The sequence below is a fragment of the Phyllobates terribilis genome, unplaced genomic scaffold (genome assembly GCF_046119375.1).
Source record: "Phyllobates terribilis strain yellow unplaced genomic scaffold, ASM4611937v1 Scaffold_9__5_contigs__length_417890890, whole genome shotgun sequence".
In the NCBI taxonomy this organism is placed as follows: domain Eukaryota; kingdom Metazoa; phylum Chordata; class Amphibia; order Anura; family Dendrobatidae; genus Phyllobates; species Phyllobates terribilis.
In genome coordinates this window covers 371,210,131-371,324,216 of record NW_027362769.1, presented here as the reverse complement: position 1 = coordinate 371,324,216, position 114,086 = coordinate 371,210,131, and the positions used below count along the sequence as shown (strand labels likewise).

The following is a 114,086-nucleotide window of genomic DNA, read 5'->3' as shown; positions in this document are numbered from 1 at the left end:
TGACCACAAGAACTTGGCTTACCTCCAGCATGCCCAGAGACTTAACCCGCGCCAAGCCCGGTGGTCCTTGTTTTTTGCTCGTTTTGATTTTGTCCTTCATTTTCGCCCGGCTGACAAAAACGTCAAGGCGGACGCCTTGTCTCGGTCCTTTCTGGTGTCTGATCTCGAGGAGGATCCGAAACATATCATCGATCCCGCCAGAGTAATGCAGGTGGCTCCCGTGAGTCTAAATCGTCTTCCTCCTGGTAAGACGTTCGTACCAGTACCTGATCGGGAGAAGATCCTACACTGGGGTCATTCGTCTAAACTAGCTGGCCACGCCGGTCAGAAAAAGACCCTCCAGCTTATTACCCGGCACTACTGGTGGCCTAACCTGCACAAGGATGTAATAGACTTTGTTTCTGCCTGTGTGTCCTGCGCCCGCAACAAAGTTCCGAGACACCTGCCGGCCGGCCGCCTCCTACCTCTGCCAGTACCTGCTGCCCCCTGGCAGCATATAGCGATGGACTTCATTACTGATCTACCCGTCTCTGCCGGTTGTACGGTCATTTGGGTGGTCGCTGACCGCTTCTCCAAGATGGCTCACTTCATTCCACTGCCAGGTCTTCCGTCTGCACCCGAGCTGGCTAAAGACTTTATCCGCCACATCTTCCGTCTTCATGGCCTGCCCCGTCACATCGTGTCGGATCGTGGGGTACAGTTCACTTCCCGTTTCTGGAGAGCCACTTGTAAATTGCTGGACGTCACCCTGGACTTCTCCTCCGCTTACCACCCACAGTCTAATGGTCAAGTGGAGCGGATCAATCAGAACCTGACCAGTTACCTTCGGCACTTCGTTAATGCCCACCATTCTGACTGGGTGGATCTCCTGCCATGGGCCGAATTCTCGTACAACAATCACGAGAGCGAGTCTTCCTCCAAATCCCCGTTTTTTGTAGTCTACGGTCAGCATCCTCGGATCCCGTTTCCCGTCTCCACCTCGGCGGACAATCCGGCTGCGGAATCTCTTGTTAACAAATTTTCCTCCATATGGGAGAGTACCCGGTCCGCACTCCTTCTGTCATCCGAGCGTATGAAAAGACACGCTGACAAAAAACGTCTGGACCCTCCTCAATTCCGCCCTGGGGATAAAGTCTGGCTCTCGTCCAAATATGTCCGGCTCAAGATCCCTTCCTATAAGTTAGGGCCTCGGTTCATCGGCCCACTGGAGGTCATCAGTCAGATCAACCCGGTGGCCTATAAATTGAAACTCCCGGCCAACTTACGGATCCCTAACTCCTTCCATGTGTCTCTCCTCAAACCTGTGGTGCTTAACTCTTTTTCCAAGTCTACAGGTACGCCTCCTGCTCCGGTTTCTGCTGAGGACGAGTTTGAGGTAGAGAACATTCTTGCCACCAAAAGGGTAAGAGGAAAGACCTTTTTTCTGGTAGATTGGAAGGGGTTTGGTCCTGAGGAGAGAACGTGGGAGCCCCGGGAGAACATCCATGCCCCTCTCATCCTAGCTAAATTTCTGTCTGGCCTAAAAAAGGGGGGGCCTAAAGGGGGGGGTACTGTAGCGCTGGCGTCCCTGCCCTCTGCTAGGCAGGGACGCTGCTCCCCTCACCGCTCTGCTCCGTGCCCGGCGTCCTCTCCCCGCTCTGCTGTCAGCGCGCGCTCCTTCCCGGCGTCCTCCTCCCGCTCTGCTCTCAGCGCGCGCTCCTTCCCGGCCCCTGTGCTTAGGGCGCACGCGCGCGCGCTCCCCTCCTCTTAAAGGGGCCGCGCGCGCCGTCCTAAGGAGTCCCCGGCCAATGGCCGGAGGACTTCATCATATATAAGGCACCTCCTCCAAAATGGAGGTGCCCGAGCAATGTTGTTTGCACCTGTGTCTCACCTGTGCTTCAGCCCTCAGGTCCCGTTGCCAGTTACCTGCCAGTTACCTGCCAGTTTCCTGCCAGTTTCCTGCTAGTTACCTGCCTGATTCCTGCCTGAATACTTGTTACCTGCCTGCCTGCCTGAGGTCCGACGGTCTGCCTTACAACTCCGGTCAGTCTGTCTAAGGACCAACTTGTCCGCTCACCTGGGAGCGCACATCAGCTACCTGCCTGCTTGCCTGAGGTCCGACGGTCTGCCTTACAACTCCGGTCAGTCTGTCTATGGACCAGCTTGCCCGCTCACCTGGGAGCGCTTCTCCGCTACCTGCCTGCTTGCCAGCCCGGAGGCTCCGTTGTCACGTGCTGTGACCACCAGCTATCTCAGAGACTCTTGCCCGCTCACCTGGGAGCGCATCTCCGTTACCTGCCTGCTTGCCAGCCCGGAGGTCCCGTTGTCACGTGCGGTGACCACCAGCTATTCCAGAGACTCTTGCCCGCTCACCTGGGAGCGCTTCTCCGTTACCTACCTGCCTGCCAGCCCGGAGGTTCCGCCGTCACGTGCCGTGACCACCTGCTATTCCAGAGACTCTCGCTTGCTCACCTGGGAGCACACATCTACCATCTGCCTGCTAGCCTACCCGGAGGCTCCGCCATCACAGGTCGTACCTACCCCTTACCCAGAGACTGCCCTGATCACTTGCCGTAACTCCCTGTCCGTTCACCCAGAGACTGCCACCCGCTCCCTTACAAGGGCCGCCCCCTTGTATAGTAGCTCAGAGGTTCCGCCTCCCGGACCCGTTACATTTATCATCAAACCGCCAAACAAAAAATGGAATAACACGCGATCAAAAAGACGAATATAAATAAAAATGGTACCGCTGAAAACGTCATCTCGTCCTGCAAAAAACAAGCCACGATACAGCTCCATCATCCGAAAAATCAAAAAGTTATAGCTCTCAGAATAAAGCGATGCAAAAACTAGATTTTACAAAATATGTGTCTTTTAGTTTGTGACAGCTGTCAATCATAAAAGCCCGATATGATTCTGGTATCGCTGTAATCGCACCAACCCGAAGAATAAAGTAATCTCATCACTTATACCGCACGAGGAACGGCGTAAAAAATAAACGCTAGGGCTGGGGTTGGGGTTGTGCTAATGTTAGGGTTGGGGTTGTTTTTTTTTTTCAAAAGTAAAAAAAAAAAAAAAAAAGATGATGATATGGCAACTAGTGTTGAACGCAAGTGCTCGCTACTTGAGTTTGCATCGGGTGCTCGGGTATGCACTGAGTATCGCGGGTGCTCGAGTCGCCGCCCCATATGCTTCGCGGCCAAAAAAAACTCGCGGGGATTGCCTGCCATGCACAAGCGATCCCCGCATGTTTTTTTTGGGGTGTCTAATAACCGTGAAACATGTGGGCGGGGACTCGAGCATGTCACTCGAGCACCCGTGATACATGGTGCATACCTGAGTACCCGATGCAAACTCAAGTAGCGAGCACTTGCGCTCAAGAGTAATGACAACTTATTCAATATGATGACCTAATGTTATCAAATTCTGTGTCGTACCTCTGGGTTCAAAATGTTCACTATACCCCTTAATAAAATCCTTGAGGGGTATAGTTTCCAAAATGGGGTCACTTGTGGGGGAGCTCCACTGTTTAGGCACATCAGGGGCTCTCCAAACGCGACATGGTGTCCGCTAACAATTTGAATGGAAAATCGGCTCAAATTGTTAGCGGACACCATGTTGCGTTTGGAGAGCCCCTGTGTGCCTAAACATTGGAGCTCTCCCACAAGTGACCCCATTTTGGAAACTAGACCACCTAGGGCACCTATCTAGATGCATAGTGAGCACTTGGAACCCCCAGGTGCTTCACAAATTGATTCGTAAAAATGAAAAAGTTTTTTTTTTTCCACTTTTTCATTTTTACTGCAAAGCCTGACGTGGAGCACAACTGAGTCTAGAGGATTAAAGTGAGAGAAGCAAAGCACGGATCCGGGAGAGGTACATAACAGGAAGAGTATCATGTGAAATTTGAAGGGAAAGCCAAACTACTTGAGGGATATTGTTGGGGTGAGGTGTGACAGTTAAAAAGAATGGCTAAGCACATAGTGTTGAGCAGCAGCGTGTAATAACGCTGAGGGTTCATTGGGGTTTGTGAGGAACAACACAAATAATACAAAACATGAGTATAAGGGAATTAGGGGTTTTAGTGTTTAATGTTCATTTTGATTGGATAATTAAACAAAAGAACAATTGACCTAACTTGTAATTTCACAACATGGATGGTAATTATCTATTACAAACAGTAATATTATTTAGTAGAGTTAAGGAAAAGTCTATTAGTTTTGTTTGTCATAGATTGGAGAGAAGGAGGAGAAAAAGAAAGGGGCAGAGGGAGAAACAACTTGTTTATGTCAAAAGACAAACATACCTATAGTCAAGTAAATAAATGATGGTTAGTAATGTTGCTGGTTTGGAGTGGTTTTCTATTATGTTCTGGGATTCAGATGGTTGAGCTTAAAGGATGATGTGTCCAGCGATAGCTTTAATGGTTGGACTTAGAAGGCAAAGTAGCTTGTAAACGTCTTACAGTCTCTGGGAGACATAGTCTAGAACAGAGGTCTCAAACACGCGGCCCTCGGGCCGCATGCGGCCGTCGGGGCTGCTTTATGCGGCCCGCAGGCACCACAGAGTCAGACCCCTTGACAATTCCAACCTGGTCCAGGAGGAGCCACCGACAGCAGCGCTGCATTGCCGCGCACTGCGTGCAGAGACAGTCTCCCCGCACAGCATTACCAATGCCAGCCGCCGGCCAATCAGAGGCCAGCAGCTGATAGAGGCCAATGCAGCGCTGCTGTCGGCAGCTACTCCTGGACCAGGTCGAGATCGTCAAGGGGTCTGACTCTGTGGTGCCAGCAGACTACATGTGCAGAAAGGATGCCGAGGGAACGGAGGATAGGTTATAATAATCCTTTTTTTTTTCTTCTCTTTTATGTGTGTGAAGAACAGTGCAATAGGGGACATAGCCACAGCATGGGGACCTGGATGGGGGACACAGCCACAACATGGGGACATCGATGGGGGACATAGCCACAACATGGGGACCAGGATGGGGCACATAGCCACAACATGGAGACATAGCCACAGCATGGGGACCTGGATGGGGCGCATAGCCACAGCATGGGGACCTGGATAGGGCGCATAGCCACAGCATGGGGACCTGGATGGGGCACATTAGTGCAAGATGTTAGCCATAATTACTATATGGTGCTAATTGTAAGACAATATTACTGTATGTGGCCAATTGGGGGAAATTGTAAAAGTTAAATAAAAAATAAAGCATGAAAAATATTTTCTCACTAAAAATGCTGTTTTATATATAAACTAAAAGTAAACACAAAAAAGTGCTTGTTTTTTATCGCCACATCCATTACGACCCAAGCTATAAAAAAAATAAAATAAATAAACACAGCAAAAATGTTCAAAAGGTGTATACAAAAAAAATGGTATCACTAAAAATGTCACTTTGACCTGCAAAGAATGCGGTCCAAATTCAAATTTTTTCAATGTGCGGCCCATATACCCAGCCCAGTTTGAGACCCCTGGCCTAGAACATACGTGGCAAACTCCGGCCCGTGGGCCAAATCTGGCCTGCAAGGTGGTTATATTTGGCCCGCGACATCAGAACCACCACCCCTATGTGGGGCCATTATTCTGTATGGAGGACTATGTGGGCCCATTATTCTATATGGAGGACTATCTGAGGCCCATTATACTGTATGGAGGACTATGTGAGGCCCATTATACTGTATGGAGGACTATGTGGGACCCATAATTCTGTATGGAGGACTATGTGGGACCCATAATTCTGTATGGAGGACTATGTGGGACCCATTATTTTGTATGGAGGACTATGTGGGACCCATTATTTTGTATGGAGGACTATGTGGGGCCCATTATACTGTATGGAGGACTATGAGGGGCCCATTATTCTGCATGGAGGACTATGCGGGGCCCATTATACTGTATGGAGGACTATGTGAGGCCCATTATACTGTATGGAGGACTATCTGAGGCCCATTATACTGTATGGAGGACTATGTGGGACCCATAATTCTGTATGGAGGACTATGTGGGACCCATAATTCTGTATGGAGGACTATGTGGGACCCATTATTCTGTATGGAGGACTATGTGGGTGTTATGTTCTGCTACCAGAGCTAAGGAAAGAGAGGAGATCTGTCCCTACGATAGAACTCAGCTTGATCCGTACGATGTAACAGGGAACCTGATCCTGCGATCAGACCTGCTAAAGTCCTCAGCTAGTCTGTACGGAGACCTATAGATGTGGGGAAGGAATCCCTACAAGTACTAGGGACTGGGAGCAAAATGGACACCTCCTAACAGAAATAGTAGCAGACAGACGAACAAACAAAATATATAGAACACAGAGGTCCGAAGACCAAGCAAACTAACAGAGTTAGATACAGAGCACAGGCTAGCTAAAGAGTAGTAATACAATGAAGTCCAGCAAAGCCAGAAGGGCGGAGCAGGACTAAATAGGCCAACAAGGTCATGTGACCAGCAATAGAAAAAACCTAAGAGCAAGGTTCTAACAGTACCCCCCCTTCTAAGAGGATCCTCCGGATCCCCTAGGACCAGGCTTATCAGGAAATCTCCTGTGAAACGCTCTGATAAGTCTGGACGCGGAAACATCATCTGACCTCACCCATGAGTTATCCTCGGGTCCGAAACCTTTCCAGGCCACGAGATACTGCAAACTACCTCTATACCGTCTAGAATTAAGGATGCGAGAAATTTCATATTCCCCGTCCTCCACCACCGGAGGAACAGAGGCAGAGGCGTCACCATCCGACACAACAGCTTTTTTTAACAGAGAGACATGAAACACCGGATTAATTCTCCAGGAGGTAGGAACCTCCAACCTAACAGCAGATTGGTTGACAACCTGAAGCACCTTAAAGGGCCCTACAAACTTGGGACCCAATTTCTTAGAAGGAATCCTCAACCGCAGATTCCTAGAGGACAACCAAACCATGTCACCAACAGCGAACAAAACCTCCTGTCGTTTCCTATCAAAGTAGTCTTTAGATTTTCTGTTAGCCTCCTGAAGATTACCACGCACATCCGTCCAAACTCTCTCCAAATCGTCGGAAAAATTCTCCTCCTCAGGCACGGCAGATACCAACTTGGAGAACGACCCAAACGACGGATGTCTCCCAGAACAACAAAAAAAAGGCAAACAACCAGCAGAAGAAGATGTATGATTGTTCAGAGCAAATTCAGCAAGTGGCAGAAACTCAGACCACCCCTCTTGATTGTCTGCCACAAAACAACGCAAGAACTGCTCAACATCCTGGTTTTTCCTTTCTGTCTGGCCATTAGATTCAGGATGATATCCGGATGAGAACGACAAATGAACTCCCAACCTGTCACAAAAGGCGCGCCAAAAACGAGCCACGAACTGAGGTCCCCTATCAGAAACAATGTCAGTAGGAACGCCATGAAGTCTGACAATTTCCTTGACAAAGGCCTTAGCGAGAGTCTTAGCGCAGGGCAGTTTGACGAAGGGAACCAAGTGACACATCTTGCTAAAACGGTCCACGACCACCCAGATGACAGTAAAACCCTCAGAGGGGGGAAGGTCAGTTATAAAGTCCATAGCCAAATGTATCCAAGGAGCACTGGGAACCTCCAGAGGGCAAAGTAACCCCGCAGCAGGAGTATGTGAAGACTTAGATCTAGCACATATAGTACATTGACGCACCCACTTAATGACTTCCTTCTGCCATCCAGGCCACCAAAAACTGCGACCCACCAGTCTCTTGGTCTCAGAGATTCCGGGATGACCTGCCAACCGAGATTCGTGACACTCAACAAACAAATCTCTCCTAAAGGTCCCAGGCACAAACAACCTCCCATGGGGAGTGTTAGATGGGGCATTCTCCTGTGCTTTAAGAATCTCATCTTCCAAAACGGAGTCCAAAGCAGCTATCACAACACCTTCTTGTAAAATGTTCTCCTCTTTCTCAGCACCGACTATGGGAGAAAAACTGCGAGACAAGGCATCCGCCTTAACATTCTTAGTACCTGGGATGTAAGTAACGGAAAAATTAAACCGCGAGAAAAACAGTGCCCACCTAGCCTGACGGGCATTCAGGCGCTTGGCAGCATCAAGATATATCAAATTTTTATGATCCGTAAAAACCTGAACGGGAAATTCAGCACCTTCCAAGAGGTGGCGCCAGTGTTCAAATGCGAGTTTAATAGCCAATAATTCCCGATTACCAATATCGTAATTCAGTTCAGTCTCCGAAAATTTTTTTGAAAAAAAGGCACAGGGATGTACTCCATCCCCGTTATCCTGAGACAATACTGCGCCAACCCCCACAGAGGAAGCATCAACCTCAACCAAAAACGGCTTAGTCACATCAGGCTGCATAAGGATGGGAGCAGAGGTGAACCTCTCCTTGAGATACACAAAAGCTTCAATGGCCTCAGCAGTCCACTGAACCGCATCAGCACCTTTCCTGGTGAGATCGGTCAGAGGTTTGACAATAATAGAAAATTTTTTAATGAATTTTCTATAATAATTGGCGAAACCCAAAAACCTCTGTATCGATTTCAAACCAATAGGCCTAGGCCATTCCTGCACAGCTTGAACTTTCACCGGGTCCATCTCAAAACCTTTGCTGGAGATAATGTAGCCCAAAAAACTAATTCTCTGTACAGCGAACTCACATTTCTCCAGCTTAGCAAAAAGCGAATTGTCAATTAATAACTGTAATACTTCACGTACGCTCCGCCAATGAGATTCCAGATCCGGCGAATAAATCAAAATGTCATCCAAATACACAACCACATTTTTGCCGATCAAAGGTCTAAGGATGTCATTAATAAGATTCTGAAAAAATGCAGGAGCATTGGTGAGACCAAAAGGCATAACCAAATTCTCAAAATGACCCACAGGAGTGTTAAAAGCAGTCTTCCATTCGTCACCCTCCTTCATGCGCAACAGATTGTATGCCCCCCGAAGGTCAATTTTAGAGAACCACTTGGCCCCCACTAACTGGTTAAGCAGATCAGGAATCAATGGCAGTGGGTAAGGATTGCGTACAGTAATTTTGTTAATCTCACGAAAATCCAGACAAGGACGTAAACCGCCGTCCTTTTTTTTTACAAAAAGAAATCCAACCGCCACAGGAGACTTAGAGGGCCTAATGTGACCGGCGGCCAAACTTGTCTGTATGTATTCCTCCAAAGCCTTTCTCTCAGGAATAGTAAGGTTAAATAAACGACTTTTAGGAAGAGTCGCTCCAGGGACAAATTCAATAGTACAATCATAGTCTCTATGGGGAGGCAAAACCTGCGATTCCTTCTCAGAAAAAACTCTCCAAAAATCCTGAATAGGAACAGGCAATTCCCCCCTATCCACAGCTGCAATACGCCCGTTACAACACTTGTCATAACATTTATGGCTCCAGGATTTAATTTCATTGGTAGACCAATCCAGTACAGGATTGTGCAATTTTAACCAGGGCAATCCCAACACCACCGGAGAAGGCAAGTTATTCAAAACTACCAAATCCAATTTCTCATGGTGAACACCATTAATAGTGAGAGGAAATTCACAGACCTTGAGAGTAACATTCTTCAAAGGGGAGCCATCCACAGAAACCACAGCAATGGGGGATGACAAAGGTTCGGGTTTTAAATTGAGTTTTTCCAAGAATCCCCCATCAATTACATTCAGAGTAGACCCACAATCGACAAACACCCGAAATTCCATTAATTTTTCCTGAGCAATAGTGGAAGCAGCTAAAAATACACCCTTGGAATTTAAACAGGCAATACGGGCATGACTGACCATTTTTTTTTCTTTCTTCATACGAAGCACACAGCTTTTAATGAAATGACCAGAATTTCCGCAATAGAAACACAAACCTTCAGAAAATCTGCGGTCCTTTTCTTGAGAGCGAGGTGCCATCGCTCCAATCTCCATCGGCTCTCCACTGTCAGTACACACATTCTCATGACCAGAAACTGACATAGCAGAGGATTTGCTCTCATTAACCCTTGCACGCAGTCTCCTATCCACCCGTATAGCTAATTGCATAGCCTGTTGCAAATCTTCAGGTGTGGGATAAGCAATTAGCAGGTCTTTAACCCTTTCACTAAGCCCAGCAAGAAACAGACTCTTCAGAGCAGAATTGTTCCACCCTATTTGAGTAGACCACCGACGGAAATGAGTACAATATTTTTCCACATTACCTGATCCCTGTCTCAAACGTCTCAACTCAGTCTCAGCAGATGAGACACGGTCAGGATCATCATATAATAGCCCCAAAGCAGAAAAAAAACTATCCACTGATCTAAAGCATGTGTCACTAGGTTGCAAAGAAAAGGCCCACTCCTGAGGCTCTTTGCGCAAAAGTGACATTATGAACCCTATGCGCTGGGATTCATCCCCAGAGGACCTGGGTCTCAAACGAAAATACAATAAGCAAGCATTTTTAAATGAAAAAAATTCTTGGTGTTCACCAAAAAATAAATCAGGCAAACGTACCTTAGGCTCCAAGAAATGTGCTCCAGGACAGTTACTCACGTGCTGATGGAGCTCGGCCACCTCCAGAGAGAGTCCCTGCAGGTGTTTAGCCAAATCCAGAACCGACACCATGATGGAACAAAAAAAAATCTTTCCTTAGAGAATTTGCAGGCTGGACTTACTCTTATGTTCTGCTACCAGAGCTAAGGAAAGAGAGGAGATCTGTCCCTACGATAGAACTCAGCTTGATCCCTACGATGTAACAGGGAACCTGATCCTGCGATCAGACCTGCTAAAGTCCTCAGCTAGTCTGTACGGAGACCTATAGATGTGGGGAAGGAATCCCTACAAGTACTAGGGACTGGGAGCAAAATGGACACCTCCTAACAGAAATAGTAGCAGACAGACGAACAAACAAAATATATAGAACACAGAGGTCCGAAGACCAAGCAAACTAACAGAGTTAGATACAGAGCACAGGCTAGCTAAAGAGTAGTAATACAATGAAGTCCAGCAAAGCCAGAAGGGCGGAGCAGGACTAAATAGGCCAACAAGGTCATGTGACCAGCAATAGAAAAAACCTAAGAGCAAGGTTCTAACAGTGGGACCCATAATTATGTATGGAGGACTATGTGGGACCCATTATTCTGTATGGAAGACTATGTGGGGCCCATTATTCTGTATGGAGGACTATGTGGGGCCCATTATACTGTATGGAGGACTATGTGGGGCCCATTATTCTCTATGGAGGACTATGTGGGGCCCATTATTCTGTATGGAGGACTATGTGGGGCCCATTATTCTGCATGGAGGACTATGTGGAACCCATTATTCTGTATGGAAGACTATGTGGGGCCCATTATTCTGTATGGAGGTGTAACATACCTGGCGGCGTCCTTGCATAGTGGTCCATCTCCCACTGTGCAAGAGCGTGCACTTGATTTCCAGTGCAGACTGCCTTCCATACTGTCTGCTCTGCTCTGGCTGCTTAGGGCGACGCCCGCCGAACTTCCTGTTTCTGGTAGCTGCTGCAGACACACCCCTAATGCATCATCTGCCTATTGCTGTCTGTCACCTGTTATTTAAACCAGCTCCTCCTTGGAATCCGTGTCTGAACTGTGTCCTGTCTGTGCACTCTAGCCAGCTGTCTTTCTGCCTTTCCTGGAGGCTGTATTTCCAGGCCCGTGTGAACACGCTCATAGCCTGTTCGTCCCGCCCTCTGGGGGCCGCATACCCAGACTCGCTCCTGTATCTCGCTTCAGTAACAGTTCCTGTCTGAACTGTCTCCTAACCAGCTTTCTGTTTTTCTCTATGTCCGCACCTTCCCTTTCTCCTGCATTGTCTGAACCAGCACTTGGCTTTACCTTGGCTCGTTCCTGTATTTGTTGCAGTAACAGTTCCTGTCTGTACTGTCTCCTAACCTGTCTCCTGTTTTTCTCTATGTCCGTACCTTCCCTTTTTCTGCAGAGTCTGAACCTGCACCTAACTCCTACTCGTTGTCGCTGTACTTCCGTTTGTGAGTTTGGAGTCCACTCGCTACTTCATTGCAAGTACCCTGTGGGTATCTGGTTCTGCCTTTCCTTTCCTGTCTGTTCCGTGTGAACAGAGCCCTGTCCCCTCTGCCCTGCCTTGCTCGCCGCTCCGGCGGTTCTTGCCTGCTCTGCCTTGCTCACCGCTCCGGCGGTTCTTGCCTTCTCTGCCTTGCTCGCCGCTCCGGCGGCTCTTGCCTGCTCTGCCTTTGCTCACCGCTCCAGGCTGTCTCGCTCTGCTCTGACCCTTTGCTCACTGCTCCGGCAGTCTCGCTCTGCTCTGACCCTTTGCTCACTGCTCCGACAGTCTCGCTCTGTCTGACCCTTTGCTCACTGCTCCGGCAGTCTCGCTCTGCTCTGACCCTTTGCTCACTGCTCCGGCAGTCTCGCTCTGCTCTGAACCTTTGCTCACTGCTCCGGCAGTCTCGCTCTGCTCTGACCCTTTGCTCACTGCTCCGGCAGTCTCGCTTTGCTCCGACCCTTTGCTCACTGCTCCGGCAGTCTCGCTCTGCTCCGACCCTTTTCTCACTGCTCCGGCAGTCTCACTCTGCTCTGACCCTTTGCTCACTGCTCCGGCAGTCTCGCTCTGCTCTGACCCTTTGCTCACTGCTCCGGCAGTCTCGCTCTGCTCTGAACCTTTGCTCACTGCTCCGGCAGTCTCGCTCTGCTGTGACCCTTTGCTCACTGCTCCGGCAGTCTCGCTTTGCTCCGACCCTTTGCTCACTGCTCCAGCGGTCTCGCTCTGCTCCGACCCTTTTCTCACTGCTCCGGCAGTCTCACTCTGCTCTGACCCTTTGCTCACTGCTCCGGCAGTCTCGCTCTGCTCTGACCCTTTGCTCGCTGCTCCGGCAGTCTCGCTCTGCTCTGACCCTTTGCTCGCTGCTCCGGCAGTCTCGCTCTGCTCTGACTCTTGCTCACTGCTCCGGCAGTCTAGTCCTGCTCCACTCTTGCTCACCGCTCCAGGCGGCCTCGTCCTGCTGTGTTTGTCCGCCGCATCTGCGGTTCTGTTCCTGAGTCCCAGTCTGTACTGGGTCCTATCCACTCTGTGCTCCAACCTGTCGTTCCTGCCAGTACCTCCCTGCTTGCATACCAGTCGTGCTTACCAGTATCCACCTGCCTGCATGCCGGCCGTACCTGTCAGTACCTCCCTGTTTGCATACCAGTCGTGCTTGCCAGCAGCCACCCGTCTGTGTGCCAGCCTAACCTGCCTGTTCCTGTATTCCCCAGTGTGGGTCAACAGCCGTGTCCGGGGTCTGACCTGGAGTAGCCCCTGGTCCCTCTGCTCGGTTCCTCCTTGGTGCACTGGCGTCGTATGCCGTCGTGCGACCTTGGTCGGATCGGGTGGATACTTAGTTACGCCCCTCCAGGCATTCACTCTCCGGTACGGTCCAGTGGAATCACTACATATACACGCACACGTCAGTCAGTCCGGGCGTGTGCATTACAGCATGCTCAGGCCATGGTTCCCGTTGAGCCCCACGGCCTTCGTTCTCTGAGACGTTTTCCAACGAATACGTGCATCTAGAAGAAATTTATTTATTTTTGCTACTAGCTGAGTTCCAGGCGAATTACGCACCCGTCCAGATGGAGCTTTCTGGACCCGTTCCTGCGGATCCGCCACGTTACTATGGGGATCCAAGACAGAGTCATGCATTTGTGGAGCAATGCATGCTACACTTCAAGTTCTACCCTCTTTATTTTCCCACCGATCGGGTTAAGGTGGGATTCATGATGTCTTACCTTGCGGGTGATGCCTTGAAATGGATCACCCCCCTATGGGACGCACAGGATCCTATCGTCCTGGACCTGCAGGCCTTCCTGGTGGCCTTTCTAATGGTCTTTGATGACCCTAACCCGGAAGCCCCTGCTGAAGCTTCACTTCCCAATATCCCGGAGCAGCCCCGATGGGTAATGTGTGTGGGTAGCGCACTAGTCCTCCTGCCCGAAGAGACTACTGCCCACCCAGAATCCACACAGGATGACTACGCTCTCCGGAATACTTCTCCCAACCTCAAGAGGCAGTCCAGACGTGCTAGGCGTAGAGGCAAGCCGTCACGCCAGGGTCTGTCCTCCCAAAGACCTCCTGACCCCAACCTTGAAGTCCCTGCTGAAGCTTCACTTCCCAGTATCCCAGAGCAGCCCCGACGGGTAATGTGCGTGGGTAGCGCACCAGTTCTCCTGCCCAAACAGACTGCTGCCCACCCAGAATCCACACAGGAGGACTTCCTGCACCCGGTATCTGATACTTCACCCACTTTACCCAGTGAGCCTGTCCAAGGGTACTCCGAAGCAGTGATTACCTCCGAGTCCGTGCACCTCTACAACCTGGCGGAGGACCCCTGTTGCCTCCTGAATCCTCCGGGATACCACCTGATGAGAAATGGAGAGAGACTTCCCTACACCCGGTACCTGATACCTCGCCCGCTTCATCCAGTGAGTCCGACCTAGTGTACTCCGAAGCAGAGGTTACCCCCGAGTCTCTACACCCCTCCGACCAGGCGGAGGACCTCCAGTTGTCTCCTGAACCCTTCGGTGTGCTACCTAGTAGCGAATGGACAGAGACTTTCCTATACTCTGCACCTGATACCTCGCCCGCTTCGTCCAGTGAGTCCGACCTAGTGTACTCCGAAGCAGAGGTTAACCCCGAGTCTCTACACCCCTCCGACCAGGCGGAGGACCTCCAGTTGTCTCCTGAACCCTTCGGGGTGCTACCCGGTAGCGAATGGACAGAGACTTTCCTATACTCTGTACCTGATACCTCACCCGCTTCGTCCAGTGAGTCCGACCTAGTGTACTCCGAAGCAGAGGTTACCCCCGAGTCTCTGCACTCCTCCGACCCGGCGGAGGACCTCCAGTTGTTTCCTGAATCCTCCGGGGTACCACCAGATAACAAAGGGACAGTGACCTTTCTACACCTTGTACCTGATACCTAGCCCATTTCATCCTGTGAGCTTGACAAGATGTACCCCGAAGCAGAGGTTACCCCCGAGTCTCTGCACCCCTCCAACCCGGCGGAGGACTTCCAGTTGTCTCCTGAACCCTCTGGGGTGCTACCTGATAATAAGTGGAGAGAGACTTCCTTGTGTGCTGTTCCTGGTACTCCACCCATTTCGTCTGTTGCTGAGGATGGCTGGATAGGAGGTAGAATCCTAGCTACTCAGATGAGACCAGTTTTGTCTCTTCCTGTGGACAGTAGAAGTAATCTCCTTGAAGAGAAGGATTGGCCCTCAAATTCCCTGTGGAAGATTCTGGCAGGCCTGAAGAAGAGGGGGCGTAAGGGGGGGTGGTTACTGTAACATACCTGGCGGCGTCCTTGCATAGTGCTCCATCTCCCACTGTGCAAGAGCGCGTACTTGATTTCCAGTCCAGACTGCCTTCCATACTGTCTGCTCTGCTCTGGTTGCTTAGGGCGACACCCGCCGAACTTCCTGTTTCTTGTAGCTGCTGCAGACACACCCCAAATGCATCATCTGCCTATTGCTGTCTGTCACCTGTTATTTAAACCAGCTCCTCCTTGGAATCCTTGCCTGAGCATCTTGTTCTGTCAGTTGGCTTCTAGTCACTGATGTGCCAGGTCCTGTCTATGTTTCCTGCCTTGTGGTATCAGTTCCCGTGTCTGAACTGTGTCCTGTCTGTGCACTCTAGCCAGCTGTCTTTCTGCCTTTCCTGGAGGCTGTATTTCCAGGCCCGTGTGAACACGCTCATAGCCTGTTCGTCCCGCCCTCTGGGGGCCGCATACCCAGACTCGCTCCTGTATCTCGCTTCAGTAACAGTTCCTGCCTTAACTGTCTCCTAACCTGCTTCATGTTTTTCTCTATGTCCGTACCTTCCCTTTCTCCTGCATTGTCTGAACCAGCATTTGGCTTTACCTTGGCTCGTTCCTGTATTTGTTGCAGTAACAGTTCCTGTCTGAACTGTCTCCTAACCTGTCTCCTGTTTTTCTCTATGTCCGTACCTTCCCTTTTTCTGCAGAGTCTGAACCTGCACCTAACTCCTACTCGTTGTCGCTGTACTTCCGTTTGTGAGTTTAGAGTCCACTCGCTACTTCATTGCAAGTACCCTGTGGGTATCTGGTTCTGCCTTTCCCTTCCTGTCTGTTCCGTGTGAACAGAGCCCTGTCCCCTCTGCCCTGCCTTGCTCGCCGCTCCGGCGGTTTCTGCCTCCTCTGCCTTGCTCACCGCTCCGGCGGTTCTTGCCTGCTCTGTGTTATGTTCTGCTACCAGAGCTAAGGAAAGAGAGGAGATCTGTCCCTACGATAGAACTCAGCTGAATCCCTACGATGTAACAGGGAACCTGATCCTGCGATCAGACCTGCTAAAGTCCTAAGCTAGTCTGTACGGAGACCTATAGATGTGGGGAAGGAATCCCTACAAGTACTAAGGACTGGGAGGAAAATGGGACACCTAACAGAAATAGTAGCAGACAGACGAACAAACAAAATATATAGAACATAGAGGTCCGTAGACCAAGCAAACTAACAGAGTTAGATACAGAGCACAGGCTAGCTAGAAAGTAGTTATACAATGAAGTCCAGCAAAGCCAGAAGGGCGGAGCAGGATTAAATAGGCCAACAAGGTCATGTGACCAGCAAAGGAAAAAACCTAAGAGCAAGGTTCTAACAGTACCCCCCCTTCTAAGAGGATCCTCCGGATCCCCTAGGACCAGGCTTATCAGGAAATCTCCTGTGAAACGCTCTGATAAGTCTGGACGCGGAAACATCATCTGACCTCACCCAAGAGTTATCCTCGGGTCCGAAACCTTTCCAGGCCACAAGATACTGCAAACTACCTCTATACCGTCTAGAGTTAAGGATGCGAGAAATTTCATATTCCCCGTCCTCCACCACCGGAGGAACAGAGGCAGAGGCGTCACCATCCGACACAACAGCTTTTTTTAACAGAGAGACATGAAATACCGGATTAATTCTCCAGGAGGTAGGAACCTCCAACCTAACAGCAGATTGGTTGACAACCTGGAGCACCTTAAAGGGCCCTACAAACTTGGGACCCAATTTCTTAGAAGGAATCCTCAACCGCAGATTCCTAGAGGACAACCAGACCATGTCACCAACAGCGAACAAAACCTCCTGTCGTTTCCTATCAAAGTAGTCTTTAGATTTTCTGTTGGCCTCCTGAAGATTACCACGCACATCCGTCCAAACTCTCTCCAAATCACCGGAAAAATTCTCCTCCTCAGGCACGGCAGATCCCAACTTGGAGAACGACCCAAACGACGGATGTCTCCCAGAACAACAAAAAAAAGGCGAACAACCAGCAGAAGAAGATGTATGATTGTTCAGAGCAAATTCAGCAAGTGGCAGAAACTCAGACCACCCCTCTTGATTGTCTGCCACAAAACAACGCAAGAACTGCTCAACATCCTGGTTTTTCCTTTCTGTCTGGCCATTAGATTCAGGATGATATCCGGACGAGAACGACAAATGAACTCCCAACCTGTCACAAAAGGCACGCCAAAAACGAGCCACGAACTGAGGACCCCTATCAGAAACAATGTCAGTAGGAACGCCATGAAGTCTGACAATTTCCTTGACAAAGGCCTTAGCGAGAGTTTTAGCGCAGGGCAGTTTGACGAAGGGAACCAAGTGACACATCTTGCTAAAACGGTCCACGACCACCCAGATGACAGTAAAACCCTCAGAGGGGGGAAGGTCAGTTATAAAGTCCATAGCCAAATGTGTCCAAGGAGCACTGGGAACCTCCAAAGGACAAAGCAACCCCGCAGCAGGAGTATGTGAAGACTTAGATCTAGCACATATAGTACATTGACGCACCCACTTAATGACTTCCTTCTGCCATCCAGGCCACCAAAAACTGCGACCCACCAGTCTCTTGGTCTCAGAGATTCCGGGATGACCTGCCAACCGAGATTCGTGACACTCAACAAACAAATCTCTCCTAAAGGTCCCAGGCACAAACAACCTCCCATGAGGAGTGTTAGATGGGGCATTCTCCTGTGCTTTAAGAATCTCATCTTCCAAAACGGAGTCCAAAGCAGCTATACAACACCTTCTTGTAAAATGTTCTCCTCTTTCTCAGCACCAACTATGGGAGAAAAACTGCGAGACAAGGCATCCGCCTTAACATTCTTAGTACCAGGGATCTAAGTAACGGAGAAATTAAACCGCGAGAAAAACAGTGCCCACCTAGCCTGACGGGCATTCAGGCGCTTGGCAGCATCAAGATATATCAGATTTTTATGATCCGTAAGAACCTGAACGGGAAATTCCGCACCTTCCAAGAAGTGGCGCCAGTGTTCAAATGCGAGTTTAATAGCCAATAATTCCCGATTACCAATATCGTAATTCAGTTCAGTCTCCGAAAAATTTTTTGAAAAAAAGGCACAGGGATGTAATCCATCCCCGTTATCCTGAGACAATACTGCGCCAACCCCCACAGAGGAAGCATCAACCTCAACCAAAAACGGCTTAGTCACATCAGGCTGCATAAGGATGGGAGCAGAGGTGAACCTCTCCTTGAGATACACAAAAGCTTCAATGGCCTCAGAAGACCACTGAACCGCATCAGCACCTTTCCTGGTGAGATCGGTCAGAGGTTTGACAATACTAGAAAAAATTTTTATGAATTTTCTGTAATAATTGGCGAAACCCAAAAACCTCTGTATCGATTTCAAACCAATAGGCCTAGGCCATTCCTGTACAGCTTGAACTTTAACCGGGTCCATCTCAAAACCTTCGCTGGAGATAATGTAACCCAAAAAACTGATTCTCTGTACAGCGAACTCACATTTCTCCAGCTTAGCAAAAAGCGAATTGTCCATTAATAACTGTAATACCTCACGTACGCTCCGCCAATGAGACTCCAGATCCGGCGAATAAATCAAAATGTCATCCAAATACACAACCACATTTTTGCCGATCAAAGGTCTAAGGATGTCATTAATAAGATTCTGAAAAAATGCAGGAGCATTAGTAAGACCAAAAGGCATAACCAGGTTCTCAAAATGACCCACAGGAGTGTTAAAAGCAGTCTTCCATTCGTCACCCTCCTTCATGCGCAACAGATTGTATGCCCCCTTAAGGTCAATTTTAGAGAACCACTTGGCCCCCATTAACTGGTTAAACAGATCAGGAATCAATGGCAGTGGGTAAGGATTGCGTACAGTAATTTTGTTAATCTCACGAAAATCCAGACAAGGACGTAAACCGCCGTCCTTTTTTTTTACAAAAAAAAATCCAACCGCCACAGGAGACTTAGAGGGCCTAATGTGACCGGCGGCCAAACTTGTCTGTATGTATTCCTCCAAAGCCTTCCTCTCAGGAATAGTAAGGTTAAATAAACGACTTTTAGGAAGAGTCGCTCCAGGGACAAATTCAATAGAACAATCATAGTCTCTATGGGGAGGCAAAACCTGCGATTCCTTCTCAGAAAAAACTCTCCAAAAATCCTGAATAGGAACAGGCAATTCTCCCCTATCCAAAGCTGCAATACGCCCGTTACAACACTTGTCATAACATTTATGGCTCCAGGATTTAATTTCACTGGTAGACCAATCCAGTACAGGATTGTGAAATTTTAACCAGGGCAATCCCAATATTACTGGAGAAGACAAGTTATTCAAAACTACCAAATCCAATTTCTCATGGTGAACACCATTAATAGTGAGAGGAAATTCACAGACCTTGAGAGTAATATTCTTCAAAGGGGAACCATCCACAGAAACCACAGCAATGGGGGATGATAAAGGTTCGGGTTTTAAATTGAGTCTTTCCAAGAATCCCCCATCAATTACATTCAGAGTTGACCCACAATCAACAAACACCCGAAATTCCATTAATTTTTCCTGAGCAATCGTGGAAGCAGCTAAAAATACACCCTTGGAATTTAAACAGGCAATACGGGCATGACTGACCATTTTTTTTTCTTTCTTCATACGAAGCTCACAGCCTTTAATCAAATGACCAGATTTTCCGCAATAGAAACACAAGCCTTCAGAAAATCGACGGTCTTTTTCTTGAGAGCGAGGTGCCACCGATCCAATCTCCATCGATTCACCACTGTTAGTACACACATTCTCATAACCAGAAACTGACATAGCAGAGGATTTGCTCTCATTAACCCTTGCACGCAGTCTCCTATCCACTCGTATAGCTAATTGCATAGCCTGTTGCAAATCTTCAGGTGTAGGATAAGCAATTAGCAGGTCTTTAACCCTTTCATTGAGCCCAGCAAGAAATAGACTTTTCAGAGCAGAATCGTTCCACCCTGTTTGAGTAGACCATCGACGGAAATGAGTACAATATTTTTCCACATTACCTGATCCCTGTTTCAAACGTCTCAACTCAGTCTCAGCTGATGCGACACGGTCAGGATCATCATATAATAGTCCCAAAGCAGAAAAAAAACTATCCACTGATCTGAAGCATGTATCACTAGGTTGCAAAGAAAAGGCCCACTCCTGAGGCTCTTTGCGCAAAAGTGACATTATGAACCCTATGCGCTGGGATTCATCCCCAGAGGACTTGGGTCTCAAACGAAAATACAATAAGCAAGCATTTTTAAATGAAAAAAATTCTCGGTGTTCACCAAAATATAAATCCGGCAAACATACCTTAGGCTCCAAGAAATGTGCTCCAGGACAGTTACTCACGTGCTGATGGAGCTCGGCCACCTCCAGAGAGAGTCCCTGCAGGTGTTTAGCCAAATCCTGAACCGACACCATGATGGAACAGAAAAATCTTTCCTTAGAGAATTTGCAGGCTGGACTTACTGTTATGTTCTGCTACCAGAGCTAAGGAAAGAGAGGAGATCTGTCCCTACGATAGAACTCAGCTTAATCCCTACGATGTAACAGGGGACCTGATCCTGCGATCAGACCTGCTAAAGTCCTAAGCTAGTCTGTACGGAGACCTATAGATGTGGGGAAGGAATCCCTACAAGTACTAAGGACTGGGAGGAAAATGGGACACCTCCTAACAGAAATAGTAGCAGACAGACGAACAAACAAAATATATAGAACATAGAGGTCCGTAGACCAAGCAAACTAACAGAGTTAGATACAGAGCACAGGCTAGCTAGAAAGTAGTTATACAATGAAGTCCAGCAAAGCCAGAAGGGCGGAGCAGGATTAAATAGGCCAACAAGGTCATGTGACCAGCAAAGGTAAAAACCTAAGAGCAAGGTTCTAACACTCTGCCTTGCTCACCGCTCCGGCGGTTCTTGCCTTCTCTGCCTTGCTCGCCTCTCCGGCGGCTCTTGCCTGCTCTGCCTTTGCTCACCGCTCCAGGCAGTCTCGCTCTGCTCTGACCCTTTGCTCGCTGCTCTGGCAGTCTCACTCTGCTCTGACTCTTGCTCACTGCTCCGGCAGTCTAGTCCTGCTCCACTCTTGCTCACCGCTCCAGGCGGCCTCGTCCTGCTCTACTCTCGCTCACCGCTCCAGGCGGTCTCGTCTTGCTCTGCTCTTGCTCGCCGCTCCGGGCGGCCTCACTCTGCTGTGTTTGTCCGCCGCATCTGCGGTTCTGTTCCTGAGTCCCAGTCTGTACTGGGTCCTATCCACTCTGTGCTCCAACCTGTCGTTCCTGCCAGTACCTCCCTGCTTGCATACCAGTCGTGCTTACCAGCATCCACCTGCCTGCATACCGGCCGTACCTGTCAGTACCTCCCTGTTTGCATACCAGTCGTGCTTGCCAGCAGCCACCCGTCTGTGTGCCAGCCTAACCTGCCTGTTCCTGTATTCCCCAGTGTGGGTCAACAGCCGTGTCTGGGGTCTGACCTGGAGTAGCCCCTGGTCCCTCTGCTCGGTTCCTCCTTGGTGCACTGGCGTCGTATGCCGTCGTGCGACTTTGGTCGGATCGGGTGGATACTTAGTTACGCCCCTCCAGGCATTCACTCTCCGGTACGGTCCAGTGGAATCACTACATATACACGCACACGTCAGTCAGTCCGGGCGTGTGCATTACAGGAGGACTATGTGGGGCCCATTATACTGTATGGAGGACTATGTGGGGCCCATTATTCTGCATGGAGGACTATGCGGGGCCCATTATACTGTATGGAGGACTATGTGAGGCCCATTATACTGTATGGAGGACTATGTGGGACCCATAATTCTGTATGGAGGACTATGTGGGACCCATTATTCTGTATACTAGTTGGTCCGCGACTTTGTCCAAGTTTTTCATTTTGGCCCTCATTTTGTGTGTTTGAGTTTGACATGCCTGGTCTAGAACAAAGGGTAAGTGATAAACAGTTCACACATAGTAGAAGACTTATAGACTGCTACAGGGGGATCGTTCTTATTTCAAGATGGATTATGAGAGGTCTTGGATCTTGATCGACAGCCACCAGTATGTTGTGAAGATGGAGTGGTTGATGAGGAGTGGGGCTGTTCCAACAGGCGTAGTCTGGCAAGGCAGCATTTGGCTCGTTCTGGGGATAAGACAGTGAGGACAGCATCCAGATATGTGAAGACTGAGTGGAAACCCTCAACAATACTAGCAATACTTGATGTTTTTGGTGCATAGAATCTCCAGGTAAGGTTACATGTTTATCTCTTTGCGATGATAGTAGGAGCCAGGTCCGGGAACAGTTTGTATGACTGGCCTTGAAATGTCAGAGGTGAAGAGTTTTGGGCCGTTGTGAAGAGCTGTTCTTCGGTTCAGTAGACGTTTGAGCTTAAGAATGATGTCGCATGAAGAGCCATCAGGTTTGTGTTTACTTAAAGCCCAGTGAACGCGGTCCTTCCCTAGGTGCTCAATGGGTATCCCTGGTACCAGCTCTTGGAACAGGGTTGTCACTGTAGATTTTAGGTCTGTGATTGTTTCCGGGAGGCCCCTGATGCAGATGTTACTTCTGCATGCTCGGTTTTTGAAGTCTTCCAGTTTGTTGTTTAGAGCGTGAATTTCCACTTGTAGCACCTCCTTTTCTATTTCATGAGAAATGAGGGCAGAGGTGGCATTTTCCATTCTGTCCTCCAGAATGGCGGTGCGAATATCCAGCTCTCTTATTTTTTTTAAAAGGTTTTTGATCAATTTTTCTGACATTTTAGACAGCTCAGTGTGCAGGATGGCTTGGAACTGAGCTAACAAAGCTGGTTTGGTCAAGCTTACAGCTTAGAGGAATCTTGGTTGTAGATGTCAGAATAAGTTCAGAGCCCATCCAGTCTGGAGAGGAGGAGCAGGATTATTCGGCAGGGGAGCGAGGTCTGGAGGACATGCTGTTGCTGTGCTTTGTTAGCAATCTGTTCTTGTAGGTAGATTTTGTTGAAGCAGAATGGCAAGGCATGGAGGTTGATAGCAACAGTTTAGGAAGTGATTTAAGTAGTTCAGCCCATTGGTGACAAATAGGGTTAAGAGGGAAGCAGATTGTGTGTTGTGCTCAGCAGGAGTGTTTTAGGTCAAGGCATTGTGGAGAGAACAGAAGTCCATATGCCAATATGGTCTGGCAGGTTAGATCCAAAAGGTTAGTACAGTGAGGCAATTTTATTGTTTTGTATGTTGCAGGTCAATGTGATTTAATACCAGTCTAGCAGTTAGCCTGAGAACAGATGTGAGCAATGATTAATTCAAACCAGTGTAGTTAAAAGTGTACAGTGTAGTTATAGGAAACACCACTAAGTGGCAGCAGAGCACAGCCAGTTTTAGATTGTATTGCTTTCAATGAAACTTATGATTTTAAAGCCAGTGCAGTGTCAGTCAGCGCTGTTTCCGCATGGCGCAGTTCAGAGGGAACCTGCCGCAAAATGGAGGGGGGGGGGGGATAACAGGCAAAAGCCATGTGAGTGCCACTATGCATGTGAGTGCCACTATGCATGTGAGTGCCACTATGAGCGCCGGGGACACTGCTAGGGCTGTCAGATGGCGAGGCAGCAGGTGGTCTTACATGGGTGCAGCACAAAAGGGTTCACCAATCCCAGGGCGTGCACCCACTCTATGACCAGGCTGAGGGGGAGGGCTGGTAGCCTTACACCCTGGTTTACAGCGGAAAAGCCTGTGGCCGTCAGCTAGATAGTGGGCCTCATCTTGCTGTGCTGCAGAAGTCCTGGAATATGGGGTTTAAAACGTTGCATGGGAGACAGAGATGCTGTATTTAACCCTTGGGACTTTCTGTGGGGTATTTATACCAGGGATTGCAGGGATTTAAAACTGGTCGGCACGGAGCTACCCTAGATGCGTCCATTCTCCTCAACTTCTGGTTACGCCCCTCTAAAATATTGTGTTTAGTGTATAAAAGTAGCAAACATAAAAAGGCTATATGAATGTGGTATCGCTATAATTTTACTGACTCAAAGAATAAATCTGTCTTATCACCATTTAAACACACAAAAAAAATACATATAAAACTAAGAGGGTGAGCAGTGCTCAGGAAGACGCCGGGTCAAGAAAGAGTTAAATGCTATAACAGTATATTATTGTTGTCTGTTTTATATATATAAATCAGCATTTTATCCTTATGGCCGGTTTGTGTCTCGGTTTCCTGGAGGTTTTACCTCAAGGCCGTCCCCAGGGAGTGGGGGAGGGCTGTCCATAGGGGAATCAGTGGTAGGCATAGGGATACATTTAGCAGCATTCAGGGTAAGATATAGTTAAAAGCTTGGGAATAGCCCACATACTGGAAGGGGTTAGATCAGATAAAAAGGGGAAGCACTTCCTTGTAAGGAGGAAGTCTCAGGCAGTGTTAGTAGTGAAAGGTCCAAGGTCAGTGAAAGCATAAGCAGCTAAAGGTCCTATCAGTTTCAAGTCTCCCAAACAGCATGAGGACACATCTGAAGTTTCACACAGATCCGGGGGCGATCCTTGGGCCTAGGGCCCAGAAGAGGCATCGGATTCCATGGTTCATTCTCCCCTGAGTGGTAGAGGCCAGTTAGTTGACAGATAGAGGGAAAGGTGGTGGGCCTCAGGGAGGCTTTAATGCCGGATACAAAACCCTTGGTACCAACAGAAGCTGTTGAGATGGGGCAGTTCGGACAGAATGGAAGCAAGATCTGGTAGCGTACTGGGCAATGGGAATAACAAATGGAGGAGACTCTGTCTCAATCTGTACACCGTAGCCGTATGTATCTGGATTGCACAGTAAAGCTGAACCGGACCTAATGTCTCCTGTTTTGTGTGCAGCTGTATCCGGTCCCAAGGACGACGGGGAGGTAACAAGGATTCCCAAACGACAAGTGAGTACAGAACGAATCCCACACACAACACAGGTTCTGTCTAGAAGAGGCGTTTAAGAGTGAAGAGAAGGCAGAATGGGCCCAAAGCACCGGCCCTGACCCTCCCCCCTCCTTCAAAACAATAACTGAATTTCTGTATTTGTTCGTTCTGCAAAAGTGTTATGTACACCATAATGATACCAACACAGGGCAGCGGGGCCCGGAGACTCTGATGAGCTGTAACGTTACTGATGTCACCGCTGTTCAGTGCCACCGGGTCTCGTGCAGCATAATCCGGCAGCGGCTGTTTGCAAAGACTATGGAGCATCAGAACGAGGCTCCATAATCTGTGTACGAAGGATTCGATGGACTTCACTGGATTTGCTTGGACTATGTCGGATTCAGTGGACTACATTGGACCTGTGTGGGAACTGTTTTTTTTTCATAAAGTGTTCAATGAGGGAAAATGGCTTTGTTTATTGCGTATGTTCTTTTCAGGTTTCCATTTGCTGGACTATGTCGATTCCCTGGACTACGTCGGACCTGCGTGGGATTTTTTTTAATAAAATGGTGAACCAGGGATAATGGTTCACCACTGAGTGTTTATATAAAGTATTTTTTGTGCTTTTTTTTATTACTGGGTTAGTAATGGGGGTGTCTGATTGATACCGCTCCATTACTAAAACCAAGGCTTGATGCCAGCTGTGTTTTTGGACAATTCACAGCTGACATCAACCCCAAGCCCCATTATCCCATTTGCCAACGCACCTGGGCATTCTGGAAGAGGGAAGGCAAAGCACCAGAATTGGCACATCTAATATGATGCGCCACTTTGGAGCGGCTGTGGGCTGGTATTTTTAGGCTGGGAAGTGCCCAATAAACATGGACCTTTCTAGCCTGATAATATCAGTCCTCAGCTGTCTGCTTTACCTTTGCAGGTTATCAAAAATGTAGGGGGAAACTATGTACAGTAATTTTATTTTAAATTTATTTATTAGGTTAACCCATGTATAATGCAGGTAAACAGTATGCAACAGCGGAGATACAGGCGGATCAACATTATATTTCTTTTATTTAACAACTAATATTAATTGTAAAATATGTATTATATGGTAACAATTTCTTTACCTTTGACAGTAAAATAAGCAGTAAATCATATAACAGAATAAATGATTAGAATACACTAGAATTCAGGGGCTTGTAGTTTAAAATGATCTACTGGAGGGAAAGGGAGTTAGATTGTTATTAACTATACTTGGCGCGGGGCAGTCTTTTAAAGCTTTGGTAATGCTCTGTTCCCATCACAACTCGCTGCCCGTTTCCCCCGTAACTCTCTATCCACTTTTGCGATGTCGCTCTGGCTTCTGCTGGTCCCCATCTGACTACTGTCTTTCCCTCTATCCGTGCCCGGTACCAGAGGTAACGGCCCGTCTCACGCATCCTTCCTGGTCGCCGACCCGACCGTGAATCTCCGATCTGACACCTCCGGAGCTTCTGCAACGTCCTGACACTGGCGCACACGTCTGAGAACCGTGCCTCCGCAACCTGTTCCCGTTCTGTCAACCGACGTCACCCGGGTGAGGAACCTTGTCCGGCGTCGCTCGGGTCTTCGGGGCTTGACCGTCGACATCTGGGCTGGGCGGATATATATCTCACGGATATCAGTATCTTTGCACATTTTAACTCACAAACATCTGTCGTTCCTATTCTGCTTTCTATTCCGGTACGTGTCACACAGCTGACACATGTACACACAGATAGTAAAAACGGACCGTCTCACACGTAGGTTTTTTTTTAAGTGGACGTGTGAAGGGGCCTAAAATGAAGCACAATGTGTCATGAAAAACAATCTCAGCATCATCGGGATATACAGAAGCTTTCCAGAGTTATTGCCACACAAAGTCACTGGTCAAATGTGGAAAATGGGGCTTGGTCAATAAGCTCAAAACTTTGTTCCATCATTAAGGGGTTAAAGCAAAGTACTATCAGCGGCAGCGTCTGCAAATAGCTGGAGGGGACGGTGTGAACGGGGGGGCGCTTCTGCCAGGAGAAAGCGCTCAGAGCTGTGCAGCCCCCCGACAGATAGCGCTCAGCGCTGTGCAGCCCCCCGAGAGAGTGCTCAGCGCTGTGCAGCCTCCCGAGAGATAGCGCTCAGCGCTGTGCAGCCTCCCGAGAGATAGCGCTCAGCGCTGTGCAGCCCCCCGAGAGATAGCGCTCAGCGCTGTGCAGCCCCCCCCAAGAGATAGCGCTCAGCGCTGTGCAGCCCCCCGAGAGAGTGCTCAGCGCTGTGCAGCCTCCCGAGAGATAGCGCTCAGCGCTGTGCAGCCCCCCGAGAGATAGCGCTCAGCGCTGTGCAGCCCCCCGAGAGAGTGCTCAGCGCTGTGCAGCCTCCCGAGAGATAGCGCTCAGCGCTGTGCAGACCCCCGAGAGATAGCGCTCAGCGCTGTGCAGACCCCTGAGAGATAGCGCTCAGCGCTGTGCAGACCCCCGAGAGATAGCGCTGTGCTGTGCAGCCCCCCGAGAGATAGCGCTGTGCTGTGCAGCCCCCCGAGAGATAGCGCTCAGCGCTGTGCAGCCCCCCGAGAGATAGCGCTCAGCGCTGTGCAGACCCCTGAGAGATAGCGCTGTGCTGTGCAGCCCCCCCGAGAGATAGCTCTCAGTGCTGTGCAGCCCCCCCCGAGAGATAGCGCTCAGCGCTGTGCAGCCCCCCGAGAGATAGCGCTCAGCGCTGTGCAGCCCCCCGAGAGATAGCGCTCAGCGCTGTGCAGACCCCTGAGAGATAGCTCTCAGCGCTGCAGTCCTGACACAGGGAAGAAGGACTCACCACAGTCTGCAGTCAGCAGCGGAGACAGGAGAGCAGCTATCAGCCTGTGGGGGTCACGTGGTGGGGGCGGGGCTACAGGGAGGGCGGGGCCAGAGGCGACCAGGAAGAAGGAAAGAAAGAAGCAACGAGAGAGAGAGAAGGTGAGAGAGAGACAGGAGAGCAGATAGCAGACTGTGGGGTCACATGGTGGGGGCGGGGCTACAGGGAGGGGCGGGGCCAGGTGCGACCAGGAAGAAGGAAAGAAAGAAGCAACGAGAGAGAGGAGGTGAGAGAGAGAGAGAGACAGGAGGTAAGAGAGAGACAGGAGGTGAGAGAGAGAGACAGGAGGGGAGAGAGAGAGACAGGAGGGGAGAGAGAGAGACAGGAGGGGAGAGAGAGAGACAGGAGGTGAGAGCGAGACAGGAGGCAAGAGAGAGACAGGAGGTGAGAGAGAGAGAGAGAGACAGGAGGTAAGAGAGAGAGACAGGAGGTGAGAGAGAGAGACAGGAAGGAAGAGAGAGAGAGACAGGAGGGAAGAGAGACAGACAGGAGGGAAGAGAGAGAGAGACCGGGGGGAAGAGAGAGACCGGGGGGAAGAGAGAGACAGGAGGGAAGAGAGAGAGACAGGAGGGAAGAGAGAGACAGGAGGGAAGAGAGAGACAGGAGGTGAGAGAGAGAGAGACAGGAGGTGAGAGAGAGACAGGAGGTGAGAGAGAGACAAGAGGTGAGAGAGACAGGAGGGAAGAGACAGACAGGAGGGAAGAGAGAGAGACAGGGGGGAAGAGAGAGACAGGAGGGAAGAGAGAGACAGGAGGGAAGAGAGACAGGGGGGAAGAGAGAGAAAGAGACAGGAGGTAAGACAGAGACACAGGGAAGAGAGAGACAGGAGGAGAGAGAGACAAGAGGGAAGAGAGAGGAGGTAAGAGAGAGACAGGAGGTAAGAGAGAGACAGGAGGTAAGAGAGAGACACAGGGAAGAGAGAGACAGGAGGGAAGAGAGAGAGAGACTGGGGAAGAGAGAGAGACAGGAGGTAAAAGAGACCGGAGGCGAGAGAGAGAGAGACGGGGGAAGAGAGAGAGACAGGAGGTAAAAGAGACCGGAGGCGAGAGAGACAGGAGGTAAGAGAGAGACAGGAGGGAAGAGAAAGACAGGAAGTAAGAGAGAGAGACAGGAGAGAATAGAGAGACAGGAGGTAAGAGAGAGAGACAGGAGGGAAGAGATATAATGTGGAGTTCAAACAGTTTTCACTGTGTTGCTGGTCCGCCACGTGGAAAGGACATCTCAAAATCCAAAGTTTCCAATAAAGGATTTTATTTCTGTTTTTTACAATTTTAAAATCAATGCGTTTCGAAGGGGCTTTAACAAGAGATTTGTTATATCCTATCCTGAAGATGCGCTCCAGGAGGCAAATAGCGCTTGTTCCCTTGCGAGTCTCGCTGTGTGACTAAGCAGTGCTATACAGCCACATATGGAGTATTTCTACTTTCAGCAGAAACTTTGGGACACATTTTGGTGCCATTTTCCTCATTTTCCAGTGTGAAAATGGAAAATCAGGGGTTAAAACAGGATGCTGTGACACACCTGATCATTGCATCCCTAGATGAATTCATTGAGAGGTGTAGTTTGTAAAATGGCGTCATTAATAGGTGGTTTGGCTGTTCTGGCGCCTCAGGGGTTCTACCAATGTGACATGGCACCCTCAAACCAGTCCAGCAAAATCTGAACTCCAATATGGCGCTTCCCTTCTGAGCTTTGCACTGTGCCTCAAAAGTAGTATTTGAACACCGGAAAAATTGCACAACAAATTTTGGGGTGCATTTACTCGTGCTTTCCTTTTGAAAATGAAAAGATTTTGGGCTAAAACAATTTTGTGGAAAAAATATTTGTTTTTCATTTTCACAGATCAACTTTGTAAAATTCTGGGAAGCACCTGTGGGTTCAAGGTGCTCAATATATGGCTAGATAAATTCCTTGAGGGATCTAGTTTCAAAATTGGGGATACCCGCAGACCATTCCATCAAAATCTGCATTCCAAAACGTCACTCCTTCCTTTCTGAGCCCTGCCGTGCACCCAAACAGTAGTTTTCCTCCACATATGGGATATCGGTGTACTCAGGAGAAATTGCACAACAAATTGTATGGTGCATATTCTCCTGTTACCCTTGTGAAAATAAAAAAAATTTGGGCTAAAATAACATTTTTGGCAGAAAAATTAGATTTTTTATTTTCACGGATTAATGTTATAAATTTCTGTAAAGCACCTGGCGGTTTAAGGTGCTCACCACACATCTAGATAAGTTCCTTGAAGGGTCTGGTTTCCAAAATGTGGTCACTTGTGGGGGCGGTTTCTACTCTTTAGGCACATCAGGGGCTCGCCAGACGCACTATGGCATCCGCTAATGATTCCAGCAAATTTTGCCTTCAAAAAGTTAACTGGCGCTCCTTCTCTTCTGAGCTCTGCCGTGCACCCAAACAGTAGTTGTCCTCCACATATTGGGTATCTGTGTACTCAGCAGAAATTGCACAACAAATTGTGTGGTGCAATTTTTCCTTTTACTCTTGTGAAAATAAAAAAATTGGGGTCTAAATAAATTTGTGAAAGACAGTTAAATGTTCATTTTTTCCTTCAACATTTCATTAATTTCTGTGTAGCACCTGAAGGGTTAATAAACCTCAGATATGGGGTATTAGAGTGCTCAGGAGAAATTGCACAACAAATTTTGGGGTCCATTTTTTCCTGTTACCCTTGCAAAAATAAAAAAAAAATGGGTCTAAGTAAAATTTTTGTGAAAAAAAGTTAAATGTTCTATGTTTTCTTCCACATTCCAAAAATTCCTGTGAAGCACCTGAAGGGTTAATAAGCATATTGAATGTGGTTTTGAGCACCTTGAGGGGTGCCGTTTTTAGAAATGGTGTCACTTTTGGGTATTTTCTGTATATAGACACCTCAAAGTCACTTCAAATGTAATTTGTTCCCTAAAAAAATGGTTTTGTAAATTTTGTTAGAAAAATGAGAAATCGATGGTCAACTTTTAACTTCCTAACAAAAAAAAATTATGTTTCAAAAATTGTGCTATTGTAAAGTAGACATGTGGGAAATGTTATTTATTAACTATTTTGTGTGACATAACTCTCTGATTTAAGGGCATTAAAATTAAAAGTTTGAAAATTGCTAACTTCATTTTTTTTTTTTCAAAACCGGGGCAGGTGTCTGGTTGTCGGCGGTGAGGCAGAGCGGCGTGCACTGCTTCTCCTGTGGCTTCGGCCATCTTCCTGAAGCCGTGATCTACAGAAAAATAGTCGACCGAGCCAGCGCATGTGCAGATTGGAAGCTCGGCAGCTATTTCCCCGAGGTCCATGGCTTCAGGAAGATGGCCACGACCACCAGAAATGCAGCGCACGCCGCTCTGCCTCACCGCCGACAGCCAGACACCCTCCCCGCATCATCTCACCTCCTCTGCTGCCGCTGAGTTCTTGAGGGAGGGAATGGAGGGCCCTGCTTCCTGCAATCCTGCTCCACAGCAACACCCCGCTGCTGGAGCACCGCCTTCTTGCACCTGGGGTCCGCAGCATTCCTCCACTTCCGCCGGCTTCCTGAGGGACCCTGCCTCCATTGACTCCCGCTCCTCTGCCCCCCAGCTAAGATACCTATTCAGACTATAAGACGGACCCCCATCTTATAAAACAAATTTCTTCCTATTTTCCACCCCAAAATTTGGGGTGCATCTTACGGTCAGGGCCGGCGTCAGCACCCGGCGCACCCGGGCAAGTGCCGGGGCCCTGAGCAGGCAGGGGGGCCCACTGGCGGTCGCGCACCCCGCTGGGCTATGGGCGGAGGAGAGCGGTGTCAGCGCCCGCCCTTCTCCGCCGCTTGCTCAGGGCCCCGGCAACCGGATACTTACCTCTCCCCGTGCCTCCGCAGATCCGCTGTCTTCCTGCTCTGCGCTCCCTGTGACGTCTCAGGTCAGAGGGCGCGGTAACGTCTTTCCACCGCGCGCTCCCCTGAGCCGTCACAGGGAGCGCAGAGCGGGACGACGCCGGCAACGCTGGAGTCCGGACCCGAGCAGCGGGCAGCAGGTGAGGAGGAGGGAGGTGAGTATTTGATTTTTTTTTTTTAATGTATGGAGGCATGGGGCATAATATGGGGGGGGGTGACATCCTGCATGGGGCATAATATGGGGGGGTGACATCTTGCATGGGGCATTATAAAGAGAGGGGGGGTGACATCCTGCATGGGGCATTATAAAAAGAGGGGGGTGTGACATCCTGCATGGGGCATTATAAAGAGAGGGGGGTGTGACATCCTGCATGGGGCATTATAAAGAGAGGGGGGTGTGACATCCTGCATGGGGCATTATAAAGAGAGGGGGGTGTGACATCCTGCATGGGGCATTATAAAGAGAGGGGGGGTGACATCCTGCATGGGGCATTATAAAGAGAGGGGGGGTGACATCCTGCATGAGGCCTTATAAAGGGGGGGTGACATCCTGCATGGGGCATTATAAAGAGAGGGGGTGACATCCTGCATGGGGCATTATAAATAGAGGGGGTGACATCCTGCATGGGGCATTATAAATAGAGGGGGTGACATCCTGCATGGGGCATTATAAAGAGAGGGGGTGACATCCTGCATGGGGCATTATAAAGAGGGGGGGTGACATCCTGCATGAGGCATTATAAAGAGAGGGGGTGACATCCTGCATGGGGCATTATAAAGAGGGGGGTGACAGCCTGCATGGGGCATTATAAGGTGGGGAACAGCCTGCATGGGGCATTATAAGGGGGGGGGGACAGCCTGCATAGTGCATTATGTGGGGGGTAACAGCCTGCATGGAGCATTATAAGGGTGGGGACGCCTGTATGGGGCATTATGTGGGGGGTAACAGCCTGCATGGAGCATTATAAGGGGGGGGACCGCCTGTATGGGGCATTATGTGGGGGGTAACAGCCTGCATGCAGCATTATATGGGGGCCAGTATTCTGTATGGAGCGTTATAAGGGGACCAGTATCCTGTATGGAGCTTTATAAGGGGACCAGTATTCTGTATGGAGCGTTATATGGGGGCCAGTATCCTGTATGGAGCTTTATAAGGGGACCAGTATCCTGTATGGAGCGTTATATGGGGGTCAATATTCTGTATGGAGCCTTATATGGGGGCCAGTATCCTGTATGGAGCGTTATATGGGGGCCAGTATTCTGTATGGAGCCTTATATGGGGGCCAGTATTCCGTATGGAGCCTTATATGGAGGCCAGTATTCTGTATGGAGCCTTATATGGGGGCCAGTATTCCGTATGGAGCATTTTATTGGGGCCAGTATTCCGTATGGAGCCTTATATGGGGGCCAGTATTCTGTATGGAGCCTTATATGGGGGCCAGTATTCCGTATGGAGCCTTATATGGAGGCCAGTATTCTGTATGGAGCCTTATATGGGGGCCAGTATTCCTTATGGGGCCTTATATGGGGGCCAGTATCCTGTATGGAGCCTTATATGGGGGCCAGTATTCTGTATGGAGCCTTATATGGGGGCCAGTATTCTGTATGGAGCCTTATATGGGGGCCAGTATTCCGTATGGAGCCTTATATGGAGGCCAGTATTCTGTATGGAGCCTTATATGGGGGCCAGTATTCCGTATGGGGCCTTATATGGGGGCCAGTATTCCGTATGGGGCCTTATATGGGGGCCAGTATTCCGTATGAAGCGTTATATGGGGGCCAGTATCCTGTATGGAGCCTTATATGGGGGCCAGTATTCTGTATGGAGCCTTATATGGGGGCCAGTATTCTGTATGGAGCCTTATATGGGGGCCAGTATTCCGTATGGAGCCTTATATGGGGGCCAGTATTCCGTATGGAGCCTTATATGGGGGCCAGTATTCCGTATGAAGCGCTATATGGGGGCCAGTATCCTGTATGGAGCCTTATATGGGGGCCAGTATTCTGTATGGAGCCTTATATGGGGGCCAGTATTCTGTATGGAGCCTTATATGGGGGCCAGTATTCTGTATGGAGCCTTATATGGGGGCCAGTATTCCGTATGGAGCCTTATATGGAGGCCAGTATTCTGTATGGAGCCTTATATGGGGGCCAGTATTCCGTATGGGGCCTTATATGGGGGCCAGTATTCCGTATGGGGCCTTATATGGGGGCCAGTATTCCGTATGGGGCCTTATATGGGGGCCAGTATTCCGTATGAAGCGTTATATGGGGGCCAGTATTCCGTATGGAGCCTTATATGGGGGCCAGTATTCTGTGTGGAGCGATTCACCGGTTTGTGAGCTATTGTGGAATTTACAATAGATATCGCTCATGTAATGTAAGAAGTGAAATCTTTGCATTGTACTATATATATATATACAGGGTGGTCCAAAAGTAGGTGGACAGAAAGTGTAATAAGGTTATGAAGGGGGAGATTTATCAAACATGGTGTAAAGTGAAACTGGCTCAGTTGCCCTTAGCAACCAGATTCCACCTTTCATTTTCCAAAGAGTCTGTGAGGAATGAAAAGTGGAATCTGATTGGTTGCTAAGGGCTACTGAGCCAGTTTCACTTTACACCATGTTTGATAAATCTCCCCCTTCATAACCTTATTACACTTTCTGTCCACCTACTTTTGGACCACCCTGTATATATTTCTCTGCGGTATCTGTGCATCATGAATCGTGTATGTATTAAAGGGGCCACTGAGACTCTTTCGCCCGGGGCCCAGAAAAACCTGGAGCCGGCCCTGCTTACGGTCCATGTATCTTATAGTCCGAAAAATACGGTATATTCATTTTTATTTATTTTTTCTTACTGCACCTTTGTTCACACTTCCCTTTCTTTCATCCATTCAAGCATTTTTCCCACTCCCTTTCATCACCCCTTTGTGGGTTTATCATTGTTTGTGTCATGCACTTTGCTTCATTATTTTACTAATATAACGGACGCCCCCTGCTGGTATTATTTAGGACTGTAGTCCATTTTTTATGTACCGTAATGATGAGCTTGGTCTATTGCATGACGCTCTGGCTGGGCGTCACTGTGCTGGGCCGCACATTATGTCCGATAATTTATGCAGTGACATCAGCCTTACACTGCATCCCGTGATCACATGACTTCACATGTGACCGGACTCCTCGTTCACGCCCCTTCCTGGTCATTCAGCTAGTGACCACATGGTGACCTGATGTAGACATGTGACCACTAGTAGAACCATCTTCTGGCATCCAGCACCATCTTGGACACGTTTTATTATAGAGCGCTCCTATGATGTAAGTTTTAATCCCATTGGTTTAACTATGTATAAAAGGACATGCATTCATTGTATATACCTACCCCTGATGAAGCACGCTGTGTGAAACGTGTGTCGAGTTGGCCGGGCACTTAGCGTTCCTCTTTACTTTAGTTGGGACCGTGCTGTAACATTGCTTAACCCCTTAAGCCCCGGAGCATTTTTCGTTTTTGCATTTTCGTTTTTGCTCCCCTTGTTCCCAGAGCCATAGCGTTTTTATTTTTTGGTCAATATGGCCATGTGAGGGCTTATTTTTTGCGGGACGAGTTGTACTTTTCAACGCCATTACTAGTTTTACCATATCCTGTACGGGAAAACGGGAAAAAAATTCCAAGTGCGGTAAAATTGCAAAAAAAGTGCAATACCACAGTTGTTTTTTATTTATTTTTTTTACCACGTTCACTGAATGCTAAAACTGACCTGCCCTTCTTATTCTACAGGTCATTACGAGTTCATAGACACCAAACATGTATAGGTTCTTTTATATTTAAGTGGTGAAAAAAAAATCCAAAATTTGGTAAAAAAAAAATAAAAAAATAGCGCCATTTTCTAAGACCCGTAGCGTCTCCATTTTTCGGGATCTGGGGCTGGGTGAGGGCTTATTTTTTGCGCGCCAGGCTGACGTTTTTATTAATAACATTTTGGGTAGATCCGATGTTTTGATCGCCCGTTATTGCATTTTATTGCAATTTTGCGGCGACCAAAAAACGTAATTCTGGCGTTTAGAATTTTTTTCTCATTACGCCGTTTACCGATCGGATTAATTCTTTTTTTATATTGATCGGGCGATTCTGAACGCGGCGATACCAAATATGTGTATGTGGGTTTTTTTTTATATATTTTATTTTGAATGGGGCGAAAGGGGGGTGATTTAAACTTTTATATTTTTTTATTTTTTTTTTATATTTTTAAAAACTTTTTTTTTTTACTTTTTGCATGCTTCTATAGTCTCCATAGGAGACTAGAAGCAGCAACTATCCGATCGCCTCTGCTACATACAGGGGACGAGCAGGTCCCCTGCATGCAGCAGAAATGGTCCTGTGCTATGAGCGCCGACCACTAGGTGGCGCTCATAGCGACAAGATCATGACAACCACAGGCGTCTGCTGCAGACCCTGGGTTGTCATGCACGCCCATCGGTGACCCGCGATCACGTGACGGGGTCGCCGGTGGGCGGGGCTTATGACGCGCTACCCGGAAGCGCGCGTTAAATGCTGCTGTCGGAGATTGACAGCAGCATTTAACATGTTAACAGCCGCGGGTGGATCGCGATTCCACCCGCGGCTGTTGCGGGCACATGTCAGCTGTAAGAATCAGCTGACATGTGCTCCGTTCAGTGAGGGCTCAGCGCAGCAAATATGCGTACTAATACGTCCCCGGTAAGTAAGGGGTTAAATTATATTTTGGGTGCTTTTCTCTGCTGTTTGAGATTCCAGTGACTCTTTTATATACAGTGATGAGCAAAAGGGTAACAATGTTTTGAACTTTCATATGCTAATTAATTGCAGGTCAAATTTATGTATGATATAGCCAAGTTGATTGTCTATAAAATGATGGTAGTCTCACGATCAAAGCGCAGTGGAGGGTGAGATATGGAGCCTGAAAGTCAATAGTTCAAAACATTGTTACCCTTTTGCTCGTCAGTGTAATTTGGATATCTACCTTTACTATCTTCATTTATACATACTGACTATAGCTGGCACCACTATATACTGTATATACTATATATATTTGTACCTTATTATTACTGGTGTCATTCACCTTGGACTATTGCACATTCTTTTTATTTATCTCTACTTTCATCTACTCATTCCTTCATGCATGTCCATCTGCATTGTGCCATCCGTTGGGGCCTATAACTGTGCTAATTTTTTTTTGTCTGGTTCTTAATCTTGTATGGCTTTCTTGTACTATATTTTTGTATTTATTTTTCACTATAAAGTTTATTTTATTTATTTTACTCAATTGTATAGCGCCATTAATTCCACAGCGCTTTACAGACATTATCGGCACTGTCCCCATTGGGGCTCCCAATCTACATTCCCTATCAGTATGTCTTTGGAGTGTGGGAGGAAACCGGAGAATCCGGAGGAGACCCACCCAAATCTAGGGAGAACATACAAACTCCTTGCAGATGTTGTCCTTGGTGGGATTTGAATCCAGGACCCCAGAACTGCTAAGTAACAGTGCTAACTAGTGAGCCACCGTGCTGCCCAAAAGTTGTTCACTTTTGCATTTATGTATGCTCTTAGTCATGCTTCTCATTTTAGGGTCTTTATGATCTGCTGCATGTGACCTTTATTTAAATGTGGGACTATATCAGAATCATCACAAACCTTAGTGGTGGCAGTTTTGGGTGGTTATTCGTGAGATTGAGTTACACATTTGAGAGTTGTAATGATATTAGACAGACTAGGTGGTCTTGCAGTGGATACCCCCGGTCACATCCACACATTATGCCAGCATCACCGAGTGTGTTCACGACAGTGGCCTTGCATATAAGAGAGGAATACTGGCAGATAGCTAGGCGAACATGTTCTAGCTCTTTAGTTTAGACCAATGTTTCCCAAACTCCAGTCCTCACGGTCCCCAACAGGTCATGTTCTCAGGATTTCCTTAGTATTGCACAGGTGATGGAAGTATCATCAAGGCATCAGGAATTCTCTCACCTGTGCAATACTATGGAAATCCTGAAAAACATGACCCGCGGGGGCCGTGAGGACTGGAGATTGGGAAGCACTGGTTTAGACCTTACTGAGCTGCATTTAAATATAAAAAAGGGGTAGACAATTCCTCTAACATCAGATTTATATCACAAGTGAACACCACGAAAAAAGAAAACAAATTGCTTCCGGCCCCACTAAAAAAAAATATGTACCCCAAAAATACAACGTTTCCAAGCAAAACATCTCTTATATGATGGAAAAATAAAAATGTTAGGGTATTCGAAATGTGAAGACAAAATAATGAAAGGAGGTGTCCACTACTTTCACTATCCGTAGGATAGTGCATCAATGTATGATCGGCAAGGATCCCGCATGTGGCACCCCCGCCGATCAGCTGTTATCGGTGCCGGCGGTGGCAGCCGGAAGTGCTTACCTGCGGTGCTTGGCCGTCAAGTTGTAGGGCCCGGCGCTCGTTACTATACACCCGCCTCCTATTCAATTGAATGGGAGGCGGATGTGCAGTACCCTGCGGCGGCCACTACAGATGGACGACCAAGCACCGCAGGTAAGGACTTCCGGCCGCCGGCACCGATAACAGCTGATCGGCGGGGGTGCCGCGTGCGGGAACCTGGCCGATCATACATTGATGCACTATCCTACAGATAGAGCATCAATGTGAAAGTAGTGGACAACTTCTTGAAGGAAATCACTGGTCCCTGCTCCAGTCACCCCTGCTTCTATCACTAGGCACCGCTATACTGACTGAGGTGATATAGGAGGTGGTGATGTCGGCATCGGTTGGTGGCTCAGGTGCCACACGAGCTTGTAGTAAAAGCCTCCATGTAGAATATTCCACATGAGTTTTCCTTCTGTCTGTGACTTTATTTTACATTATTATTTTCACAGTTTTGAAATTCAGACAAGAATCTAATTAATAATCCACAAGTCATAATGGAGAAAGGAGAAAGCGATGTGCAGGGAGATGAGTGGCGGTGCAAAGAGGAAGTTCTTACAGGTAACCGTCCTGATGAAGAGTCACCACGAAATAATAAGAAAAAAGTCACATTCTCCTCATTCACCGCACCAGTGAATTCTGGGCTAGAGGTTTATGTTTTGTGTTTTATGTTTTGTGGGGTTTTTTTGGCCCGTTGATTCCCCCATTCAGCTAAAATACAGATTATATATGGCTGACAGTGTGATGGCGCTATGTGTGATAGCATCTATAATATGGATTTAAGAATAGACCGAGATGATAGATCATCAATGACACCTAACAAACCTCTTTTAGTGTTCTTTTATGATATCCTTCACGGTTTCAGAACTAAAATGTAATCTAATTGATATACTGGACAGAGCTTCAAACATACTCATTTTAAGATAATTGCCTCATCATTACAGCCAGGAGTAGATTATAAGAGAAAGCAGAATAATGCCTGGGCTTATCCAGCCTTATATTTGTGGCATTGCCATGACTTACTAATGCACGACCATACGGCTCCTCTGCTCTACACTGTGCATGGAGCTGACAGGGAGCTTGTGAGATGTTCTCCACCTGATAGCACTGACTTCTGAGCACTTCCCGTGATACGAGTGGTAGAATATGAGCGTGTCCTGGGCTCTGTCACATGGAAGTTTGGGTGCTAGTAGTCAACTTGAGGTAGTCACTGAGCAATAGACAACAGTTCCACAACACACATCGGGGTATGCAATATATGGAACCCAATTATTCTTCATTATTCAAGACCAGTCCAGGCCACAGACATGTAATTAGTGTTGCAATTATACCCGAGTCTGCTGTCTGATGTTTCTCCCGAATCCTCTGTAGAGATGAACGTTCAGCCAAGCGTTCAGCTGTTCTCTATGGAGAGAGAAGAAAGATGTTCCCAATATAACCCAACAGTTCTCTTTATTACAGGCCATTATCTGCTTCGCTAAGATATAGTGGTAATCTGCAGGTAAATTGTATTTAACCGCTTTCTGATGTGAGACTTATCCATATGTCCCTGTGGCCTGGACCTTAATGACCAAGTATGTATGGATATGTCTCGGCGATCGCACAGGCACAGAGACTGTGCGCGCGCGATTGCTGCCGGGTGTCAGCTAATTCTGACAGCTGACACCCCAGGAGCGATGCCCCCACCGCTCCTGGCACTTTAACCCCCCAACTGCTTTGGAAAAGTGAAATGGCCCTTGCCCCCCCATAAAAAATCAGCAAAATTTGTGCTTCCAAATACAAATGCCTACCTCCCCTTTGAGCCCCACAGTGTGCCTAAACCGCAGTTAGCGTCAACAGGTTTAGCATTTCTATAGGGATGAGTGCCCGCCTAATTTACAGGTGCATGTCTCCAGAATTATGAGCTGGGCACAACGTACTGGTCACTACAACGTACTGGTCACTACAATGACATTTTGCAAATTTCACTTCATTTAGCAACATCCGCTACTGCTTAGATGCATAGAGTCAAAATCGTCACTACACCTGTAGATAAATTCCCAAAGGGGTATAATTTCCAAAATGGGTAAGTTGAGGGGGAATTCTGCTATTCTAGCACTGTGTATATGGAGTCAACATACTGTTCTAGAAAAATCTGCACTCCAGGAGACAAATAGTCCTCCGTCGCTCCCGAGTCTCGACGTATGGCTAAGCAGTACTGTGCAGCCATATATGGGGTATTTCTACATTCAGCAGAAATTGTAAGACACATTTTGGTGCCATTTTTAACCATTTACCGGTATGAAAATGTAAAATCTGGGGCGAAAACAATATTTTGGTGGTAAAAATGTAATTATTTTTTTCTTCACTGCCTATTGTTATATGTGATCCACCTGTGGTGTCAATATACTCACTGCACCCCTAGATGAATTCATTGAGAGGTGTAGGTTATAAAATGGGGTCTCTTATGGGGGAGTCTGCTGTTCTGGCACCTCAGGGGATCTGCCAATGTGCAGCACATGGCACCATCAAACCAGTCCAGCAAAATCTGAACTCCAATATGGTGCTTCTTCCTTCTAAGCTTTGCACTGTGCATCAAAATTAGTTTTCGACCACATATGGGGTATTGGTGTACATAGGAAAAATTTCACAAAAAAATGGGGTCCATTTTCTCCTGCTATCCTTGTTAAAATGAAAAAAAAAATGGGGCTAAAACAACGTTTTGGTGGGAAAAATATATTTTTTCATTTTTACAGATCCACGTTGTAAAATTCTGTGAAGCACCTGTGGGTTCAAGGTGCTCACCACACATCTACACAAATTCCTTGAAGGGTCTAGTTTCCAAAATAGGGTCACTTGTGGGGGTTTTCCACTGCTTAGGTACATTAGGGGCTCTCCAAACTCTCTCAAAGTCTGCGTTCCAAAACGTCACTCCTTCCTTTCTGGGCCCTGCTGTGCACCTAAACAATAGTTTTCCCCCACAATTGGGCTATCTGCGTGCTCAGGAGAAATTGCACAACAAATTTTGGATTCCATTTTCTCCTGTTACCACTTTGAAAATAAAATATTTGGGGCTAAAAAAAACATTTTTGTGGCAAAAATGGGATTTTTTTTCATGGCCCCACGTTATAAACTTCTGTGAAGCACTTGTGTGGTGAGCACCTTGAACCCCCATCTAGATAAGTTCCCTGAGGGGTTTAGTTTCCAAAATCGTGTCACTTGTGGGGGTTTCCACTGTTTAGGCACATCAGGGGCTCTCCAAATGCGACATGGCATCTGCTAATTATTCAAGCAAAGTTTACATTCAAAAAGTCAAATGGTGCTCCTTCCCTTCCGAGCCCTGCCGTGCACCCAAATAGTGGTTTTCCCCCACATATGGGGTATCGGCTTTCTCAGGAGAAATTGCACAACAAATGATATGGTGCAATTTCTCGTGTTACACTTATGAAAATGAAAATTTTAGGGCTGAAAACATTTTTGTGGGAAAAATGTGAAAATTGTATTTTTTCGGCTCAATGTTATAAAGTTCTGTGAAGCACCTGGGGGTTCAAGGTGCTCACCACACATCTACAAACTTCTGTGAAGCACTTGTGTGGTGAGCACCTTGAACCCCCATCTAGATAAGTTCCCTGAGGGGTCTAGTTTCCAAAATGGTGTCACTTGTTAGGGGTCTGTTTAGGCACATCAGCGGCTCTCCAAACGCGACATGGCATCCACTAATTATTCAATCAAATTTTTGATTCAAAAATCCATATGGCGCTCCTTCCCTTCCGAGCCATGCCGTGTGCTCAAACAGTGGTTTTCCCTCAGATATGGGGTATCGGAGTGCTCAGGAGAATTTGCACAACAAATTTTGGGGTCCATTTTTTCCTGTTACCCTTGCAAAAATAAAAAAAAATTTGGGTCTAAGTAAAATTTTTGTGAAAAAAAGTTAAATGTTCTATGTTTTCTTCCACATTACAAAAATTCCTGTGAAGAACCTGACGGGTTAATAAGCATATTGAATGTGGTTTTGAGCACCTTGAGGGGTGCAGTTTTTAGAATGGTGTCACTTTTGGGTATTTCCTGTCACAAAGGCCCCTCAAAGTCACTTCCAATGCTATGTGGTCCCTAAAAAATGGTTTTGTAAATTTTGTTGTAAAAATGAGAAATCACTGGTCAACTTTTAACCCTTATAACTTACTAACAAAAAAAATGTTGGTTCCAGAATTGTGCTGATGTAAAGTAGGAATGTGGGATATGTTATTTATTAACTGATTTGTATGAGATAACTCTCTGCTTTAAGGCCATGTGAGGCAGTGACCGGGATCGTATACGAGGGACGTTATATATCCCCCAGAATGTGTACAGAGACCTATTAAATCCATTGGAGTGCATTGCAGTCACAGACACAGCTGCGGCTGCAATGCAGGAATGAAGGTGAACAATGACCTGGTCAGACTACCTGGCTAAGGAAGATTAAGTAAAAACCCGGCAGGGCCTTCATTTCTTGGAGGAGGTCACAGGAGGCAGTGGGGCGGCCTCCTCCCTCCAACCCGGGTTTTCCAGGGCTCTTGCCACAGGTCCTTTAACCGGTTCCCGACCGCCCACTGTAGATAAACGTCCGCGCTGCCTGGGCTCTGTGCAGCGCCGACGTTTAAAAACGGTGGGTGGTCTCGCAGTGCTCAGGACCCCCAGGGTCCAGCAAGCACTGCGATTCCGGTGCAGAGCGTTAGCTCTGACAGGGTACATCATCGGGACCTGATTAGATCAGGTCCCAGTGATGTTAACCCTTTGCTGTCTTCTATATGCTGTGATCTATAGTGATCGCGGCATATAGGAGACAGCAGGAAGAGAGGGGGTCATCTTACTTGCCTCCGAAGACCTCCGTTTCGTTTGAGGACCTGGGGTTGCTATGGCAGCTGGAGGTCACATGACCGCCTCCAGCTCTGCCATATATGGTGTCCTTCCTGTCTGGCTTCAGCCTGTATGTAGCTGATGCCAGACAGGAAACTGACTGAAACAGTCAGTGAAGATCTCATGTAATGTAATATATGTCTATTACATTACATGAGATCAGTGATCAGAAAAATAAAAATTTATGTCCCATACAGGGACTAAGTAAAAATGTAAAAAAAAAGTAAAAAAAAAGTTTTTAAACTATTAAAAAAAAAATCACAAAATAAATAAAAATAAATAAATAAAATATTAAACCAATAAATCCGTATATTATTACAAAACCAAAAAAAGTACACATATTTGGTATCGCCGCGTCCGAAACAACCCGAGCTATAAAACTGTCACACAAATTAACTCCTTCTGTGCACACCGTAATAAAAATAAATAAAAAACGGAGAAAAAAAATATGCTTTTTCATCATATCGCCAAACAAAAAGTGGAAAAAAATGCGATCAAAAAGCAGAATAGAAATAAAAATGGTACCGCTGAAAACTTCATCTTGTTCCGCAAAAAAAAGCCGCCATACAGCTCCATCAGCCGAAAAATAAAAAAGTTATAGCACTCAGAATAAAGCAATGCAAAAAAAATATATTTTTTTCTATAAAATTGTTTTATTGTGTAAAAGCGCCAAAACATAAAAAAAATACAGTAAGTGTAGTATCGCTGTAAACGTACTGACCCGAAGAATAACGCTGCCTGATCACTTTTACCACACGCAGAACGGCATAAAAAAAAACTCAAAAAACAATTCCTGAAGTGTTTGTTTTTGTTAACTTTACCTCCCAAAAAACGGAATAGAAAGCGATCAAAAAATGTCACGTACCCAAAAATGGTTCCAATAAAAATGTCAACTCGTCCCGCAAAAAACAAGCCGTCACATGACTCTATCGGCCGAAATATGGAAAAATTATAGCTCTCAAAATATGGTGATGCAAAAACTAGATTTTGCAAAAAAAGCGTATTTTAGTGTGTGACAGCTGTCAGTCATAAAAACCCGATATAAATCTGGTATCTCTGTAATCGCACCGACCCGAAGAATAAAGTAATCTAATCAGTTATATCACACTAGGAACGGCATAAAAAATAAATAAAACAAATATTATTCACCTGCTACTGATTTGTTTATTATGTCTCCCAAAGATCCCAGTAAGGCTCTGCTCACATTTATCCTGTGCTCTGCGCTGAGCACTTACACCAGAGTTTCCGTGTAAATCTCTGAAATACGTGATTCAGCCAGAACCCATGATGGAAGATTCCCTGTAATGAGGCAGCTATAGGCCACTGTGGACGCCGTCTAGCCTGGGATCCCACGGTGTCATTTGTTTTAGGCGTGCATAAAAGTGCGGTTGGCCACAGTTTTGTGCACTTCTGAAAAAAAGGACACCACTAAACAGAGGCCAGACGGAGTCCAGAGTAACTGTGCTGCCTCATTATAGTGAATGGATCCTGCAGGGGTTTCATCTGAATTACATCACTTGGAAATTTAGATGGAAACCCCGATGTAAGTGCTCAGCCTAGAGCGCCGGATAAATGTTACGTAAAATGTTCCCAATAAAAGCTTAAACTCAGTCCTCAAAAAAAGCTAGTCCCCACTCAGGTCCATCATCTGTTAAAAATATAAGGGACTTCCAAGTTACTGGTAGCAGAAAGGCTCTGGAAAAGCAAAATGGTCCTTGCCCCCCAAAAGAAATTCAGAAAATTTTGTGCTCCCAAATCCAAATGCCTATTCTACAATAATTTGTTCTCCAATTGTCAAATAGCGCTCCTTCCCCCTCAAATCTCACCGTATGGCTAAGTGGTACGATACAGCCACATATGGGGTATTAACACTTTTAGAAGAAATTGTGTGACACATTTCGGCACCATTTTTACCCATTGCCCTGTGTGAAAATGTAAAATCTGAGGGTAAAACATTTTTTTGTGGTAAAAATATAATTATGCTTTTTTCACTGCCCAATGGTATAAATTTAAAAATTAAAAAATGCTCACTACTTCCATAGATGAATTCCTTGAGAGGTGTAGTTTACAAAATGGGGTCACTTGTGGGGGTTTCTGCTGTTTGGGCATGTCAGCGACTCTTCAAATGTAACATGGTGTCTGCTGCCTATCCCAGCCAACATAGCGCTTCTTTCTCTTCCGAACCCTGCCGTACACCAAAGCAGTGGTTTTCCCCCACATATGGGGTATCGGCGTACTCAGGAGAAATTGTACAACAAATTTCATGGTGCAATTTATCCTGTTACCCTTATGATAATGCAAAATTAGGGAATCAAAAACATTTTTTATGGGAAAAATGTGAAAATTTTATTTTTACGGCTCAATATTATAAACTTCTGTGAAGCAGCTGGGGGTGCAAGGTGCTCACCACACATCTAGATAAGTTCCCTAAGGGGTCTAGTTTCCAAAATGGTGGCACTTGTGGGGGGTTACCACTGTTTAGGCACATTAGGGGCTCCCCAAATGTGACATGGCGTCCGCTAATTATTCAAACAAATTTTACATTCAAAAAGTCAAATGGCGCTCCTTCCCTTTCAAACCGTGCCATGTGCCCAAACAGTAATTTGCCTCCACATATGGGGTATCGGCGTGTTCAGGAGAAATTGCATAACAAATTTCATGGTGCAATTTATCCTATTACCCTTATGATAATGCAAAATTAAGGGATGAAAAACGGTTTTGTGGGAAAAATGTGAAAATTTTATTTTTACAGCTCAATATTATAAACTTCTGTGAAGCACCTTGGGGTTCAAGGTGCTCACCACACATCTAGATAAGTTCCCTAAGGGGTCTAGTTTCCAAAATGGTGTCACTTGTGGGGGGTTTCCACTGTTTAGGCACATCAGGAGCTCTCCAAACGCAACATAGCGTCTGCTAATTATTCAGACAAATTTTACATTCAAAAAGTCTAATGGCGCTCCTTCCCTTCCGAACCCTGCCGTGCGCCCAAACAGTGGTTTTCCCTCACATATGGGGTATCAGCACGCTCAAGAGAAATTGCACAAAAAAATTGGGGGTCCATTTTTTCATGTTACCCCTGTGAAAATAAAAAAAATTGGGTCTAAAGTAACATTTTTGTGAAAAAAGTTAAATGTTAACTTTTTTCTTCCACATTCCAAAAATTCCTGTGAAGCACCTGAAGGGTTAATAAAGTTCTTGAATGTGGTTTTGAGCACCTTGAGGGGTGCAGTTTTTAGAATGGTGTCACTTTTGGGTATTTTCTGTCATAAAGACCCCTCAAAGTGACTTCAAATATGATGTGGTCCCTAAAAAAATGTTTTTGTAAATTTTGTTGGAAAAATGAGAAATCGCTGGTCAACTTTTAACCCTTATAGCTCCCTAACAAAAAAAAATTTTGGTTCCAAAATTGTGCTGATGTAAAGTAGACATGTGGGAAATGTTATTTATTAACTATTTTGTGTGATATATCTCTCTGATTTAAGGGCATGAAAATTCAAAGTTTGAAAATTGCAAAATTTTCGCCAAATTTCCGATTTTTTTCACAAATAAACACAAGTTATATCGAAGAAATTTTACCACAATCATGAAGTACAATATGTCACGAAAAAACAGTCTCAGAATCAGGGGAATACGCTGAAGCGTTCCAGAGTAATTACTTCATAAAGTGACAGTGGTCAGAATTGAAAAAATTGGCCCGGTCACGAAGGCAAAAACAGGCTCTGGCGCGAAGTGGTTAAAACTCCTGTACTAACTATTAGTGTTGTTCTATGTTGCAACCTGCTAGGAGCACAGCAGGAAAGCTCAGCAGGACTGTGTGTGGCTGAACGTCTGCCTAGGAAGGCTCTGCACCTGTCAGGCTCTGAGCGGCCCGGCGCGGCCGTTGTCCCCGGCAACCATTGTGTATGGACTTTCTGGTAACCCGGCTGCGAACCGGAGAACTTTCTGTTAACCCGTGAGTTGCTGAAATAAAAGCTGTTTATGTTGGACTTGCTTGGGTCACTGCCTCAGTTACTGCACGGTGTGAACACCGCCGCCTTACAGCCATGAAAATTCAAAGTTTGAAAATTGCAAAATTTTCGCCAAATTTCCAAGTTTTGCATAAATAAACTCCAGTCATATCAAATAAATTTTACCACTGTCATAAGGTACAATATGTCACGAAAAAACAATGTCAGAATCAGTGGGATCTGTTGAAGCGTTCTAGAGTTATTACCTCATAAAGTGACAGTGGTCAGAATTATAAAAATTAGACTGGACATTAACGTGCAAACATCCTTCGGGGGGAAAGGGGTTAAACCATATTAGGCTGTTTTACTGGAGGAGCGGCTACTGGGAGAAAATTAAGTTATATTTTCTCTGTAGCCGCTTTCTTCCAGTCATTGAGGCGGTGCAGGAAGCTGTTACAGACGTTGCTCAGACAGAGATGACTTCTACAACCGTCTACTTCCCCTAAATACTGAAAGCGAGCAGCTGCAAGGAGAATATAACTGAAGATATAGGAAGTTGATTGGGGTTTATTAGCTTTCATTTTGATGTAGCAATGATGGTTTGTTTCTGTTCTCTCATGCATTTTTTAATATAACTAGCTATTGAACCCGTTCTATGCCCGGTTGGCGAGCATTTTTATTGGTATATGGTCTCCCATGCTTGTATGTGCTGCCCCCTCCTGGTATTTGTGCTGCCCCCATCCTGTCCCCACCATCCTATCTTGGTATGCATGGCACCCCTCATCCCCATCCTGTAATGCATGGCACCCCTCATCCCCATCCTGTAATGCATGGCACCCCTAATCCCTATCCTGTAATGCATGGCACCCCTCATCCCTATCCTGTAATGCATGGCACACTTCACCCCCAATCCTGGAATGCATGGCACCCCTCACCCCCAATCCTGGTATGCATGGCACCCCTCACCTCCAATCCTGGTATGCATGGCTCCCCTCACCCCAATCCTGGCACGCATGGCACCCCTCACCTTCAATCCTGGTATGCATGGCACCCCTCAACCCCAATCCTGGTATGCATGGCACCCCTCACCCCCAATCCTGGTATGCATGGCACCCCTCACCCCCAATCCTGGTATGCATGGCACCCCTCACCCCAATCCTGGCACGCATGGCACCCCTCACCTTCAATCCTGGTAGGCATGGCACCCCTCATCCCCAATCCTGGTATGCATGGCACCCCTCAACCCCAATCCTGGAAGGCATGACACCCCTCACCCCCAATCCTGGTATGCATGGCACCCCTCACCCCCAATCCTGGTATGCGTAGCACCCCTCATCCCCAATCCTGGTATGTGTGGTACCCCATCCCTCATTCCTATCCTGGTATGTATGGTATCCCTCATCCTGGTATGCATGGCACCCCTCACCCCCATCCTGGTATGCATGGCACTCCTCATCCCTATGCTGGTATGCATGGAACCCCTAACCCCAAATCCTGGTATGCATGGCACCCCTCACCCCCAATCCTGGTATGCGTGGCACCCCTCATCCCCAATCCTGGTATGCATGGCACCTCTCACCCCCATCCTGGTATGCATGGCACTCCTCATCCCTATCCTGGTATGCATGGCACCCCTCATCCCCAATCCTGGTATGCGTGGCACCCCTCATCCCCAATCCTGGTATGTGTGCTACTTCTCATCCCTATCCTGGTATGCATGGTACCCCATCCCTCATCCCTATCCTGGTATGTATGGTATCCCTCATCCTGGTATGCATGGCACCCCTCACCCCCATCCTGGTATGCATGGCACCCCTCATCCCTATCCTGGTATGCATGGCACCCCTCATCCCCAATCCTGGTATGCATGGCACCCCTCATCCCCAGTCCTGGTATGCATGGCACCCCTCATCCCCAGTCCTGGTATGCATGGCACCCTTCATCCCCTATCCTGGTATGCATGGTACCCCTCATCCCCTATCCTGGTATGCATGGTACCCCTCATCCCCTATCCTGGTATGCATGGTACCCCTCATCCCCTATCCTGGTATGCATGGTACCCCTCATCCCCTATCCTGGTATGCATGGTACCCCTCATCCCCTATCCTGGTATGCATGGTACCCCTCATCCCCAATCCTGGTATGCATGGCACCCTTCATCCCCAATCCTGGTATGCATGGCACCCCTCACCCCCCAATCCTGGTATGCATGGCTCCCCTCATCCCCAATCCTGGTATTCATGGCTCCCTCATCCCCAATCCTGGTATGCATGGCTCCCTCATCCCCAATCCTGGTATGCATGGCACCCCTCATCTCCAATCCTGGTATGCATGGCACCCCTCATCTCCAATCCTGGTATGCATGGCACCCCTCATCTCCAATCCTGGTATGCATGGCACCCCTCATCTCCAATCCTGGTATGCATGGCACCCCTCATCTCCAATCCTGGTATGCATGGCTCTCTCATCCCCAATCCTGGTATGCATAGCTCCCTCATCCCCAATCCTGTTATGCATGGCACCCCTCATCCCCAATCCTGGTATGCATGGCACCCCTCATCCCCAATCCTGGTATGCATGGCACCCCTCATCCCCAATCCTGGTATGCATGGCACCCCTCATCCCCAATCCTGGTATGCACGGCACCCCTCATCCCCAATCCTGGTATGCATGGCACCCCTCATCCCCAATCCTGGTATGCATGGCACCCCTCATCCCCAATCCTGGTATGCATGGCACCCCTCATCCCCAATCCTGGTATGCACGGCACCCCTCATCCCTATCCTGGTATGCATGGCACCCCTCGTCCCCAATCCTGGTATACATGGTACCCCTCATCCGTATCCTGTTATGCATGGCACCCCATCCCTCATCCTGGTATACATGGTACCCCTCATCCCTATTCTGGTATTTATGGCACCCCTCATCCCAATTCTGGTTTGTATGGCCTCCTCATCCCAGAAACCTGGTATGCATGGCACCCAATCCCTCATCCTAGTATGCATGGCACCCCTCATCCTTATCCTGGTATGCATGGTACCCCTCATCTCTATTCTGGTGTGCATGGTACCCCTCATCCTGGTATGCATGGCACCCCATCCCTCATCCTGGTATGCATGGCACCCCGCATTCCTATCCTGGTATGTATGGTACCCCTCATCCCTATTCAGGTATGCATGGCACCCCTTACCCCCCAATCCTGGTATGCATGGCTCTCCTCATCCCCAATCCTGGTATTCATGGCTCCCTCATCCCCAATCCTGGTATGCATGGCTCCCTCATCCCCAATCCTGGTATGCATGGCACCCCTCATCCCCAATCCTGGTATGCATGGCACCCCTCATCTCCAATCCTGGTATGCATGGCACCCCTCATCTCCAATCCTGGTATGCATGGCTCTCTCATCCCCAATCCTGGTATGCATGGCTCCCTCATCCCCAATCCTGGTATGTATGGCTCCCTCATCCCCAATCCTGGTATGTATGGCACCCCTCATCCCCAATCCTGGTATGTATGGCACCCCTCATCCCCAATCCTGGTATGCATGGCACCCCTCATCCCCAATCCTGGTATACATGGCACCCCTCATCCCCAATCCTGGTATGCATGGCACCCCTCATCCCCAATCCTGGTATGCATGGCACCCCTCATCCCCAATCCTGGTATGTGTGGTACCCCATCCCTCATTCCTATCCTGGTATGTATGGTATCCCTCATCCTGGTATGCATGGCACCCCTCACCCCCATCCTGGTATGCATGGCACTCCTCATCCCTATGCTGGTATGCATGGAACCCCTAACCCCAAATCCTGGTATGCATGGCACCCCTCACCCCCAATCCTGGTATGCGTGGCACCCCTCATCCCCAATCCTGGTATGCATGGCACCTCTCACCCCCATCCTGGTATGCATGGCACTCCTCATCCCTATCCTGGTATGCATGGCACCCCTCATCCCCAATCCTGGTATGCGTGGCACCCCTCATCCCCAATCCTGGTATGTGTGCTACTTCTCATCCCTATCCTGGTATGCATGGTACCCCATCCCTCATCCCTATCCTGGTATGTATGGTATCCCTCATCCTGGTATGCATGGCACCCCTCACCCCATCCTGGTATGCATGGCACCCCTCATCCCTATCCTGGTATGCATGGCACCCCTCATCCCCAGTCCTGGTATGCATGGCACCCCTCATCCCCAGTCCTGGTATGCATGGCACCCCTCATCCCCTATCCTGGTATGCATGGTACCCCTCATCCCCTATCCTGGTATGCATGGTACCCCTCATCCCCTATCCTGGTATGCATGGTACCCCTCATCCCCTATCCTGGTATGCATGGTACCCCTCATCCCCAATCCTGGTATGCATGGCACCCTTCATCCCCAATCCTGGTATGCATGGCACCCCTCACCCCCCAATCCTGGTATGCATGGCTCCCTCATCCCCAATCCTGGTATGCATGGCTCCCCTCATCCCCAATCCTGGTATTCATGGCTCCCTCATCCCCAATCCTGGTATGCATGGCTCCCTCATCCCCAATCCTGGTATGCATGGCACCCCTCATCTCCAATCCTGGTATGCATGGCACCCCTCATCTCCAATCCTGGTATGCATGGCACCCCTCATCTCCAATCCTGGTATGCATGGCACCCCTCATCTCCAATCCTGGTATGCATGGCTCTCTCATCCCCAATCCTGGTATGCATAGCTCCCTCATCCCCAATCCTGTTATGCATGGCACCCCTCATCCCCAATCCTGGTATGCATGGCACCCCTCATCCCCAATCCTGGTATGCATGGCACCCCTCATCCCCAATCCTGGTATGCATGGCACCCCTCATCCCCAATCCTGGTATGCATGGCACCCCTCATCCCCAATCCTGGTATGCATGGCACCCCGCATTCCTATCCTGGTATGTATGGTACCCCTCATCCCTATTCAGGTATGCATGGCACCCCTTACCCCCCAATCCTGGTATGCATGGCTCTCCTCATCCCCAATCCTGGTATTCATGGCTCCCTCATCCCCAATCCTGGTATGCATGGCTCCCTCATCCCCAATCCTGGTATGCATGGCACCCCTCATCCCCAATCCTGGTATGCATGGCACCCCTCATCTCCAATCCTGGTATGCATGGCACCCCTCATCTCCAATCCTGGTATGCATGGCTCTCTCATCCCCAATCCTGGTATGCATGGCTCCCTCATCCCCAATCCTGGTATGTATGGCTCCCTCATCCCCAATCCTGGTATGTATGGCACCCCTCATCCCCAATCCTGGTATGTATGGCACCCCTCATCCCCAATCCTGGTATGCATGGCACCCCTCATCCCCAATCCTGGTATACATGGCACCCCTCATCCCCAATCCTGGTATGCATGGCACCCCTCATCCCCAATCCTGGTATGCATGGCACCCCTCATCCCCAATCCTGGTATGTGTGGTACCCCATCCCTCATTCCTATCCTGGTATGTATGGTATCCCTCATCCTGGTATGCATGGCACCCCTCACCCCCATCCTGGTATGCATGGCACTCCTCATCCCTATGCTGGTATGCATGGAACCCCTAACCCCAAATCCTGGTATGCATGGCACCCCTCACCCCCAATCCTGGTATGCGTGGCACCCCTCATCCCCAATCCTGGTATGCATGGCACCTCTCACCCCCATCCTGGTATGCATGGCACTCCTCATCCCTATCCTGGTATGCATGGCACCCCTCATCCCCAATCCTGGTATGCGTGGCACCCCTCATCCCCAATCCTGGTATGTGTGCTACTTCTCATCCCTATCCTGGTATGCATGGTACCCCATCCCTCATCCCTATCCTGGTATGTATGGTATCCCTCATCCTGGTATGCATGGCACCCCTCACCCCATCCTGGTATGCATGGCACCCCTCATCCCTATCCTGGTATGCATGGCACCCCTCATCCCCAGTCCTGGTATGCATGGCACCCCTCATCCCCAGTCCTGGTATGCATGGCACCCCTCATCCCCTATCCTGGTATGCATGGTACCCCTCATCCCCTATCCTGGTATGCATGGTACCCCTCATCCCCTATCCTGGTATGCATGGTACCCCTCATCCCCTATCCTGGTATGCATGGTACCCCTCATCCCCAATCCTGGTATGCATGGCACCCTTCATCCCCAATCCTGGTATGCATGGCACCCCTCACCCCCCAATCCTGGTATGCATGGCTCCCTCATCCCCAATCCTGGTATGCATGGCTCCCCTCATCCCCAATCCTGGTATTCATGGCTCCCTCATCCCCAATCCTGGTATGCATGGCTCCCTCATCCCCAATCCTGGTATGCATGGCACCCCTCATCTCCAATCCTGGTATGCATGGCACCCCTCATCTCCAATCCTGGTATGCATGGCACCCCTCATCTCCAATCCTGGTATGCATGGCACCCCTCATCTCCAATCCTGGTATGCATGGCTCTCTCATCCCCAATCCTGGTATGCATAGCTCCCTCATCCCCAATCCTGTTATGCATGGCACCCCTCATCCCCAATCCTGGTATGCATGGCACCCCTCATCCCCAATCCTGGTATGCATGGCACCCCTCATCCCCAATCCTGGTATGCATGGCACCCCTCATCCCCAATCCTGGTATGCATGGCACCCCTCATCCCCAATCCTGGTATGCATGGCACCCCTCATCCCCAATCCTGGTATGCATGGCACCCCTCATCCCCAATCCTGGTATGCATGGCACCCCTCATCCCCAATCCTGGTATGCATGGCACCCCTCATCCCCAATCCTGGTATGCACAGCACCCCTCATCCCTATCCTGGTATGCATGGCACCCCTCGTCCCCAATCCTTGTATACATGGTACCCCTCATCCGTATCCTGTTATGCATGGCACCCCATCCCTCATCCTGGTATACATGGTACCCCTCATCCCTATTCTGGTATTTATGGCACCCCTCATCCCAATTCTGGTTTGTATGGCCTCCTCATCCCAGAAACCTGGTATGCATGGCACCCAATCCCTCATCCTAGTATGCATGGCACCCCTCATCCTTATCCTGGTATGCATGGTACCCCTCATCTCTATTCTGGTGTGCATGGTACCCCTCATCCTGGTATGCATGGCACCCCGTCCCTCATCCTGGTATGCATGGCACCCCGCATTCCTATCCTGGTATGTATGGTACCCCTCATCCCTATTCAGGTATGCATGGCACCCCTCACCCCCCAATCCTGGTATGCATGGCACCCCTTACCCCCCAATCCTGGTATGCATGGCTCCCCTCATCCCCAATCCTGGTATTCATGGCTCCCTCATCCCCAATCCTGGTATGCATGGCTCCCTCATCCCCAATCCTGGTATGCATGGCACCCCTCATCCCCAATCCTGGTATGCATGGCACCCCTCATCTCCAATCCTGGTATGCATGGCACCCCTCATCTCCAATCCTGGTATGCATGGCACCCCTCATCTCCAATCCTGGTATGCATGGCACCCCTCATCTCCAATCCTGGTATGCATGGCTCTCTCATCCCCAATCCTGGTATGCATGGCTCCCTCATCCCCAATCCTGGTATGTATGGCTCCCTCATCCCCAATCCTGGTATGTATGGCACCCCTCATCCCCAATCCTGGTATGCATGGCACCCCTCATCCCCAATCCTGGTATGCATGGCACCCCTCATCCCCAATCCTGGTATACATGGCACCCCTCATCCCCAATCCTGGTATGCATGGCACCCCTCATCCCCAATCCTGGTATGCATGGCACCCTTCATCCCCAATCCTGGTATGCATGGCACCCTTCATCCCCAATCCTGGTATGCATGGCACCTCTCATCCCCAATCCTGGTATGCATGGCACCCCTCATCCCCAATCCTGGTATGCATGGCACCCCTCATCCCCAATCCTGGTATGCATGGCACCCCTCATCCCTATCCTGGTATGCATGGCACCCCTCATCCGTATCCTGTTATGTTTGGTACCCCTCATCCTGGTATGCATGACACCCCATCCCTCATCCTGGTATACATGGTACCCCTCATCCCTATTCTGGTATTTATGGCACCCCTCATCCCAATTCTGGTTTGTATGGCCTCCTCATCCCAGAAACTTGGTATGCATGGCACCCAATCCCTCATCCTAGTATGCATGGTACCCCTCATCTCTATTCTGGTGTGCATGGTACCCCTCATCCTGGTATGCATGGCACCCCATCCCTCATCCTGGTATGCATGGCACCCCGCATTCCTATCCTGGTATGTATGGTACCCCTCATCCCTCTTCAGGTATGCATGGCACCCCTCACCCCCCAATCCTGGTATGCATGGTCCCCTTACCCCCCAATCCTGGTATGCATGGTCCCCTCACCCGCAATCCTGGTATACATGGTCCCCTCATCTCCAATCCTGGTATGCATAGTCCCCTCACCCCCCAATCCTGGTATGCATGGTCCCCTCATCCCTCAATAATAGTATGTGTGGTACCCCTCATTCTGGTATGCATGGTCCCCTCACCCCCCAATCCTGGTATGTGTGGTACCCCTCACCATCCAATCTTGGTATGCATGGTCCCCTCACACCGCAATCCTGGTATGCATGGTCCCCTCACCCCCCAATCCTGATGTGTGGGACCCCTCATCCTGGTATGCATGATCCCCTCTCAACATAAATCCTGGTATGCATGGTCCCCTCACCCCCCAATCCTGGTATGTATGGTACTCCTCCATCCTAGTATGCATGGTCCCCTCATCCCCCAATCCTGGTATGTATGGTCCCCTCACCCCACAATCCTGGTATGTGTGGACCCCTCACCCCCCAATCCTGGTATGTGTGGCCCCCTCACCCCCCAATCCTGGTATGTATGTCACCCCTTATCCCTTTCACGCTGAACACAACACACATACAAAAAAATAAACACTTATACTCACCTTTCTTCTCTGTGCTCCAGTGCTGCTGTGTCCTGTTCTGCCGGAGTCCGGGGGAGGAGTGTGGCACCGGAGTACGCAAGTGCCCATACCGCGCTGTTCGATGCCATTTTGCTGAAGACACACTGCAAATGTGTCTTCAGTAAAATGGCGCCGGATAGCGCTATGCTCATGCGCCGATCCGACGCCTCACTCCTGCCCCGGTCTCCGGCGAAGAGAGGCGCCGTGGCAACGCTCCTCCCGGTCAGGTAAGTATGTAAGTATGGCGCCGGAGATCGCGGTATGCGTTCAGTGTCTACGCATACCGTGTTCTCCGGCGCCATACACTTATCTTACCTGTAACGGTTGGATGCGGTCTTCTGTCTGGAGCCAGACTGCGAGTCGCGCATGTGCAGTCTATAAAGGCTTCAGACAGAGACGCGCATCTCCCGTTATATTATATATATGGGATCATTCACAAATGCTTTATTCTTTGACGTTTGATGTTGGCACAGGGCAATGGTCAGAAAGGAACTTTAGTAAAATTGATTCTATGTGCAATCATCACATGATGTAAATGACACTCTAGTCAGTTTATAATAAAGCGTTGAAACATACCTTATGATTTGTATGAAATTTTTAACTTTATCTTAAATTTGTAATTTTCGTATTAAGAGGAGTATGATTAAGGTTTTGTTCAAAAATCAAATCACTTTTATTCTTGGCAGATGACTATACCAGCAGCTCCGGAGGACATCTGATATCTTCATATGTTAAAGCAGGAGATGATAACTTCAAACAAGAAACATATGAGGAGCATGGCAACATCTCAGATATACCCTTAGCCCCTCATATCAAAGAACTATCTCCTAATTCATCACAGACTGTGAAGCAAAATAAAAGAAGTGTGGAAAATAAAAGCGCACCCTCAAGAAAGAAGCCAATTTCATGCTCAGAATGTGGGAATTGTTTTGCTCAGAAATCAACTCTTGTCGCACATGAGAGACTTCACACAGGAGAGAAGCCATTTTCATGTTCAGAATGTGGGAAAGGTTTTGCTCAGAAATCAAATCTTGTTGTACATGAGAGAAGTCACACAGGAGAGAAGCCATTTTCATGTTCAGAATGTGGGAAAAGTTTTGCTCAGAAATCAAATCTTGTTGTACATGAGAGATGTCACACAGGAGAGAAGCCATTTTCATGTTCAGAATGTGGAAAATGTTTTACAGACAAATCAACCCTTGTTGTACATCAGAGAAATCACATAGGAGAGAAACCATATACATGCTCAGAATGTGGGAAATGTTTTACTAAGAAATCACAACTTGTTAAACATGAGAGAATTCACACAGGAGAGAAGCCATATTCATGTTCAGAATGTGGGAAATGTTTTACAGATAAATCAACTTTTGCTGAACATCAGAAAAATCACACAGGAGATAAGCCATATTCATGTTCAGAATGTGGGAAATGTTTTACTAAGAAATCACAACTTGTTAAACATGAGAGAATTCACACAGGAGTGAAGCCATTTTCATGTTCAGTGTGTGGGAAATGTTTTACAGATAAATCAATTCTTGTTACACATGAGAGAACCCACACAGGTGAGAAGCCATTCTCATGTTCAGTATGTGGAAAACGTTGTAGTAAGAAAGCTCATCTTATTATACATGAGAGAATTCACACAGGAGAGAAACCATTTTCATGTTCAGAATGTGGAAAATGTTTCACAGAAAAATCAAGACTTGTTATACATCAGAGAGTTCACACAGGAGAGAAGCCATTTTCTTGCTCACAATGTGGGAAATGTTTTGCTCAGAAATCAAGTGTTACTGAACATGAGAGATGTCACACTGAAGAGAAACCATTTTTATGTTCAGAATGTGGGAAATGTTTTACTGAGGAATATCATCTTGTTTGGCATGAGAGAATTCACACCGGAGAGAAGCCATTTTCATGTTCAGAATGTGAGAAATGTTTTACTAAGAAACATCATCTTGTTAGGCATGAGAGAATTCACACTGGAGAGAAGCCATTCTCATGTTCAGATTGTGGGAAATGTTTTAATAACAAATCTCATCTTGTAACACATGAGAGAATTCACACAGGAGAGAAGCCATTCTCATGTTCAGAATGTGGGAAATGTTTTATTAGGAAATCACATCTTGATAGACATCAGAAGAGTCACACTGGGAATAAGCAATTTTAACCTTAGTAACCAAGCCCAATTTTTAAAATCTGACGTGACACTTTAGTGTGGTAATAACAATGGAATTTTTCAACTTATCCCAGTTACCTGAGATTTTTTTTCCTGATACATTGTATTTTATGTTAGTAATAAGTTTACATCAATATGATTTGATTTTATTTCTTAAAATTTTAAGAAATTTGACAAAATGAAAAATTTGCAGTATTCAAACTTTGATTATACCCATAAACCAAATAGTTATACTACACAATAAAGTTAATACATAACATTTACCTTCTGTTTTATTATGTCACCAGAATTCTTCAAATGTCCATTTATTTTGTCAGAAGAATTAAAAGATGAAAACTTGCTGTTAATTATTTTAGGGCAATTTACAAAACGTATTTTCCAGTATGTCTCTCTGGACAGCACACCAGGAGGTAGTCCTTTCTTGACCTATTACAAGACAGGATTACAGAGAGGTTCAAAGGCCTCATCCACCACCCACTGGTGTTTTTCCTGTCTCTACAGGGGATAGTTGAATGAGAGGTTGCTCCTAGAGTCAAGATATCTTCTCCTGTGGAGCATCAAAGTACGGACTCGGCGGGGATCAGGTGGTCTCTGCCTTTCCTTCCCCCTGTCAAACAGTCCAGGCCAACACCTCTCTGGGTAGAGGTCCCTCAGCCAACAGCCAGCCAATGCACATGTCACAGGTGTATCTGAGATGACAGGCAGTCGCTCTGCAGTTGGTTGCAGGAGATCTCTATTTTTGGCATTACAGACCTCTTCTTAGAGGCTTGCTGTCTCTAGGACGTAGCGGCTACCTCCCTCTGGTAATTAGCTCCCTGGCCTGGGTGTAAATATACCTGGTGTGTCTGAGAGGGAGGTGCTGGCTTTATTAATTTCTACTTATGAAGGCTTAGCAAGAGCAGCACATTGTCCTCTCTGGAGCTTGAGGCCGAGTTCGCATTTGTCTGGAGTCGTCTAAAGCTAAGCTCCCCGTTTGTCTAACCTTCTTGTCTATAGAGTTTAGTGGAGATTGACTAGTGCTCATCTCCTCCATTCCCTAGCCTTAGCCATACGCCAGGGAAAGACAGGGCGAGGCACGCGTGCGGCGATTGCTGAAGAGGCAATATAGGGATGGTAGTTGAGACAGGGTGACCCTAGACCAGACTAGAAGGTCTCCACTTCCCCCTTTCTCTAGTGTCTGAGCTCCCTTTCACTCTGTGTTGCACTATGTCTTTCCCACACCTGGCGTGACAGCACATCTGCAATAATGCAGCACTGCTGGTTGTGACGCCGCTTCCCTCCATGGTGGGCTTTCGGCATTACCAGCTTCCCCTGTTCATCTAATGGTAAGTACTGTAGATGCAGCACTGGTAAGTGCATGGTGTAAATGTTGTCTTGAAGGATTAGGCCTCTGGGTTGATACTAGCCTCATGCCTTTAAGCCAAAGCTGGGTCTAGGGCCTCATGTTATGTCTTCTGGTGAAAGCTAGGCCTTGGACCTCTATGCCACACGTGTCAAACTCTGGCCCGCGCCATCAGAGCCACCACCCCTATGTGGGGCCATTATTCTGCATGGAGGACTTGGTGGGGCCCAATATACTGTATGGAAAGCTATATGGGGCAATTATACTGTATGAAGGACTATGTGGGACCCATTATACTGTATACTGGTTGGCACGCGACTTTGTCCAAGTTTTTCATTTTGGCTCTCTGCATGTTTGAGTTTTACATCCCTGCTCTAGGCTTAAGTTTGTCCGCATGTCTGGGCTACATCTCATGATTGACTTCAGTTAGTTGCATGTCATGGCTGTACAGGGCTCATGATTAGGCTTCAGAGTTTGATTTAGTCCGAGCACTTTGTGGTTGAATAAACAGATGTTTTCACTGTTGTCCGCCGGAACATTATCAGCCTAGCTCCTCCATCAGTAGGAGGACACCTGGGGTTAATACAGCACATTATCTCTGAAGACTGCCCTCCAGCCTCATTAAATTGGCTCCTTCAGGTGGGGCTAATTGGATAATTGAAATATACCAAAGTGGAGGTTCCTGAGTCTGGTCTCTCAAGCGCGGCCCTAGTCTTGACTTCATAGTGCCTCACATCACCTCTGGGCCTCAGCGCCTCTCATGCTTTGTGGCCTTGTGCCTTACAACTTTGTACCTCTAACTTAGTACCGTGTGCCTCTGGCTTTGTGCCTCTTACTTCTGGACTCGGACCTTGTGTAGCTGGCCTCGCACTTCACACTTTATGCTCCTAGCCTCGACTCTGGTTAGAGATTTCTCGTTCCCCTAGGTTCAGATCCAGCTTCCTTTGCCTCATTCTTTGCAACTTTGCCTAGCCAAAGGAGCAACTTTGCCTAGCCAAAGGAGCAACTATGCTCGAATTGGCTTAGTATTTCTTCTCTTTTGGAACAGGAGTCTCAATTCAGCTACTGTACATGCTCTGTCTAGTCAGAACTTTTCAGACTTGGCAGTTAAGTGCTACTGTCAGGACTCTTTCGTAGTTACAGTTGAAGGGAAACGCATCTATCGAGTTCATCCTGTAACACGACATACTACTGACCAGGAGTAAGAAAAAAATCCCATGAGATAGATGCTAATTTCCTCATGTTAAGGGAATGGATCCTTCCTGACTCCACATAAAGCAATCAAAGCAGTTTCTTTGATCAACAAAGACAGATTCTAGTCCCATAATCTGTAAAATAGTTATAAAAAAAGAATCAGGCCCTCGTTGAACTTTTGTTGTGAATCAACAGTACAGCATCATGTGGCAGAGAGTAATCTCATTACTCTTACAGTAAAAAATCCATATCCAGTGCTCTTACAGTAAAGAATCCATAATCAGTGCTCTTACAGTTAAGAACACATAGCTCCACTGCCCTCACAGTTGATAATCCCCTCTGTGATTGAAAGAAACCTTTCCTCTAGATCAGGGATGTCAAACTTTTAACACGCTGAGGGCCAAAATGAAAAACTTGGACAAAGTTGAGGGGCCAACCAATATACAGTATAATGGGCCCCACATAGACCTCCATACAGAAAATGGGCCTTCCATACAGAATAATAGACATCACATAGTCCTCCATACAATATAATAGGCCTCATATTCTTACATAGAGAATAATGGCCCCATATAGGGGTGGCGGTTCTGGTGTCATGGGCCAGATTTGTCCCACGTACCAGAGTTTGTGTCACGGGTGTGTCAAGGTTGACAAATAGTGTTGAGCGAGTATGAATTAGGCAATCCCTGCATGTGTCACAGCTGTGTAACAGGAGACCCTCTTTTTCGCCTCTGGTGACAGGGTTCTTCTTCGTTAAGAAGAAAGATGGGGGACTCCGTCCCTGTTTAGCTTTCCAGGAATTTAATCAAATTACCATCCAAGATCCATATCTTCTTCCTCTGATTCAGGATTTATTCAACCAGATTGTGGGACCTAAAGTGTTCTCCCAAGTTGGATTTAAGGATAGCCTACCGTTAGAATCAGAGAAGGGGATGAATGGAAAACAGCTTTCAATACCCATGAGGGGCATCTCGAAAGTCTGGTTATGCCTTTTGGTCTCACCAATTCACCTGCAGTTTTCCAGCATTTCGCAAACAATATTTTCCACCATTTAGTGGGCAGGTTTGTGGTGGTCTATTTGGATGATATTTTGATTTACTCACCTGAGTTAGAGACACATAAGGGTCATGTTAAAACAGGTACTACAGATTTAAGAGACAACAAACTTTATGCCAAACTGGAGAAATGTGTTTTTGCTGTCCATGAGGTTAAATTTTTGGGTTACCTGTTGTCACCGTCGGGTTTTCGGATGGATCTGGAGGAGATCCGTGCTATACTTGATTGGGATCGTCCTGAGGACCTGAAGGCATTGCAGCGCTTTCTGAGTTTACTAATTTTTACTGGAAATTTATCCAAAATTATTCGATAATAGTGAAACCCCTCACTGACATGACAAAAAAAGGGGTCGGATTTTTCTAAATGGTCGAATGCTATCCAGCAGGATTTTTCCTCTTTAAATATGTAACGGGGCCGGGTGGTGGAACCTCTGTGCCTTTGAACAAGGAGGGACCCCGAGGGGCAGGTGTTAGTCTGGGGACGACCTTGTAATTGAGCAGGTGGCTCCCACGGGTCAGATAGCGGGGACTGACCGGTGTAGCGGGTGGACACCACAGGAGGATAGCAGTCTCTGGGTGAGCAGGCGGGTGGTCACGGCAAGTGACGGCAGAACGGATAAGAGTCTCTTGGCAGGCAGGCAGGTGGTCACGGCAAGTGACGGCAGAGCAGGTAAGAGTCTCTTGGCTGGCAGGCAGGTGGTCACGGGAAGTGACGGCAGAACGGATAAGAGTCTCTTGGCTGGCAGGCAGGTGGTCACGGGAAGTGACGGCAGAACGGGTAAGAGTCTCTTGGCAGGCAGGCAGGTGGTCACGGCAAGTGACAGCAGAGCCTCCAGGTAGGGTAGCAGGCGGGTAGCAGGTGATCGGGCTAGCAAGTACGGCAGGTAGCAGGCAGGTAACTGGCAGGTGCTTCCTGGTCCATAGGTGGACTTGCCCATAGACAGACTGGTGGATGCTTGAGACTCACTGTCCGGCTGAAGAGCAGACAAGCAGGCAGACTGGACTGGTAGTCAGGCTGGCAACGGGACCTGAGGGCTGAAGCAGAGGTGAGTATGCTTTGCAACAACTTTGCTCGGGCACCTCCATTTTTGAGGAGGTGCCTTATATATGGGAGGTCCTCCGGCTATTGGCCGGGGACTCCTTACAACGGCGCGCGCGGTCCCTTTAAGAGAGGGGGAGCGCGCGCCCTAAGCACAGTGCCCGGGGAGGAGCGCGCGCCGGCAGCAGCGAGGGAAGGAGCGCTTGAGGACACCGCGCCCGGAACAGGAAGGCCCCCCCTTTTTTAGGCCAGAGAGAAATTTCTCAAGGAGAAGCGGGGCGTTGATGTTCTCCCTGGGTTCCCAAGTTCTTTCCTCAGGACCAAACCCCTTACAATCCACCAGAAAAAAGGTTCTCCCCCTTACCCTCTTTGTGGCCAGGATACTCTCCACCTCAAAGACGTCCTCAGCAGAAACCGGAGCTGGAGGAGTACCTGGATTATCGGAAAAATGTTAAGGACAACGGGTTTGAGGAGGGATATGTGGAAGGAGTTGGGAATGCGTAGGGTGGCCGGGAGTTTTAATTTGTAGGCCACTGGGTTAATTTGCCTGAGAACTTCGAAGGGTCCGATGAATCGAGGGCCCAACTTGTAGGAGGGTACTTTGAGCCGCACATTTGGAGGAGAGCCAAACCTTGTCTCCAGGACGGAATTGAGGCAGATCCAGACGTCTCTTATTAGCAAATCACTTCATCCGCTCGGAGGACTGAAGAAGAGCGGACCTGGTACTCTCCCAAATGGTAGTAAAATTCGCTGACAAGAGACTCCGCGGCAGGGTTGTCCACAGAAGTGGAGACGGGAATTGGAATCCGGGGATGTTGGCCACAGACTATAAAGAACGGGGACTTGGAAGAGGATTCGCTCTCATGGTTATTATAAGAGAATTCGGCCTAAGGTAGGAGATCCACCCAATCGGAATGGTGGGCATTAACGAAGTGCCGGAGGTAACTGGTAAGGATCTGATTGATCCGTTCCACTTGACCATTGGACTGTGGGTGGTAAGCGGAGGAGAAATCCAGGTTGACGTCTAGCAGCTTACATGTGGCTCTCCAGAAGCGTGAGGTGAACTGAACCCCATGATCCGACACGATGTGGAGGGGTAGGCCTTGGAGACGGAAGATGTGGCGGATAAAGTCTTTAGCCAGTTCGGGTGCAGATGGGAGACCAGGCAGGGGAATGAAGTGGGCCATTTTCGAAAAGCGGTCAGCGACCACCCAAATGACTGTACACCCGGCAGAAACAGGAAGATCGGTGATAAAATCCATAGCTATGTGCTGCCATGGAGCAGCAGGTACAGGAAGGGGCAAGAGATGGCTGGCTGGTAGGTGTCTGGGCACTTTGTTACGGGCACAAGATGAACAGGCCGCGACGAAGTCTACAAGGTCCTTACGCAGGGTAGGCCACCAGTAATGCCGGGTAATGAGCAGGAAGGTCTTCTTTTGGCCAGCATGGCCAGCTAGTTTAGAAGAATGGCCCCAACGAAGAACCCTCTCCCGATCTGGTACTGCTACAAACGTCTTACCGGGTGGGAGACGAGTCAGATCCAGGGGGGCCACCTTCATTACCTTGGAGGGGTCAATGATGTGCGTAGGCTCCTCCTCTTGATCGGAGGACAGGAAGGACCGGGACAAGGCATCAGCTTTGACGTTCTTGTCCGTCGGACGGAAATGAAGGATGAAGTCGAAGCGGTAAAAAAACAAAGACCACCGGGCCTGGCGAGGATTAAGTCTCTGGGCATTTTGGAGATATGCCAGATTTTTGTGATCCGTGTAGATGATCACTGGGTATAGAGCCCCTTCAAGCAGATAGCGCCACTCCTCCAGTGCTAATTTAACGGCTAGCAATTCGCGGTCTCCTATAGAGTAGTTGTGCTCAGACGAGGAGAAGATTTTGGAGAAGAAGCCGCAGGTTTCCATTCTCCCGGTAGAAGATTTTTGGATGAGTACCGCTCCGGCTCCGAAGGAGGAGGCATCAACCTCCAGGTAGAATTGTTTATTGCAGTCCGGACTTTGCAGGACGGGGGCAGAGACGAAGGCTTTCTTTAAGGAAAGGAAGGCCTCCTCGGCTTTGGGCGACCATACCTTGGGATTTGCCCCCTTACGGGTAAGCGCAGATATGGGAGAAGTCCGGGACGAGAAGTGTGGGATGAAAAAACGATAGTAATTGGTGAAGCCCAGGAATCGCTGTATCGCCTTCAACCCCTCAGGACGGGGCCACTTTAGGACAGCAGAGTGCTTCTCGGGATCCATTTGCAGGCCTGTCTGGGAGATAACATAGCCCAAGAATGGAAGGGAGGTCTGGTCGAAGAGGCACTTCTCGTATTTGGCATAGAGGTGGTTCTGCCGAAGCCTAAGCAGGACTTGACGAACAACCCTCCGGTGTGTGGGGAGATCCGGAGAGAAGACCAAGATATCGTCCAGGTACACCACCACGCAGGAGTACAGAAGGTCCTGGAAGATGTCGTTGACCAGTACTTGAAAGACAGCGGGGGCATTACAGAGTCCGAAGGGCATCACACGGTACTCATAGTGACCGTCCCGGGTATTGAATGCTGTCTTCCACTCGTCTCCTTGACGGATACGGACCAGGTTATATGCTCCCCGTAGATCCAGCTTGGAGAAGATCTTGGCGCCTTTGAGACGGTCAAACAACTCGGAGATGAGCGGCAGGGGATATTTGTTTTTTACTGTGATTTGATTGAGTCCTCTGTAGTCAATACAGGGATGTAGCGAGCCATCTTTCTTTTTGACAAAGAAGAATCCGGCTCCAGCCGGGGAGGTAGATTTTTGGATAAATCCTCTAGCCAGATTTTCTTCAATGTATTCAGACATGGCCTGGGTTTCTTCCGCGGACAACGGGTAGATGCGCCCACGGGGTGTAGTGGCGCCAGGTACCAGGTCGATCGGGCAATCATACGGCCTATGGGGTGGCAACGTCTCTGCCTCCTTTTTACCGAAGACTTCCGCAAAGGGCCAGTATGGAGCCGGGAGACCCAGTAGATTAGCTGGAGTAGGTGGAGGGCGAGCGGGGCGGATCGGAACCAGGCAGGTCTTGTGGCAGTCTGGACCCCACCGGAGTACTTCACCGGATCGCCAGTTCAATACGGGTTCATGTGTCTGGAGCCAGGGTAGACCTAGCAACAGGGTGTGAGAGAGTCCGGATAGCACATGGAAGGAGATCTTCTCAGAGTGCAGCATTCCCACCTGCAGAGTTAAGGGTTTAGTGACGAGCAGGATGGTCTCCGGAAGGAGTCTTCCATCCACGGAGGCAACTGACAAAGGTTCAGCGAGAGGCTTGGAGGGAATACGGTATCTCTCTACCAAGGACTGGGAGATGAGGTTCCCAGCAGCACCAGAGTCCAGGTGGGCGATCTCAAAGTGCCGATCCTCTCCCCAGGAGATAGTGACAGAGTCAGGGATGGAGAGGACTTTTTTTTTGTCTAGGACGACCTCTCCGAGCGATCCTAGACACCGGCGTTTCCCGGCCTCTCCGGGCAGGAACGGATCAGGTGCTCCTTGCTGCCACAATAGAAACAGCTTCCCTCGGCCCGGCTTGACTCCTGGCGGGATTTGACCATCTTGGTCAGGTCGACCTGCATGGGCTCGGGTGAGTGCACCCAGGGTGTGGTTGAAGAAGAGACAGGTCTCTGGAAGGTAGGAGCAAGGTGGGGAAACCTTCTCACACGGGTGGTCTCCTTGGTACGTTCCTGGAACCGGATGTCAATCCGGGTAGCAAGTGACACCAGGTCGTCCAGGGTGGTAGGAATGTCCCGACCGGCAAGTTCATCTTTAATCCGACCGGAAAGACCCTCCCAGACAGCAGAGCCTCGTTATCCCAGGCAAGCTCAGAAGCGAGGGTACGGAACCGTATGGCATATTGGCCCACGGTGAGACTCCCTTGGTGGAGACGTAGCAGAGATGAGGCAGATGAGGTCTTTCGTCCTGGTTCATCGAAGACTTTCCGGAAAGCTGTGAGGAAAGCTGACAAGTTGGATACCAGGGGATCCCCTCTCTCCCACAGGGGATTTAGCCAAGCCAGTGCCTCCCCAGTGAGATGGGACATGATGAATGCCACTTTGGCCCGGTCGGAGGTAAAATGATGTGCCAAGAGTTCAATGTGCAGGGTGCACTGGTTTATGAAACCTCGCGCCAAAACGGGGTCTCCACCAAAACGAGGTGGTGCAGAGAGCCGGGGGTTGGAGCTGGATGCCATGGTATAGGTGGGCAGCGGCGCTGCCGGGACGGGAGTCGTGCGACTTGCGTCGGATGCCGATGGAGTAGTCAGTGTGTCCAGGCGGGAATTGACATTCCGCAGATGGTTCAGGATGGTTTCCTGTTGGGATCTCTGACGGGAGACTTCATGGTATAGGTCAGAGAGCGAGGGAGCTTGGGTGCCACTGGATTCCATGGCCCGAGCAAACTGTAACGGGGCCGGGTGGTGGAACCTCTGTGCCTTGGAACAAGGAGGGACCCCGAGGCGCAGGTGTTAGTCTGGGGACGACCTTGTAATTGAGCAGGTGGCTCTCACGGGTCAGATAGCGGGGACTGACCGGTGTAGCGGGTGGACACCACAGGAGGATAGCAGTCTCTGGGTGAGAAGGCGGGTGGTCACGGCAAGTGACGGCAGAGCAGGTAAGAGTCTCTTGGCTGGCAGGCAGGTGGTCACGGGAAGTGACGGCAGAACGGGTAAGAGTCTCTTGGCTGGCAGGCAGGTGGTCACGGGAAGTGACGGCAGTACGGGTAAGAGTCTCTTGGCAGGCAGGCAGGTGGTCACGGCAAGTGACAGCAGAGCCTCCAGGTAGGGTAGCAGGTGGGTAGCAGGTGAGCGCTCCCAGGTGAGCGGGCTAGCAAGTACGGCAGGTAGCAGGCAGGTAACTGGCAGGTGCTTCCTGGTCCGTAGGTGGACTTGCCCATAGACAGACTGGTGGATGCTTGAGACCGACTGTCGGGCTGAAGAGCAGACAAGCAGGCAGACTGGACTGGTAGTCAGGCTGGCAACGGGACCTGAGGGCTGAAGCAGAGGTGAGTATGCTTTGCAACAACTTTGCTCGGGCACCTCCATTTTTGAGGAGGTGCCTTATATATGGGAGGTCCTCCGGCTATTGGCCGGGGACTCCTTAGAACGGCGCGCGCGGTCCCTTTAAGAGAGGGGGAGCGCGCGCGCGCCCTAAGCACAGTGCCCGGGGATGAGCGCGCGCCGGCAGCAGCGAGGGAAGGAGCGCTGGAGGACGCCCTGCCCGGAACAGGAAGGTGAGAGGGGCGGCCTCTCTGCCTAGCAGGGGGCAGAGACGCCGATGCTACAAAATAGATGTTTTGCCATGGCACCTATACTCAGTCAACCTGATGTTTCTCGACCTTTCGTTGTTGAAGTTGATGCGTCGGAGGTGGGGGTTGGGGCAGTGTTGTTTCAGGGTCCATCCCCTGGTAAATGGCATCCATGCGCTTTCTTTTCCAAGAAGAGGTCTTCGGCCGAGAGAAATTATGATGTGGGTAATAGGGAGCTTTTGGCGATTAAATTGGCTTTTGAGGAATGGCGACATAGGTTGGAGGGGAAGTCCATCCTGTTACTGTTATCACGGACCATAACCTGTCATATCTCCAGTCTGCTAAGCATCTCAACCCTAGACAGGCTAGATGGTCTTTATTTTTTACTAGGTTCAATTTTGTTGTCACTTTCCGTCCAGGAAAAGTCTGATGCATTGTCCTTGAGCTTCCCTGGTGGTAGTGACCATGAAAACCCTGTCCCTATTTTGCAGGAGGGAGTGGTCATTTCGGCCTTGTGCTCTGACCTGGAAGGAGAAGTGTTGGAGGCTCTGTGGGACGCCCCTGTCTCCTTTCCTTCAGGTAGGTTGTTTGTGCTATCTAATCTGCGCCGTAAAGTAATTAAGGAACATCACAACTCTGTGCTTGCTGGTCATCCAGGTAGTAAGGTAACTGTGGTCCTCCTTTCCCATTGTTTGGTGGCCGATGTTGTATCAGGATGTGGTCGACCATGTGTCTGCTTGCAGTGTTTGCACGAGTTCTAAAGTATCGCATACCCGTCAGTCTAGGTTCTCTTCTGCCGCTGCCTATTCCTAGTAGACCATGTACACACTTGTACATGGATTTTATTACTGACATACCGGCATCTGCAGGCAAGACTGTGGTTTTAATGGTTGTGCATAGGTTCAGTAAGATGGTACATTTCATTGTATTACCGGTACTTCCAAATGCCAAGACTCTTGCCCAGGTATTCATTAATGAGATTTTGAAGATTCTCGGGGTTCTTTCCGATGTGGTGTCAGATCGGGGGACCCAGTTCATTTCTAAATTCTGGAAAACTTTTTGTACTCGACTGGGGGTGCAGTTGTCTTTTTCTTCTGCCTTCCATCCTTAGTCGAATGAACAGACTGAGCGCATAAATCAAAATTTGGAGACTTACCTCAGGTGTTTAGTCTCCGAGAACCAGGAGGATTGTGCATCTTACTTACCGTTGGCCGAGTTCGCTATAAACAATCATCACCAAGAGTCTACTGGCAGGTCACCTTTGGTGCATACGGTTTTCATCCGCAGTTTGGTACCTTTAGTGGTGGAGGGGCTTCGGGAGTTTCTGAGGAGGAGCGTTTTGCTTCATCGCTCGCTTCTGTGTGGCGGGGGGTTCAGAATAATTTGAAACTCATGTGAGACAGATACAAACGTAGGAGATGCTAGCCAGGTCCGGACCTGAGTGTGAATGACTTTGTGTGGTTGTCTACCAGGAATATCAATACCACATAATATAATCCAACAGCTGTTGGTAACTTGTGTGTCTCTAATTGTAACAACCTTGAAAAGGGACACTTCAACTATATGTGAAGGATAAAGTATTAAATTTAGTTCATAAATACAATAAAAACAGGTAAGGGGAATAGGGTAGAGTGTCCAACAAAAGGGGAGCATAGGTGATACAAATAAATAATATACTGTAAATATTGCACACGCCTAAAAATTCAGTACAAAAAAATACCAGGAAGCACAGATACAATACAAATATGTGATTGTATCTGTGCTCCCTGGCAATTTTTTGCACTGAAATTGGAGGAGTGTGCAATATTTATATTATTTATTTGTACCCCCTATGCTCCCCTTTTGTTGGACACTCTACCCTATTCCCCTTACCTGGTTTTTATTGTATTTATGAAATAAATTGAATATTTTATCCTTCACATATAGTTGATGTGTCCCCTTTCTAGGTTGTTACCAGGAATATCAAGTTGAAGGTTCCTTCCTGGAAGCTGGGACCTAGGTTTATTGGTCCCTATAAAATAACCGCCGTCATAAACCCAGCAGAGTTTCGTCTGGAGTTACCTCAGGCTCTTAGGATCCACAATGTGTTTTATAGGTCTCTGCTCAAGAAGTATGTGGTACCTCTTGAGTCCTCCCCCTTGCCGCCACCCCCAATCATGGTTAATGGCAGTTTAGAGTTCCAAATATCGAAGATTGTAGATTCTTGTCTTTAGCGTCATTCCCTTCAGTACTTGGTGCACTGGAGGAGTTACGATCCAGAGGAGAGGATGTGGGATTCAACATCAGAGGTGAATGCCCATAGGTTGGTTCGTTCATTCCATGCCTCCCATCCAGATAAACCTGGCCCTGAGTGTCCGGAGACCACTCGTAAAAGGGAAGGGGAATTGTCAAGGGTGTGTCAGGGTTAACAGACAGTCATACGGTGACCGGCTGTAGAAGGTCGCTACATTTGGCCTTACAAACATCGCCCTGAGCTTTTCATTATTCCTCTTTCTTTAGGACCCAGCGGTGATCCTCACCTTATTTGGGGATTATACCTTTCTCTTTAGGACCCTGAGTTATCCTCACCTTTCTGCTGTTAATCAGCACTTCCTGCCTATGTCATTAAATACACTCAGACCCTCAGAGAGTTGCTGGTGATAGCGTGTTTACACCTATTCAGGCCTGGGATTCTAGTAGTCGACTAGAATTACCTTGGAGTTCCTTTGTGGATTGTTGCCGTGCATTTACCAGTGTCATCTTGGATTTAAGTGTATTCCCCTGTTTGTTTCCCCTGTGTGTACTTTAGTTGTACTGGGGCTGACTTAGCACTCACCCCTCCCGCTCCCTACCTAGGGCCTTTGTCACGCAAGGTTTGGAAAAGACTAAGGGAAGGAAGCCCAGACACTAGGGAAAAGGGGAGTGGAGACCTCCTATGCTGATCTGATATCACCCTGTCTCCCCTATCATCCCTATATTAGTTCCTCACCAAGCGCTGCACAGGAAACCTTAGCCCTGTATTTCCCTAGCGCTTGGCCCTGGATAGGGAAGGGGGGGTGAGCACTAGTCAGTCCCCACTAAGAACTAAAGACAACAAGGGAGACAGACAAACACAGGGGAAAGTAACTTAGCTTGAGCCTACTTCAGAGAGATTATACCAAACGTCCTAGCACCCGAGAGGAAGTAAGCAGACTGCAATAGCTCCAAGTCTTCACAAGGAAACAAGTGAATATCACCGGCAACTCCCTGTAGCAAATAGAAAGTATTACACCCAGGCCTGGGTGTCAATTAGAGCAGGAGGGAGGTAGCCACTGGGTCCTAGAGTGAGACAGATTTAAGAAGGTGTCTGTAATGCCAAACGAAGAGATCTTATGCTACCAACTGCAGGGCGACTGTCTGTCATATCTGACACACCCGCGAAAGCCTAGCCTTAGGGTCAGCTAGGGCCAGGTTTCCTGCTCGGCGATAGGTGCAGAACCTATTTAGGGACTATAGGGGCAGGCCCGGCGTCAGCACCCGGCGCACCCAGGCAAGTGCCGGGGCCCTGAGCAGGCGGGGGGGCCCACTCACCGTCAGGCATTCCTGCGCGCTATGGGCCCCGTGAGCGGTGCAGGCACTCGCCCCCGCTTGCTCAGGGCCCCGGCACTTACCTCTCCCTGTGCCTCCGCAGCATATCCGGTCTGTTCCGCGGCTGCTGCACTGTGACGTCTCAGGTCAGAGGGCGGGGTGACGTCTTTACACCGTGCTCTCTCCTGAGCTGTCACAGCGCAGAGCGGGAAGACGCAGCAGGTGAGGAGTGAGTTGAGTATTTGATTTTTTTTTATATGTATGGAGGCATGGGGCATTATATGGGTGGAATAAGTGACATCCTGCCTGGGGCATTATATGGGGGGAGAACAAGTGACATCCTGCATGGGGCATTATATGGGGGGGAAACAAGTGACATCCTGCATGGGGCATTATATGGGGGGGGCAAGTGACATCCTGCATGGGTCATTATATGGGGGGGAACAAGTGACATCCATGCAGGATGTCACTTCCCCCATATATTTCCCATGCAGGATGTCACTTCCCCCCCCATATAATGCCCCATGCAGAATGTCACTTCCCAGCCCCCATATAATGCCCCATGCAGGATGTCAATTCCCAGCCCCCATTTAATGCCCCATGCAGGATGTCACCTCTCCCCCCATATAATGTCCCATGCAGGATGTCACTTGTCCCCCCCATATAATGCCCCATGCATGATGTCACTTGTCCCCCCATATAATGCCCCATGCAGGATGTCACTTGTTCCCCCCCATATAATGCCCCATGCATGATGTCACTTGTTCCCCCCATATAATGCCCCATGCAGGATGTCACTTGTCCCCCCCATTTAATGCCCCATGCAGGATGTCACTTGTTCCCCCCATATAATGCCCCATGCAGGATGTCACTTGTTCCCCCCCATTTAATGCCCCATGCAGGATGTCACCTCCCCCCCCATATAATGCCCCATGCAGGATGTCACCCCCCCACCATATAATGCCCCATGCAGGATGTCACCTCTCCCCCCATCTAATGTCCCATGTAGGATGTCACTTGTTCCCCCCATATAATGCCCCATGCAGGATGTCACTTGTCCCCCCCATTTAATGCCCCATGCAGGATGTCACTTGTCCCCCCCCATATAATGCCCCATGCAGGATGTCACTTGTTCCCCCCATATAATGCCCCATGCAGGATGTCACTTGTTCCCCCTCCATTTAATGCCCCATGCAGGATGTCACTTGTTCCCCCCCCATATAATGCCCCATGCAGGAAGTCACTTGTCCCTCCCCATATAATGCCCATGCAGGATGTCACTTGTCCCTCACCATATAATGCCCATGCATGATGTCACTTGTTCCCCCTACATATAATGCCCCATGCAGGATGTCACTTGTTCCCACCACATATAATGCCCCATGCAGGATGTCACTTGTTCCCCCCATATAATGCCCCATGCGGGATGTCACTTGTCCTTCACCATATAATGCCCATGCATGATGTCACTTGTTCCCCCCCATATAATGCCCCATGCAGGATGTCACTTGTTCCCCCCCATATAATGCCCCATGCCTCCATACATATATATAAAAAAATCAAATACTCACCTCACTCCTCACCTGCTGCAGCTGCTCCGGACTCCTCAGCGTCACCGGCGTCTTCCCGCTCTGCGCTGTGACAGCTCAGTAGAGGGCGCAGTGTAAAGACGTCACCGCTCCCTCTGACCTGAGACGTCACAGTGCAGCAGCCGCAGAAGAGACCGGACCTGCTGCGGAGGCACGGGGAGAGGTAAGCATTGTGCCGCCGGCTGCCGGGGCCCTGAGCAAGCAGGGGCGAGCGCCTGCACCGCTTACGGGTCCCATAGCGCGCAGGGGTGCCCGACGGAGAGTGGGCCCCCCCGCCTGCTCAGGGCCCCGGCACTTGCCCGGGTGCTGACGCCGAGCCTCGTCTCACTGTTCCTGTTTCTGCTGTATAATTTACCACATTTATACGGAATGTTTGTTATTATAGACATATATCAGACGTCCCCTACGGTGATTTATCTTTGCAGATTTCTATAGTTAATGAAACAATACAAGGATACCCGCGAAAATAAATTCCTGAAGGTTATAGAAGTATAAAGGTTTTCATACATTAGTAGTATATATTAGTGATATACAATATTTACCAAACAGGATTTCGGACCAACGTAAACCAAGGGGACAGTCGGAAAAAACAAAGAAGAGGAAACAGGGGGGAAAAAAACGACCATTAAGTCCCAAGCGTCAAATGCAGTGAAAAAAATATATACATTTTATTGAATACAGGAGACAAAACATTAAAAACATCTAAAAACAGGGGCGCATATCCGGGTTGTGTATAGAAAAATTCATATTGGGAACAGCCAATTAATGGATAGAAAATCGAATCAATAGACAGCAAATTATATATATATATATACACGTGACCGTCACATAAGAACCATATAGAAGATAAGCAAAATATGAAGTATATAAAGTGCTAGTGCATAACTTATGTGACGGTCACGTGTATATATATATATATATATAATTTGCTGTCTATTGATTCGATTTTCTATCCATTAATTGGCTGTTCCCAATATGAATTTTTCTATACACAACCCGGATATGCGCCCCTGTTTTTAGATGTTTTTAATGTTTTATTATCATTGACATTGTTTGCTATCCATTTTTTGTCACCTGTAATCAATAAAATATATATATTTTTTTCACTGCATTTGACGCTTGGGACTTTATGGTCAGTTTTTTCTCCCGTTTCCTCTAGATTTCTATAGTTGTCTATATTTTTTTCTGATTTTACAGATGAATTCTATATCTAGCCTAGTTCTTGCCAAGGATTTCGGTCCTTTACGGCTTCTGGACCCACGGTGGTGTTATTTCTCTGGTACGACTCGTGGTGGGCTGTCCAGAGGGATATACTGGAAATAAGGAATTAGACTTATCGATAATTCAGTTTCCAGGAGTCCCTTAGGAAGCACCCTTATTTCCACTCCCTTATGTTTATCTTTAGGCTTACACAAGATCCATCATCCTGCAGATCGTTCATCCATCAGGTCCCCATATCTTGAGATCGAGCTGAGGCTGTTAAAGTGTTTATTTTACATAGGAGTTTTTAGTGGCTCGTATAGACCATTTACATCCATCCGTCCATGGTACTTTGAAAAAACACTGGAGGGTGGAGGTGGAAGGGGCCTTTTAACCTCTCTGTGATCCTGTCCCATAATAGGTCAAGGAAGGACTACCTCCTGGTGTGCTGTCCTGGGGGACTCCTGGAAGCTGAATTACCAGTAGGTCCAATTCCCTCTTTCCCTCCATGCCGCTCCCCGGTCCTCCCTTGACACCCTAGCCCCATGGAGGTCAGCGGCGCCGCCGGTCGGGGTCCTTCTGCTGCTAGCGGCCGGGAGATGAGCGCCTCGCGCCGTCTCATCTCCCGGCTGCATCGCCGCTGACCTCCGTCCTGCAGATAAGCCGCTAACGGCCGCCATCTTTTTCTCAAATCCCGCGTCGCTGATTGGCCGCGGGCGGACCAATGAGCGACGCGGGATTTCCTGGACAGACAGACAGACAGAAAGACAGACACAGACGGGATAAGACGAATATATATATAGATGATTGCTGAATAACACAGTCATCATCTGCCATCAAAGTTGCAGGCTCAGCTACTGAGCCTGCATAAAAGTCAGGCAGCCGGCATACGACGTACCAGTACGTTATATGTTGGGAAAGGTTTAAAATATATCAGTTCAGCAGATGATATCATATATGCTCGGATTAGATATAGTGGCTCAGCAGACTATTACACAAGATTAGATACAGCAGTTCTGCAGTCAGAATCACACTTGAGAGGATGCTCAGTTCAGCATAAGGTATCACGGGTGCCTGCAATACAGCGGCTCAGCAGATTGTATCTCATCTGTGCTGACTAGATACAGTAGTTTAGAAGGCAATATCACACGTGACTAGATACAGCGAAAGAGAAGACGGTATCACACGATAGGATTAGGACACATAGCTCAGCAGACAGTATCACACATAAGATTAGATACAGCAGTTCTGCAGTCAGAATCATAGTTGATAGGATTAGATACACCCACATAGATAGACATACATTACACTTTATCTTCACCTGCCTCTGCTCCCTATGTAGCCTCACTACCTCACCTCTTCCCTGTTTCGCTCACGCCCAGACTATTTGGCGTGAGCGTGGTTAGCGGGGCCACGAACCGAGGAGTGCCTGGAGGGGTGTCGCCAGATCCGACCACGAACACACAGCGGCTTAATCGACTCCGTGGTCCGAGGAGGGATGTGGGAGGTGGCCCAGGTGCTACTCCAGGTCAGACCCCAGTCACAGCTGTTGACCCACACCGGGGAATGCAGGAACGGGCAGGTTTGGCTGGTATGCAGACAGGCGGGTACTGGCAGGCACATCTGGTATACAGACAGGCAGGTAGGAAAACAGGCTGGATAGGGACCAGTACAGACTGGGATACAGGAACAGAGGAGCAGGTGCGGAGGACAGGCGGAGCAGAGCCGCGCCGCAGGTGCGGAGGACAAGCGGAGCAGAGCCGCACCACAGGTGCGGAGGACAAGCGGAGCAGAGCCGCGCCGCAGGTGCAGAGGATAAGCGGAGCAGAGCCGCAGGTGCGGAGCAGACAAGACAGGGCTCTGTTCACATGGAACAGACTGGGAAACACCGGAAGATAGCTAGAACACAGGAGGTAGATTTGGAGGCAGAGAAACAGGACAAGCAGAACCAGATACACGCAAGGTACTTGCTATGAAGTAGCGAGTGAACACAAAACTCACAAACAGAAGTACAGAGACAACGAGTTGGAGTTAGGTGCTGGTTCAGACACTGCAGGAAAACGGATGGATCGGACATAGAGACAAACAGGTAACGGGCTATGACACAGTTCAGACAGGAACTGACACAGGAACGAGATACAGGAATGAGCCTGGGCATTCAGCCCCAGGGTGGCGGAAATAGACTAGAAGTCACAGATACAGGTAACGAGTCTGGGTACTCAGCCCCCAGGGTGGTGGAAACAGACAAGGTTCAGGACAGGACTTGGCAACTCACAGTTGCACAGAACACATTGAAAGAAAGTGTTGCTCAGCCACCTCCCACTGGGTGGAGGAGGTTTAAGTATCCAGTGACTCACAGCAATGTGCTGGGGACGCATTAGGACTGCGCACACTGTAACTTTAAGAATCAGGAAGTACCAGCTCCACCGCCCTAAGCCAGCAGACAAGAGACAAGCACACAGTAGGTAGAGAAGCATAGTGCGCAGCCTGGACTGGTAGGTAAGTTGGCGGTCTTGCATGGTAGGAGATGGTAAGCCATGCCAGAACGCCGCCAGGGATGTTACATTCCCCTATCTGACCACTATCTACTCACTTTCTCATACTTGTCCTCTTCACCTCTCCCACATGTCCAGCAAGTAGTGCAACCCGCAGAAACCTCGCACACCTTGACATTCACACTCTGACTATTCTACCGATATCCTCCATATCTTCACTCCATGACACAGACAGTGCCATCATTTTCTACAACCTCACACTCGTATCAGCTACTGACTCGGTCGCCCCTCTCGTACATGGCAGAGTGTGACAAATCAATAGATAACCCTGGCACAATAATCTCATTAAAAAGATTCGGCATGTGTCCAGGGTTATGGAGCGGTGTTGGAAAAAAAACACACTTGCAAGAAGACTTTAGCGCATTGAAAACAGCAACTTTCATATTCAAGTCGGCCCTCACCTCTAATAAACAGCTGTACTTCACAACCGTCATTATTTTCTTTATCCCACAACCCCAGTTATTCAGCACTTTTACCTCTCCACTACCACCTCCGTCATCTCTGCAGAAGACTTTGCCGCAGATTTCAAAAATAAAATCAACCAAACAATGTAAGTCTTTGCTGCCTATCCACCACAACCCCTACGTATAACAGACCACTGCCCCTTCCCCATAACCTTCCTCCCCAACATCACTGAAGGAGAGCTTACTCATCTCATCTCCAAGTCGCACCTCACCACTAACCCACCTCTTCAACCTATTGCTAACTTCTGGTACCTTCCCTTTTGCTTCCAAACATGCCACGATGACACCTATCCTCAGGCCCGGCGTCAGCACCCGGGCAAGTGCCGGGGCCCTGAGCAGGCGGGGGGGCCCACTCACCGTCGGCTACCCCGGCGCGCTATGGGGCCTATGAGCGGAGGCGTGCGGTACCAGCGCCTGCGAGTGGGGCCCCCCTGCTTGCTCAGGGCCGGCACAGTACTTACCCCTCCCCGTGCCTCCGCTCCGCAGCTCTCGTGTCTTCACGCTCTATGCTGCACTGTGACATCTCAGGTCAGAGGGCGTGGTAACGTCTTTCCACCTCGCCTTCTGCTGAGCAGTTACAGTGCAGCAGAAAGCAGGAAGACAGCGATGCAGCTGAGGAGTCCGGACTCTGGAGCAGAACAGCAGGTGAGGTGAGGAGGCATGGCCGCATGGAGCATTATATGGGGGCCAGCAAGCATGGCCACATGGGGCATTATATGGGGGCCAGAAGGCATGGCCACATGGGGCATTATGTGGGGGTCAGCAGGCATGGCCGCATGGGGCATTATATGGGGGCCAGCAGGCATGGCCGCATGGGGCATTATTTGGGGGCCAGCAGGCATGGCCGCATGGGGCATTATATGGGGCCCTGGAGGCATAGGGCATTATATGGGGCCCAGGAGGCATGGGGCATTATATGGGGGCCAGTATTCTGTATGGAGAATTTTATGGGGGCCAGTATCCTGTATGGAGCATTTTATGGGGGCCAGTATTCTGTATGGAGCATTTTATGGGGGCCAGTATCCTGTATGGAGCATTTTATGGGGGCCAGTATCCTGTATGGAGCATTTTATGTTGTCCATTATTTTCTGTGGGGCTCATAATACTGTATGGAGGATTATACTGTCCTGTCTGCACTGTGCGCTGCGAGGATTCGCCGGTTTCTGAGCTATACTTGTAATATATATAATATACTTCTCTGCCGTATCTGTGAATCGTGGTATGTGTTAAAGCGGCCCACTGAGACTCTTTCGCCCGGGGCCCACGAAAACCTGGAGCTGGCCCTGCCTATCCTAAAGAAGCCATCCCTCAACTCGTCCTCTATGTCTAGCTATCGCCCTATATTGCTGCTCCCGTTCACCTCCAAACTCCTCGAACAGCATGACCATGCTGAACTTTCCTCCTATCTAACTCATTCTTTGACAACATACAATCCAGCTTCCGTCTCCACCACTTCACTGAAACTGCCCTGACCAAAATTACTAACCACTTACTTACAATCAAAGTGAATAGACAATTCTCTATACTCCTCCTTCTAGACCTGTCCTCTGCCTTCAACACAATTACCACATCCTCCAACTACAAATCCTCTCTTCCCTTACCCTCTCCTGGATTTCCTCAGACCTTTCCAACCTCACATTTAGTGTCTCCCACTCTCATATTACCTCCTCATCCCGCCCTCTCTCTCTTGGTGTCCCTCAAGGCTCTGTCCTGGCACCCTTACTGTTCTTAATTTATACTTTTGGCCTAGTACAATTCATAAAGTCCCATGGCATTCAGTGCCTCCTATACGCTGATGACACTCAGATCTATCTCTCTGGCCCTGATGTCACCTCTCCGCTGCCCAGAATCCCAGAGTGTCTATCAGCCATATGCTTCTCGTTCTCATCAGGCTTCGACTACTGCAATATCCTCCTTTGTGGCCTCCCTGCAAACACTCTCGCACCTCTCCAGTCCGCCTTAACCGACCTCTACTTTCGCTACTATTTTCTCCCCTCTGGAAATCCCTTTATTAGCTCCCAATTCCCCAATGTGTACAGTTCAAACTATTAACATTGACCTACAAAGCGGCCCGTAATCTGTCTCCTACGTTTATCTCAGAATTAATCTCCAGATATCTTCCAACTAGTGATGAGCGAGCATGCTCGTTTCACCCTTTCACTGAGCATGCTCGGGTGCTTCCCGAGTATTTTCGGCGTGCTCGTATATTATGTTTGAGTTCCTGCATCTGCATGATTTATGGCTGTTACACATCCTAAACACATTCCAGGATTGCCTGTTTGTTAGGGAATTCTCACGTGTTTAGGCTGTTTAACAGCCATAAACCAAGCAGACACAGGGACTCGAACATAAAATTTACGAGCACACCAAAGATACTCGGGAAGCACCCAAGCATGCTTGGTGAAAGGGTTAAATGAGCATGCTCACTCAACACTACTTCCAACACGTAATTTCCGGTCGTCCCAAGACCTGTTTTCTCTCCTCCACACTTATTTGTTCCACATCCAATCGGCTCCATAACTTCGCCCGAGTATCCCTCATTATCTGGAATTCTGTGAACCAACACGTCTGATTATCCACCACATTCAGAACTTTCAGGCAGAACTTGAAAATCCATCTCTTCGAGAAAGCTTACAGCCTGCAATGACCCCACTGCCACCTCACCACCCCCAGAGGTGCCCCAAACCCCCTAACCTACTGTCTCCTTCTTCACCATCCTGTAGAATGTAAACCTGCAAGGGCAGGGTCCTCTTCCCTCTGTACCAGTCTATCATTGTTAGTTTGTTCACTGTAATTTATATTTGTACTAGATGGTGGCCCGATTCTAATGCATCGGGTATTCTAGAATAGGTATGCGGCCGACGGGGCGCAATTAGCAGAGCGGTGTTTAAATTTGGCGCCAAAATCGCTGATTGGTCGCTTTCGGCAACCACGACCAATCAGCAAAGCGGTGTTTAAATTTGGCGACAATATTGGTGATTGGTCGCGGGCGGCGGCCGCGACCAATCAGCGAACCGTGTTAGTGAGGACTGGAGAGCGTGTTTAAATTTGGCACCAAAATCGCTGATTAGTCACGACCAATCAGCAGAGCGGTGTTTACATTTGGCGCCAATACTGCTGATTGGTCGCGGTCGGCGGCCTCGACCAATCAGCGATTTTGGCGCAAAATTTAAACAACGCTCTGCTGATTGGTCGCGGCCGTCAGCTGCGACTAATCAGCGACTTTGGGGCCAAATTTAAACCCCGCTCTGCATCGCTCTGCTGATTGGTCGCGGTCGCCGTCCTCGACCAATCAGCAGAGCGTTGTTTAAATTTGGCGCCAATCTGGCTGATTGGTCGCGGATGGCGGCCGCGACCAATCAGCAGAGCGGTGTTTAAATTTGGCGCCAAAATCACTGATTGGTCGCGGGGGGCGGCCGCGACCAATCAGCGAACCGTGTTAGTGAGGAATGGAGAGCGTGTTTAAATTTGGCACCGAAATCGCTGATTAGTCGCGGCCAGCGACCAATCAGCAGAGCGTTGTTTAAATTTGGCGCCAATCTCGCTGATTGTTCGCGGCTGACGGCCGGGACCAATCAGCAGAGTGAGGTTTAAATTTGGCGCCAATACTGCTGATTGGTCGCGGCCGGCGACCGCGACCAATCAGCAGAGTGGGGTTTAAATTTTGCGCCAATACTGCTGATTGATCTCGGCCAGCGACCGCGATCAATCAGCAGAGCGTTGTTTAAATTTGGCGCCAATCTCGCTGATTGGACGCGTCTGGCGTCCGCGACCAATGAGCGGAGCGTTGTTTAAATTTGGCGCCAAGCTCGCTGATTGGTCGCGGCTGGCGTCCGCGACCAATTAGCACAGCAGTGTTTAAATGTCGCGGCAAGATCGGTGATTGGTCGTGGCCGCTATTTAAATGTGGCGCCCAAATCGGTGATTGGTCATGGTCAGCGTCCGTGACCAATCAGCACAGCAGTGTTTAAATGTGGCGCTAAGATCTGTGATTGGTCGCGGCCGCTATTTAAATGTGGCGCCCAAATCGGTGATTGGTCGCGGGCAGCGGCCGCGACCAATCAGCAGAGCAGTGTTTAACTTTAGCGCCAAGATCACTGATTGGTCTCGTGCGGAGAGCGCGACCAATCAGCGAATCGTATTGGTGAGGAGCGGGGAGCGGAATCGTATTAGTGAGGAACGGGGAGCGCCGCTGCCTGTGCGGATACTTCCACTCCGAGAAGCTGGGACATGAGCGACTGCTCGCAGCAGAAGTATCCCGACCCGCAGCGCCGCTCCCCGGTCGTCACTTCACACCCTAGCCGCTGATGTCTCCACAGTATCCGCATAGTGTTACAAAGGTCCGGACATTTGTGTGAAAAATCGCTGATTGGTCGCTGGCGCTGCCCGCGACCAATCACCGATTTGGGCGCCAAATTTAAATATCGGCCGCGACCAATCACCGATCTTGGCTCCACATTTAAACACCGCTGTGCTGATTGGTCGCAGCCGATATTTGAATTTGGCGCCCAAATCGGTGATTGGTCGCGGGCAGCGCCAGCGACCAATCAGCGATTTTTAACACAAATGTCCGGACCTTTGTAACACCATGCGGATACTGTGGGGACATCAGCGGCTATGGTGTGAAGGGAGGACCGGGGAGCGGCGCTGCGAGTCCGGATACTTCTGCTGCGAGCGCCCGCTCATGTTCCGGGTTCTTGCAGCGGAAGTATCCGCACAGGCAGCAGCGCTGACATCTAATTGGTCGCGGACGCTATTTAAAATTGCCGCACAAATCGGTGATTGGTCGCTGTCTTGGGCCGCGACCAATGACTGATCTTGGCGCCAAAGTTAAACACTATTGTGCTGATTGGTCGCGGACGCTGACCGCGACGATCACCGATTTGGGCGCCAAATTTAAATATCGGCCGTGACCAATCACCGATTTGGGCGCCAAATTTAAATATCGGCCGCGACCAATCACCGATCTTGGCTCCACATTTAAACACCGCTGTGGTGATTGGTCGCGGCCGATATTTAAATTTGGCGCCCAAATCGGTGATTGGTCGCGGGCAGCGTCGGCGACCAATCAGCACAATAGTGTTTAAGTTTTGCGCTAAGATCAGTGATTGGTCGGGTCCGAAGACCGCGACCAATCATCGAATCGTCTTGGTGAGAACCGGGGAGCGGCGCTGCCTGTGCGGCTACTTACGCTGCGAGAACCCGGGACATAGCGGGCGCTCGCAGGAGAAGTATCCCGACCCGCAGCGCCGCTCCCCGGTCCTCCCTTCCGCATGGAAGTCAGCGACGCCGGCGGTCCTTCCGCTGCTACCGGCCGGGAGATAACGCTCCATACAGAATACTGTCCCCCATATAACGCTCCATACAGAATACTGTCCCCCATATAACCCTCCATACAGAATACTGACCCCCATATAACACTCCATACAGAATATTGGCCCCCATGTAACGCTCCATGCAGGCTGTTCCCCCCTTATAATGCCCCATGCAGGATGACACCCCCCTTTTAATGCCCTATGCAGGATGTCACCTCTACCCCCCATAAAATGCCCCATGCAGGATGTCACCTCTCTCCCCCATATAATGCCCCTTGCAGGATGTCACTTCCCCCCTTTTCAATGCCCCATGCAGTATGTCAGACCACCCCCTCCCTTACAATGCCCCATGCAGGAGGTCACACCCCCCCTCCTTATAATGCCCCATGCAGTATGTCACACACCCACCCTCCTTATAATGCCCCATGCAGGATGTCAATTCCCCCCTCCCCCTCTTATAATGCCCCATGCAGGATGTCACACCCCCTCCCTTATAATGCCCCATGCAGGATGTCACACACCCCCTCCCTTATAATGCCCCATGCAGTATGTCAGACCACCTCCTCCCTTACAATACCCCATGCAGGATGTCACACCCCCCACCCCCATATAATGCCCCATGCAGGATGTCAATTCCCCCCTCCCCCTCTTATAATGCCCCATGCAGGACGTCACTTCCCCCTTTCCCCTCTTATAATGCCCCATGCAGTATGTCACCCCCCCATATAATGCCCCATGCAGGATGTCACCCCCCCCATATAATGCCCCATGCAGGATGTCACACCCCCCCTCCCCATATAATGCCCCATGCAGGATGTCACCCCCCCCATATAATGCCTCATGCAGGATGTCACACCCACTTTCCCCCAACCATATAATGCCCCATGGCCCCATACATAAAAAAAAAAATCAAATACTCACCTCACTTCTTACCTGATGCTGATCCGGACTCCAGCATCGCCCGCATCTTCCCGCTGTGACAGGTCAGGAGAGATCGCGCACGGTGTAAACATATCACCGCGCCCTCTGACCTGAGACGTCACAGTCAGAGGACGCGGAAGACGCTGCGGAGGCACGGGGAGAGGTAAGTATTGTGCCGGCGCTGTCACATGACCGGAGATGTCCCTGCGCTCAGCATGGGGCCGGGGAACCATGCTGAGCGCAGGGACATCTCCGGTCATGTGACGGCGGGGGTCCTGCGGGGGGGCCCCATGAGGAGACGTACAAGAGGGGGGCCCCAACGGGGCTCCGAGGGGGCCCCGACCAGTCGGGCCCCATGCTGGAGTCAGGGCAGTCATGCCCTGATGGCGGCCCTGCTGGAGGGGCCCCCTGTCCCTCGGGGGCCCCCGTTCAATGAACCGGCTGCACGGGCGGTAGGTCCGCCCCTGTATATATATATACACACAGTGTATGGTATTATTATTATCTTCATTTAATTTGTCTTCAATGAAAAAACACAAAAGAGAATGAAGCAAAAATCAAATCATTGATCATTTCACACAAAACTCCAAAAATGGGCCAGACAAAAGTATTGGCACCCTCAGCCTAATACTTGGTTGAACAACCTTTAGCCAAAATAACTGCGAACAACCGCTTCCAGTAACCATCAATGAGTTCCTTACAATGCTCTGCTGGAATTGTAGACCATTCTTCTTTGGCAAACTGCTCCAGGACCCTGATATTTGAAGGGTGCCTTCTCCAAACTGCCATTTTGAGTTCTCTCCACAGGTGTTCTATCGGATTCAAGTCTGGACTCATTGCTGGCCACCTTAGAAGTCTCCAGTGCTTTCTCTCAAACCATTTTATAATGCTTTTGGAAGTGTGTTTTGGGCCATTGTCCTGCTGGAAGACTCATGAACTCTGAGGCAGACCCAGCTTTCTCACACTGGGCCCTACATTATGCTGCAAAATTTGTTGGTAGTCTTCAGACTTCATAACGCCATGCACACGGTCAAGCAGTCCAGTGCCAGAGGCAGCAAAGCAACCCCAAAGCATCAGGGAACCTCCGCCATGTTTGACTGTAGGGACAGTGTTCTTTTCTTTCAATGCCTCTTTTTTTTTCCTGTAAACTCTATGTTGATGCTTTTTCCCAAAAAGCTCTACTTTTGTCTCATCTGACCAGAGAACATTCTTCCAAAACGTTTTAGGCTTTCTCAGGTAAGTTTTGACAAACTCCAGCCTGGCTTTTTTATGTCTTGGGGTAAGAAGTAGGGTCTTCCTGGGTATCCTACCATACAGTCCCTTTTCATTCAGACGCCGACGGATAGTACGGGTTGACACTGTTGTACCCTCGGACTGCAGGGCAGCTTGAACTTGTTTGGATGTTAGTCGAGGTTCTTTATCCACCATCCGCACAATCTTGCGTTGAAATCTCTCATCAATTTTTCTTTTCCGTCCACATCTAGGGAGGTTAGCCACAGTGCCATGGGCTTTAAACTTCTTGATGACACTGCGCACGGAAGACACAGGAACATTCAGGTCTTTGGAGATGGACTTGTAGCCTTGAGATTGCTCATGCTTCCTCACAATTTGGTTTCTCAAGTCTTCAGACAGTTCTTTGGTCTTCTTTCTTTTCTCCATGCTCAATGTGGTACACACAAGAACACAGGACAGAGGTTGAGTCAACTTTAATCCATGGTAACTGGCTGCAAGTGTGATTTAGTTATTGCCAACACCTGTTAGGTGCCACAGGTAAGTTACAGGTGCTGTTAATTACACGAATTAGAGAAGCATCACATGATTTTTCAAACAGTGCCAATACTTTTGTCCACCCCCTTTTTTAGGTTTTGCGTGGAATTGTATCCAATTTGGCTTTAGGACAATTCTTTTTATGTTTTTTCATTGAAGACAAATTAAATGAAGATAATAATACCAAAGAATTTGTGATTGCAATCATTTTCAGGAAGAAACTGAGTATTATCTGACAGAATTGCAGGGGTGCCAATACTTTTGGCCACCACTGTATAGATATATATATATATATGTATGTATCACACGCACACACACACACAGGTGCTTCTCACTAAATTAGAATATCATCAAAAAGTTATTTTATTTCAGTTCTTCAATACAAAAAGTGAAACTCATATTATATAGAGTCATTACACACAGAGTGATCTATTTCAAGTGTTTATTTCTGTTAATGTTGATGATTATAGATTACAGCCCATGGAAACACAAAAGTCATTAACTCAGTAAATTAGAATAATTAACAAAGAACACCTGCAAAGGCTTCCTACGTGCATGCACAGTGAAGTTCCCAGCTCCACTATGTGCTGCCGGAGCCGTTCGTCACAGGGCATGCGCAATGAAGCTGGGAACTACACAGCCTCACTGCGCACGCGCGGGGAACCACGGCTGGCCATATTCATACTGCGCAAGCGCCCCACTTACATCAGCGCTAGCCGGGAGCAAAATTCAAATGCATGGGCGGCGCCGGCCCTGACTGAATGTGAGGATCACACCCCTATGACTAAACGAGCAGATAGGATATAAGTGTATAAAGTGTTAAAGACTCATGATATTAGCACTAATTTTAACCCCTTAATGACGGAGCATTTTCCGTTTTTGTTTTTTGCTCCCCTTGTTCCCAGAGCCCTAACTTTTTTATTTTTCGGTCAATATGGCCGTGTGAGGGCTTATTTTTTGCGGGACGAGTTGTACTTTTGAACAACATCACTGGTTTTACCATATCGTGTACTGGAAAACGGGAAAAAAATTACAAGTGTGGTGAAATTGCAAAAAAAGTGCAATACCACAGTTGTTTTTTTGGTTTGTGTTTTTTACCATGTTCACTGAATGCTAAAAATTACCTGCCATTATTATTCTCCAGGTCATTACGAGTTCGTAGATACCAAACATGTATAGGTTCTTTTTTATGTAAGTGGTGAAAAAAAATCCCAAAGTTTGCTTAAAAAAAAAAAAAAGAGTCGCCATTTTTCGAGACCCGTGGTATCTCCATTTTTTGGGATCTGGGGCCGGGTAAAGGCTTATTTTTTGCGCGCCGAGCTGATGTTTTTATTGATACCATTTTGGGGTAGATCCGATGTTTTGATCGCCTGTTATTGCATTTTAATACAATGATGCTGCGACCAAAAAAATGTAATTATGGTGTTTAGAATTTTTTTCTCGTTACGCCGTTTACTGTTTAGATTAATTTTTTTATCGGGCGAATCTGAACTTGGCGATACCAAATATGTGTTTTTTTATTTTATTTTGAATGGGGCGAAAGGGGGGGGGGGGGTGATTTAAACTTTTATGTTTTAATATTTTTAAAAACCTTTTTTTACACTTTCTGCTTGCTTCAATAGTCTCCCTGGGAGCCTAGAAGCAGCACTTATCTGATAGCTTCTGTTACACACAGGCGATGAGCAGATCGCCTGTATGCAGCAGAAATGCTCACTTGCTATGAGCGTCGACCACTGGGCGGCACTCATAGCAATCTAGACATGAAAACCACAGGGGTCTACTGCAGACCCTGGGTTGTCATGCCAACCCATCGGTGACTCGCGATCACGTGATGGGGTCACCGATGGGCGCAGTCAGTGACGTGCTTCCTGGAAGCGTGAGTTAAATGCCGCTGTCAAGAGATTGACAGCGGCGCTTAACTGGTTAACAAGCGCAGGTGGATCGCGATTCCACCCGCGGCTGTAGTGGACACGTCAGCTGTATAAATCAGGTGCCGGGCTCAGTGCTGGAGCACGTGATAAACTGGGAGTACCAACGTGGTGCGTACTAATACGTACCACGTCGGTAAGGGGTTAATGAAAAAAGAGCGTTAGTGATGCAATGGTGGCAGTTTACATAGTAGATAAGACATGACAGGTTCCCTTTAAGAGATAGCCCAAGTATAGACAGGGCCAGAGTGCTCAAAGATAACGAGAGTAGTGAATATAGCAAAGGCCTGGAACCATATACAATAAATTCTATAGAGAATATTATGCCTGAATCACTTTAATGCATAAAACCTGCAGCGATATTTAATGTCACAGGGATACTGCGACAGAGAAGGACCAGAAGGTCCCGGCATCTGGTTACACGAACTCCTGCACTGGTTAGAACTGCTTCATCATCCTATTAAACACTGCAGGTTTCCTTGCTCTGTCATTTCAAGGGTTAATCAGTTCAGTTGCTCTCCTGGATCTCTCCATCCTGAACTGTCTCAGCTGTTCTGTGTTGGCCACTCCCCTCTGGCAGTGGCAAGGTCCCCATCAAGGCAGGTGTGTTCCTTCAGATTGTCAGGCAGGGTCACAGCCCTTCTGTTCCTCTAATCTGGGTGCTGATGGACCGTCCACATCGGATCTGAGTCACAGTGGTGATTATTAGAATTATTATGGTGAGAGAGACTAAAAGTAGCTGGAGGGGACGGGGGCACTTCTACCAGCGGTGCTCTGAGGTGTAGGGGGGCGGCACAATCCTTCAGCAGCAGGAGCTCTGTGCCCCAAGAGATAGCGCTCAACGCTGTGCAGCCCCCCGAGAGATAGCGCTCAACGCTGTGCAGCCCCCCGAGAGATAGCGCTCAACGCTGTGCAGCCCCCCGAGAGAGCTGAGATTCGGTGCAGCCCCCCGAGAGATAGCACTCAGCGCTGTGCAGCCCACCCCCCCGAGAGATAGCGCTCAAAGCTGTGCAGCCCCCCGAGAGATAGCGCTCAACAGCCCCCCCCCCCCCCGAGAGAGAGCTGAGATTCTGTGCAGCCCCCCAAGAGATGGCACTCAGCGCTGTGCTGCCCCCCCGAGAGATGGCGCTCAGCGCTGTGCAGCCCCCCCGAGAGATGGCGCTCAGCGCTGTGCAGCCCCCCCGAGAGATGGCGCTCAGCGCTGTGCAGCCCCCCCGAGAGATAATGCTAGCGCTCAGCGCTGTGCAGACCCCCCCGAGAGATAGCGCTCAGCGCTGTGCAGACCCCCCCCCCCGAGAGATAGCGCTCAGCGCTGTGCAGACCCCCCCGAGAGATAGCGCTCAGCGCTGTGCAGACCCCCTCTGAGAGATAGCGCTCAGCGCTGTGCAGACCCCCCCCCCGAGAGATAGCGCTCAGCGCTGTGCAGACCCCCCCCGAGAGATAGCGCTCAGCGCTGTGCAGACCCCCCCCCGAGATAGCGCTCAGCGCTGTGCAGACCCCCCCTGAGAGATAGCGCTCAGCGCTGTGCAGACCCCCCCTGAGAGATAGCGCTCAGCGCTGTGCAGACCCCCCCCCAGAGATAGCGCTCAGCGCTGTGCAGACCCCCCCCCAGAGATAGCGCTCAGCGCTGTGCAGACCCCCCCGAGAGATAGCGCTCAGCGCTGTGCAGACCCCCCCCGAGAGATAGCGCTCAGCGCTGTGCAGACCCCCCCGAGAGATAGCGTTCAGCGCTGTGCAGACCCCCCCCCAGAGATAGCGCTCAGCGCTGTGCAGACCCCCCCCGAGAGATAGCGCTCAGCGCTGTGCAGACCCCCCCCCCAGAGATAGCGCTCAGCGCTGTGCAGACCCCCCCCGAGATAGCGCTCAGCGCTGTGCAGACCCCCCCCCCGAGATAGCGCTCAGCGCTGTGCAGACCCCCCCGAGATAGCGCTCAGCGCTGTGCAGACCACCCCCCGAGAGATAGCGCTCAGCGCTGTGCAGACCCCCCCCCGAGAGATAGCGCTCAGCGCTGTGCAGACCCCCCCCCCAGAGATAGCGCTCAGCGCTGTGCAGACCCCCCCCGAGATAGCGCTCAGCGCTGTGCAGACCCCCCCCGAGATAGCGCTCAGCGCTGTGCAGACCACCCCCCGAGAGATAGCGCTCAGCGCTGTGCAGACCCCCCCCCCCGAGAGATAGCGCTCAGCGCTGTGCAGACCCCCCAGAGAGATAGCTACTGGGCTCCTGTCTCCGCTGCTGAGCGCTATCAAACTGCGGGGGAGTGTCACGTGATGGGGCGGGGCTACAGGGAGAGGGTAGTGTCACGTGATGTGTTGCGGGGCTACAGGGAAGGGCGGAGCCAGAGTCAACCAGGAAGAAGGAAAGAAAGAAGCAACGAGAGACAGAAGGTGAGAGAGAGACAAGAGGTGTGTGAGAGAGAGACAGGAGGGAAGAGAGAGACAGGAGGTGAGAGAGAGAGACAGGAGGCAAGAGAGAAAGAGACAGGAGGTAAGAGAGAGACAGGAGGTGAGAGACGGGAGGTGTGTGAGAGAGAGACAGGAGGTAAAAGAGAGAGACAGGAGGTGAGAGACAGGAGATGAGAGACAGGAGGTAAGAGAGAGAGACAGGAGTTAAGAGAGAGAGAGACAAGAGGTGAGAGAGAGACAGGAGGGAAGAGAGAGACGAGGTGTGTGAGAGAGAGACAGGAGGTAAAAGAGAGAGACAGGAGGGAAGAGAGAGACAGGAGGGAAGAGAGAGACGAGGTGTGTGAGAGAGAGACAGGAGGTAAAAGAGAGAGACAGGAGGTGAGAGAGAGAGACAGGAGGGAAGAGAGAGAGAGACAGGAGGTGAAAGAGAGAGACAGGAGGTGAGAGAGAGAGACAGGAGGGAAGAGAGAGAGAGACAGGAGGTGAAAGAGAGAGACAGGAGGTGAAAGAGAGAGACAGGAGGTGAAAGAGAGAGACAGGAGGTAAGAGAGAGAGACAGGAGGGAAAAGAGAGAGACAGGAGGGAAAAGAGAGACAGGAGGGAAGAGAGAGAGACAGGAGGTGAAAGAGAGAGACAGGAGGTGTAAGAGAGAGAGACAGGAGGTGAGAGAGAGACAGGAGGGAAAAGAGAGAGACAGGAGGGAAAAGAGAGAGACAGGAGGGAAGAGAGAGAGACAGGAGGGAAGAGAGAGAGAGACAGGAAGTGAGTGAGACAGGAGTTAAGAGAGAGAGAGACAAGAGGTGAGAGAGAGACCGGAGATGAAAGAGAGACGGGAGGAGAGAGAGAGAGAGAGAGAGAGACAGGAGGTAAATTTCCTAATGCCGGTGGGATCGTGATCTATGATACCACATTTATTATTTTCTTGGTTTTTGACCGCACGATGCAGAATTATGTGAACATGTTGCTCGAATCTTTGTACTTAGGTTTTATTCTGTTTCCTTGTTTAATCATTGTATTAACTGTGGTGTTACATGGGACTGCAGGAGAAATCTACTACATCAGGGGTCTCAAACTCAGCTGGACATACAGTACAGACCAAAAGTTTGGACACACCTTCTCATTTAAAGATTTTTCTGTATTTTCATGACTATGAAAATTGTACATTCACACTGAAGGCATCAAAACTATGAATTAACACATGTGGAATTATATACTTAACAAAAAAGTGTGAAACAACTGAAAATATGTCTTATATTCTAGGTTCTTCAAAGTAGCCACCTTTTGCTTTGATGACTGCTTTGCACATTCTTGGCATTCTCTGGATGAGCTTCAAGAGGTAGTCACTGGAAATGGTCTTCCTACAATCTTGAAGGCGTTCCCAGAGATGCTTAGCACTTGTTGGCCCTTTTGCCTTCACTCTGCGGTCCAGCTCACCCCAAACCATCTCGATTGGGTTCAGGTCTGGTGACTGTGGAGGCCAGGTCATCTGGCGTAGCACCCCATCACTCTCCTTCTTGGTCAAATAGCCCTTACACAGCCTGGAGGTGTGTTTGGGGTCATTGTCCTGTTGAAAAATAAATGATGGTCCAACTAAACGCAAACCGGATGGAATAGCATGCTGCTGCAAGATGCTGTGGTAGCCATGCTGGTTCAGTATGCCTTCAATTTTGAATAAATCCCCAACAGTGTCACCAGCAAAGCACCCCCACACCATCACATCTCCTCCTCCATGCTTCACGGTGGGAACCAGGCATGTAGAGTCCATCCGTTCACCTTTTCTGCGTCGTCCAAAGACACGGTGGTTGGAACCATAGATCTCAAATTTGGACTCATCAGACCAAAGCACAGATTTCCACTGGTCTAATGTCCATTCCTTGTGTTCTTTAGCCCAAACAAGTCTCTTCTGCTTGTTGCCTGTCCTTAGCAGTGGTTTCCCAGCAGCTATTTTACCATGAAGGCTTCTGCACAAAGTCTCCTCTTAACAGTTGTTGAAGAGATGTCTGCTGCTAGAACTCTATGTGGCATTGACCTGGTCTCTAATGTGAGCTGCTGTTAACCTGCGATTTCTGAGGCTGGTGACTCGGATAAACATCCTCAGAAGCAGAGGTGACTCTTGGTCTTCCTTTCCAGGGGCGGTCCTCATGTGAGCCAGTTTCTTTGTAGCGCTTGATGGTTTTTGCAACTGCACTTGGGGACACTTTCAAAGTGTTGTTTTTTTTTTTCGTCTTTCTTTACTTTGCTGCTTTTTTCTTGCCATAATACAAATTCTAACAGTCTATTCAGTAGGACTATCAGCTGTGTATCCACCAGACTTCTGCACAACACAACTGATGGTCCCAACCCCATTTATAAAGCAAGAAATCCCACTTATTAAACCTGACAGGGCACACCTGTGAAGTGAAAACCATTTCCGGTGACTACCTCTTGAAGCTCATCAAGAGAATGCCAAGAGTGTGCAAAGCAGTCATCAGAGCAAAAGGTGGCTACTTTGAAGAACCTAGAATATAAGACATATTTTCAGTTGTTTCACACTTTTTTGTTAAGTATATAATTCCACATGTGTTAATTCATAGTTTTGATGCCTTCAGTGTGAATGTACAATTTTCATAGTCATGAAAATACAGAAAAATCTTTACATGAGAAGGTGTGTCCAAACTTTTGGTTTGTACTGTATGGGCCGCACACGGAAAAACATTTAATTTGGGGTGCCGCATTATTTGCATGAGAAAGTGACATTTTTAGTGATACCATTTTTATTTTATATATACCTATTGAACTGGTCCTCATCTTGCAGACATGGTCTCCTCTCCAGGTCCCCCATATTGCAGACATGGTCTCCCCATCCAGGTCCCCCATATTGCAGACATGGTCTCCCCATCCAGGTCCCCCATATTGCAGACATGGTCTCCCCATCCAGGTCCCCCATATTGCAGACATGGTCTCCCCTCCAGGTCCCCCATATTGCAGACTTGGTCTCCCATCCAGGTCCCCCATATTGCAGACATGGTCCCCCATCCAGGTCCCCCATATTGCAGACATGGTCCCCCATCCAGGTCCCCCATATAGCAGACATGGTCCCCCATATTGCAGATATGGTCCCCCCCCATCCAGGTCCCCATGTTGCAGACATGTCCCCCATCCAGGTCCCCATGTTTCAGACATGTCCCCGTCCCCCCCATCCTGCGCACAGGGTCCCCGTCCCCCCCCATCCTGTGCACAGGGTCCCCGTCCCCCCATCCTGCGCACAGGGTCCTCGTCCCCCCATACTGCGCTCAGGGTCCCCGTCCCCCCATACTGCGCTCAGGGTCCCCGTCCCCCCATACTGCGCTCAGGGTCCCCGTCCCCCCATACAGCGCTCAGAGTCCCAGTCCTCCCATACAGCGCTCAGGGTCCCCGCCCTCCCATACAGCGCTCAGGGTTCCCGTCCCCCCATACTGAGCACAGGTCCCCTGTGCTGTATTTCACATGACAGAAAGGAAAAAAAAAAGATTCTCACCTGTCCTCCGTTCCCTCGGTGTCCTTTCTGCACCTGTGGCCCGCAGGCACATAGACCCCGTAACGATCGCGGCTCTCTGCACAGCAATACCGGTGTCAGCCGTCGGCCTATCAGAGGCCAGCAGCTGACCTCATAGCTTCTGAACTCTCGTCCATTGAATTTGTCAGGTTTTGGATGGTTTCTGCTTTAATTGTTTTGCATGAGGACAGAATACCCTCCCAGAGCTGTTGCTTAGATGTGAACTGCCTCCCGCCATCATAGACACTTCTTTTGATGATGCTCCAGAGGTTCTCAATGGGGTTGAGGTCAGGGGAGCATGGGGGCCACACCATAAGTTTGTCCCCTTTTATGCCCATAGCAGCCAGAGATGCAGATGTTTTATGTGCAGCATGAGACGGGGCATTATCATGCATGAAAATGATCTTGCTGCGGAATGCACGGTTCTTCTTCTTGAGCCATGGCAGGAAGTGCTGTTTGAGAAACTCAACATACATTATGGAGTTCATCTTTACCCCTTCAGGGATCCTAAAAGGGCCGACAATCTCTCTCCCCATGATTGCAGCCCAAAACATTACTCCACCTCCTCCTTGTTGGCGCTGTAGCCGTGTTTGCGTGGGGTGTCCATCAACCAGCCATCCTCCACTCCATCCATCTGGACCATCGAGCGTTGCACGGCACTCATCGGTGAACAAAACAGTTGTGAAGTCAGTCTTCATGTATTGTTTGGCCCACTGGAGCCGTTTCTGCTTGTGTGCAGTGGATAGAGGAGGTCGACAGGATGACTTACGCACAGCTGCAAACCTCTGAAGGACCCTGCATCTTGTTGTTCGGGGGACGTTGGAGGCACCAGCAGCTTCAAAAACTTGTCTGCTGCTATGACAAGGCTTTTTTGCCGCTGCTCTTTTAACCTGACGTTATTGCCTGTAGGAAAGAGTCCTCAATTTTCCCTTATCAGCACGCACACGTGTGTACTGTGAATCAGCTACATACTTCTTGATTGTGCGATGATCACGATGAAGTGTCTTGGCAATGTTGATTGTAGTCATGCCTTGACCTAAACACTCCACAATTTGTTGCTTCTCAGCAGCCGACACATCCTTTTTCTTTCCCATTTTGGCCGAAAATGTAGGCTGCTTAATAATGTGGGACAGCCTTCTTAAGTAGTCTTGCCTTTCATTGGACACACCTGCCAAACTAATTAGCACAGGTGTCTGCAATTGCTTACAGTGATATAAAGAGCCCTGACACACATCACCATCAATGAGTTTAACTGACAAACAAAAAAATTTTTACCTTATCACTCCTAAACACTTTTTGCATAATAATTTGGAACATAGTGTATATAGGCAGACAGGCAGGCAGGGTATATAGGAGAGTGCATGAAAAACATAGCAGGGCACTTGGAACACACTAGTGCCCTCCGATTTTCAGAAACCCGTCTGTTTAAAAAAGCCGGCCGGCAATTCATCAGCGGCATACATCGGTACCCGACAATATAGAACAGATAGAATAGAGCATCACACATAGATTAGATAGATAGAAACATGTCAGTCACATATATAATAAGTACAGTGACAGTGTTGGTTGCTGTACTTGTCATTTAGTGTTAAAATAAAGGATTTATTAAAAAAAAAATTGGCGTGGGGTTCCCCGTAATTTTAGTCTCTAGCAGAGGTTAAGCAGACTGCTGGGGCAGATGTTTGAAGCCTGGGAAGGGGGTAATAGCCACGGAGCTTCCCAGGCTACTAATATCAGCCCCCAGCTGAATACCTAGCCTTTACTAGCTATTAAAATGGGGGACCCAAAAAAAAATGACGTGGGGTCTCCCTATTTTAATAGCTAGCAAAGGCTAGGCAGACAGCTGGGGGCTGATATTAATAGCCCAGGAAGGGTGCCATGAATATTGGCCCCCTCCCAGGCTAGAAACACCAGCCCTCAGCCGCCCCAGAAATGGCGCATCCATAGGATGCGCCAATTCTGGCACTTAGCCTCGCTCTTCCCATTGCTCTGTAGCGGTGGCAGTGGGGTAATAGGGCTGGGGTTGATGTCAGCTTATAATGCCAGCTGACATCAAGCCCAGGTTAGTAATGGAGAGGCGTCTATAAGACACCCCGATTACTAACCCCATAGTCAAAGTAAAAAAAAACACAAACCCCCAGAATAAAGTCCTTTAATTGAAATAAAGACACAATACTTTAATGTTCTAAATTAAACCATACTTACCATCACGCCCATTCCAGCGGAAGCCAACGATCTCCTGCAGTAAAAGTAAAATAATAAACCAACCTCATCCTTACCTTTCCATGGTTCCCAGGACAGCTTCAGCTCTGCTGCATTGACACGACAGGCTGGACCGCAGCAGAACGCTGCCATCCAGCTTGCCATGCCGCAGACACTGAGAAGCTCCTCAGTGAAGCTCCTCAGTGTCTGGCTGTGACGGCATCCAGATGAGCCGAGTCCAATGAACTTAGCTCACCTCATGCACGTCACTGACAGCGTGGGAGAATTCTCCTGTGCGTGCGGTGACGTCATTTGCCGGCACCGCATGTGCAGGAGAATTCTACCACGCTGTCAGTGACGTGCATGAGGTGAGCTGAGTTCATTGGACATGATCTCGGCTCATCTGGATGCCGTCATAGCGAGACACTGAGGAGCTTCTCAGTGTCTGCGGCATGGCAAGCTGGATGGCAGCGTTCTGCTGACATCAACCCCAGCCCTATTACCCCACTGCCACCACTACAGGGCAGTGGGAAGAGCAAGGCTTAGTGCCAGAATTGGCGCATCCTATGGATGCGCCATTTCTGGGGCGGCTGAGGGCTGGTGTTTCTAGCCTGGGAGGGGGCCAATATTCATGGCACCCTTCCTGGGCTATTAATATCAGCCCCCAGCTGTCTGCCTAGCCTTTGCTAGCTATTAAAATAGGGGGGCACCCCATGTCATTTTTTTGGGGTCCCCCATTTTAATAGCTAGTAAAGGCTAGGTATTCAGTTGGGGGCTGATATTAGTAGCCTGGGAAGCTCTGTGGGTATTACCCTCTTCCCAGGCTTCAAACATCTGCCCCAGCCGTCTGCTTAACCTCCACTAGAGACTAAAATTACGGGGAACCCCACGCCAATTTTTTTTTTTTAATAAATCCTTTATTTTAACACTAAATGACAAGTACAGTAACCAACACTATCACTGTACTTATTATATATGTGACTGCCATGTTTCTATCTATCTAATCTATGTGTGATGCTCTATTCTTTCTGTTCTAAATTGTCGGGTACCGGTGTATGCCGCTGCTGAATTGCCGGATTTTCATGTATCACTGTGAGCACTGTTCCCATCGATTTGGGCAATCACTGTAATGCCACAACTACCATGGCTGTGACATTACAGTGAGTGGCAGACAATCCCTGCATGATTGGTGCTCTAAATAGCGCCAAACATGCAGGACAGGGACCCGAGCTCCCGCCCGAGCATCTCGAAAGTACTCGGCGAGCTCCGAGCATCTCGAGTACTGAGATGCTCGGGCTAGCACCGAGCAGTGGCGAGCATGCTCGCTCATCACTAGAAAATTCCTTAAGGTTTCTGCATCTCTTGGTAGGAAGAGCGCTGCAGAAAAAACGTGCGTTTTGCTGCTCTTTTTGATGCATTTTTGTACATCAATGAATGCTTTTTGGAGCTAAATAAAGATATTTGAAAAAAAGAGACGTGTGACTTCGCTTTAACCCTTGGATTACGTTCATGACCTGGGGTGAGTATATTGGTTAATATAAATGATTAAAGACTATGTCTGTTGTATTTCAAATAAAGTGTCTACTCTGTGTCTGTGTGTTTATTTAACACTTTAGTTTAATTAGGTTTAGTAATGAAAGGATCTGACACCTTGTCATCACTAAACAAAAGAGCTAGATGTCAGCTAAACCCAATTCCATTAGCATTTTCATTCATGTAATTTCTGGGGCAGCTAAGATCTGCTATTTTTTAGCCTAGGGAGGTGCCATTAGGCAAACATGTTCCCTGGCTATTAATAACAGCTTACAGCTGTTGCGTTAGCCGTTATGTTCCCCGATCAGCAACCAGCAGCGCTTTGGACGCAGTGTACTTTTGCTGCATCCAAAATGCTGTGTTCTAATGCCGCACTTTTGTTGTCAATACTTGCTGAACCACCGCATATAATGACATTTCAATCGGTCAACATCTGCCGCGGAGAGGGCGTGTCCGCTGGAGAAATTGGCATGTTGTGAGTTTGGGTATGTGACCACAATCAGGAGCCGCTGCAGGTTTGAAGCTGCGTGTTTATGCAGTGTCAAACTCGCAGCGGCCAGATGATACAGGATAGTGGATGGGATTTCTAGAAATCTCATATCCACTATGCACTATGTTCCCTCCGATGTGGTGTCAAGTCGGGGGACCCAGTTTGTTTCCAAGTTGTGGAAAGCATTCTGTTCTCGACTGGGGGTACAGGTGTCCCTTTTTCCTTTGCCTTACATCCTCATTTGAATGGACATACCGAGCGTGTCAATCAGAATATGGAGACCTACCTTAGGTCTTTCGATTCAATGCAAATCAATGGGAGCGAATTCACGATGGAATCGCTCTAGAAATGGTCTTGCTGCGTTTTTTGCCGCAATGGTAATCCGGAGCGGAAATTTCCGCATCATGTGCACAGCACATCTAGATTAACATTGCTATATACATGGCAGACCTATTCATAAGCGGTATTAATGCGTTTCCGCAGCGGTGAAACCGCCGCAGAAATGTATTAAAACTGCATCGTGTGCACATACCCTAAATGATATAATATAAATGGATGAATAAAAGACAGAGTGTTGAAAAGAAAGTAGTGAGATGATGAGTGCAGGAGAAATGGGATTAGAACCCAGGATGAGCCCGTGAATAGGGGCCAGAAAGAGAACATTTACCGGGAGAGCAATCTGGGGATGATGGTACAGTAGAAAAGAGAAAAGGGATAAAAATTGTGAAGCTAGGAATAGATGGAGAATTACAAGTAAAATAGTGTGAGAAAAATTCAGGAGAAGATCTTCAGGACTCGGGTGAAGGTGCAATTAGGTGAGCATGGATAGGAAACGAGTGCGATTTAAATATTATGAGATATGCTTATTCTGTATTGTCTGTATAAGTTCCCCCTAAAATTGTAAAGTGCAACGAAATATGTTGGCTATAAAAATAAAAATTATTACGCGTATTATTAGCCTGAGATGGGGCTTTATGCAGTAAATGGTGCTGTAGGAAGTGGTGTAAAATGAATAGATATTTCATTTAGGCTATGTGTGCACGGTCAGGATTTGAAGCAGAATTTTCCTGAGCGTTTCTGCATCTCCTTGGCAGGAATAACGCTGCGGAAAAATCGCACTATTTTGACGCGTTTTTCATGCGTTTTTTGTATATCAATGAATGCTTTTTGGAGCTAAATAAAGTTATTTGGTGGGACATTGCTTTAAACCTTGGATTACCATCAGAACTGGGGTGAGTATATTGGTAAATTTAAATGATTAAAGAATGTGTTGTATTTCAAATAAAGTGTTTACTCTGTGTCTGTGTTTTTATTTAACTCTTTACTTTATCTTAAGTAGGTTTGGTCATGAAAGGGTCTGATTGACACCTTGTCATCACCAAACAAAAGAGCTAGGTGTCAGCTAGTCCCATTCACCTAATCTTCAGTAGCATTTCTATTCGCAGAATTTATGCAGCAGCTGTGAGCTGCTATTTTTAGCATGGGAAGGTGCCATTAGGCAAACATGGTCCCTGGTCATTATTAACAGCTCACAGCTGTTTCTTTAGCCGCTACGAACAGCAACAAGAAGTGCTTTGGATGCTGCATATTTTTGCTGCGTCCAAAACGCAGTATTCTAATGCCGCACTTTTGTTGTCAGTACATATGAATCCACCGCATATATTGACACTTCAATCGGTCAAAATCTGCAGCAGAGACTAGCGTGTCCGCTACAGAAATTGACATGCTGCGGGTGAGATTGGGTACGTGGCCACCAGGGCTCTGGAGTCAGACCCCATTTTGGTGGACTTGGAGTCGGTATAAAATGAACCGACTCCGACTCTTAAAATATATAATAAATTGGGTACAGTAGTTCAATGCAGTTTGTGGGGAATATTTTTTCATAAGAATTTGGGAAAGTTATGAAATGTCCTATTCCTGATCTAAGGGTCTAGACTTTTAGCAGAGATTAATCTGTGCTACAGTAAATTTATCACTTAAACATGAGCCATATATGAGGGAGTCGTGGAGTCTGAGGTTTGGCTTACCAACTCCACAGCCCTGGATAGTGCAGGTTGTAGGCTTGTTGGAAGAGGTGAGTCTTCAGGTTCCTTCTGAAGGTCTCTGTGGTAGGCAAGAGTCTGATATGCTGGGGTAAAGAGTTCCAGAGTAGGGGGGATGCACAGGAGAAATCTTGTATGCGATTGTGGGAAGAGGAGATAAGAGAGGAGTAGACAAGGAGATCTTGTGAGGATCGGAGGTTGCATGCAGGTATGTATCTTGAGACTAGGTCACAGATATATGGAGGAGACAGGTTGTGGATGGCTTTGTGCCATAGTTAGGGTTTTGAATTGGAGTCTCTGAGTAGTGGGGAGCCAGTGAAGGGACTGACAGAGAGGAGAGGCCGGGGAATAGCGGCGGTACAGGTGGATTAGTCGGTCAGCAGAGTTTTAGGATAGATTGGAGGGGTGCAAGAGTGTTGGAAGGGAGGCCACATAGCAGGAGGTTGCAGCAGTCGAGGTGGGAGATTATGAGGGCGTGCACTAGTGTTTTTGCAGATTCGTGGTTGAGGAATGTGCGGATCCCAGAGACGTTTTTGAGTTGGAGTCAGCCGGAACTGGAAAGGGCTTGGATGTGTGGTTGGAAGGAGAGATCAGAGTCCAGGGTTACCCCAAGGCAGCGAGCTTGTGGGACTGGGGAGAGTGGACAGCTATTGACGTTGATAGGTCAGATGAGGGGGGGGTGTTGAATGAGATGGTGGAAAGACGATGAATTCTGTTTTGTCCATGTTAAGTTTTAGAAATCTAGCAGAGAAGAAGGATGAAATAGCGGACAGACATTGTGGGATTTTGGTTAGTAAGGAGGTGATATCGGGTGCAGAGAGGTAGATCTGTGTGTCATCAGCATAGAGGTGATACTGAAATCCGTGAGACTCTATGAGCTGTCCTAGGCCGAGGTGTAGATGGAGAAGAGCAGGGGTCCTAGGACTGAAACTTGGGGGACACCGACAGATAGGGGGCGAGATGAGGAGGTGGTGTGCGAGTGGGAGACACTGAGTGTCCTGTCTGTTAGGTATGAGGAGATCCAAGATAGGCCACGTCTGTGATGCCGAGCGATGAGAGAGTCTGTAGGAAGAAGGAATGGTCCACTGCTATATGGTATAGCGCTATTGATTCCACAGTACTTTATGGACATTATCGACACTGTCCCATCGGGGCTCACAATCTAAATTCCCTATCAATATGTATTCGGAATGTGAGATGAAACCGGAGAACCCGGAGGAAACCCACACATAGACGGGGAGAACATACGAACTCCTTGCAGATGTTGTCCTTGGTGGGATTTGAACTCACGATCCCAATCAATAGTGCTAAGTACTGAGCCACCATGCTGCCCAAAAGTTGTTCACTTTTGCATTCATGTATGATCTGTAACATACCTGGCGGCGTCCTTGCATAGTGGTCCATCTCCCACTGTGCAAGAGCGTGCACTTGATCTCCAGTCCAGTTTGCTAGCCTGGCTTCCCTCCATGCTGTCTGTTTGCCTCTGTGTTTGCTGCTTAAGGGCGGCGCCCGATCACTTCCTGCTTTTTGTACCTGCTGCAGACACACCCCTTGTGCGTCCTCAGCCTATTGCTGTCTGCCATCTGGTATTTAACCCAGCTGCTCCAATGAATCCCTGCCTGAGCATTGTGTTCTGTCAGTTGGCCTTTGGTCACTGATATGCCAGGTCCCGTTTATGTTTCCTGCCTTCGGTATCAGTTCCCGTGTCTGAACTGTGTCCTGTCTGTATTATCTTCTAGCCTGTTGTCTTCTGCCTATCTTGGAGGCTGTATTTCCAGGCCTGTGTGAACTCGCTCCTGCCTGTTCGTTCCGCCTTCTAGGGGCCGCTTACCCAGACCCGCTCCTGTATCTTGCTGCTGTGTCTGTTCTTGTCTTAATACTCTCCTAGCCTGTTTTGTTTTTCTCTATGTCCGTACTTTCCCTTTTTCTGCAGAGTCTGAACTCGTACCTAACTCCTGCTCGTTGTCACTGTACTTCCGTTTGTGGTCCACTCGCTACTTCTCTGCAAGTACCCTGTGGGTATTTGGTTCTGCCTTTCCCTTCTAGTCTGTTCCGTGTGAACAGAGCCCTGTCTCTACCGCGTCTGCCGTTTTCGCTTTGCTCAGCTCTGTCCACCGTGTCTGCGGTTTTCGCTTTGCTCAGCTCTGTCCACCGCGTCTGCGGTTTTCGCTTTGCTCAGCTCTGTCCACCGCGTCTGCGGTTTTCGCTTTGCTCAGCTCTGTCCACCGCGTCTGCGGTTTTCGCTTTGCTCAGCTCTGTCCACCGCGTCTGCGGTTTTCGCTTTGCTCAGCTCTGTCCACCGCGTCTGCGGTTTTCGCTTTGCTCAGCTCTGTCCACCGTGTCTGCGGTTTTCGCTTTGCTCTGCCCTGTCCACCACGTCTGCGGTTTCGAATTTGTCTCCCAGTCTGTACTGGACCCTACCCAGCCTGCGCTCTAGTCTGCCTGTTCCTGTATTCCCCGGTGTGGGTTAACAGCCGTGTCCGGAGTCTGACCCTGGTTCCTCTGCTCGGTTCCTCCCTGGTGCACTGGCGTCGTATGCCGTCGTGCGACCTTGGTCGGATCGGGCAGATACTTAGTTACGCTCCTCCAGGCACTCTCCGGTTCATGGCACAGTGGAATCACTACATAAACACGCACACGCCAGTCAGTCCTTGCGTGTGCATTACAGCATGCTCAGGCCATGGTTCCCGTTGAGCCCCACGGCCTTCGCTCTCTGAGACGTTTTCCAGCGAATACGTGCATTAAAAATAAATAATTATTTTTTTTCTCTAGCTGAGTTCCAGGCGAATTACGCACCCGTCCAGATGGATCTATCAGCTCTCGTTTCTGCGGATCCGCCACGGTACTATGGGGATCCAAGACAGAGTCGTGCATTTGTGGAGCAATGCATGCTACACTTCAAGTTCTACCCTCTTTGTTTTCCCACCGATCGGGTTAAGGTGGGATTCATTATGTCTAACCTAGCGGGTGATGCCTTGGAATGGATCAACCCCCTATGGGAAACACAGGATCCTATCGTCCTCGACATAATGGCCTTCCTGGTGGCCTTTCTAATGGTCTTCGATGATCCTAACCCGGAGGCTCCTGCTGAAGCTTCACTTCCCAATATCCCGGAGCAGCCCCGATGGGTAATGTGTGTGGGTAGCGCAATAGTCCTCCAGCCCAATGAAACTACTGCCCACCCAGAATCCTCACAGGGTGACTACGCTCTCCGGAATACTTCTCCCAACCTTGAGGCAGTCCAGACGTGCTAGGCGTAGAGGCAAGCCGTCACGCCAGGGTCTGTCCTCCCAAAGACCTCCTGACCCCAACCTTGAAGTCCCTGTTGAAGCTTCATTTCCCAGTATCCCGGAGCAGCCCCGACGGGTAATGTGCGTGGGTAGCGCACCAGTTCTGCTGCCCACCCAGAATCCACACAGGAGGACTTCCTGCACCTGGTATCTGATACTTCACCCACTTTAATCGGTGAGCCTGTCCAAGGGTACTCCGAAGCAGAGGTTACCCCCGAGTCTCTAAACCCCTCCGACCAGGCGGAGGACCTCCCGTTGTCTCCTGAACCCTTCGGGGTGCTATCTGGTAGCGAATGGATAGAGACTCTCCTATACTCAGTACCTGATACCTCGCCCGCTTCTTCCAGTGAGTCCGACCTAGTGTACTCCGAAGCAGAGGTTACCCCCGAGTCTCTACACCCCTCCGTCCAGGCGGAGGACCTCCAGTTGTCTCCTGAACCCTTCGGGGTGCTACCTGATAGCAAATGGACAGAGACTCTGCTATACTCGGTACCTGATACCTCGCCCGCTTCTTACAGTGAGTCCGACCTAGTGTACTCCGAAGCAGAGGTTACCCCCGAGTCTCTGCACTCTTCCGACCCGGCGGAGGACCTCCAGTTGTTTCCTGAATCCTCTGGGGTACCACCTGATATCAAAGAGACAGTGACTTTTCTACACCTTGTACCTGATACCTCGCCCATTTCATCCTGTGAGCTTGACAAGATGTACCCCGAAGCAGAGGTTACCCCCGAGTCTCTGCACCCCTCCAATCCATCGGAGGGCTTCCAGTTGTCTCCTGAACCCTCTGGGGTGCTACCTGATAATAAGTGGAGAGAGACTTCCTTGTGTGCTATTCCTGGTACTCCACCCGTTTCGTCTGTTGCTGAGGATGGCTGGATAGGAGGTAGCATCCTAGCTACCCAGAGGAGACCAGTTTTTCCGGTGGACAGTGGAAGTGATCTCCTTGAAGTAAAGGATTGGCCCTCGAATTCCCTGCGGAACATTCTGGCAGGCCTGAAGAAGAGGGGGCGTAAGGGGGGGGGGTACTGTAACATACCTGGCGGCGTCCTTGCATAGTGGTCCATCTCCCACTGTGCAAGAGCATGCACTTGATCTCCAGTCCAGTTTGCTAGCCTGGCTTCCCTCCATGCTGTCTGTTTGCCTCTGTGTTTGCTGCTTAAGGGCGGCGCCCGATCACTTCCTGCTTTTTGTACCTGCTGCAGACACACCCCTTGTGCGTCCTCAGCCTATTGCTGTCTGCCATCTGGTATTTAACCCAGCTGCTCCAATGAATCCCTGCCTGAGCATTGTGTTCTGTCAGTTGGCCTTTGGTCACTGATATGCCAGGTCTCGTTTATGTTTCCTGCCTTCGGTATCAGTTCCCGTGTCTGAACTGTGTCCTGTCTGTATTATCTTCTAGCCTGTTGTCTTCTGCCTATCTTGGAGGCTGTATTTCCAGGCCTGTGTGAACTCGCTCCTGCCTGTTCGTTCCGCCTTCTAGGGGCCGCTTACCCAGACCCGCTCCTGTATCTTGCTGCTGTGTCTGTTCTTGTCTTAATACTCTCCTAGCCTGTTTTGTTTTTCTCTATGTCCGTACTTTCCCTTTTTCTGCAGAGTCTGAACTCGTACCTAACTCCTGCTCGTTGTCACTGTACTTCCGTTTGTGGTCCACTCGCTACTTCTCTGCAAGTACCCTGTGGGTATTTGGTTCTGCCTTTCCCTTCTAGTCTGTTCCGTGTGAACAGAGCCCTGTCTCTACCGCGTCTGCGGTTTTCGCTTTGCTCAGCTCTGTCCACCGTGTCTGCGGTTTTCGCTTTGCTCAGCTCTGTCCACCGCGTCTGCGGTTTTCGCTTTGCTCAGCTCTGTCCACCGCGTCTGCGGTTTTCGCTTTGCTCAGCTCTGTCCACCGCGTCTGCGGTTTTCGCTTTGCTCAGCTCTGTCCACCGCGTCTGCGGTTTTCGCTTTGCTCAGCTCTGTCCACCGCGTCTGCGGTTTTCGCTTTGCTCAGCTCTGTCCACCGTGTCTGCGGTTTTCGCTTTGCTCTGCCCTGTCCACCACGTCTGCGGTTTCGAATTTGTCTCCCAGTCTGTACTGGACCCTACCCAGCCTGCGCTCTAGTCTGCCTGTTCCTGTATTCCCCGGTGTGGGTTAACAGCCGTGTCCGGAGTCTGACCTGGAGTAGACCCTGGTTCCTCTGCTCGGTTCCTCCCTGGTGCACTGGCGTCGTATGCCGTCGTGCGACCTTGGTCGGATCGGGCAGATACTTAGTTACGCTCCTCCAGGCACTCTCCGGTTCATGGCACAGTGGAATCACTACATAAACACGCACACGCCAGTCAGTCCTTGCGTGTGCATTACAGCATGCTCAGGCCATGGTTCCCGTTGAGCCCCACGGCCTTCGCTCTCTGAGACGTTTTCCAGCGAATACGTGCATTAAAAATAAATAATTTTTTTTTTCTCTAGCTGAGTTCCAGGCGAATTACGCACCCGTCCAGATGGATCTATCAGCTCTCGTTTCAGCGGATCCGCCACGGTACTATGGGGATCCAAGACAGAGTCGTGCATTTGTGGAGCAATGCATGCTACACTTCAAGTTCTACCCTCTTTGTTTTCCCACCGATCGGGTTAAGGTGGGATTCATTATGTCTAACCTAGCGGGTGATGCCTTGGAATGGATCAACCCCCTATGGGAAACACAGGATCCTATCGTCCTCGACATAATGGCCTTCCTGGTGGCCTTTCTAATGGTCTTCGATGATCCTAACCCGGAGGCTCCTGCTGAAGCTTCACTTCCCAATATCCCGGAGCAGCCCCGATGGGTAATGTGTGTGGGTAGCGCAATAGTCCTCCAGCCCAATGAAACTACTGCCCACCCAGAATACTCACAGGGTGACTACGCTCTCCGGAATACTTCTCCCAACCTTAAGAGGCAGTCCAGACGTGCTAGGCGTAGAGGCAAGCCGTCACGCCAGGGTCTGTCCTCCCAAAGACCTCCTGACCCCAACCTTGAAGTCCCTGTTGAAGCTTCATTTCCCAGTATCCCGGAGCAGCCCCGACGGGTAATGTGCGTGGGTAGCGCACCAGTTCTCCTGCCCGAAGAGACTGCTGCCCACCCAGAATCCACACAGGAGGACTTCCTGCACCTGGTATCTGATACTTCACCCACTTTAATCGGTGAGCCTGTCCAAGGGTACTCCGAAGCAGAGGTTACCCCCGAGTCTCTACACCCCTCCGACCAGGCGGAGGACCTCCAGTTGTCTCCTGAACCCTTCGGGGTGCTACCTGATAGCAAATGGACAGAGACTCTGCTATACTCGGTACCTGATACCTCGCCCGCTTCTTCCAGTGAGTCCGACCTAGTGTACTCCGAAGCAGAGGTTACCCCCGAGTCTCTGCACTCTTCCGACCCGGCGGAGGACCTCCAGTTGTTTCCTGAATCCTCTGGGGTACCACCTGATATCAAAGAGACAGTGACTTTTCTACACCTTGTACCTGATACCTCGCCCATTTCATCCTGTGAGCTTGACAAGATGTACCCCGAAGTAGAGGTTACCCCCGAGTCTCTGCACCCCTCCAATCCATCGGAGGGCTTCCAGTTGTCTCCTGAACCCTCTGGGGTGCTACCTGATAATAAGTGGAGAGAGACTTCCTTGTGTGCTATTCCTGGTACTCCACCCGTTTCGTCTGTTGCTGAGGATGGCTGGATAGGAGGTAGCATCCTAGCTACCCAGAGGAGACCAGTTTTTCCGGTGGACAGTGGAAGTGATCTCCTTGAAGTAAAGGATTGGCCCTCGAATTCCCTGCGAAACATTCTGGCAGGCCTGAAGAAGAGGGGGCGTAAGGGGGGGGGTACTGTAACATACCTGGCGGCGTCCTTGCATAGTGGTCCATCTCCCACTGTGCAAGAGCGTGCACTTGATCTCCAGTCCAGTTTGCTAGCCTGGCTTCCCTCCATGCTGTCTGTTTGCCTCTGTGTTTGCTGCTTAAGGGCGGCGCCCGATCACTTCCTGCTTTTTGTACCTGCTGCAGACACACCCCTTGTGCGTCCTCAGCCTATTGCTGTCTGCCATCTGGTATTTAACCCAGCTGCTCCAATGAATCCCTGCCTGAGCATTGTGTTCTGTCAGTTGGCCTTTGGTCACTGATATGCCAGGTCCCGTTTATGTTTCCTGCCTTCGGTATCAGTTCCCGTGTCTGAACTGTGTCCTGTCTGTACTATCTTCTAGCCTGTTGTCTTCTGCCTATCCTGGAGGCTGTATTTCCAGGCCTGTGTGAAATCGCTCCTGCCTGTTCTTTCCGCCTTCTAGGGGCCGCTTACCTAGACTGGCTCCTGTATCTTGCTGCTGTGTCTGTTCTTGTCTTAATACTCTCCTAGCCTGTTTTGTTTTTCTCTATGTCCGTACTTTCCCTTTTTCTGCAGAGTCTGAACTCGTACCTAACTCCTGCTCGTTGTCACTGTACTTCCGTTTGTGGTCCACTCGCTACTTCTCTGCAAGTACCCTGTGGGTATCTGGTTCTGCCTTTCCCTTCTAGTCTGTTCCGTGTGAACAGAGCCCTGTCTCTACCGCGTCTGCGGTTTTCGCTTTGCTCAGCTCTGTCCACCGCGTCTGCGGTTTTCGCTTTGCTCAGCTCTGTCCACCACGTCTGCGGTTTTCGCTTTGCTCAGCTCTGTCCACCGCGTCTGCGGTTTTCGCTTTGCTTAGCTCTGTCCACCGCGTCTGCGGTTTTCGCTTTGCTCAGCTCTGTCCACCGCGTCTGCGGTTTTCGCTTTGCTCAGCTCTGTCCACCGCGTCTGCGGTTTTCGCTTTGCTCAGCTCTGTCCACCGCGTCTGCGGTTTTCGCTTTGCTCAGCTCTGTCCACCGCGTCTGCGGCTTTCGCTTTGTTCTGCCCTGTCCACCGCGTCTGCGGTTTCGAATTTGTCTCCCAGTCTGTACTGGACCCTACCCAGCCTGCGCTCTAGTCTGCCTGTTCCTGTATTCCCCGGTGTGGGTTAACAGCCTTGTCCGGAGTCTGACCTGGAGTAGACCCTGGTTCCTCTGCTCGGTTCCTCCCTGGTGCACTGGCGTCGTATGCCGTCGTGCGACCTTGGTCGGATCGGGCAGATACTTAGTTACGCCCCTCCAGGCACTCTCCGGTTCATGGCACAGTGGAATCACTACATAAACACGCACACGCCAGTCAGTCCGGGCGTGTGCATTACATGATTTTAGTCATGCTTCTCATGTTAGGTTCTTTTATGCTGCATGTGAAGTTTATTTATACGTGGGACTATATATATATTTTTATTTATATATCGGTATCATCACAAACCTTAGTGGTGGTAGTTTTGAGTGGTTATTCGTGAGCTTGAGTTACACATTAGAGAGTTGTAATGATATTAGACAGAGTAGGTGGTCTTGCAGTGGATACCCCCGGTCACATCCACACATTATGCCAGCATCAGCGAGTGTGGTCATGACAATGGCCTTGCATATAAAAGAGGAATACTGGCAGATAGCTAGGTGAACATGTTCTAGCTCTTCAGTTTAGACCACTTGTAACATAGGTGCAGAAATGCAAAGCACAGAGACACAAGGCAGGAACAGTCAGGGGGTTAGTAACGAGGGTAATAAAGAGTGACTTGAAATAACAATAAGAAATATTTTCAGTGAATAACAGTAAAGCTCTTTGCAAAAAATGTGGTGCACCCAGTAGTGGGAGTCACCACATGAGTTCTCTTTATATGGCCCTATTGGGAGTCACCTGTTCTTCCCGCTAGGCCGCAAATCTCTTCTGAATAAAGTCTATCAGATCCCGTTTAGCTTCCCACGCACCAACCAGCCCCCTCCCAACCTGAAGTCCTAATCTCAACTGTCCCCTGTACTGTAGGTGAAAGTTGGAAATGACGGCTCTGTTCATTTGCTCGGTTCCTCCGCTACTGTTGGCGCGTCTCTCCTGTCACAGTCTTCTCTCAGCTCTCCTCTGCTGTTGATGGTAGTCTCTCATGCTTGGGGTAAGGGGATCCAGACCTTTGCTGCTGACAGGCGACATCGGGTTCCGGGAAATTACTCAGTGCAGAGCGCAGGTCCTGACTCTCCTCAACATGCGCAGAACTCTGGGCATTTCTGTGAGGAGTCCGCAGCTTATCTGGCAGTGTCTGGTTCTTGTGCGACACAGGCCTCCGGCTGAGGCCTGTCGCGTTGGGCTCTGTGGAGCACGTCTGCAACCTGGTGTTAAATCTCTGGCTGCAGCGTCTTCTCCGGTGCACATCCGCACCTTGCGCTCTCTTGGCAACAAAAGCCCCCTGAGATCTGGCACACAATCTCGCTCCCCCTGCACATCTCCTAGTACTATTTGGTTCCTGCTAACACAATTCTTCACTTTCAGTTTGTTCTACCAGAGGGTGGTGTTTGCTTACAGTTACTTAGTCTCTCTTGTCCATTTCTCTACACAGTGTTTCCCAAACTCCAGTCCTCACGTCCCCCCACAGGTCATGTTCTCAGGATTTCCTTAGTATTGCGCAGGTGATGGGAGTATCATCAAGGCATCAGGAATTCTCTCACCTGTGCAACACTATGGAAATCCTGAAAAACATGACCTGCGGGGGCCGTGAGGACTGGAGTTTGGGAAACACTGGTTTAGACCTTACTGAGCTGCATGTGAATATAAAAAGCGACGGACGACTCCTCTAACATCACATTTGTATCACAAGTAAACACCATAAAAAAAGAAAATTGCTACCAACCCCACAAAAAAATATGTACCCCAAAAATACAAAATTTCCAAGCAAAACATCTCTTATATAATGGAAAAATAAAAATGTTAGGGCATTCGAAATGTGAAGACAAAATAATGAAGGAAATCACTGTACCCTGCTCCAGCCACCCCTGCTTCCATCACTTGGCAGCACTGGTGATATAGGAGATGGTGATGTCGGCATCGGTTGGTGGCTCTGGTGCCACACGAGCTTGTAGTAAAAGCCTCCATCTAGAATATTCCACGTGAGTTTTCCTTCTGTCTGTGTCTTTATTTTACATTATTATTTTCACAGTTTTGAAATTCAGACAAGAATCTGATGAATAATCCACAAGTCATAATGGAGAAAGGAGAAAGCGATGTGCAGGGAGATGAGTGGCGGTGCAAAGAGGAAGTTCTCACAGGTAACCGCGTCCTGATGAAGAGTCACCATGAAATAATAAGAGAAAAGTAACATTCTCCTCATTCAAAAGTTTTATGGGGGTTTTTATTTATTTTTTTAGTTTTTTGGGCCTTAGATTCCCCCATTCAGCTAAATTACAGATTATATATGGCTGACAGTGTGATGGCGCTATGTGTGATAACACCGACTGTGCATCTATAATATGGATTTAAGAATAGACTGAGATGATAGATCATCACTGACACATAATAAACTTCGCTTAGTCTTTATTTATAATATCCATCACGGCTTGGTGATTAAAATGTTACCTATTTGATATACGGAACTGGACAGAGCTTCAAACATACTCATTTTAAGATAATTGCCTTATAGTTACAGCCAGGAGTAGATTATAAGAGAGAGCAGAATAATGCCTGGGCTTATCCAGCCTTATATTTATGGCATTGCCATGACTTTACTAATTCACGACCGTACGGCTCCTCCGCTCTACGCTGTGCATGGAGCTGTCAGGGAGCTTGTGAGATGTTCTCCACCTGATAGCACTGACCCATGATACGAGTGGTAGAATATGACCGTGTCCTGGGTTCTGTCACATGGAAGTTGGGGTGCTGGTGATCGACTTGAGGTAGTCACTGAGCAATAGACAACAGTTCCACAGCACTCATCGGGGTATACAATATATGGAACCCAATTATTCTTCATTATTCAAGAAAAGTCCAGGCCACAGACCTCTAATCAGTGATGCAATTATACCTGAGTCTGCAGTCCAATGTCTCTCCCAAATCCTCTGTAGAGATGAACATTCGACCAAGCATTCATCTATGGAGAGAGAGAAGAAAAATGCTCCCATATGATCCATCAGTGCTCATTACAGGCCATTATCTGCCTTTATAAAGATATAGTGGTAATCTGCTGGTAAATAGTACCATGTTAGGCTTTTTTACTGGAAGAGTGGCTGCAGGGAGAAAATGAAGTAATATTTTCTCTGTAGCCTCTTAATTCCAGTCATTGAGGCAGTAAAGGGAGATGTAACAGTCACTCAGAGAGAGATGACTGCTATAACCATTTACTTCCCCTGAAGACTGAAAGCGAGCGGCTGCAAGGAGAATAGAACTGATGACATAGGAAGTTGATTGGGGCTTATTGTGATGTAGCAATAATGGTTTGTTTCCGCTCTCTCATGCATTTTTATTATTGCTGAACATTTTCTATGTACACAAGGGATGCACATCCGCCAATTATAGATAGATATTAAAATGTATAAAATATACGAACATTGATAAATGTTTTATTCTTTGACGTTTGAAGTTGTACAGGGCAATGGTTGGGAAGGAACATTACTACAATTGATTCTATGTGCAATCATCACATCATGTAAATGACGCTTAAGTCAGTTAATAATAAAGCGTTAAAACATACCTTACGATTTGTATGAAATTTTTTTACTTTTTCTTAAATTTGTAATTTTCGTACTTAGTTGAATATGATTGTTAAGGTTTTGCTCAAAATCAAATCACTTTTACTCTTGGCAGATGACTATACCAGCAGCTCCGGAGGACATCTGATATTTTCGTATTTTAAAGCAGAAGATGATAGTTTCAAAGAAGAAACATATGAGGAGCATGGCCACATCTCAGATATACCCTCAGCCCTTAATAGCAAAGAACTATCTCCTAATTCATCACAGACTGTGAAGCAAAATAAAAGAAGTGTGGAAAATAAAAGCACACCCACAAGAAAGAAGCCATTTGCATGCTCAGAATGTGGGAAATGTTTTGCTCAGAAATCAACTCTTGTCATACATGAGAGACTTCACACAGGAGAGAAACCATTTTCATGTTCAGAATGTGGGAAATGTTTTGCTCAGAAATCAAGTCTTGTTGTACATGAGAGATACCACACAGGAGTGAAGCCATTTTCATGTTCAGAATGTGGGAAAGGTTTTGCTCAGAACGCAGCCCTTGTTGCACATGAGAGACTTCACACAGGAGAGAAGCCATTTTCATGTCTAGAATGTGGGAAAGGTTTTGCTGACAAATCAAATCTCCTTGTACATGAGAGACGTCACACAGGAGAGAAGCCATTTTCATGTTCAGAATGTGGGAAATGTTTTACAGAAAAATCAACTCTTATTGTACATCAGAAAAATCACACAGGAGATAAGCCATATTCATGTTCAGAATGTGGGAAATGTTTTACTAAGAAATCACAACTTGTTAAACATGAGAGAATTCACACAGGAGTGAAGCCATATTCATGTTCAGAATGTGGGAAATGTTTTGCAGAAAAATCAATTCTTGTTACACATGAGACATCCCACACAGGAGAGAACCCATTTTCATGTTCAGTATGTGGGAAACGTTGTAGTAAGAAAGCTCATCTTATTATACATGAGAGAATTCACACAGGAGAGAAACCATTTTCATGTTCAGAATGTGGAAAATGTTTCACAGAAAAATCAAGACTTGTTATACATCAGAGAGTTCACACAGGAGAGAAGCCATTTTCTTGCTCACAATGTGGGAAATGTTTTGCTCAGAAATCAAGTGTTACTAAACATGAGAGACGTCACTCTGTAGAGAAGGCATTTTTATGTTCAGAATGTGGAAAATGTTTCACAGAAAGATCAAGACTTGTTATACATCAGAGAGTTCACACAGGAGAGAAGCCATTTTCTTGCTCACAATGTGGGAAATGTTTTGCTCAGAAATCAAGAGTTACTGAACATGAGAGATGGCATACTGAAGAGAAGCCATTTTTATGTTCAGAATGTGGGAAATGTTTTAATAACAAATCTCGTCTTGTTTGGCATAAGAGAATTCACACTGGAGAGAAGCCATTTTCATGTTCAGATTGTGGGAAATGTTTTAATGATAAATCTCATCTTGTTAGGCATGAGAGAATTCACACTGGAGAGAAGCCATTCTCATGTTCAGATTGTGGGAAATGTTTTAATAACAAATCTTCTCTTGTAACACATGAGAGAATTCACACAGGAGAGAAGCCATTCTCATGTTCAGAATGTGGGAAATGTTTTATTAGGAAATCACATCTTGATAGACATCAGAAGAGTCACACTGGGAATAAGCAATTTTAACCTTAGTAACCAAGCCCAATTTTTCAAATCTGACGTGACACTTTATTGTGGAAATAGCAATGGAATTTTTCAACTTATCCCAGTTACCTGAGAATTTTTTTTCCTGATACATTGTATTTTATGTTAGTAATAAATGTAGTCAATATCTTTTGGTTTAATTTATTAAAATAAGAAATTTGACAAAAAAAATGAAATTTTTTTAAGTATTCAAGCTTTGATTATACCCATAAACCAAATAGTCATACTACACAATAAAATTAATACATAACATTTACAATACCTTCTGTTTTATTATGTCACCAGAATTCTTCAAATGTGCTTTTATTTTATCAGAAGGGTTAAAAGATTTAACAGCAAGTTTTCATTACTTTAGGGCAATTTCAAAACTTATTTTCCAGTACGTCTGTCTGGACAGCACACCAGGAGGTAGTCCTTCCTTGACCTATCACAAGACAGGATTACAGAGAGGGTAAAAGGCCTCATCCACCTCCACCCTCTGGTGTTTTTCCTGTCCCCACAGGGGATAGTCGCATGAGAGGTTACTCCTAGAGTCAAGATATCTTATACTGTGGAGCCTTAAAGTACGGACTCAGGAGGATCGGGAAGTCTCTGCCTTCCCTTTTCCCTGTCAAGCAGTCCAGGCCAACACCTCTCTGGGTGGAGGTCCCTCAGCCAACAGCCAGCCTCTGCACTTCTACAATAATGCAGCACTGCTGGTTTTAACGCCGCTTCTCTCCATGGTGGGTTTTCAGCATTACCAGCTTCCCCTGTTCCTCTAATGGTAAGTACTGTACATGCAGCACTGGTAAGTGCATGGTGTAAATGTTGTCTTGAAGGATTAGGCCTCTGGGTTGATACTAGCCTCATGCCTTTAAGCCGAAGCTGGGTCTAGGGCCTCATGTTATGGATTCAGGCGGAAGCTATGGCTTGGACCTCTAAGCCACACGTGTCAAACTCTGGCCTGTGGGTGAAATCTGACCTGCAGGGTGATTTATATTTGGCCTGCGACATCAGAA

General features: G+C 48.6%; 1 long non-coding RNA gene and 1 pseudogene across 1 annotated transcript; one reads left to right on the top strand and one right to left on the bottom strand.

Moving 5' to 3' along the window:
• Positions 1-26,126: 26,126 nt before the first annotated feature.
• On the bottom strand, positions 26,127-27,980 carry LOC141162318 (uncharacterized). The gene is made up of 2 exons (XR_012250758.1): positions 27,896-27,980; positions 26,127-26,887 (listed from the first exon to the last, which is right to left on the bottom strand). It is a non-coding gene; the product is annotated as an uncharacterized lncRNA (long non-coding RNA).
• A 109-nt stretch (positions 27,981-28,089) lies between these two features.
• LOC141162317 (uncharacterized) lies at positions 28,090-113,311 on the top strand (annotated as a pseudogene).
• Positions 113,312-114,086: the final 775 nt, after the last annotated feature.